Here is a 138,753-nt window from a genome sequence, read left to right on the forward strand (position 1 = left end):
CTTTGTCTAGTACAAAGCTAAAATGAATGTTCTGCAAATACAAACAAACCTTCATCCTCTTTATCCTTCCCAGCTGAAGGGTTATCTGGGGAAAAAACATGCCTGGAACATTGACCCCAAAGCCACATTCTAATGGCTCTGAGACTGACTGGCCTCTGTGGCAAACGGACAAAACACTACGCGTGTTCCTGCCACAAGGAATGTTCATGTTTGGGAAGAGTCGTAGGATGGTGTCCCAGGAATGGCACCCTGTATTTGCACTGGGTCCCCTGGCACAAGCAGCGCGTGTGTGACCGGGCTTTTTTCACTCGGTGAAATTCTGCAGGGCTGGAGGCTGCCGCAGGACGAAGCGATTGATGTAAAACAGACTGCTGGTCGTTTAAAAATGCACTGGTTTGTACTTTAATGCTTTCTGAGTTCTCTGGGGTTCTCTGCCGTGAGCTGCAGCAGGGCACCGTGAGAAGGAAGGAATTTGTACAGTGCCATATTTAGTGTGGGGTTTATTTGGATATTGGGATCTCCGAATACTCTTTCCAAGAGCAGCTGCTCGATGCCCTGCTGCTGTACTCCAGCAGGAGCTGCTCCCTCACCCGCGGGAGAGAGGGACTGGCGTCAGCTGTGCCGAGCTCCCCGCTCCCGGGGGCTCGCAGGCTCCGCCAGGCAGCCACAGGGAAGGGCTGCGAGCAGCGCGCGGCCCTGGCGAGGCCCGGGAGGCCGGGAAACCCGGCCCGTGAAATGGGGAACCCGCAATGTTCAAGGGGCGCCGTGTCAGTGCCTAGGGCCGAGTGCAAAGGACTCTGTGTGGGCACACGGCCGGGACCGGGACCGAGAACGGGAACGAGAACGAGAACGAGAACGAGAACGGGAACGGGAACGGGAACGGGAACGGGAACGAACGCCGTCTCCAAGCGCCGCTCCCAGCGCAGGAGGGACGCTGCGCCCACCAGGCCATTCCGCCCGCGCCGCGTCCGCAGCGGAGACCGGCCGCGCCCCGCCCCCCGCCGTTGCTAGGCAACAGCCGCTGCGTTCCCAGAGTGCTTAGCGTTGCGTTTCGCCGCGCCGTCGGCAGGGGGCGGCTCGCCGCCGTCGGGTGGGCGCGCCCCGGACATGGACGCAGGTGCGGGAGCGAGCGGGGCTGGGGAGTAGCTGGTGGGGGGCCGGAGCGGAGCGGGGAGCCGGAGCGGGGCCGGAGCGGGGCGGGGAGGAGCCGGAGCGGGGCCGGAGCGGGGCGGGGAGGAGCCGGTGCGGGGCGGGGAGGAGCCGGAGCGGGGCCGGGAGGAGCCCCCTGAGGAGCCCCGTGGGGCCGCTGTCGCAGCCGCTGTCGGAGCTGCCCAGGCCCCCTGAGCGCCGGCTGTGGCGGGCCCGCGCAGGCCGAGGGAGGCCGCACGGCGCCGGGGCCCCTTGGAGCCCGCAGCCCCGAAGGCCTCTCCCGGGCTGTGCGGTTCGCTGCCGCCGGCCGCGGCCCTCGCCCACATTAGCCCGCTTTGGTTCCCGGTGAAACATCGACTGCCGTTATTTTCAGTCTGTTGTGTGGGTCCAATTCTTACTGTTTTTTTCTTGAATCAGATGATACAGGAAATCGACTTCGATTCCAGTTGGAGCTGGAGTTTGTTCAATGTCTGGCAAATCCAAATTACCTCAACTGTGAGTACTTAAAGTAAATACCAGGACCTGGATAAGTTAATATAGTGTAATGATGTTTATTGTTACTGGTGATGTTAAATACAGAGAGAGGGCTAAACAAAGAAAAGCGTTTTCACAGCATAAAACTAGCCTGTGAATAATTTGTTTAACAGGTGGATTTTTTTTTTAATGCAAAGTCTTTTGTTGGTTGGAATGCAGAAATTAAAAGTATTTATTTGATGGAGGAAGAAAATAACAAGTTCCAGTCTGTTATTAAAAAGTCATGTCATGTTAACAGCATTCCTTTATCTGAAAACAGAATTGTACTAATGTGAATAGTTTTGGGTATTATACATAACTCATTGCTAATTTTGATGCTACAGTCAAAATTTTCATATTTCAAAAAGCTGTTCCATTCAATGAAAGATACAAACTGTAAAGGAGATGAGACCAATCTATTAGTTTGTTGACATAAAAATCTTATTTTGACCTGTGGTTTTTTATTTTGCCAAATATAAATTATTGAAATTTGATTGTGATGAGAAAGTTTTGATTTTGTGATTTTTTTTTCAAGTGGGCTGATATTTTACACCTGTCTGTAACTGTCAATTCCTTATTTGTCATTTCAGTTCTTGCACAAAGAGGCTACTTCAAAGATAAAGCTTTTGTAAATTATCTTAAATATTTACTTTATTGGAAAGAACCTGAATATGCAAAATACCTGAAGTAAGTGCTAAATTCCCTTAAGTTTCTCCATTTTAATGGTTTGGCATTGACCTCATTTTGCACACTGTACAGCAGCATGTTAGGATTTCATTTCTGCCTGTAACATTACTTTTGTCCTCCCTGCAACATAGATTATGCAAGATTATGGTTATATGCAATGTAGATTTTCCTGTTTTCAATAGTCCACATGTAGCAGCAATGGGCAAAATTATAAAAATTTCATGAGTTTTGCATTGAATCTTCCTTTAAAGCTTTACTCTGCACTTTCAATGGGTTTAAAATCAAACTATTGAACATTAGGGTAAAAAAGCAGTAAGAGCATTTTAAGATCAGTTTTGCATTATTGATGCTTACATGAGACAAAAGATGATTTTGTGTTTTTGCAAGTGTGCAAATTCCTTCAGTTTCTGGGAAAATGGTTTTGGTCGTCTTTATTTGGGCTTTGGAAAGAGGCCTTATAAAGCCTGTTGGATGGATGGATGGATGGATGGATGGATGGATAAATTTGGTCTATCAAACCAAGCCATTGGGGAAGCTACTCTAAGTAAGCAGGAATGCATTTATTACTGGGATTGGATTCCTTGTTTCCTGGCCTGATGCTGCAGTTACCAAGTCACAGTGTTCATGCTGAAGTGGTTTCACACTTGGGTAAAGCACTACGAGTCAAAATTAACGACCCACAGAAGTACTGGAGACTCTAGATTTAGTATCCCTTGTAAAAACCTGTATTAAAGTGTGTTTATTTTTAACCCAGGTATCCTCAATGTCTGCATATGCTAGAGCTGCTCCAGTATGAACATTTCCGCAAAGAGCTGGTCAATGCTCAGTGTGCCAAATTTATTGATGAGCAACAGATCCTCCACTGGCAGCACTATTCCCGGAAAAGGATGCGCCTCCAGCAGGCACTGGCTGAGCAGCAGCAACAAAACAACACCTCTGTAAAATGAAAAGCACATGGAGTAGTGATGATAAGGTGTACTTTGTATTAGTATTTACAGGAGATGAATGAACCCTTGTGCAAGTTTGGCTCTGGCTCTGTCCCTTTTATTTGAATTTATCAAGTGACTGGGGTTTTTGTTTCACCAACTCTTTTAAAAACTAATAAACATCTGCAATTTATTTTACAGCATGGACAATTTTGTAAGAGCAAAATACAATAGTTATCGATTCCTCTTGATTTTGAAAACAAAATCTAGATTTGTCACTTACTATCTACAAAGAAGTGTAGCTCTAAAGGCTGTTCCTAGGAAGCCTTTTCCCTGGAGAATAATGATGTGTCTTAAAGTGTCACTAACTCCCTGCTGCTTACAGCTCTGGAACAAGCAAAGGTGAAGTGATGATAGACAAAGTGCAGTTTTTCCTTGAAACCAAGCCGAGCTATTACATGTCCCTTCTGTTTCCCTGGCAGTCATTGTTGATGGAAGTTTGTTTTCCTTACAGCATATTGTACGGATAGAAATCAGGAGTGTACAGGGTGAGGTCTGGGGGGTGGAGCAGAGGTAAGTGCTGATAAACTCTGCAGGAGGGAGAAGGAAACAATCTGTAGCTGTCTCTGTTCTATTAAACTCAGCTTCCTTGAATCTTGGCCTCTGTCCGTGCAGCAGTGGCTGCTCTGGAGTCTCTTTACACTCCATGTAACAAGAACAGGGTGCGTGGGGAAACGTGCCATTGCTTGGAGTATTGGAGAAACGCTTGCCATTTATTCCTATATAGTTTTTTATTCTAAGAACATAGCTCTTGGCAGCTGGCAGGGTTTTAATTTTCATATTTTTAGACTGTATTTCTGGTGCATTCATGTTGTATTTCCTGTCCTTGTAGGAGTAGGTACTCCAGCTGTCAGCCATCAAATTATCACACTTGGACTGAACAGATAAGCCATTAAATATCTTTGGCATTGAAAATTTATCTTAACGGTTTCAGTAATTACGTGGTCAGGCTTAGGAAGGAGGTCTTTCTGTTTCTCCCCTTCCTCCTTACTCACTCTAAGTGTAACTTTGCAATTATACTTCAGTAAGTGCAGGCTAATCTGAGTTTATAAAAAGAGGTTGTTCACAAACTCAGGTTTATTTGGACATGAAAGGAAAGATACAGTTTTTCTTGTAAGATTTTAGTGTGAGGTTTGGACCCAGAATTTCAGGACATTTATCTTGACTAGTCCAAAGTAATTAATCATTAAAGTTTTAACAAAGGTCAGTGATTCCTTGAAAGGACAGTGCAGTAATTGAGACTACCATCTTCATCAATGATTGACTAGTGAGGGCTTTAGTCTTCGGTAAACAACATACGCACAAGCTCTGCTTTAAAACATTCTTCTTCAACCAGCTTCTGAGGCTGAAAGAAAAGTTCATAATTAAAAATCCTGCTCTAGCTGAGAGCCATTTGTACCTATTAACGTTAGCCACATCCAGCAAATTTGTCCTGGGGAGTGAGGTAGTGGGGGTGGAACAAGAAAGGTAACTACAACTGAAACATTCCTGAGGGATTTCTGGCCTTGGAAGAGGTATTTCTAAGAAAGTAACTGCTAATTTAACTAACATCTACAAGTTACAACTTGTACAACTGCAGTCTGAGTCTCACTCCCATAGTTCAGTGTTTGGATTTTTCAAAAGTTGAGGAGCTGCAAATCAGGAACAGTAACAATATGTAGCTAAGAAGTTTGTCAACCCCTCAAGCATTATGAGCCAAGTGCATGTGTTCCCTTTACTGCATGTTTATTATACACATTACACAATAAGCAGAATGGTTCTCTCTTGAGGAACTGTTTGAGTGAGGAACAGGGAGCAGAAGAGCTGTTTAGAATGCTCTGGTCTCCTTGAACAAGAGAGGGTTCTCAGAGAGTACAAGTGACTTAATTCATTTACAGGCCTAAATTCCTGCCAGGTCCCCATCTCAATGCTTGTAGATCCAGAACATAAATCACTTACTGTTCCATACTTAAGCAGCGTAGGCACTCCTGTTAGTTTCAGATTCTTCCTAAATTCATTGTTGGGATCCTTCCAGCTGTTCAGAAAGAAGGTGTTAAGCACAGCTTGTGGAGGGGCATTTTGAAGTTAAAAAAGCTTCAAAATTATTCAAAGGCCTTTGTCTCACACCTTCCCAATGCCCTTCTCAAAACAAGCATGCAGATAGGTTATGTCAGAGATGGTGACGACCTCAACAAATGATTGACTCTTTACAGAAAAGGACAGCTCAGCCAGTTTTTTCAACAGGTTAACCACCAGTCCACCAAGAGAACAAAGTCATCCCATTTGTCAGCATTCAAAGGTACTTACTAGGCTCTATCTCCTACTAGACAGTAGATGAAAACTGACTCATCAGGCAGGTTATGAAGTTCCTTCCTCACAATTGGCTCAGCTACAAAATAATTTTAAAAATCTTTTAGTACTAAATACTCGTGCTACAGAATCACATGGATATACTTGGACCAGCAAGGCTGCTAATTAATGTTCTGTCTGCTTTAGTTAGAGATTTGTATTTCGCTGCACCTGGCTAGCCACAAGTTTTTCACAGTTTATTACATGCTCGAACGCTGACTGGACTTGTGTTAGAGTAAAGGCCAATTTCTTCTCTAAGACGAAGAGAAACACTCGTTCTGTCCTGTCCTGGGTGTGGTAGCCCAGCACAGCGCCCTTCTGCAGGGTGATAGTTCCATAACGCACCTTCATGCCTGCTCAGACACGTAAAGGCCAGGCAGTTCAGCGCGCTGATTTCTGAGAAGGAAATGCTGCCGCTGGACAGCGTCGGGGAGGGCACACTGCGCCGCGACACGTGCAGCACAGGTGACACTGGCCGCAGGACTCGCGGCTGTTTGCCTGCTGGGCCGAACGAGCCTTCGCGAACAGCCCGTGCCGTTCCATGTGGGCAGCGAAACGGGCAGCGCGGCAGCTGCGGGTCACAGCCCGCTCGGGCCGTTCAGTTCTCCAGGGGAAACGGCGCCTGGAGCCTGGCACCGGCACCGGCACTGGCACTGCTGTGCCCGCCCGGCACTTCCGGAAAGGCACCCGGGGCCTCTCCGGCTTTCTCGGGACCGACACGGCCCATGCCGCAGGCAGGGCGCTCCCCCCACGGGCCTCACCCGTCACGCAGTCGGGACACCAGCTCCTGCCCTCGGCGTCCTTATCGCCGCAGAAGAGCGCGAAGATGGGCCGGCCGTGGTAGCTCTGCGCCGTCCGCACGAACTCGGGGTACCCGCGGACCTGCATCTCCTCCCAGCCCATGGCGGCAGCAGCGGAGGCTCCGCCCGGCCCGGCCCGCGCGGCCGCCGTAGCTCCGCGCGCTCCCGGCGGCCCCTGCGGCGGCGGCGGGACCGGGTTCGAACGGCGCCGGGTGCGGCCCGGCCGCCCGTGCTGCCTCCCTCCGTTCCTCCGTTCCTCCGTTCCTCCGTCTTGCCTCCCTTCCTCGCGGCAGCGCCCGGGGCCCGCCGGTGCCGCCCGGGACCCCGTGAGGGCCCGGGGCGGTTGATTGCAGAGAGGCCGCCCCAATCTTCTGTCTGCGGCTCCTCGGGCTGATTCTCCCTTTGCTACTCACCTCAGACCCGGGATGGCTTTTGCGAGTCTGAAATAACGGTTTATTCTCGCATTCACAGCTGTTATCACAAGCAAGGGATAATAGCGGGATTTGCTCTCGAGCCGATGAGATGGTACCAAGCAAGACAGCGGTGGCTCATGATGCGTTTGAATTCACCACCCAGCGATACAGGAATGAAGCTAAAGCTTTACAAACACAGGTACCATTTGCCGTCTGTAGCGATACTGAATTGGTTTTCTTTGTGATTGTAACAAAAAGATGATTCTGACCCACTTCATGAGACAACCCAGCAGGGAGTGTCATACTAGCTTTCCTCGTGCTGTCACGCATTATCTTGGCACTGTCCTTTAGTAAGGCTAGAGATCACAAACTGTATATGTAATTATTCTTAATTGTCTATTGTGGTTCAATCCCAGTAGGCAGCTGAGCATGGGGCCACTTGCTCACCCTCTCCCAGCTGGGATGGGGAAGAGAACTGGAAGGTGAAAAGTATGAAAAGTTATGGGTTGCGATAAAGGCAGGTTAACAAGGAAAGCCAATGCTTTCCTGTTTGTGTGCACAAACAAAGCAAAATAAGGAATTCATTCTCTACATCCCATCAGCAGGCAGGAATTCAGCCATTTCCATGACTTCAGCACATATAACAGTGACTTAGGAAGACAAATCCTGTCACCAGTCTCCCCTTTCTCCTTCTTCCCTGCAGCTTTTACTGCTGAGCATGATGCCACAGGGTATGGAATATTCCTTTTGTCAGTTGGGGTCAGCCATCCAGTTGTTTCCTCTCTAGCTTCTTGCCCACCCCCAGGTTACTCAGTGGTGAGCAGGTGAGGAGCAGAAAAAGCCTTGACCTCTGTGAGCATTGCTTAGCAAGAGTGAAAACATTGGTGTGCCGTTAGCGCTGTGTTCATCATAAATCCAAAACAGTGCCATCATGACAGAGAGGTATCACCTGTGTATGTAGCATTCTGTATAACATCAGGGTTCTTTTACACTTTGAACAGCTCCAGTTTAATAGAAATGTTCCTGCAGTTCCAGAGAACTTGGCTCTCAGATTCTCTCACCCCCGTCCAATTATAATAGAAAAACTGAAGGCATCCAGTGATCAGAGAAATCTCGTTGGAAGTGAGGACCTCAGCCTGAGAAGCTCTAGGATGTTCTCAGTGGTATCTGAAGAGAGACTTAAATTGGCTGTTCAGCTGGCCAAAAGGGACATGAAACAAAGACGTCGCGAAGAGCAAGTAAAACAGCAGGTGTTTGGAGATGCCTTCAGTGCACCCTTGCGGACTCAGAAATCACAACCGCAGAAGACGGAAGTACTTGCAAGTCGAGAAAATAAAAATACCCTGAAGTCTCAGACTCGCTTGACATGTCAGCAGAGGCTCGACCAGCCTTCCCGAGGGGAGTCTGCCAGCTCTGACACGAACCTTTACCTCTGCGTAGTTAAGGAAGGAAAGCCAGTACCAGCTGTTTTGGACTCTCCTCCTACCCATGACACAGGACCAGACCCCAAGCCAAATTTAAATAAAAAAGAACATCAAAATATGCAGGAAGTCCGGCATCTGCAAAAAGAATTGAGGAGCTATGTCCAGAAAATTGAAGATATTATTAAAAAAGGTGTAAGACTGAACAGTAATTATGTTATATAAATGTACACTGGTTTGTTGATATTTTTTTCCCCTGTTTTTTCGGTTGGATTAGAATTCATATTTATGTCTGGACTTTTGAGAACCATCTATTTTTTTGAAAAGTAAATAAAAGAATAGCTAGCCAGCTTAAGCAGTTGGTTCTTTTGTAATAACTAGCAGGAGGTTTAACCGTTCCTAATTTTGAGTGCTTTATCTGCAACTTTGTCATAAACTAAGGGGCCACATGATTTTTTAAATAACTAATAAGCTATATTGCATTAGACTGTATAGTCAAATTCTAAATAGAAACAGGATGTAGAGTTTACAATAACTAACTTGCATTACTGTTAAAGGAACCCCCACAAATATGTGGTTTGGTTCTGCATGGAAAAGGCTTATTACTAAATTATGTCTGTTGTCATGGCTTAATTGGCATTTTCACAGGTTAAATTAAGATATAAAACTTTATATTCTATGCTTTTTAGGGAGAGATAGAGAACTTCTAGATCCTGAAAAGGAGCAGCGGCTTTGCGCTAGGAGACGGCAACAAGCTGCACGGTCAGCTCGGATGCTGTATGTACTCCAGCAACAGGTAGGAGCCATGGTTTTAAGCTGGGATGCATAGGAGCTTAGTTTGTTGTGACGAATTTGTCAGAAACTAACTGAAACAAGAGAAAGTCAATTGGGTTATCTCTGAAGTTCCTTGGCATTCTCGTTTAGATCTGAATGGTGTGACTGATTTCCCTCCTGGCTGGACAGAGAGATGAGCATCACTGTTGGAAAATCTCAGATGCTACAGTGAAGATCTATTGTTCATTTATAGACATGGAACTAATTCTGACTGACTTGCTCCTCTCTGTCTCCTTTCTTGATAAACAGGTAAAAGAAATTCAGGACGATTTAGAGAAACTGAGTCCTCATACAATCAAACATACTAAAAAGGTAAGATGTAATTATCCTTCAGGCTGTAAGTGACTTATTGACAGAGTTTTCTGGATAATTGAGTTTGATTGTCTAGGGTGCAGCTAAGTCCTCTCCGGAATGGAGATTTCCTTTGTATCTTACATGTTTCATCTCATTCTCCGAGAAGTATGGCTCACTTGGCCTGATACTGCCTTTGCTGCTTCTGCTCAAGTCTCATCTGTAGTAAATGAGAGGAAGGTGGTTGGTCTTCTGCGCTCAGGTGGCTTCTAATTCCTTCTTCATTCCAATTTCTTTTTGCAAGGAACAATATGTTCAACTCTTGACTACTTTTTTTAGACTTCTGGTTGATGACACTCAGCCTTACCAGCCTTCTTTCTGATTTTCTTCTCTGACCAGCACATTTCAGAGTGACAGCTGCGATCATGCCTACAGTCTAGCCAATGTTGCCCTGTAGTTCTCTTGTGCTTTTTTGATCACCTGCATTTTCTTCTGTAACAAAACAAGGAGGATTGAGAATATTTTGTTTGTGCAATTGTTGCACATTACTCTCCAGCCAACTGTAGATGGCTACAGTTCTGTGTTGGCACAGGTAGTAGAAAACATCATGACCTGCTATACCCAGGCTGTTTTACCTGGAGCCAGCATGACATTGATAGGAGTACTCTTGTGAGGAATCTTGAGTAAATTACTTCAATGCCTGTTTTGTTTTGTCTCACAAATGGATTCATATCAATTAAAATTATTCCAAGCCTGAGTGCTTCTGCATGACATTTCAGCAACAATTCTTCCAGTAGTATAAGTATCCATAGAAACTATAGTTATTAAAGCATTTATTTATTTTTCATTTTTCCAGTCTCAAGCAGTATCCAGGTTAGCAGCAGCACACAGAGGAGCTGTACGAACCTTGCAGGCATTTGCCAATCAGTTTACAGATCAAACAGATGAGCAGATTCCTGCCCATTTCAAGGAACTGGGCAGTCTCATTCGTCAACTATCTCTCTGCTCTGCCAAACTAGAAGGGGATTCTTCCATTTCTGAAGCTATCATAGACATTTTGCTGCAAGTTGAGGTAGGAAAAAAACATTTGTTTTTGCTAAGGCAGGAAAGAGGTAGTGAAATATGAGATTGTGTTAATGAAATGGCAGAATATATTACTGGGTTTGTTTTTATTTTTTAAAGGCCATATTTTCTAATGTAAAAATGTACCTCTAATGTTCCTAAGTAATGGTGGTCTAAAAGAGATATGCATACTAAACACAGAAGCTACCTACTGCTGGTCTTGTTGATGCTGTTCCTAGCTTTCTTGGCTGTCCTGGTAGAATGAAGACTGGTAGTGATAGTCGTAACAAAGCATCAGTTTCTAATTCATTAGTCATTTTCAGGACAGAGATAATTCATTTTATACATAGGTGTGCATTAAGTGTTTTATTACTCTGGGTGCATGCTTCAGTCATCAGCATCAGTGGTGAGCACCTGAGCATCTCGTACAGTGATGTGTGCAGAGTTGTCCAGGCAGAAGATAAAGCTGTGGGTACAAGAGTTACTTGGCTCTGTGCCCTTCAAATATCTTTTTTACTGATATCTGATGACTTATACATGTCATTGGTATCATAGAAAAGTTCTGATTCATGTTGTCTGCTGCACAAATGAAAAAAAACCAATACTTTCCTTAAAATACTGTTAAAACTGTAAGAGCTATATTTTTAATTTTAGTTTTATGACCTGCTTATGAGAACAGTAAGAGTGCTAACTGCCTGGGAATGGAAAAGGAGGTAGTTGTTTAAGTTTGGACGTAGCATTGGAAAAGGTGTCTGTGTTACCATAGTCATGTGACCGTGAAGTTTTTGTTGGTCTGTAGCCCTTGTGTTCAATTCTTTTAGAGCATTCTGTAAGCAAATGGTTTGCTGGAGTCAGTTGTAAATACAAAAAATGTAAGCCTTTTCAGCAAGATTGAAGTTAATAATGTGAAAAAACTTCTACATGAACAAGCTATCAGTCTGAAAAAACCTGAAAGTTATAATCTGAAAAAAAACAAAACAAAACAAAACAAAACCAGACCAAAAAAGCTCCAACTGCTTAGAATGTCTTGAATTTGCTTTTCATTACATCAGATTTACTGAGAGAGTAATTAAAACTGTAAATATTTGGTACAGGATCTGAATTCACTGCTGGAAAACAAGCAAACACCAAAAACAGTGAAGAAATACATTTCAGCTTCTCAGGCCAAATCTCCAAGGAACAATGAGACATTTCCAGACAGAAAGCACTTTCTATCTCCAAAAGGAGAAAACAAACCTCTCACCTTAAAGGGACAGCATGGACAAGGGTCTAAAAAAACTCCATGTGCCAGGAGTCTTATGACTGGTTTGTATTTTGAATAACTAAATACATTTTTATCACTTGTCATCTGCAGTTCAGTTTTTTATTATGGTATTGTTGGTCAGAAGTTGGTTAGATGTTAGCAAATCAGTCTAACAAAAACCAGGCTGTGGTTGTTTAACTGTTCATACTGAAAAGTTATTCTGTGTCTTTGGCTCAGAATTCCCTTGGTTGGTACAATTTCTTTACTTCTGGGAGCAGTAGCTGTTTTATCCTGGCCAGTTCATTACTGTTAATATTTTTTGCACAACAGTCACACTTTTGTACCTAGAGACACATGAACTGATGGTTAAGCTGAAGGCTTGGGAGTTCTCACCACTATCTTGCAGTGCAACTGTTTGGAATTGGCTTTCTATATAATTCTTTTGCTTTTGATATGAAAGGAAAGGAGCTTTATTCTTTCTCAAGGTGTTGTGAGATAAATATACCTGAAGTGTTTTGGCACCTCATGAAAGCCACTGTGAGTTCTTACATTATTATATAAATTATATTAACTGTTTTTCTTCTTTGTGGTGACTTTCTCATACCTCAGGCTGGTTTGTACTGTAATAGTAAGTATTCGCTATTGTCCCCAGGTAGCAAGAATTCCATGTGCCGAATTCTGGCAGTCCAGGGAGACAGTATATAAACATCTAATGGTTTCCATATGTCTTGCTGCCTAAAAGAGGATGCTTTGTTATCACCGCCTAGACCTCATATAGCAATTGCTCCCAAAAGGCTTTCCCATGACTTGCATATATATGTATATTTTCAAATATCTCTGTACATATAAATATGTATATGCACACAAACACCAAACCTTCCTGTTCATCAAAACAATGTAAGAAGGACAATTTCTTTAATACTTGTCAGGAAATACAAGGCTAGAATTTTTCTTTTTGTCTTTGATTTTTTTTAAATTATGGTAGAGCTTAGAAGTTCATGATAAGGTATACCTAGCATAACAGAGGTATCAAATGTAGAAAAAAAGACAATTCTTGCCTCTTTCAATTTACAGTTAACAGTTCATATGTTAATTTTAGTATAGATAAACACTGACATGTTGCAAATATTTCAGCAGTTCAACAGGCAAACAGTTGTGCTCATGTATTACACAATAAATACCAAGAAGAAAATGGCCCACCTACTTCAGAGAGAAATGCTACTTTGCAAGGAAGCACAGATGTACTGGTGAGAGCTAGAGCTGTAAAAAAAGAGTCTGTCCTTGAAAGTGGTGCTTTGAAGAAGAAAGTTGTGTTATTGCCTGCAAAACCACAGGTATGGAAGTGATAAATCATTTATGCTGTCTTCTACCTGTTTTCTGGGATTTGTTGTATAATGTAAGGCACTGTCAAAGCTTCGCACTTCCTCACAATATTGCTATTCTGAGCTAGGAGACATAGAGGGATAAACTATGTCATCTGCCTGATATTTCTAGTGGTTATGGCTATTTTAGCAAATGTTTTTTGAAACAGTGTTTACTGTTCCTTGGAAATACACTCTACAACTAGAAACAACCACAGAATTGGTAAGGAAAATGCTCACTGAATCTAGTTTCATCTTTGAAATTAAGGTATTTTTTTCAATTTGAAATTAAAGCTGAAGTATCCTCCTCCTACGGTCATCCTCTATCACAAAAAATGCACTTGGCAGTAATGTTGTGCTAATGTTAGTAGGAGAATATAAGTTACTCAGGCTTACTTAATTGATAACAGAAATGATAAAATTTCACTATACAAGTTCTGGTTTCCACTAAGTCCTTGCAACCAGAAAGAAGCTCCATAGTGGAAGAAAATGATTCTTAAAAGACTAGGCTATATTTTGCTAATGAGTGTATTTTTCTTCTATTCATTCCTCAGAGTATCACTTTTAACTAGAAAAATCAAATCTGAAACAGTAACATAGATATATGCTTAGGTAACTTTTACTGCTTCCTATCCCTGTGGATCAGTGAGGATCATGGGCAGAAGGTTAAGCATTTCAATAATTCATTTAGAGGGGACGAGCCTAAGTGACCTTGTAACAGATATAAATGTGGGAATTATTATAGGTTTGTGGCTGAATACAATGTTACCTTGGAAATCTTCTATTTGGATTTATAAATAGTTAACATAGAGTCTAATTCTGAAAAATTAAAAGTTTTTTTTCCCTATGAAGAGAGACCCTGGAAAAGTTGGAACTGTTTGCAAAAATAAGAGTTGCAGGATTAAGCATATATTCTGTTCAGGCACAGCTATACTTCCCTTTAAAGCACTTGTAAATCCCTCACATACATCAACTGCAGCAAAGTCAGCAGGCATGATTTCAAGATAAAGTCTGCACCAGAATGCCGAATACTTTAAAAATTCAGCAACTGGAATATGTGTTTTTAATGTGATCATGTTAATTTTAAGGGAATGCTGAAATCTTCAAAATCAAGATGGGCACACCCTCCAGGAAAGCATGCCCGATTTCAAGAGCCAACTATAGCTTTCCAACTAAAAGAGAACAAACGACCTGCTAAGGAGAGCAAAATGCCTTGCCTGCCTTCAAAGCCTCCACCTCAGTCTTTTTCACCTAAGCGGTATGTTGGTATGGCACCCACCTTTGCCCTGCTTCCCAGTGGAAATGCTTCTGCATCTGTGCTAGTGACTAGGATAGAGTTGGCCAGGCTTCAGTCCAGTGGCACAGCACAGCTTGCTGTCACATAGCTCCTCTCCTTTCCCACTTGGTCCAGAGCAGCCCCATTCCCTAAAGCCTAGGAAGAGCCAGGGCTTTAGTCTTTTGTCTGAGTTCCTGCCTGGGAGTCAAGGGCAAACTGTGCGAGGCGGAACAGTGACAAACCACAGGAGGAGGAGTGGGTGTTCCCAGCACTGCATTAAGAAGGTAAATATTGTCTCCCTGTTTCAGAAGAACAAGATATATGTATTTGTCCCAGACAATAATAAAGTGCAGATTTGTTTACTCTAAACTCTATTCAACATCCTGTTAGACAGGGGTCTCCAAATTTAGGTTGGTTTGGGACTGGTGTTTGTGGCATTTGAAGCAGGAGATCCAGGTGCTGGATCCGTACTAGGCAGTGTGCATGGTAAGATGAGGAGCTCATTTTTCTGGACAGTATTTGTGGATAAGCATCTACTTTCTGTTTGCCAACAGCTGAAACATGATTCAAGATCCCTCATTCTCAACAGAATTTTCTGGATTATATGGTTTTAAAATCTATTAATTTTCTCTCCAAAGTTTCTTGTAACTCTTCCAAACTAATACTGGAAATCACACTATTTCATTCTTGAGTTGTTAGAATGTACATTTTGTAACTCTCCATGCTACTGTGCTATTTTTGAAGACTAGCAAGGCTTGAAGCAAAAAAATCAAGAGGAGTGAAGGTTCTAACTGACATTTGCAGGGGAGAAATGGAAAAAATACAGAAGTTAAGGTAATGACTTTCTTTGAAAAATCTCATAAGAGGTGTCAGATCTGATATGAGCTTCTCCCCACTCCCAATAGTGGGAGTAAATATAAAAATACATTTATGTAGTTTGGTGTTTTAAATTATCGTTGGCATACCAGGTTTGAGAATGGCATTGTCATTTGTTCTTCTTTGTGCAGGTCACAAACTGTTTCTCCTGGCCAGTGTGCAGACAAAGCTGGGAAGGAGATATTGGAGTGGTCAGAGCCTCCACTAGACAGGACACAGGTAGTACAGGCAAATTCATGCCACTGGGTGAATGATGCCTTGAGAGCTGTCAAACATTTCTAAAGGGGCAACAGTTTACTTTCAACTTAATGCAAGTCACTTTTGTTTTGGTTTGGGTTTTTTTTCTTTCTTTCTTTCTTGTATTGGGTTTATGTCTTTTTGTTTTCTGTAGCATTTGTTTTTGGGATTTGTTTTTTTAAGTAGCAGGTTGCAACAAATGCAGATATTCTGAGTGAAAAGCTATTGGATGATCTTTTGGAAGATACTGCTCAGGAACTGTGGAGCATCGATCAGCATGAGAGACACCAGGCCAAGGCCCTACCTGTGCCTGACACTCATAGTCTGGAGTCAATGTTGCAAAGAATGGAAGAAATTGAAGTAAGATTTTCTGTCTTGGTTAGTCTCATTAGCGTCAATTTCTTATTTACTGTCCATAAATTATAATATCTGTAAGTATCTACATTCTTAAATGAAGCAAGGTCTGACTGGATCAGTGTCTGAGATCAAAGACCTGGATGGAGTTTGTGCTTCCAGAAGACAGTGTAAAAACAAAAGCAAAGCGTTTCATTAATCTGTTGCTGTAAAGTTGGCAGACCTGAGTTTGCATCCCATCTCAAGACTTTGTGGCTTAAATCTTTGTGTGTGAATGGGAGAATCAGTATGGTGATTATGTTAATATTCTACCAGAATGGAAAGTATTTTAATATTTATTTGAATTTTTCCCTTTTGTGTGCTATAGAATCTCAGTATTCTAGTAGCATGACCATCTTGAGGAAATATGGTCTGGCAATCCAAAGTATTTCACAGGGCAACTATGGAGAAGTCAGACAAATACATGGTTATCTGTGCTTTTTATTCATCTTTCTATATAGATATTCTTAAGGTTATAATTTACTTGACTTGAGCTTTCTCATATATTGCTTTCTTTTAAAGTTTTCTTCAATCTATTTTTTCATAGTTTCTGGTTTGAGTTCTATTTTGACCTTCCTGTTCTCTGAAATTTATTGTGACTTAGAACTACTCAGTTTAGTGCCATTTACTCGTAGAGATCTGTTCATCAGTTGGAAGTGTGAAGTTGCAGTGCCCTTGTCCCCGAGGCACTGGAGCACACATTTGGATTCACTGTTGGTGAGGCAGGAGCAGCTTGAGGGCCCTTCAGTTGTTTGGCTAAGGGCTGTTGGTCTGAAATGGGAGGAGTTCCCATGGGACTAGCAGTTAGTTTTGTATTTGAGAATGACATTTTGAACAAGAGAAATGTCTGTGGCAATCCCCCACCCCTTTTCTATGTTGTGTTACCGGCCAAAATAAGCCTGCATTGCCCAAGGAGGATCATGACTTGCTTTGCTGTTAGTGATAATCAGTACAGCTGAGCTGCCAGGTACATGGCTGACTGACTGATGTGTGTGTTCTACCACAGAGGTACCAGGAGGCTGTCCGCAGGAGAGTCACCCAGATTGTCTACAGTGACTCCCAGTTCTGGGCCCAGGAAGACAAAATGGGTAATTGTCTTTTTTAATACAACTTGTTTTCCCTGTAATCTGTAGGTTTAAATTCAGGTGTTTTGAAATCAAAGTAATTGGATTATGTGTGATCAAATAGTGCCACTAGGACACATTTTTTACCATAGGTGCTTCTTGGACAGTTTCTAAGATGTAGTTCTTAAATCAGTAGTTTATCAGCACTCTTTTTCTTTATCCTATGGTTTGATTGAGTAGCACAGTGAAGCTACATTGATTTTCCATTGCATCACATACAACTTTACTGAAACTGTATTGTTTAACACAAGTTGGAAAATTTTCAAGTAAGATTGGTAAAGATTTACCCCAAATCTTTATAGATTCTTTTTCCATGTCTTGGATTTACCACTGAATTTGATAGACTGTGCTATTTTTCCAGTGGTATTTTCTATCTCTCTGCTATAAGTACCCACTGGCAGCACAAATGATTTATACTAAAGGTAGTATTTCTAAAATGCTCAGCTTTAATACACTGAACTGTATTTATGTTTTTTCTTATTTTGAATACTTTATTTACCTAGAGGTCTGCACCTTAAACAAAAGTCTTTGTGAGGACTTAACCTGCAGTAGATATCGTTTTTCTCTTTCAAAAAACCAATTTAAAATAGTATTTTCTTCCTTCTAGAACTACAAATGGCATCAACAGCTAATAAACCTACATCTCCTCATCCAGTTCAGATAACCAAATTAATCAGACACGGAGAGCTGGAAACAGACATTTTATTTGAGAAACCCTTTGACAGCACGTAAGTGGAATACTTGGCCCTACACTAAACTGTGGTGCATAAGATCTATGTGACTTAATTATAGTGTTTTCATTACACTGACTCTTCAAAAAGAGACTTAAAAATTTAGTTCTGTCTTGATGATTATTTTATATTTCCAGTGATATTGATGAAAATAAAGAAGCAGAGGAGAAATTGCAGACTGGAAATGACATTCTGCAGCCCTCACCTCTGAATTCTCTACAGAAAGCATATTCTGTGTCTCTCTCTGTGCCAAGCAATGTGCTCCAGAGCATCTTGGATTATAACAGCAGATACAAGCATCATTTAAAGCTTATTTCCCATGAGGTGGTGGGCAGTTTCGATCCATGGCAGATTGCTGAGAGGTATGTGAACGATCTTTGTGGTTTGGAAGACTGGAATTTGAAAGCTGACTTTCTGAACCTTCTCCTTCTCCTTTTTTTGCCCTCTCTCTCCCTTAGTCTTGCAGAGCAACTGACAGAAGAAGCCCTGTGTGACGTGGCAGCAGAGCTGCAGGATGTTTGTGAGGACTATGCAGAAGCTGTATTCACGTCGGAGTTTTTGCAGTCGGTGCAGTGAATTCTTTTCCACCTGTCCCATCAACATCAGCCTCAGCTTGACAGTCTGTGAGATTTTCTGCACTGGATCACCATCAAAAATTCATCTTATGTTTTCTTTAGAGCCATTATAATAATGTTTTCCTTTTCAGAAAGGACTTCCTTACTTTTCATTTTATTGGCTAATCACCTTAGCACGTGCTACACTGGAGTGAGTTCTTTTGGAGATGTAGCAATCTAGTGAAGGATTCTCATGGCACAGCAGAAATATGCAAACACTTGTCACTGGCTGTACTTGCAGGCTTGCTTGGGCTCTTGCCATTGGCTTCGGAATGGAGTTCCTGAGTACCTCTAGTACATAATGCACAAGCAAAAGGAGACCTTCCAATAGAAGCATGTGATAGAGATCAGAGATCTTACTTTCTTTTTCTTAAATTAGTCTAAAATGTTACATTTCTATCAGCATTTAGTGAGTGATTCAACCCTACATTCCTTTCTCTTAAGAATCCCATTGAAATCAAGAACAACAAAATAAATGAGCAATTGGCATTTCTGCAACATTAAATTAACTTGTTTCAAGTAATCAAGGTGCTAGTTTGGATTATGTCTGGAGTCAGAGCAATGACTAATAATTACTTACGTAGTATACTAGGGAAATGCAAATTCAACCCTTGAGGTAACCCAAAGAACATATGACAGTCTGTTTCCTTTGTCAATTTTTTTCTCTGATATTGTTCAATCTGTAACACATTCATTTTTAACCTCCTAAGATTATTTTTACTTCCTCCAATTAGAACATATATTTTAAAAATAATTTAGTTTCTATTGAAGCCTGGTTTACTATTTCAATCGTCTTCAAATTTACATCAAATATAATGATGTAAATGTTACTGCTCAAGTGGGACTTTGCTGATATGTGATTTCTGGAATTTAAACCAGCTGATTTCTAAAATTATAAGTCAAAAATATTAAAGCAATAGTGTCTCTATGTGTATATATGTGTGTGAAAGTATTTTGAGGATGTTTTATTTTTTAATAAACAGCACTTATTTTCACTGAACACAGTTTTAATTTAAGATAACTTCCCTCTGAATCCATTGGAATAGCACAGCATTTTCTATATATCCATGGTCTTTCTATAGGATTGCTTTGACAGTTTAGTGACACTGTAGCACCTTTGGGAAAGCAGTCCTTGCCAAATCTTTTAAACAGGACTTGTGTCCAGCAGCAGAGGGACACAGCAATGTGGCTCAAGGGCAAACTACAGCATGTACTAGCACTGTGACCCATAGCTGGGGGAAGGCAGGCTCTGGAGTTGGGAACTGCTGGGTGTTCTGGCTGTTCCACTTAAGGCTCAAGCAAAACCACTTAGCTCATCATGTTCTCAGGGGTATTTGCTGTGGCTCTTGACTGAACTGCTAAGCAATACCCCTAGCAAATAATGTAATTATACCTACCAAGTTGGTGTTGGCACAGAGCCTGTAAGTTGCTTTAGGACTTGGTTGCATTATATTTGCTTGGTTCTTTAACTGTAGGATTTTTGGGGCAAAACTTTTGTTCACTGCCCTTTATTTAGTGGTGTTCTGACACACTGTGGTAACATACAATCCCTCCTAAGCTCTCTGCCAGCCTCCTCCCGTCGTTTCTACAAGAAGTGCTGTGACTTAAGACATTCCTTAAGGTTAATTTCTCCCAGTTATTGAGGGTTCTGGAGAAGCTTCTCTACTTTTAGAGACATGGTGCTAGTGAGGCTCTTGAGGAGGGACGAACCCTCTAAGTTCCCTAATTCAGCTTTCAGCAGACTCTAAGCCACTTGCCTATAGCTGACTTAAACGGCAGTTTTGCAGTTGTTCAGCCACTGCATTGACACGGAGCTTGGCAACACCCGGAGGAATTTTGCTGTCAAAATCCAGAGCAGCCGCTCGCAGGAGCGGCTTGGCAGGGGCAGTGCCGCAGCAGCAGCCGAGCCGTGCGCGCCCCAGCCCCACAGGCCGGGGTAGAGGCAGCGCCACTCGACCCCGGATAGCCGAGGGCGGAAGGCGGGCACGGTGGGGGTCTCGGCCCCCTCCTGCTCTGCGTGCTCGCAGCTCCGAGGGGCCCGGACGGCAAAGGAGCCGCGACCCCTCCCCGGGAGGCGTACCGTGAGGGCTGCGGGCGAACCGAGCTCCGGGCGGAGGGTCCTTGCCGGGGCGTCTTGCCGGGGAGGGGGGCTGCTCGCACCTCGCGGCCGCTCTCTCCAGGCCGTTTATGCGCAGCCACGTCCCCGTGCTGGCCCGGCCCGGCCCGGCCCCCGCTCTCCGCGGAGCCGCTCACTGCGCCTTTAGCGACGGCGGCTGCGCCTTTAGCGGCGGGCGGGCGGCACCGGGCGGCGGCGGCGGCGTCTCCCGGCCGCGTCTCCCGGCCGCGTCTCTCAGCGCCGCAGGCAAGGGGGCGGCGCGGGGCCTCTGCTGAAAGCCGATGGGGCGCCGGAGAGCAGGGTGCCGGAGCGCCCAGCGGGCGAGCACCTGACGCGGCTGAGGACGGCTTGGCTGCGAGCGGGCAGCCCTGAAATGGCGAAAGCTCCACTCCCAGGTAAGCGCTGAGCCTGCGCGGCGCAATGGGGCAGTCCCGAGGGGAGAGCGAGGCCCCTGGGGCGGGGTGGGGCGGCCCTGAGGGGAGCGCGGGGCCCCGGCGGCGCGGCGGGGACGAAGCTCTGGCGCGTTCCCCGCCCACCCGCGGCTCCGTGGCTGTCCCGTCTCCGCGTCCTTCGCCGTCGGCGCCGCGGAGCGGTGAACGCGAACTCGTGTGAACGAGGCGCGGGTACATTTGACCTCGTCGTTACCGAGTACGGCCCGCTCTGCCTTCGGCGCCCGCATCTGCCGGTGTCGTGGTCGAGGCACGGCCGTGCGGGTCTGCGGGGACATCGCGGGCGCCCGCGCCCATCGCCGCTGCCCGGCCTCCTCCCCGCGCTCCGCCAGTGCTGCTCCGGGAAGGGTCTCTCCCAGTACCGGGGAATTCCGTGGCTGCCGCCTGGTCGGGCCGGTGCTGGCTGCCGCCCACTCGGGAGGAACAGACCGAGAGGCAGCAGCCGTGGTCAGAGAACAATACAGGTGTGCAGTTGGGTGGAATTTGACGAAAGCCTCCGCTGCGCCTTGCCCATTCACGTAACTCGTGCTTCCTCTGGAGCCTGAGCAGTGCGGAGGCTGGAGGTCGGTTGGCTGGGGCCGAGACCAGGGCTTGAGGATGCTCAGCAGCAGCAGCACCCTCATGTCCCGTGCCCGGTGGCAGATGCAGCCTGAACGAGGTGGCATATGTTCTGTGTGCACGAAGACGGAACAGATGTGAGTGCAGTTGCTGATGCAGAAGTGGTTTTCTTCTAGGTTGCACACAGAACCGATTGCTGTTGCAGGTGAAGGCCTAACTGCTATGACTGAATGGTCAGTGTGTGACACTTCTGGTGTTTGGTGCCAGGTCTGGACACAGCTTTAGAGCAGCATGGCAGTATTAAAGCTAAACCCAAAAGGGTGTTTTTTCCAGCACTATTTATTTCTTTACTCCCCCAAAATAAACATGGATTGGTGGCAGCCCAGAGATGTAACACTCAGGAATATGAGAGCATTAATAATTTCAGAGGATGCAAATATAGGATTGAACTAAATGTTTCTTTTCCATCTTTGGAAGATGAAGAAGTAATCAAATGGGTGAAAAATCTCATGGCTTTTTTTTTTTTTTTTTTTTTTTTTTTTTGGCATTAGCTTGCAGTTCTTTTAAGTTTGATAGGAAAATAAGAGGGCATTGCTTTTGCTTTCTGTGATACATGAATAATGCAGCCTGCATACATACTTTGTGTGTTCAAGTACAATTTTGCACAAGAATTTTAAAGCATAGTACTTGTCTTGGATGTGATTTCACTGAAAAAGTATGTGTTTTGTAAGAAGCTTTGTGATGTCAATAGTTATTGCAAAGAAAAGTAAGAGACCATTCACAAAGAAGGTCTGGAAGAAACTATCTGGTCTAGGCATAGGGAAAATGTGCTGCTTTTATAAATTGAGCTTACTGAGTTTATCAATGTGAGCTGCAATATGCACAAATATTAAAAAGTTGTTCCGCATTTATGTATCCTACCTTGCAGCCCCCGCCAGTGCTGTAGCCTTACCTCAAATAGAAAGGAAGACCAAAATTGTAGTGAAAATGTGCTGTTTGCTCACTGTTGAATGACAGGTGTGCTTGTAAAGGGTTTTTAGACATGGTCCACACTTGACTCATTTGAGTAGCCAGATCTCACCTAGTGAGCTCCAGACCCTAAGGACTTGAAGTAGTCCCTGTGCAGAAATGCTTGGGCTTTGGCAAGTGTCGGTTGTAAAACCACATAAAGACAATTGCAGATCACCACCTGGCATGTCCCTGTGGGAGTGGTAGGGTATCTGCTTTTCAGCTCTGACTTCATTTTTAACAGATCGCAGTGACTCAAAAATGCCAGAGCCTCCTCAGAAAGCCAGAATCTCTGCACTATGAAAAGAGACTTTCAGATGTGTTGCAGGCAGTCCACCTACAGTCATTGCAGGAAAAGATTGGAGAATATTCATATCTTCTCTGGCTTTGGGGAGTCAGCTTGGAGGAGGTGATGACACTGCTGAGAGGGAGGGTGAGGTTAATTTCGGCTGTGGGGAAGCTCGCATCTGAAACATCAAGAAACAGCTCTGGGAGATGTACGATGTTTACAGGAAAGTTTAATCTAGGATTTGAAGTCTGAACAGTCATGTTAAACCTCTTTTCTCTCTTCCTCCACCTCACTAGTAATCCTGTAAAGTGAAAGGCTGCAAATGTCACTGGTACCTTAAAATAGGGGCTTTAAGGCCTGCATGGCTTAGTTTCTTGATTTGTTTCCTATACTCAATATTCAAATACATGCCCATCCTTACCATCTGCTGCAGAACTGCCAGTTGAGGGATATACAGAGTAGACAACCAGGGATTTCTCACTGTGAAATTGCTGTGACATGAAAGACACTGAATGAGGAATGGGAGAGAGGAGCTGGTTGTGTTGGCCACTTCTGACCACAGTGGCCATCAGTTAGGTCTTTCACTTCTTGACAAGAGAACCTGCAATTTGTGTGGACCTTTTTCTGTCTGTAACTATGTCTGGCTTTGTCAGCTGTGTATTTTGACAAGGGAGCTTGACATCTTGACTTGATCTACTTTTTTCTTCCCCATCCCCTTTGGCATTTTATGTTCTCTCTACCCTCCCTCTCACCTCCCACTGTTATTTTTCTTCCTCTCCTGCTTTAGCTTCACAGTTTTATAGGCCTCCCACTCCATGCCCCTCCTCACCCCCTTCTGCTAAGTGTGTTCCATTTCAGCTTCAACTGATTTCATTTCAGTTCCAGTCTCTGATGCAGATTCATTCTGTGATTTTGGATGAGTTCTGTGTGGCCCTGCTATCAGTGATGGCATATATGGTCCATCTTTTTTGGTGGTCAGTGTGCAGGCAAGGACTTCCTCTGGTCAGCATCTCCCTCTGTCTTGTATGAGCTCCTGAGTCTTAGGAGTGCCTCCAGCAGTTAAATTCACATACTTGTAACGTACATCTTCAGTTTTACGTTTTCCAAATAAAAAATAAAACATAACTAGGAAATAATAGTGGATGAACTTGGCCTCCAGTAAGTCTTAACTTCATAGTCACTAGGTAACACTGTGTGGGTAGCTCAGTTAAATCACTAATGGGTAGGCAAGAAGCATCTGAAACCAGCAAAACAGAAGGAAATATTATTATGCAACAACAGTCAGTAGCAATAGCAAAGGTCATTCCTCCTACCCAGCATTTTTATCCAAATGGAAAAATGACTTGTGCTTTTAAATTTTATTAGGACAACTGCCCCTGAATTCAAAATGGTGTGCTTCTAAAACAAGTTTTGACAGGTGGAAATTTTTAATCTGTGTAATAGAGTCTATTTATTTTTTTTTAATTGAGATTAATTCAGTCCTCAATATTTGACTGTGTAAAAGACTGAGTTTCCAGTAGCTATGAGAACACTGTATGCTGTTTCATGTCTACCTAGGTGTGGTGATAGTATTTAGGAGTGCTTTCTTTATGATTGCCTGTCTTCTGGCATGTGCTTATGCCTGGGCTTGATTGGAAATTGGAGAATGTTACCAAGCAAAAGATGTAGAAAAAGGTTGGGCCATCTGCAAAGCTTGAAATCTCTGATAATATGACTGTAAAGTAAATAATATTGAATTAATTTTACAGTAAAGCCCAGTGCTGTAATTGCATCCAATGAAAACTGCTCCTCTTACCCCAAGCTGCTTGAATGCATTTTCCTGGCAAGTCTGGTGTGAGCACACCTGAGCTGGGATGGCCTCTGGAGCCAGCCTGTGATGCTGCCAGTACACAAGGGGCTGTTATGGCTGGCATTTGGCTCATCCTGCTTACTTTCCGTCTGTCCTGCTTGCCTGACAAGGTAGCCAGTGATACATGCATTGGTAAGGAGAAGAGGGAGATGCTGGAGTGGCTCTTAAACTGCTTCTGGACTGAGCCTACTGTGCTGCTACTCTGCCCTTACAAGTATGTTTCAGGAATGAAATCATCATACTCTTTCATTCCCAAAGAGTATGTGCTGCTCCTGCCCATGAAGTGCTTCTGTAAACAGTGATGTGATGACTCCAGTAATGGTTTTTTTTTTTTTCAGTTGCAGTAAGTGTTTTTAAAAGCTATTTCAAAATGAGAGAAGGCAGAACCAGTGAAGAAAGGTAACATGGCTGTGGTTTCACAGCAGGGCTAGGCTTATTTCCTGCTGCATTTGAAAATTAATTTTCTGCTCATTAGATCCAGTAGCAGATTCAATCCCTGTGCCTTGGTAAGGTGTGCTTAGAGGAGATCATCTCCACAGGAAAATGTTCCTTCCTTTTTCCAGAAGATATTCTTGTGCTCTCACACCTTTCACCTCTAGATGTATGCCACCTAAGGACCTGGGGCCTGTAGTGTATGGTGTTGCTTTGTGCTGTCAGAATGATGCCAGTTACTGGAATGGAAAAGGAAAGTAGATACCATTTCTTTCTCCAGAATTGGTGTGCATTTTGAATACAATCTTTGCTTTACAGGTAATATTGAAACAGTATTTTTGGTGCTGGTAGCAGAACATGTGCATACTGTTGAGTGACAATGGTGAGCTGTTCTGTCTTAGGATGCTTGGGACTTCTATGTTGAATGTGTTTTAGACACCAGGCCTTCCAAAGGATATAAGAAAATTATTAAAGTTGGGAATCAACAGCATTAGCTATTCCATTTTCAGAGGAAAACCTTTGCTTCTTATACTTTTCAGAGCCACTTCAGCCTTACTTCACTTCTTACCTGTTTTTCTGTTTCCATTTCCTTAGTCCTGAGAATGTTGGCTAATGACCAGTAGGGTCACTTTAATTCCTCTTGTGTTTTTTTTTTTTTTGTTTGTTTTTTTGTTTTTTTTTTTTTTTTTTGTTTGTTTTTTTTTTGTTTTTTTTTTTTTGTTTTTTTTGTGGTTTTTTTGGTGTGGTTTTTTTTTTTTTTTTTTCCCTCTCTTTTAGAATCACCCTCATATCACATGTAATGAAGTGTGCTCATGCACTGCTTAATTGTCATATCACTGCCAGCTTGTAAAAAAAAGAGATATCTTTGGAAAGAATTTGGGTTTATGCCCCCTGACCAGAGGAAGCTAGAGCTGATTCTTCTCTTATATATACTTTTCAGCTGCTGTTGATTTCTTATGGAACTATGGTAGAATAAGCCCTGCTGGTGTTTGTGGGTGAAAGTAGAATTGGCATTTTCCATGACTGTTCCGCTCCTTAGGTCTATTTGTGGAACATATCAGAGATTGCATCATTTTAGTGGGTTGTTCCTTCTCTGGATGGACAGCATTAGAAGCTGCTGGTATGTGAGTGGGAACTGTTTCTTCTGCAGTTTGCTGGAATTATGTGCACTCATTAAACACCAAGGATTAAATTTGCCTTGCATCTGAATTAGGATGACGTGTACAGAGGTGCAGTCTGACTTGCCTTCAATCGAAGTGCAAGTGTTGCATAATAGAACATGGAACTATTTCTGTAGCAATTTTTACTCAAATAAGATCCTCGCTATTTTGCTGCTTATCACAAGAGGTTGCAGCTGATTGTGATCTGTGGCTCTTCCCCTTGTGGAAGCTGTTATGCAGGATATAGATTTCAGTTGTGATCCTTACTTATACATAGTAGGGGTAAGGAAATCAATATCTAACATGCAGCACAGCATCGCCATCAGTCACCAGATCACTGATGCAGCAAAGTACCAGTGAAATTCCAGCTGTTCTTTGTTGAAGGAAAAAAAAAAAACTTTTTTTTTTTACTGAGGAAAATCCCTGATTGTAATCTTAATTACAATTACTTACAGTTAGTGCTAGCCTAATTAGAGCACTGAGCTTCTGTTCATAGTGCTGCAACGATGGCTCTGCTCTTGTCTTCTCCCTAGCTTTTACTGTGGCTCTGTGCTCAGGGCAAGCCCCTGCCAGCTCCCTCTGTGACAGGTGACTGTCACAGAACTTGGCAGTTCTGTGCAGAGAGAACAGGTTAGATAGGAAACTTTACTTCTGCTTCTTCTAGAAGAAAAGCACCTGTGCATTTCTATGGGCTCTCCTTCCACCTCTGGGAAATGTTACTCTTATATCCTACTATCCCTCGTCGTGCTGCCTCAACAGCTTGTGGGGAACTGGTGTATGTGCTTCCAGTTCAACTATTGTGACTTGCAAATTGGTCATGTAGTGCTCAAGGCATTTCTACATGCTTTCCCCTTCTTTGGTCAGAAATTGTGATACTGAACAACTGAAACGAAATGAAAGTTGCTACCCGGGTGCAAAAATTTCTGAGATCTGACTGCTAAGAGTCAGCTGACTGATCTGATAAAGGGTAGGTTCACTGCCGTAGAAGCATAAAGTGTCATTACCGAGGAGCTCACCTGTGTTCTGAAGTAGGGCCGGTCTTTTCATTCTCTGAAACGAAATTATAAAATAAGATATGCAGCAGTTGACAGTGTAAATCAAATCAGTGAGTCCAGGCAATGCCTGTGTCTAATAAAATCAAGAAATGTTAATAGAGTCCTCTGAAGGTGCCTAATGCTAATCTGCTGGCACAGAAGGAAGCAGACTCAATAGGACCAATGCGTTAGGGCAATGCAATGCAGTCCAGCCCGCAAATCAGTCTAGATGTGGAGAGCTGTTGCAGTGAACTTTACGCATATTTATGCTGCTGACTGTGGTTATGTTTAAGCTGCTTCTAAATCTAGAAGCATTCCCAGTGCAATATAATAAAACTTATGCTCCCAAGATCTTTTCTCATAGTCAGAATTTATGCCTGGATATTTGTGACAGCTTTCCCTGCCCTCTCTTCACATTCTACATCAAACTCCAAAGTCCCTGAAACCATGGGCTTTTTTTGTGGGGATTACTATTATTGATTTTCAACCACGCTAGTGGCAGTTCTTCTCCAGGGAATTGCTATTTGCTTTGGAGTACCTTTGAAGTTTTTACAATTCTTTATTTTATAGCCTTCTCCCTCCTTTCGTTCTTCCTTCCTCTCTCTCCCCCTCCCTCACTCCCTCCCTCCTTCTGTCCAACCCTCCATTCATCACTGTTTTTTTTGTGGTGCCTCCACCTTGTGCTTTTGGAATTTTGGAATGCCTGCTCTTCCAAGCATTGACCCAGTGCAGACTTTTTTTCATTTGAAGTTCAGAATAGTGTTCTTTCTACCACTGCTTTGATAACTGTAGTGATGCATTTTAGGATAGATATGTATCTGAATGGAGGGGCTCCAGTAGCTGCCAGATATCACTGGACACATTCCCAATACATGCTGTACTCTTGTAGTGAATACTGACTCCTTAATAACCATTTAAAAAAACCATATGAAAATGCAATTAATTGACTATTATTTTTATTTACTTCTTAATAACCAATTTTTAAACCTATTAAAATGTTATTAATTGATTATTGTTTTTACTCACATCTTGGCCAGCTAAAATCTGCTGCTTCTTACCACCTTTCACTTATATTTCTGATTAATTCAGCTGTAGGTGGAGTAAATGAAGAACAAAAGGCTGTGACTTAGTGGCATGTTTTCTTCAGAATAATACAGAAGGATGCATCCTCTGTTTGAGTTGCTCTTTTACTACTGAGAGAAGAAGAATGTTTTTGTGGCCAGGGGCTCAGGATATTAGACCTGATGTCATCATTTGTGGAAGTGAATAAAACGAAGGACACTATTCTGGTGGGCAATGAGTGTCCTTTCTACAATAGTGTTGTTAGGGGTATGGTGGATTCGATCCCTGGTTCTCCACTGATTGTGGGGAGACTTTGTTGTTAATTTATTTCACTACTTCTTTCTAGTGTTGGGTTGCTTAGATGTAGGGAGAATTCAGATATTTAGGCAAGTCTGGTTTACTAACTATAAATTAGTTTGAGTATGATAATCCATTAGGACCATCTAAGCTGTCATGACTATATCTGTTACTGTACCTATTCTAATGGGGTTTTCCCTTCCTGTCTTCAAATGGCAAGCTTCAAGTGAAAGCCCCAGGCCCCGGCACAGCAGAGCTCTCTGATGGAACCAGTTCAGTGAGTGAGAATTAAGTAGCTTTTCTGCAAATCTGTGCGCCAAATAAGATGGCACTTATTTTAGGAGTTAAATTGAATTTAAGTGGGAGCTACTGTCATGTCCTGGGGGAATGCTGCTTTGTGTCTTAGAAACAATGTGCAGTTCGAGTGTTGGAATGGAGCAGTCAGATGAATCCAACAGAAAAGAGTTTATCTTTTGAGGTCACTGCATTAGCCGAATGCAGGCTTATCTTTGACACAAACTTGTTTTAATCACTTTGGTTAAGTGGAAGTATTTTTTTGCCATCCTGAGAGCTCTGGCTGGCTGACAGTTGAGATTAAAGTATGCATGATGACCATCCTCCTGAGGCACCTACACAAACTGTTCATTAATGTGTTGGGTCAGGGTCTTTTCTGGAGCATTCTCTTGTGTTAATGTGAGTCTCATTGTATTTCCAGCTCACCCATGCCGATTTGGTGGCGCTCAGCGGCACATGCAGGGTGTTCTCAGAGACTCTGTGGAGAGCTCCGATGATGAATTCTTTGATGCGCGAGGTGAGTACACATTTTTGTCCTCCCCTCCCCATTTTTCCCCCAGTTTTGCTACAACTAAGTAAACTCCTTCATGGGTGAACTGACAACATTGTCTTTATCAGACAAAACCTCCATCAGTTCTTCTATCCAGGATTTGTGAATGGACCTAAATTTACAGGAGTTTGGTGAGGTGCTGGTGTGGATGAGTGAGCTGCCCTGAGCTGACTCTGGCATCAGAACCAGCAAGACACCACCAGTACAGACCTCATGGGGCCTGACCCTGGTCCTTCCCAGCTCAGACGGTGTACGAGGTTACAGTGGGAGTGTTCTTGTTCACAGTTCCTGATGAAGGCCATGAGTGTCCATATTACTAATGGCCAGCTGTTAAGACCAATGTCTTAGGTTTTCCACTCTATCAAAACTTCCTCTGGAGGGACTGGGATCTCTGCTTGTTCAAGGAGCAGTATTTAAATGCTTGCGGATTTCATCACAGGATATTCTGACTTGGAAGGGACCCACAAAGATCATTGAGTCCAGCTCCTAAGTGAATAGCCCATATGGGAATCAAACCTGTGACTATGGCACTGTGCTCTAACCTGAGGTAACTGCAGCACTCCCTATGTCATCTGTGAGGCCCTGAATCTTGACATGGTTGGTAACATGCCAAGTTTTGTTCTGAAGTGGGAGAAGAATTTGTAGGTTGTGTGCATACACAATCTCCCACCTTGAGTGGGAGGCTGGGGCTCTGGTTTTGGTTCTGTTTCCAGGAACCAAAATTTACGGTTTTCTGACACATTTCACTTGCTTTTTCAGAAAGAGCTTTCTTTAAATACTTAAGTTTTAATGTCAAAAGTAGTCTATGTAGTCTGAAATGCTTGCAATGACAGTCACTATCATTATTATAATGGTTACTTGAAATAAAAAGTCACTGCTATGTAAAGATAATGAACAACATCTGTTACTGAGTTGTTAATCCCCTAATAATAGGCTTTTAGTGAGAGATAATATGTGATAAATTGTTTCTGTGGTTCAAAATTAAATGTCCATGTGAGACATCTAAGCATAACGAGAATGAGAGATGGTGATCTTTTCCCACTGGGTATTCAATGAGAATAGGATACCCAAATTGTTTAAGCTGCATTTAAGTGTTAAGCTTTAGTGAATGGAAGAGTTGGAAATAGAAAAGAAATATACCGTATGCTGATCTTCCTCCACACTGCCTTTGTGCTTTGCAATGTTCTACCATGTGCTTAAAATAGCTATCTTGATGATTTCAGCAATGTTTCCAAATTCTGAGTGAAGCTGCAGTTGTAACTTTGAGCACCAAATCATACTTCAATTTTTTTTTCTCCATAAAGAGAACTAAAATGATGATGTTTCAGACATTCTAGATGGCATCGTTTTCTTTGATGTGAATAGATCAACAATGTGACTAGATTCTGTCTTTGGGAGTATGATCACTTACTGTGCTTGATGGAATATTCTTTTGAATCATCAAGGTCCATTGTTCAGTAATGCTTTGAAGGTCAGTTTGATGCCTGCATTTTTAGAGCTGGTGAGGCATGCATTGTAGACTGAGAACAAGAAATGCACTTTGAATTTGCTGGACGTAGTCCATATTGAGTTGACACAAGTATTTCCAAGTTTAGATTACTTGATGGTTATCTTGCAAAAATGCTCTTCAAATCAAGTTTTGTTTAGATAGATTTTCATTTCTTCATATCCTGTCACTGGTCACCAGAGAGATATCAGCAACTCCCTCTCCATGGCCCACCTTGAGGAAGTGGCAGACTGCGATGACTCCCTCAGTCTTCTCTTCTCCAAACTGAACAAAACAAGGGACCTCAATCATTTCTCATAAATCTTGGTCTTGAGGCCATTCAGCATCTGGATACTCTCTAATAGCTTTAGATCTTTCTTGTATTATGGCACCCAAAACTAGACACAAGGCTCAATGTGAGGTTGCGCCAGAGCAGAGCGGGGCAGTCACCTTCCTTCAGCTGGCTAGGGTGCTGTGCCTGATGCACCCAGGACACTGCTGGCCCTTTTAGTTGCCAGGATGCACCGTTGACTCATATTCAATTTGCCATCAACCTAAACCCTTTGATCTCTTTCCCCACGGCTTCTCTTCAGACCTTTCTCCCACCGTTTGTAGGTCTAACCAGGATTTCCCCATCCTGGGTGCACATGTTAATTTAATATGTGCACTTGCACATGTTAAATTTCATATGGCTGGTGATTGTGGTCCATTCATATCTCTCTGCAAGGCCTCACTACCCTTGAGGCAGTCCATAGGTCCTCCTAATTCAGTATCATCTCTGCTTTCTCCCGACCAGCCTTTCAGAAATAAAGTGTTTAAATGTCAGGAAAAAAAATGTACACAGAGGTATAAATACTAGCAAAAGAGGCAGAAGGCGTTTCTACACTCAGAAGCTCTCTTGGTGATAAGGGAGCTTGTGTCTTTGGTAGAGGAAAACATTTGTGTGGGCTGAAGTAATTGGCATTATCAGTAGGTTAAATTTAGCACCAAAGAAACAAGAGTTTGTTTGTGCTGGAGTGAGGGAGACCTGTCCAGGACAGAGACTGTGGCTTCCACCTCCAAAAAATGAGGTAGCTTGATACCCTTTTTCTGTCTCCAGCATAAAATTTTCTGCAGTGTTTCTTACCTATATTCCTCACCCATTCTCTGTTACTTATACAGAGTGCTTCATCAATGTTTGATATTCTTGCAGCTGCACAGTGCAGCTGGAGTTGAGTACTATGGGGTTTCTTCATGGGAGAATTTGGAAGCTATCCCACATCTACCCATGTGTAATTTGTACTTCATAGACAGGCTGAAGTAGGAAACAGTGGGCACAGCAGTCGGCACCATTAAAACATAACATTAGTGAGCTGCTTTTGTATTCTGAAAAACAGCTGGGGTCAAATCTCAGTTTCTCAAACAAAGAAGTTTCTGGCTGGCAGCCTTGTAAACAGAGAATCAAGCATCTGTGTTTGAGATTAAGCAGCTGTACATGTTTTTTGACTGTTGATTCATCTGTCATGGCTAACTACTTAATTCACTGAAATCCGTACGGTAAGGGAGAAGTAATATTTTACTGTTTTATATACTGCCTGGCTTTCCTTTGTTTCTTGCTTTCCATGTGACATGCCATAAGTTAGGCAGGAATTTTACAGTGTCAAACTGTAAAATTATATTTGATGCAGGAAACTCCCTTATAATTTAACTGCAACATACCTCTGATCACAGAAGGTGAAAATTACAGCTGAATACATCATCACAAAATTGTCAGAATATGAAATTCCATGGTTGACTAACATTTTTTCTCAGATTTGAAAAGCTGCTCAGAGAAGCCTGCACATTCCCATTTGTCTGTTTTATTAGACTTCCACAACAGACAGGCAAACACCCCCATACCGATCTCCCCACACCCTTTAAGCTGAAAAAAAATCTTCCATAACACAACCCTGGAGGCACATGTCTCTCATTTGTTTTCAGTTCTTTTCACTGGTCTTCACGCCTGCTGCACACACCTGCCAGCGTTAAGGGCCATCAGCTGTGCTGCTGCTTGGTCTTCCAATGCCAACACTGGACCTTGCTCAAGAAGAACAAAGCAGGAAAACAAAATCTATAGTAGAAAACCATTATCTCTCATTTTTATTTGTGGGTAAAATGTTACACCCGTCAGCCAGACACTCACCACTGCTATGCCTTAAGGAGGTCTTGAGAGCTGTGTTTGTTCTATGCTGCTGCTAATTTGAACACTTTTCCATCTGTATTTGTGCAGTTGTGATGAGTGGCTGGTGTGAGGCTCAGGGGGGCAAGACACTTATAGACACTTCAAAAATTTGGCAGGAGGAACAGCAACAGTAAGGACTAAGCACAAAATATCACTGAAAATACCCATCATACTCAGATGGATTTTTAAACCACTTGTTGCTTGTTGCGGGAGGGGTGGGGGGGGAGGGAAGAGACCAAAACCATCATGGCACCTTCCCTTCCTCCTTATAGAACTTCAAATAGAACAGCCTCTGAGAGAAAGTCACAAAAACCTGAGCAAAATGCTGTGCTAAGTGGTTGATTCTTTCTGCCTCAGGGAGCAGCTGAGATTGCATCAAGTCTCAGGGGGCTTTGCTGGATCCAGCTTATCTGATAAGTGACATTTATTATTGTTTATTTATAAAAGATATGACTTAGGGAGAGGTAAGATATGGTGGTGGCTGTGAAGTGATTTATACAATCCTTTATACATACTCATCTTTCTCCTTCTCCAGTACCAAAATCTCTCTAAATGAGACAGGTACGTATGAGAGAACATGAAAGAACATACATTTTTAAATCATTTAGAGGCCTCCTACAAGGTAGGCATTTGAAAATTATTATTTTAGCCAGAAATGTCCTGGCTGAATTATTCTGTTTTTACTCCCATATTAGAGCCATTCTCTCTACGAAAGACAGTAAGAGAGGACAGAATTTGACCCATTCTCTGAATCTGCCTTAACAAGTAAAGAACTGTTACTACTTATTTTACTTATTGCCTTTTTTCTGCGTGCTTGCCCTAGGTACGAAGACCATTCTGGGTTGTATCCAGCCACTTCCAGGCTGAAGTGCTTTGAGTAAATTTATTCAGAAAAGATTAATGTACCCTTCTTGCCAAATAGCTGTTAAATTGAGGGAAGATATTTTCCTACAGTTTCTTGGCCTGCTTGGTTTTCAGTTTGTTTTTTAGAAAAGAGTTAATATCTATCTACAGATTGTGTTTTGTGCTTTCAGTTTTTCCTACCCCACTTCCTGGATGGGATCTCAGTAAAAGAGGTGGTTCTCTGTGCTGTGGGCTTGGTTCCATTCCATTATGTCCCTAGGTGAAAATGTAAAGCTTTAGGTAGCACAGGTGCCTTTGATAAAAGGAGAAAACTCTTGAACTGGTCTGTGTGTCTACACTTCCCTCTTCTCTGCCTTTTGAATGTTCTTCAAATAAAAAAAGTTAAAAACCCCAAACCAAACAACCACTCTAACACTCAAAGTGATTATTATAGACTTTGTTTTGCAGTGGCTGCTCAAGAGAGAAAAGTTTCAGACAGTCCTCTCTTTTCCATGTTTTTCCTATACATAATCTATGAAGCGTATAGGATTGCTGTAAAGCATATGAGTAGGCAAGAAGCTTTCTTGAGTAGTCCTGCATAACCTGTTATATGTCCCCATTGGGGGCTCTAATGAGTGTTTATTTCTCTCTTGATTACTAGTTCTCACCCTGTCTTTTTTCTCTTGTTTGTCACAGCAATTTATTCTGTTCTTTTTCCTTTTACAGAAGAGATGGTGGAAGGAAAAAATGCTATTCTCATAGGCATGAGCCAGTGGAACTCAAATGACCTTGTTGAGCAGATAGAAACAATTGGGAAGCTTGAAGAAAATCAAGGTAAAGTTTAGCTTGTATTACATAGTGCTTAAGGGTTAACAAGAACATCTGACTACTGAAGCAATTACTTTTTAGCTACTTTGTAAATACTCTGCAGAAGTAATGTAATTTTACAGCATCCCATAGTTAAAAGATTTACGTAGATGTGTAAGTGGCATTTTAGTCCTGAGAAATGAATTGCAGTGACCTCTTTCAGGAGAAAACTTTGGCAGACCAGGTAATACAAATTTATTGGCTTCAGTGGGAAGTCAGGGTTGGATTCAGCTGAACAACAAGATAGATTACAAGACTAAAACTTATTTTTTCTTGTATTCAACGTGTGAGAGACTTGTTGTTGTCACCAGGTTATTTTGCTCCTGAAAGTCAATGAATCCTTATCTGGAATTTCTATGGGGACACATACTTTCAGGTGTATTTGGGGCCATTTTTATGTAAATATGTATGTAACTGTGAACCACTGAAAGGAGTGGGAAATGGGCACTGATACACCAGTAAGAATTTGGGACTTAGGCTGGAGGCCTAAGCAGTGCTATTGTTTCTTTGGCTCCTAAATTGCATAGTTGTTTGAAAATTAAATTATCTCATTGACTTCAGGGAAAGAGAAAGACCTAGCTTGCTATCATCAGTGATATGGGGCTATATCAGTGATATGGGCTATATCAGTGATATGGGGCTCAGGCATAATGGTGCTTGTTAATTAATCTAGTTTTAAAAAGAATTCTGTATATTTGTCCATTTTAGGAGGCTTATCTTTATGGATTTTCTACATGTAGTCAATCCTGAAAATATCTGCTAACAGGTTTATTTAAGTAAACGAGTATATATAAAAGTAATATTTATCTGAGTTACAACCTTCTTGATTACCTACCATGAGAAACTTTTTTGTTATTAGTACTTAACTGACAGGTAGACACAATACACACAGTGTATTTACAGTTGTTAAATAGGTAAATAGAGAAAAAGAGGTCAGTTTTGCATTTGCTTTTAGCATGATATCAAGGCCTCATTTTTGTTGCTTGCTAACTTTTTCAGGGATTCAATGGCAATTTTTAAGATATACTATAGATGTTATACCTGTTGTAAATATGGCATTTTCTATGCTACAAAGTGCCAAGAAAAAATAATACATTATTATATCAATTATGAGTTAGTCTTCTAAATAGCAAGAACCATTTATCCTTGAATTCTTGCAGGAATTTCTCTACTTCTCCCATTCCTGGCAAAAATTTAGAACAGGGCGTTTTTTTCACGTTAGCACCTTTGCGTGGGGATGGGTTTGCTTAGCTTTTTTCTTCCACAGTGCCCATTGTGCTGGACACTAAGGAAAGAGTTGTAAGAGACTGCTTTTACGGGTTTCTGCTGTTCAGGAATAAGGCTGAAAACGGGATGGGGTTTTTTTGCATTATGCAGTTGAATAACTGTTGCAGAGAATGTGAGACGCAGGGTTGCGTGCGAGATGTGCACAAACAAAGGAAGCAGTCCTGAGTTACACTCCATCCTTCCGCATACAAAGGGTTTCTATTTTCATTTAAGCTGATTCTCTGTGATGTTTTGCAAAAGAAAGAATTTTTATCTGTTCTTTTCTTTTCTTCATTTCTGTTCATACATGTCTGTTAGAAACTGTAGAACCAGCATACCTGACTTAAAACAGCCAAAGAATTAATCTGTGCTAAGATGTATCTGTGTTCTGATTCTGTCACTTGTGCTGCCAGTTGGGTCGCAGTTCATTGTGCTGAGCTTGACTGTTCTTAATGGAGATGCCAGGCAAGGACTGAAGTTGTTGAGAACTGGGCTACCACAAGTCTGAGCCAATATTACATGACTCTATCTTGTTAAGCCAGAATGTGATTTCACTGTTTCAGCAGTGAAAAAGAAACCAGAATTCTGTCAGTAAAGCAGACTGACAGAAATCTTCTTTGATGCACCCTTGCTAAATACAGAAAATAACACAAACAGCAATCAAGCTGAATTAAACGTTCATGCAACTGCATAAATTATGTTGATGCAGATGCATTTCTTGTTGTAGAACAAAAGTATTTTCACACATCATAGTTACGCATTTAAATTAATTCCTGGTGCTAAGCGTTCTGTCTATTTCATTATGGGAAATTGCATGTACTCACCACTAGGAACAAATTCAGTCTGGTGGTTTTCAGTCCTCCAGCTATCTTGAAATCACATCCTTACTTTTAATATATATTGTTAGTGTTTCTAAGTTTGAAGTTATTGTTGGTTTGTTTTTGTATAGTGCAGTGAAGGTAAGTTGAGGTAAGGTGAAGAAGGCTTTTCATATACTGTGAATTTAGTATATGCTTTATATTGCATTACTTGAGTTTTTTGTGGTGGGAAATGAGATTTCTATAAATTTTAACTTATAAACCAGGCAAATACTTGTTACAGAAAAAAATGTCATTCAATTCAAGCTAGTAATTGACATGTAAACTTAAACCTATGTCAGCATTTCAAAGGGTGAAATCTTGACAAAAATGCTGGAGTATGCATTATCCATGAGGTCAAGACATGTTTGTTTGAGACCAAACCTACATAAGACTCCAGATAACGTCACGTGAATAAAATACTAGGGTTATCCTCTCACCCTCAATTGCTATCTCTTGTTATATTGGCCTTTTGTAAATATGGGCTTCAGAGCTGGAAAGTATTATGAAAGCTTAGTATACCATTTATTTTTTCTTTTCTTTCTTCTCTCACACATGCAAATTAAAATATGAGAGAATCCAGAAACATCTCAAATGAATGAATAACCACAGAGCTTCATAGGGAGATAATAAATTCTTGCCAGTGCAGTTGGAGTTTATCTGTATTGTTATGATTCAATCTCTGTATACAGCCAGTAGGCTTTTCAGCTCTTCAGCCTTCATTTTGTCACCTCTTTCCCCACCTTCCCTCAGTTCATTTTATTTTTCCAAAGAGTAGAAGAAACAACTAGCTGCCAAGGAATGGGCAATGCAGCTCGATGCCAGGATACCTTGGTTTTGCCAGCTGACCAGTGTCACACATCCGTGGACATGAACCAGCTTTAATTACACTGAACAACGGTGAGAAAAAGGTTGAGTTGTTCTGCAGCTTTAGTAGATCAGACTGCCCTTCCTGAGCAGCTACCTTCCACATTAGGGAATTTTATTTACTTCTGCCTTCCTAACTGCTGAGCAGAAGCAGTTGGCATTTTTTGGGTCATTTTCATAGACATAACTGCAGTATAACTTTGTGCAAGCTACATTGCAACATCAGACTTCCTTTTTTCATCAGATCTAATAAAATATACAAGCTTGGAAGTTTTTCTTGTATTGAGCTTCTCTTTTTTTTCTGTGACTGTCTGGTTCTCTGCCTGTCCTCAATGAACCAACAGCTATTGCTGGACAGCTCTGATTCTTGGACATTTTACCAGAAATGACAGGTTATATTTCATTACAGTTGCTGAATATCCCAGAACCAAGCTTGGCTTTTGCAAAGCCAAGATTTCAGAATTTAGCAAGTGTCAAGCTTGAGATCTTAATGTGATCTTCATCAATTTCCTTTGCCTATTTGCCCCAGCACACTGGTTTTAATTACTTAGTAGTGTGATAGTAATGGATTGTATATATCAGGTTTGCTTACTGTCTTTGATATGGGTAGAGAGCTTTTGTCTTTAGCAATGGTGGAAGACGTCTTGGAGGAAAGTTTGTCTAGCAGCGAGGAGAAAGTGCTTGTACATCTTTCTTGTCTATGGATAGCTTTTTCCTACAAAAGCTTCCCTTAGAAATTTAGAGAGATGTGAAGATGAGAACACAGGAACATAGATGGATGTATGAGTAGGAAGGTTGAAATGGTTGGTTTAGATTATGTATTAAAATCATTGTAGCAAGATATTTGCAGTAATGTGAGTTTGTGGTGTAGTTGTGGGACAATAAGTAATTGGCATGTTTTTGTTTGGTTATTTCTCTTAAGGAAAAGAAATATACATTTTTGTAATATGTGACAGAATTAGATAATATCTGAAACTTGGTGTGTACAGTCCGATTTTTTTGACTGTGCATTCTTGCACAACTCATGGTTCTCAGAAGCACATAATTTCTGCCTTCACCCGAAGGTGTAATTAATCACAGAGAGATTTGGGTTGGAAGGGACCTTAACACCCACCTCATTCCGCCCCCTGCCATGGGCAGGGACACCTTCCACTGTCCCAGGTTGCTCCAAGAATTGGCTTTGGACAATTCCAGGGATCCAGGGGCAGCCACAGCTTCTCTGGGCAACCTGTGCCAGTGCCTGAGCACCCTCAGCAGCATTAATTTCTTCCTAATACCCAAACTAAACCTACTCTCTTAGATTTAAAGCCATTCTCTCTTGTCCTGCCACTGAATGCCCACTGGCCTGCTGAAGAGAAAAATCAACCAGGCTATTATCCAAGGTCACAAGTCCTGCCAGAAGCAGGCTTCTTTCCCTGGGTCCCAGATCACAATATTTGTCACAGTGTTTCCTTCTGTTTCCAGTAAAGGATAGAGATTCTCCTTGGCCCTCTTTTTATGACTGACATATTTGAAAGAAGCATTTTACTTTGTCTTTTCTAGCAGTAGTTTTAAGACTAAGTTCTAGTTGGGCTTTAGCCCTTCCAGTTTTCTCCCTGTGTAACCCCACAACAGCCCTGTTGCTTGTCCCTTCTTTCAAAGGTGATGTGCTCTCTTTTTTCCCCTGAGTTCAAGCCAAACCTCTCTAGTCAGCCAGGCTGGTCATCTTCCTTGCCAGCTCAGCCTGCATTTTCCAAAATGTAAATGTTACAGAAACCCACGCATGCACACACAAAAAAAGTGAAACAGGCAAAGCCCCAATGAATCTTGACTGTTTCATTGTTTTAAAACTTAATTTATTAAAAAAAATAAAAAAAAAGAGGCAATATTTGGTATAAAATAAGCAAGCAAACAAATAACAATGTAATTTCTGTAATAAAGCTTGCCACAGATGATGACTATTTATTTAATACACCCTAATTAAATTTTAAAACCCATTAGTCAATTTTATCAGCAACATGCTACTATTTTACTCTGCAAGTCCGGTTAATTGAATTAAAATGCTTCCAATTAGGATGAATTCTCAGGTATATTGACAAAATACGATTTAATTTTTAGTTGTTTAAAACATAACTGACTGTAAAATGCCTGTGAAATTCACTTTTCCTGTGCTTCATATGCCACACATACAGACTGATGGATTGCTTTACTGGTTACCAGCAAAATATTTGGACATGATCAGCTTTCACAACTGGAAATTTTCATATCAGGTGAGTGAAAGGCCTTTCTTTGTCCCTTTGCACAAGACTAGGTTACACAGATATTTTCATCTTTTAACAAATTGATTGTCTATCTGGAAAATAGTGCTGACGGGGACATTGCTTTTTTTCTGGTAGTCATTTGAATTGCCCGTATAGATCAAACTTATTCTTCATAACCACCCCATTACAAGATAGTGGCTTGGAGCTGGGAGATGCTACTGTTGTGCAAGTTGTATTTGGTCTGTGTATGGAAACCTGCAATTCTTTTCCCTTCCGCACCACCTAGGATTAAGCTTTTTGATTCCTACTGATTTTTTTTTTTTTTTTAATAAATACAAGCTTAATGTTTCTCTGTGGACCGTAAAGTGCTGTTGAATTCATGACATGCACTCTGACTCCCCACTACTCCAGCTGCTCTTCATCATTTCCCTTTAAGAAAATATTTCCTGAGATTTTAAGTGCAGTAAATGCATTGCTGGGTGATAATTTTTTTTTCCTCTGTAGTATCATATCTTTTGGATCTCATTTTTTCCCCATCTAGAGTAGGGGGGAAAAAAAGGTTGGTTTATAAATGCAGCAGCCAGTTTCTAAGAATGTAAGGGACAATTTCTTGTTCATTCCTTCAACTGCTCTTTCTGTTCTCCTTTCCTAATATCCACAAGGCACTGAACAAAACTGGGAGACTAGAATCATGTTTTTGGTTAAGTTTGATGTACATCTGTGGAGTAAGCTAATGTGTAAAATCATAGAATATCTCAAGTTGCAAGGGACCCATAAGGATCAAGTCTAACTTCCTGCCCCTCACAGGACTACCTGAAGCTAAACTATATGACTACATGGCAGGAGCTTGGAATTGATGTCTTCTGTTGTGTGCACAACGCTGCTAGAAAGACTTAACTCGATGACAGTGGTTCTTCTGTTTTGAGAAAGATTGGTTTTGTTTTGAGCAGACTGCACAAGGAGTAGCTTTTCACAGTGCACTAAGCTCCCAGAAATTGTACTGAGCATTTCAGAGCATTAAGCATGTATGAAAATGCCATTGTCTTGTCCCAGACATCTTGAATTTCTCGTTAGGCCAAAGTAAGGCACAAGGTAAGACGGTACCAGTCAGAAGGGTAGGATACACTGACAGCTGCTACAAAAATTTACCATGATCTTGCCCTGTACAGGAAGGTAGAGATAGGAAAGTGAATGAGAAAGTAATTGTTATTTTATTACTTTATAGGACATAAACAGTTTTAAATTCGGCTGTGGAACAGTACTGCTTTGTCTTTCCATCAAATTAAGAGTATAACTAGTCTGGTATTATGGAGGAGCATTACTCTGAGAGAGAAGTAATTAATCAACTTCAGGAGATTTTTCTTTATCAAATATTCAGATGGGTTGTTGGACAATAGGTGCAAATCTTACGTGTAAGAGGAAAGTTTAGCTACATAATTTTTCAGGTTGATATTTTTGCAGAAGAAAGACTTTGTAGTCTTTCTGAAAATCATCTATTGTTTTCTTGTGAAATAAAATTAATCCCAGTTTAAGTCAATGATAAAGACTGTACAGTGTTTAAACGTGTACATATGGTGCTTGGTTAGGAGCAAAGCAGAGCCTGCAGCTCCCTGTGCAATGGTTAAATGCAGTTTTGTCCAGGAGTGATGCTAAGGTGCTAGCAATCAGCCCTGAGTTAACTGCAAAGTATGACAGAACTGCAGCTGTTAATTTGATCTTTAAGGTCATTTTTTTCAGGCAAGATTGGACTTTTTTTCTCTTGTTCTTCTTCCTTGTATAATTTGTATATTTGTATAATTTCCCTGTATAATAATGGACATTTATATCTTTATTTCTCACTTGATTCTTTCCTGTGTATAAAATAAATCAGCATAATTCTATGTTGGTCTTGTTTTGTTGAATTTTGCAATTCTAATGTTTAAAAACAGTTAATTACTAGGTCAAGGCAATTAAAAAAATATTCAGATATACTAAATTGGGTGTGAATTAGGATTGCCCACTTTAATGGGAAAGGTTAATTTTTTGCGTTGCCCTGTTTAAACATTTTATTGAGCGACTCGTTGTGATATGGGTACTAACAGTGTCTGAAACTATGAGCTGTGTTGAGTTGGATCCATTAAACTCCCACAGGAGACGCGTGTTTCTGTGCAAGACTGGTGCAGACTGTGGTGTCTTTAGTGAGTTCATCTGGTCTCATTTTTCATCGGCTTACTCATTCAGTCCCCGTTGTTATACCTGCCATGCGTCTCAGAGGTTCTCCAACATCTATACAATAGTCAAAACACTCAATATAACAGAAAAATCTCTACACCCCCATGACTGCTATAATGAGTTTTACCTTGTGCTAGTGTTTCTTCCTCTGTCTCTCTCGTCTGAGGGCCGCCTTGCCTAAATTTGTCCACATTGAATGTTCTATGTAAACAAACTGCTCCCTTCCAGCAACATGTGATCTACCCCTCCTCGTCATGCCCTCCTGGAGTCACATAATTAATTAAGTGGTGTTTTTACATAGCTGACTGTAGTGTTGATGCTGCTGTTAAATTTATTGCAATAGCATCTGCTGCTGCCTATTAATGTGAACAGTGGCAAACAGAAAATTTGGCTTAATGAACAGTAGAAGGGAAGGATGGAAACTACAGTAGTCATCAGGATCCCAAAACACATCGGATTGCTCATATAAAGAACAGATTTTCCTTCTAGCTGCAGGTTTTAGAGAGAAGGAGTGGATTGGATTTCTGCAAATCTGTTGGCAGTTTATAGTAGGGCAGTTTACTAGTGTTGAGCAACTATGGTAATTTAATTTTGTGATGCTGTATGTTCTAGAATACAGCTAAGAAAATGCATGCAAAACAGAGGAAGCTTAACCTACCTGCTAAGATATTTTTTAGCTGAGAGCTGAGTTTTGCTGCAGAGAGCATTGCTTCCCTTGCAGTCTCTCCGTTTTCATTTTTTAATCTATATGAGATCCGGTCCACATGCTGAAATCAGCATGCTGAAATCAGCATGTGTTCTTGCATCATATTCATTGAGCCTAGAGTTCCCTGGCTGCCATTCCCATGGAGAGGATCATACCATCTGTAGGTGTATTGCCTCCTTTCCTGTCCCTCTGTTTTCCCAAGTTTGACATATCTATGCTCACACTAGTGTTACATTTGCTACGGCATTTAAGAAAATACTTAACAAAACAGATTTTTCTCTTCAGAAGTTAATTTTCTGAGGATTATTGCTGAAGTGAAAGTCATGTTCTAAAGAGGAACATCAATGTTGCTTGTTCCAGTGGTATGGTTATGTTACAAACAATTCAGATTACAAAATCCGTTACACAAATTCAGATTATTAGAATGCAGAAAGTCGTGTATACCATAAAGCTTGCTGGCACTTTTTTGGCCAGTATTTCAAGACTGGATGTGTGAGGGAAGAAAGAAGAGAACGATTCCCCTGGTATCTCCTTGGTGCTGAGGCACATTACTCTGTTCTGCTGTGCTGTCCTCTAATGCTGAACCCATTATTGATGTAATCCCAGGCGAGAGCAAAACAAGAGTCAAGAATTGTACAAAATGCCCTCTGACATCTCAGGAGCACAGCTACATGGATGTGTAATGGCTACAGTCCACAAATCTAATGTTTGTGTAATGGCTGTGTACCACAGCATGACACTAAAGGTAACTTTGTGAATCTTATTTTTACCTGCAGCTGCTTTCTCTGAAGAATAGATATGGTTGTTTCTACTGGTGTTACCAATCTTTTGTGGGAAAATAAGGTGGCTTCTATTCTGATTTCAACACTGCCCAAAAACCACCTTCCTGATTTTGTCTTACTTTATTGTTTTTTAGTAGCATGACAAATAAGAGTAATTGCAGATCATCCTTCAGTTCTGGGTCAGAGAAGTGACATTTTGTTCAGAATATGTTAAATTTACTGTGTGATAAAAAAAAATAAAAATGTAACTGCCTCTTTCTTAAACCTACCAAATAAAAATTAATTTTCGTTCTGTAGTGGAAATGTGTCTTCAGTTTCTATCAAGAGTTGTTCTTTTGTTTCTATCTGCACAGCCACTCAAAGCTGCACAGCCACTCAAATTCCTTCCATGGGAAGGAATTGTCTTCATGAAACCCATTGTTTTACATGTTGTCATTTGTGGAATTGTGTATACAAGCACTTCAGAAGGCTGGTCTGTGTCTTTGGCATGGAGGTCTGCTTTTTGCCTTTAGCTCTCACATTCCTGTGAGCTTCACACATTGTTCCCACGGGAGTGATTGACGGCTGCTTTGTCTCAGCAATGACTCTCTCTATGAGCTCTTGCAGTTAATATTTCTTCCCTAATAAGTTGAAAGCAGGTAGCAGTTGTGACCCAAACTCTTTGGCAGAACAACAGTCTGTGAATTGTCCTGGCAAGGAACTGTAAATGAAAGAGATTGTATGTGAAATTTGGAAATATGATTTTCATTTCTCAAAGGTAAGGTATGGCAGTGTACTGCAAGTACAGCTTGCACAAAGAATGGACTAAAGGAGATTTCTTTGCTGTATATGAAAAGCCTGTCATTTTTTCTGTTCTTTTTATTCCCTTCAAAAACAAATTGTCAACTGTGATAGTTGGAGCACCTGAAAAAATAGAGAATAGTTGCAGAGCTCTTACTTTGTACTGCTGCATCCATCAGTGGAGTTAAACATTCTTATTATTCTTTATGTATTAACTCTAGCTGGATTTAGCATAACAGTATTTTTATTTCATGAGATTGAGAGACAGTGACAACAAGTTCTAGAGTCTTCTTAGGCACTAGGCAGAAGCTTTCATTAAACACAAGAAAATCAGTGGGCAGGCAACAGCAGCACGTGCAGTTTTATTCAGATATCACAGAGGTCCACCACCTTCCCTGATCCTTGTCATTTGCTATTCTGTTCTTTGATACCAAACACATGCCACAGGATGTTGCCTCTGTTGTTGAGCCAGGTTGTGCCCCAGGAGCAGCATTCTATGTCTGTCGCATGTGTGAATGTACTCAAGTGGAAGGTAGGTTCTGGGAAAAAAAGGAAATGTTGCCTGGGCCTCCGAAGAAAGAACTTAGAGAAGGGATTGAGAGACCTGAATTCTCATCCCAGCTTTGAGGGTAGACATAGGCAGAGGTAGACTGATACCTTTGGGTTTTGTCACGGTCATATGATGGCAAAGGTGTTTACCCTCCATGGTAGTACTGGCCAGAGTGCCGTAGGGGCACTATATCTGTAGGAAGGCCTTTTTTCCCATATCCTTATGTCTCTGTATATTAGGTTTTTGTATTTAGATCTGAGTACTTGCAACTTTCCTTGGATGGGTGGACTGTGGGAGGGAATGGAAGGACAGAAATATTCTTTAAACAGCTGCTAATTAAATATTTGTAATAAGAATCTGGTTTGTATTACTAGGAAAGTTATGCCAGTTCTTAGTTGTTAAGAGATTCAGTGGCTAATGCTACAGGTTATCAAACGGATTCCTACCTACATTCCTCTATCAGCTAGATTCCTCCCTACCTACCTATAAGTTTCATTGCTTATGATACCTTTCTTGAAATGAAGAGTGAAATCTAGCTTCTAGCATAACCATTTTGATTAATAGATTCCAGCAGTTGTCAAGTGTGTCTGTGCTGATCTATTCCCATGGAAGCTAATCGGGGGTTTTGGAAATCAGCTTAGTAGTAGTCAGTTGCAAAATATTTACAGCAACACAGGAGAAAAAGTAAAGAACTTGGTGTTCAAGGAAAGAAATTTTAGTTTACATTGTGGTTTCTTTCTTTTGCAGGTGAAGAGTCTGCATTTTGCTCATCTGGCTTTCTACAGGAAAAACAATGTGAGTTGAAGTTGTTCTCATTTTAATTTGTGCCAAAGCTATTCAACAACTAGGGACAGTAATAGCACTTGCTAACTAGCACAGGTCTTGTGGTATGTTACACCGAGAAGAGAAATGCATGTGGAGGGATCATGATTCTTTAAAATTTTCTTTTAAATTTGATTGTTTTCAGTTTATTATTTCAATTTAATAATTTATTTTATGGATTATTATATTGTACCAGGAAAGTGCCTGTGACATAATTTAATGCATTAGTGCCTTATACTGTTGGTTGGAGTGGTGGAGGTGGAGTACTGGAGGGTGGAGCTGCTGGTGTATCCAATAGCTCACACAGGCCAGTACAACATGGCTCAATTTGGAGTGTAGGAGCCTTCAGTGCTTTGTGCTCTGGACTTCCTTCTCCTATCTCTGCTTAGGGAGGTACAAGAAGTGTTGCTGTTAAAATTTCTGAGTGCTGTAAGAATGAAAAGTAGTGCCAAGCCTGGCATTGCTAGGGTTCCTTTGCTGCTGGAGCCCAACTTCATGAGTGTATTTACATGTGGCTCTGCTTTTCATCTTTCTATGCTTTTACATTGCTTGCTAAAGAACCGGAATTGACTTACAGAAGTCTGTGGTGTTAATAAAGGTGTTTCCTTTCATCACAGTTCTCTCTGGGGACATTGTCCTTTACCTTCCTGGAGTTCACAGTGAAATGTCAGTTCTTTATTCCTGCAGCTGTGTTCATAAGCATGTTGTCACTACGTGCCAACCCCTTCCCTTTTGGAAATCATACTTTTCCCATCTGGCCTGGTCTTTTAACTGGAATTGTGGAGCATTTTGAGTTGAGATCCGCAGCAAAATCCTGTGTGTTTCTTCTTGTCTTGCGCTCTGTAGTAGTAATTTACGAGATCTGGTGGTGTATGTATGTGTAAGACTCATTCAATGAAGAAACTGTGGAACTCAACACAGGAACTATGTCATGCTGTGATTTTCAGAGCAGGATTGGACTCAGTGATGCATGCCATTATTTTCCTATAAACAGTGCAGTCTGCAAAACTGCATCTGCAGTATATTTACAGTATTCTTTCTCATTTGTTAATAGAAAGCATATGTCACAGCCTTCGTGCGAACATATTTCTTATGACGGATTTGTCATTATGAAGGGCTAGCAATAATGAAACAGATGGCAAGAAACAGCATCATTTCTCATGAGAGTGTGATAATGGAAATAGCAGCTTTCTTTGGGGACTATCACCACTTTATACTTTGTAGCCAGCACAAGTTATCTCTTTTTTTTTTTTTTTTTTCTCCTCTAAATCTTTCCATAATTAGCATGGCAAAATATTTGAAATGGTCTGTGTAATAAAAAAAAAAGAGGACCTGTCTTGATTCTTAGTATGGGTTCGAGCTTTACCTCATGATCTCAGAAGTTTAGGAATGGTCATACAAATTGTCTTCTCCTAGATTCAGGGTACAAGCTTTTTTTTTTGGTCATGTATCAAGCCCATGCCTTTCATGCCTGCTTTGGGGTGTTGCATCACCCAGTGTTTTTCCTTTCACCTGGCTTTCTTCTTGTGGTGATCTTGAGTTCTCATGTACTCCACATGAAGAGACAGGGCAACAAGTTACTTCAGGCAAAGCTAGAGGTGTAGAACTTGCTTAGTGTCTCTCTGAATCACTGGTGAACGTGTATTGTTCTGTTTGTCTGCAGGATTTCCTGTGAACAGAACTTTCTGACTTGAAATCAGAAATGTGCCTTACTTCCACAGACGTCTGTAAAAGATGTAACAGACAAATATTTATATGACTAATATGCCTCTTCTCCTTTCAGGTGAATTATATAGAACCTCTTTAAGAAAACAAAGGTTCCCTGCACAAGGCAGTATTGAAATACATGAGGACAATGAGGTGAGATTGTTTCATAAAACAAGCTGTGCTGATTTTCAAGGAGTAAACATGTGGAAATACTCTCATATTGTGTTATGTAACTGTAAACTCATCTGATGTCTTAGTGTGTTTTTCCCTTGTTTAGTAGGTGCACGTGCAATCACTGAAAATCATCACAAGATTTTTAGACATTGCTTACTCAGGTGGAAATAGGACTCAGTTTTCTGAAGAGAAATTGTTATGTCTGCTTAGTACTTGACTGGAAATGCAGGTTTTGTGGAGCAGATTCAGCAGCAGTCATGAATTTGATAATAACAGAATTGCCTTTTTTTAGAAGCAGGAAAGAATCTCAACATATTGTCCTTCCAGAAAACTGATTAAGGTCCTCTGTCCACACATAGGACAGGTAATGGAAATGTCTACCATTTTTGAAGAACTCAGTCCTACAGCCCCCTTAAAATTATGACAGTCATTGATTGACTCCTGTCAATTAGTCCTTAAGCACCTTGTCTGTGTCATAGCTGAGCTACTGCTGAGAGACAAATTAATATTATTCCCTTTGAGTCTTCCTGTGAAAGATACCAGTTAAATTCAGCTGAGCGACTTCTCATACCAGCGACTTCAGCAATATTGACCCACTTGATTTTTTTCTTTTTGAAGCTTTCAGTTCCACCAACTCCTCATCAGTGCTGCTTATTTACAAGCAGACATTGTCCATGGAAGGAACTACATTTAGCTTTTAAAGGGAATTAAATTTCTCTTCTGAAAACTGGAATGAAACCTTACGGAGAAGGAAATTGTAAATCAGTGCATGGAAAAGTGGAACCTGAAAAATGCTTGCATGATTTTCCTGTATTTAAGCAGATAGAAGTCAGGTCAGCAAAATGCCTTCAGAATTAATACTTCTACTGGGTAGTAAAATTCATGTGCTGAACAGAGATAGGAACAGGGCTGAACAGGAATAACACACAATTCTCTCATTTTCAATCATTTTTCTGTCACCATAATACAAGTGCTAAAGTTACCCATTTCCCTTCATTCCAGAACTTAAGAATAAACTGTCCAGAACATTGCCTGATTCTGAGTAAATCACCCAATCTAGCATTTAATGATCCTTAGCAGTCAAGATTTAACAACAAAAAATCTAATCTTTTAATCTATTACTGAGTTCTTGGAGTGCACATGAGTGTCAAGGGGCAAAGAGGAAAAAAAAAGGTGAAATTGTGAGACATTCAAAATGGTTTTCTAGTTTCAAGTAGGAAACATGGAAACATCTTGGTTATTGTACAAAACATGCTGGTTATTGTTTGTGTATGCACCTATTCACATATTCATAAATTTGTTTGTAAGTTTTATGGATATTAGCAATGATGCATTTTTTCACTTTTTCAGTAAGTGTCTTTCATTTTTATAAGAAGCTACTAGACTCAAAAGTCTGCGATAACTATATCATCTGCTTTTGCTGAATGTTTTCATTGGCAGAGGAATTTGTCTTTTTTGGACTTGTGATGATTTGAATGAGAACCTTGCCAGTAAATGAAGCAATCACTAGGATACCTAGACAGATAATTGCTTACGCTGCCTGTGGAGTTTGGAATTTTTATCCAGTCTCAGAGTATTTAAAGTAACTTCTGATGTACACAAAGCTGTCTTAATCTTTGTTGATCTGAAACCTGTATCTGTGCTGCACAGGGTTTCTGTCAGAGCATAGTGGGCTCTATATGATTCAGACATACTTTAATTAAATGGAACACAGGACATCTGCACATGCACACATATGCCCCCACCCACTCCAGTGAAGGCAAATATCAAAAAATTATCATGGTGGGGGTGGCAGAAAAAAAAGGATCACTGCTAATGTTGACACCAAGTAAACTAACAAAGTCCATAAAAATGCCTCCTCCTTTCCTGTTTTGTGTTTTTCTCACAGGAAGGAGTTCAACACCAGAACTGCAAAATTCATGTGTTAATTTTGATCCTACATGGGGGGAACATATTAGACACTGGAAGTGGAGACCACAGCAGCAAGCTGGCAGACATCAACACCTTCAGTTCTGTGTTTGAGAAAGTGACCCGAGCCCATTTCCCTGCCTCTTTGGGCCACATCTTAATGAGACTTGTTCCCTGCCCAGCAATTTGTTCAGCAGCTTTCTCTCTTGTTTCCAGGTAAGTTGATTTCCATTTCCAGGTGTTTGGTTATGCATTGTGGTTTTGAATGGTTTTCTGTGACCTATATATTTCATAATGAAATTTTGTGATTCATTCTTAATCTTCTGCTGACTGGAAGACTTGCAATGATCTTTCATCCTTTTCTAAGTGGATGAATTTGTTTTAAAATACATTCTTATTGGATGTATCCACTTCAGAAGTGGCTCTTCCTCAGCTGCTTTTTCAGTCTTGAAATTCACTCATTGAATGAGAGAATATTTTCAAGTAATATTACTTTCCATGATATAAATATTTTAAATGGCACAATAGAGAAAGATGAAAGAAACATATACTCCTGTGTCAATTTTTCTACAAGTGCAAACCAGGATTAACTGCTGAACTCTGGTGCGGGGAGGAAAGAGTCAGATTTTATTGATTTCTGTTTTTCTAAGCAGAGAGACACTTCTCTTGGTTTTGTCTGGGGCTTCCCTAAGTGATAGTTGCTTTTAGAGTCTTTTTTATTTCAGTATAGTGCCCAGGGTTACATTTGAAGCTCATGTAGAGCAGAAAACCCTGCAGAAGAGTTGAGGAGGTGTACAACCATGTTTTGAGCAGTAAGATGAAGGAATGGTGATGCCTCCTGTCCAGATGACAGAGAGGAGAGATGGGAAATACATTAAAGTTCTGAAATACTAGCTGGACTTAAACCTGTGACAGGCACATCAGAAGAGGAGGTGGCAGAGTGCAGATCAAACTGGTGGAAGTTGTGCCTTACTGTTTGCATCACAGAAACAACCTCATTTGCATAATTTGCAATGTGGAAACAAACTAGGAAAGAAGGGTGTATATATCCAAGGTGCTGCTCTGCAAAGCAAGAGGTCTGATACAAGAAGAGGTGAAACATCCAAGAGTGTTTGGAAGGTCATCTTTGCCCATTTGGGCCATTGGTCAACAGGGTTTTTTTCTTCTTTTCCCCTTGAGAGTTATGTGCACTCAAAGAACTCAGTGCCTACAAGTCTCAGCTACGTGGAAGAAGAGCTGGTAGAGTAGACAAAGAATGTGTGCTGGCGGCCCAAATGAGTACAACTCCAATTTTCTTTCTCTGTTTCTTTATTTCCCCTTCTTGCAGCATGCAGTATTCACCCAGATTGAAAAATGCCAAGTGGGATATTTGAATGTTCTATAGAATAATTCTGAGCACTGATACAAGATTAGTATTGCAGTGGTATGTTCTTGTGTGGTGCTACTTGACATGTACCCGTTCAGGGCTGACAAAAGAAGACACAGTTCCCAGCTCTCACATTTCTGTAGCTTCATGCCAGCAGCTTTCATAGCCAGAGCTCCAGAATTCAGCTGTGGAACATAAAATTGTGAGAAACATTTCATTTAGCAAACTGTGGTCGAGGAAGGGTGGTTTTAATTACTGTCGTGTTTAATTGAGGATGAGCCAGATAACTGACTAAGCAGTGGTGCAAGATTTCTTACTAGCTTTGAATGTAGTCTCCATTTTCTGAAGATGCAGGCAATAGTGCATGTTAAGGTGGTCCTGAGATGATCTCAGAGCATGGTGCTACTAATGCCAAGATGGTGGGTTCGGTCCTTGAATGGGCCATTCATTTGAGAGTTGTACTCAATGACCCTTCTGGGTCACTTCCAGCCCACTGCTAGTGTCCCCCCAAGTGCCTCCCACCAGCCCCTCACCAGCATCATGATGCCCCAGGTGCCGAGGACATGCCCACACGCCTCTGTCTTGGGCCCACAGCAGAGCAGTGACACCATGGTGAAGCCTAGGGGGGCCCTGAGGGGTTGGGGCAGCAAGGGTGTGTTGGGGAGTTTTTTGAGTGCAGATAACCAAACCATATCTGTAAAAAAAATTCCATTATTACATGGTAGTTATCCAAACAAGTGTACCATATAGGTGACTTCCCCCTCTGCTTTCTCCTCAACCCCCTCTCAGTTATTTCTGCTGGAAATGCCACTGTGCCATCACTCCCTTCTTCCCTGAGAGCCAGGTGTGCTCTTACCCAAAGAGCAGATCTGTCTTGTAGCTGAGTCATTTGCTGCCTTTCATCAGGGAGGTGTTAGGCTCTAGCACTGGTGACTTTATCTCTCAGGCACTTAGTGATTTCAGCTGCTTCTGTGTGATTTCCGTCTTCATCTCCAGCCTTTGTGTAAGTGTTTAAGTGTTTGATGTTAACAACCTGATGATTTTCAAGATAACAATATTTGTGCTCTTTTCAGCTTCAGCACTAATACTGATATTTTGCCTGTTTGTCTGAACTTCAGCACTAATACTTAGCTTGTCCCCTGTGACAGACAACTTCATCTCTTTCATACATTCTTTCGGTGGTATGAATGTTTCTTTCCTTTGTGTTGTGTCGTCAATAACAATGGAGGTCACCATGGTTAAACCTTTACAATAAAACATATTGGAATTAAAAAACCCAAACCCTCATTTCTAAGTCATTTAACTGTGTTTGATTGTCTTGACAATAATTGCTTTATTTCAATTTTATCTACATTCCTTCAGCTATGGGGATAAAAACCAAGTAAATTGCCAGCTATTTATTTTTCCATTGGTGCTGGTTTGTATAGTTCTCTTGTGAATATTGTTTGCATCTTATTTTTATTACAAAAACATATGCAGGTATTTTTTTTCTATTTCAAGCATTCATTTAATATGTCAGATTTTTTTTCTCCTGGATTTCTTCCTTTCCCTTTCTGAGGTGTAATCTACCAATTTTATTAGTAAATTAGGCTTTTTATGTAGGTTTTGAAGGTTCAGTTTTAATTTTTGAGTTAGTATTCATAAGGATGTATCTGCTGTGCATTTGGATGATCTAATCAGCTGGCAAAATGAACCTGTGTTAATTGGTAAATTGACACAGCTTGGCAGACCAGCTGAGCTCCAGGACCTAGAAACTGTTTTACTACTTTGGATGAAAAATACCAAGTCACTGGAGTTGTTCAGCTAGAAGCAAATGTGAAAATGTCCAGTAAGGCTCAGAACATGAACACAGACCAGAAAATTTTCTGTTCTTCCTCTATTACCCTGGTAATAGTCTCAAGGATATGAGTTTTAGCAAAGATATAAACTAATTCCATTTCAGGCAGCTTGCTTTTAAATACTGTGATAGTCCACCAAGTTCCCAAAAAAAAGGAATACAAAATAGTGCTCAAGTTCTCTGTCTGTGGCTTTTGGATGGACTTTAGATGTGCTGCATTATCCAAAACACTTCTGACTTTTCTTTTATCTCTAAAGGACAGTCAACTTACTCTGAAAGAATCTGGCACACACTGATGTGCCTTCCATCTTTAGCTCTCTCTGAGTAGTTTTCCCACTCATCAGTGTAAATCAGTCAAGACATGATCGACGGACTTACTAAGAAACTTGCAGGGTGCACATCCACTAAAGTAAAGCTGACATTCTATCGAATTTAAGGTTGCATTAAGTAATCTCCTTTTTGCCAGATGTTACTGTGCAAACATTTACTGTGATTTCAGAATGTGTGCAGCTTTGTTTCATCTTTTTGAAAAGATTGAACACTGGGAAAAATGTCTTAATATGCTTTTGAACAATACACCTGTCACACTTGTGTTCTAGGAAACTATTCCATTGTGATGGTTGGATTATGCTCTCTGGTGTAGTGAGTTATTATGGGGGGGGGGAACAAAAGCTGAAATGTAATCATGTCATTGCCATTTAAAATTATGTCTAGTTGTATGTAGAACAATTGCAGCACGTGTGTTTAACTACAGAAATGCCTTCTAGTTTGATCCCATTCACCTAAAGCAGTAATGCTTTTGTTTTTTAAGGAGTTGAATTCTCTGAGAAAATGATCCTTCCTGTGTTTGCTCATTGTGAACTGCAGTAGCCCAACCCATTTCTGTTAGCAATTGCTCATTCTCTAATGCTGTGTGCTGCCTCTTACAGTTTTCCCGATAACATGTCCTTTTCTAGCCTAAATCCCTACAGCTATGATGAGAGCTGTCTTAGCAGCAGTGAAGACCACATCCCACTGGCTGCCTTGCCTTTGCTGGCCGTTTCATCTCCTCAGTACCAGGATGCAGTTGCTATGGTGATCAGTAGAGCCAATCAAGTTTATAATGAGTTTCTCAAATCTACTGATGGGGCTGGTTTTAATGGACAGGTAGGACTATTTTCTCTTATGCCAAAGTAAAATTTCTTCAGAGCAAGGCTGTTTGGTTTTAAGCCATTATGTTGAGAGGGGTTTGAGTTATGAGTGTGGGACACTACAAATGTGATGAATGAATGTTAGCATGGGATCACCTACACAAAATGCCTTCTCCGTGTCCAGCACAAGACAGGCACTTTTGGAATCCTGTGCACTATCTCACCTGATCATCATAAGGAAAGGCTTGCTGGAGCATGTTATCAAGCTGTTACTCATGCTCAGACATGGACAGGGGAACAGGGAGAAAGAATAATCTCATGCGGGATGGGGAGGTGTTCAGTGGAATTGGCTTGTGAGGGAGATTCTAGTGTACCATAAAATTACTCCTGAATTCCCAGTTTTAGTACCGTATGTATTTTGAATTGTCAGATCATACTTTGAAGGTAGCTTCTATGTTTATATTAAATGTGAAGCAAGAGTGAATCTCTCTGCTTAATACCTCATTTTAAAGTTTTGTTCCCTTGTCCTCACAGGGGAGTGCCAGTCTGTAAGGTTCTCTCCCCTGTATGTCACTGAAGGAAATGTTAAGAGGCTTGAAATCTTTGTGACACTAGTCATTCAATGATCTGGTCTTATCGAGCTGGAATCTGACTGCAAAGTTCTAATCCATTTGGCAGAACTCCCACTCATCAAAATAGTCCCTGGGACAGATATTCTTCACATAGGGCATATTTCTGGTGATAAAAGAAAGTAGAAAAAAGCAGCTGCAATATAAACCATAGTGTAAAAACCAGTAACAAGGGGATGAAGTAAGAAATTCCTCTGCAGTACTGTAATGCTTTTTGTCTCTTTTGAAAACACTTGCTATATCTCCAAAACAAATTTTTTTTTCAGGTGTGTCTTATAGGTGACTGCATTGGAGGAATTTTGGGCTTTGATGCCATCTGCTATAATTCTAATACAGCTTATGAGAGTCGGAACAGTAGCAGGAGAGGAAGCATCAGCAGCATCCAGGTGAAGAGAAAAAAATTCACACAGCTGAAACCCTATAGATGCATTCCATGGAGGAAATCAGCTTCATATAAACCAGAGGAAATTTAAGGATTTGGTAAATTGCCATGATAGAATGGGATTCTGCCCATGAATCAAAAATTTGCTGTTAAAAATTGTCAGCTTCAGTTTTATGATATACAGAAATCAGTAGTGAAGGCTTTACCTGTTAGCCTTTAAAGTAGGGCCCTTCCCTTCCCTTCCCTTCCCTTCCCTTCCCTTCCCTTCCCTTCCCTTCCCTTCCCTTCCCTTCCCTTCCCTTCCCTTCCCTTCCCTTCCCTTCCCTTCCCTTCCCTTCCCTTCCCTTCCCTTCCCTTCCCTTCCCTTCCCTTCCCTTCCCTTCCCTTCCCTTCCCTTCCCTTCCCTTCCCTTCCCTTCCCTTCCCTTCCCTTCCCTTCCCTTCCCTTCCCTTCCCTTCCCTTCCCTTCCCTTTCTTCCTTTCTTTTCTCCTTTCTTTCTTTCATCTGGAATTCCTTACACTACTGCCTGGGGGTCTAGCATTAAGACTTATTATGAATAAGTTTCAGTGACTAATGAAAGAATGCCTCTTTCTTCATAAGGAGTGCAAGTCACCTGCAGACCTGTGAATGGACCACTGAGTGTCTATACAAGTGCTGCATTTGTGCAGAAGAGATCTAGGAAAGATTTTATAGTGGTAAAAGTACAGATCTTTAAAGTAATGCTAGCGTGTAAATTTCATTATTGTTTGCAACACACTTGCGAAAGAAAATTGAAGTTCAACTGATCTTATGTACTTCAGACTCAGGTAGATGTGATGAATTAGAGTTGACACTGTGTTTTGTTCTTTGACTTTGTGACCCTGGCAAAATTGTTTCATCTCTTTAGTTACCTCCCCTCAGAAATGGGCTCAGTGGTACCAAACTTCTTGGTTCAGTTGAGAGCTATGTGTGGTGGGAGTACTCTCAAGCAAAGAGACATCCTCTAAATTTTTCCAGGAAGGAGAATTATCATTAATAACATGGCTTTTGAGAATAAGACTGTTCAGTTGCCGCAGAAGCCAGGAGATCCTCTTGGCTGTTGGAGACAGGTAGAACTGTGTTGGAAGGTTCATCTCATAGCTCATATGCCTATGAACTTGTTATTTCTGTAGCTTCAAAGAAACAGATCCAGTTCACATGTTTTCCATGGTCTGTCTGCATCTCTTTTAGTCTGTCATGCCCCAGACCTGATCTGTAAGCCTTGTCCTCTCTTTTCCTCTATCTTGTCTAGTTGGAGTTTTACACTTCCTGCAAGTTGCTTAAAAGTACCAACCATGACAATATAATTGTACTCAGGGGGCTTGATGTTAGGGCTTGTGAAGAATCTGCCAATGACACTTCAACAGTGTAATGCAGTGGCATAATGCTATGTCCAGGAAAGCAGGAGCAGAGAATGGTGGTAGAGGAAACATAAATGAGTGTTGGGAGACAGATGTATGCAAGAAGGAAGAGAACAACTTTGAATCCTGCTCTCTTGTACAATGCTGAGCCAACTGTCCAGTGACCTTCTCTAGGGTCATCTCACAGAGATCTAATCCCATGTCCTTCTAAAACTATTTTTTCTTTCCTTATTGAATATGCCTGTGCCTGCCCCTCCACTTTCTCTCATGAGGATGCTATAGACTGCTATGAGGTCTCCCCTCAATCTCCTTTTCTCCAGCCTGAACAGGCCATGAAATCTCAACTGTTCTTCATATGACTTCCCCTCCAGACCCTTCACCATCTTTATAGCCCTCTTTCAGACACCCTCTAATAGCTTTTTTATCTTTCTTGTATTGTGGTGCCCAAAACTGCACACAGGACTCGAAGTGAGGCCACACCAGAGCACAGAAGGACAGTCACCTTCCCTAGACTGGATGGCAATGCTGTGCCTAATGCACCTCAAGATGCAATTGGTCCTCCTGGATGCCAGGGCACACTGTTGATTCATATTCAACTTGCTATTGACCACAACTTCCAGGGTGCCTTTCTGTGAGGCTGCTCTCCAGCCTCTCGTTCTCCAGGCTTTATGCACACTCATTATAAAAAACCAGATCTTGCATGCCTCATGCACACAGATCTCCTGCAGGAATGAAGTGCAAGGTTCAGTCCAATGGCATTTATTTTGAAAAGCAGCATCTGCAGCATCAGGGAGGATGCTGGTGCAAGCTGCAGATGCTGGAGGAAATTAAAAATAATTTAATAATGAACAATAAATAAATAATCTTAAGGATATGCTACTACTGGTCTCCTCTTGCATCCTGCAGAAGCTAACATTTTTAAAAAATCAGATCCCATATCCATGGAATATGATGAGCAAGCTCATTAATGTTGTAATGTGCATTTTGTGCACTCAGGTCTAAGACCCCTTCTGATTACCTTATGATATTTATCATTCTCTAAGAATGATGAAGTCATGAGAGTTAAAGCTTTTGTGTTACTGCTTCTTTCCATCCTTCGCGACCGCTTTATCTTCAAATTCCTGATTCTTCTTCTGACTTTTATGCTATTACCTTAAAGGGAAATTTAGTCTTCATCTCTGTCCTTCTACTGCAAAGAGGAATTTTTAATCCCTTCCACCCTTTGTTGGATTAAGTGAGGTCCCATGTATAAATGCAGGCATTTCATATAAGCTCTTTTGTATTTTGTTATCTGTCTAAATCTTCCCTTTGCTCTGTTCATTTTCTGAAGGATAATCCACTCTTAGCAGAGGACTCCAGTCTGGGTGACAGCAAACACCTGAGCAAAAGCAATATTGACATCTCGGGAATCGTGGAGGAGGAGAAGCAAAGGCCACCGCTGCCTCGGAAACAGAGTGACTCATCCACTTACGACTGTGATACCATAACCCAGCATCATGCCTTCCTGTCCAGGTAACCAGTGGCCAATGCCTGAGTAAAAGAAATGGGCTTGCCATTGAAAGGAACCTGTTAGTACCAGGGCACAGGGGCGTTGTTATTGGATGTGGTATTTTTCTAGAGGTTTCCTTAAAGTTCTTGTCTCTCCCTCAAAAAACTATGGATTTAGTGGGTCTAGTATGAACATACTCACATCTGGAGAGTTTTTTATTTAATCTTTTTTTAAGTTGTGAGGGTTTTGAACATGCAAAAATGAATCCACAAAGTTCTATTTCTTCAGTACAGCCCGCTCAAAACAAGATGGATGATACTTTATAATTGTAAATTTCTGTTGCTTATTTATTTCTAACGATCCCTCTGACTTCTCTTTCAGGATTTTTATTATTCTCTAGTGAGATAATTGCTTTTGGTGCTCTCATTGGTCTATAAGCTTTCAGATCAGCTTTAAAACAACAACAAAAAAAATCCCTGCATAAACATTTGGCTTAAATGAGGAGGGGACTGGGGGGAGAAGTTAACTTAGTTTTCCTTTATCCTAAAAAGCCTTTGAAATACATGGGATGGGAACATAAGCATTCCCTTTTTCTCATTGTTCCTGCTGGTTCTAAGCTATTTGGTTTTTTACTTACCTGAACTATTCAGGCTTTTGTTTCCTCTATCTGTCATCCTATTTCCTTTATTTCATTGTGAGTGATGCAGAGGAGGAAGACTTACTGTGTGTTGAAGTTTCAGTTCTGCTCGAGTTGAGTATAGGCAGACTTACTACTGTGCTTTACTTCAAGTCTGGCATTTTTCTTAGTAGCAGATTAAGGTAATTCTATAGTTTTGCTTTGACTGAATGTCCTTTGCTTTGTTTTCATTGACTATTCTGCATTCATTTTGAAACCATTGCATTTTCTGGATATCAATGTGTTGTAGATTGTTTTTCCTCTGAGACAGAATGATTGTTTTTCTCTTGTCGGTAACTGAAAACGTGAAGATTTGTTTGGTCAGTCATTTCTAGGTTATTTTATTGAAGAAATACTGTGTTATATTTAAAACAGTAAACTTGAATATTCATGGTCCTTGCAAAACTTTACCAAGTATTGTGTAGAATAATTGCAGGAAACTCTTGTATGTTGAAGGCAGTAAATTACTGAATAGCCACACTGAAAATCATGGCTGCTATACTGCAATATCATTTTACAATTTTAAGGTGTGTTGCTTGGATCTAAATGCCATTGCTAGAGCTTTCTAAGCATCCTGTTTTGGGAATGTTCTTTTTTTCTGAATGCCCTCTTTATTATTTTTGATTCAATATTTTCTTTGTTCAGCATCCACTCAAGTGTGTTGAAAGATGGTGCAGACCTTCCTCCTGTGGATTCCAGTCTCTCAGAAGTAAATCTGGGCCGATTTGAATTTGAGGTGTCTGATTTCTTCCTTTTTGGATCACCACTTGGTTTGGTGCTGGCCATGAGGAGCACTGTTCTGCCTGGTCTGGATGGTAAGTTCTTCTTGAGGTTAAAATACAGGATGCATAAAGACCTTTGTAAACAAAGAGGCTCACACAAAAAGGAGGTAAATAAACGAGCCTAGTTAAAGTCAGGGAGTGAGGTAAGTTTCCTCCTTTAAGAGCTGGGAATGTTAATGTAGGTAGGGATTGAGGGGATGAGGATTGCTCCAGGGATGTTACTGCTCACTTACAAAAGTGTGTTGTAAGTTCTGCTGTTAATTATATGCTCCATGTCATACATCATGAAGCTCACACTTCACCAGGGATCAGTCCTTGAAAACAATACCAAAAATAACATCTCTGCTTGGTTCAGCATTACCTCTTGTTCATGTCTGATTTCGTGGGTGGGTTTGGCCCTCGGGTGTGTTGTTGCTTGTGAGCCATTCTTCCTCTCTAGTAACACAGCCTAGTGATCAGACAGATCACTAGGCTTAGACAGAGAGGATTTTTAAAATTTTATTTCTAAAGCATCTGGATTGTTAAAGTTTTTCAGTTAAAAGATTACTTTTCATTATTCAGCACATGCTTTGTCTCTTAGCATGGTATGAGCTTTGGATAGCGCAGCATCTTTATAGGAAATGATGCATTCATTTATCAGGCGAGGGAGAAAATCTGTGGCAATAATGAGAAGAGACAACAATTGAGAACTCCAAGGGTTTTTTTTTTCCCTAGCCAGTCCTTTCCCCAGTCTCTGCTCTGCTACTCTCCAGGCACTTTGAAAGGAAAATTTCATGTTAATTACTAGTATTTTAAACTATTTTCTTCAAATTAGCTCTCACTTCCATCCTTCCTCGGGTATCCTGCAAAGGAGTATGCTTTGAAAGCAGCTCAACTGATGGGCATTTCAAACACATTCTGAGGTGAGCAGTGTCTACTTGAAGCATAATTAGTCTTCAGAGGTGCATATGATAAAAGAATCCCATTTTAAAGTGATAATTGTGACACAGTTGAGAGGAAAACAGACAAATTTAAACCTATCATGCAGACAGTTGGAAATTAGTTGAGGTACCCTCTTTACTGAAATGAAAGGTAGAAAGGTAGAAAGCTAAATGTGACAAGTAAAATTCAGATGTATTTATTTGTTTGTTTTGTTAGAATCAGTTTTTATAATATATATATTCTGCTGTCCCCTAGGTTTAAGTCCTCGGTATGACACAAGCTCATCAGACTGTTTTGCTGGTATATATTTGAAGTGCTGAGCATCACAGCTATAATGCTCAATAATGTATTTACAAGATTTAAAAAATCTTTTTCATTTCTTGCTTCCTTCTGTTTCTCTTCTGCTGCTCTTCACATTTCCTATGTACCTGCATATCAGATTGTGATGTCTCTGTAAACTCCTGTGCAGTGAAGTGTTCTTTACATATGAAATAGGAAACAATTCAATTTGACCAGCTGTGTGCTAATCTGGAGTTTGCAGAAGACCATATTAACTATGTTTCTGTACAGACTCCTTGAAAATTGTAAAGCAGCAATACTGACCTCTTTGTCTCATCCAAGTATGCCAGGTCCGACCAGCCTGCAGCCAAGTTTACAGCTTCTTTCACTCTGCTGACCCCTCTGCCTGCAGACTTGAACCATTGTTGGAGAAAAAATTCCATCTTCTTCCTCCATTCAGTGTCCCACGGTACCAGAGATACCCACTAGGGGATGGAAGATCTCACCAGTTAGGTATAGTGCCTGTTTTCATAGCTCTCATTGCCTGTTGTTCTCTTAAGTGTTCTCTCCTATACAGCTCAAGAGAATTTGAAATAGCAATGTGCCAGCATGCTAAAAACTCATCTGGGACTGAGTAGCACAGACATACTTAGCAAGTATGGAACCAAAGAAGATATCTAAGAAAAAATTATTCTTACACATGAGGTTTGTGATACTAGTTGTGTTAAAGAGGAGTTTGGAGGTGATACCACTATTCTAGTTGAAGTGTCACTTGGAAAATTCCATGTCTTTGACTATCATTTTAAACAATTTATTTTTACAATTAGCTGACCTTTGCCTAGATCTTCACATGTTGTTCCTTTTGGTTGCTTGTGGTTGGTTTGTTGTAGATATCTACTAGGACAAATCAGACCACTGAGCAGTCTTGATTGCACTTCTCCTAGGTGGGTTACTAAGCAATAGTTATGTTGGTAATAAAGATTTGAATCCAGGAAAAAAAAAAAAACAGAAATAGATTGATTTCTGGGGAAGAAAAAGGAAGGGGTGGATGAGCGAGGTGCTAGTAGAAGGAATTGTGCTTTTTTGATTTAATAGAAAATAAGGTAAAATCATCTAGGCATGAAATATCTTTGACTTGTCATGTTATGCAAAAAAGGACATTTTCTTCATGTCAGAAAGAAGACCAGAGAAGTATCACAGACTCCCAGGGCTATGTAGTTCTTCTCAGAAAATGACTTTAAAATGAGTAGGGTTGAGTGTGAAGTAAAATAGCATCCCAGAACCACTACTCAGTTTGGTAGATCCTGGCCAAAAGCACCCAGCTGCCATTGCATGTTCATGGCAGTAGGGTGTGTGCTTTCTCTATATAGTCATGCTGTGTCATACTATTTTCACTCTGAAGGAGGAAGTTTCATCCATGGGCATTAAATGTAATATTATTCAGGAAAACACTCATTAGCCCTGCATTTAAATATAAATGAATAAACAAAGAAATAAGATATACACACAAACACTAGTTTCAAAACCATGGTGTGCATCCTTTTTTTTTAATTGTTATTTTCATTTTTGTAACCTGCAGGTGATGCTCTCCACAATCACAGTGGTCTGTTCCTTGAGAATAGCTCTTTGAACATACCTTTTTCTCAGGAGAGTCCTGAATCTCCAAATACGTCTGATCAACCGCAAGGGAAAACAAGAAAGTTGAGCTTGGCCAGCACAAACAGTGAAAACTCTGGGTCAACTGAAAGCTTGCCATCAGCATGCCTCACCAACAGTGAGTAAAGCTTGGTGCCATGTACTACTGGATATGGCAACAGCCTTTCCCTTCACATTGTTTCTGTGAAAAAGTAGATTATGAAAAGAAAAGATATCTGCTTGGAATTTGGGGAGAATGAGAATAGGCCAAGTTTCTGCAATTTTACGTAACACAAGTTATCTTTCTTTTCTGTTTGTAATTAGATAGATAAGTAACAGAAAGTACAAAGTACAGTTTTATATTATGGTGTTACTCATAAATAGCCACAGGAGTTTCATAGTAACAGGGGTTTATGATCATGTTCCAGGCATGAAGCAGTATAGGTAGATAAGATTTGTTACTCAAAATTACAAGTGCTATAAATCATTATATTGTCCTGTTATGGATTATAGTCATATGTGTGTGTGTGTGTGTGTGTGTGTGTGTGTGTGTGTGTATATATGTATGTATGTATGTATCTCTCTCTCTCTCTCTCAATATATGCTTCACTGTTCGGGAGGCATTTGCAATTCTTACCCTGTAACATGATCATAAAAGTCATAGTCTTTCACTGTACGTTTTCCATGGACCAGAAAGCAGTGGGAATCATGCTGAGGTGATTTCTGTTTCCCAAAACTTGGACCCATAAGAACTCTTTAGATGTCAGGCAGTTAAGTGACGATGCAGTCAGTAAAAACTGTACTTTTGTGAATGACAGATACCTTTAACAGACTTAAAATGTCAAGATTAAGAAAGCAGAAGGCCTAATTCCATTATCTAGCTTAAAGACAACAAGAAATTTATTGATATAGAAATGTTATGCTATTTTGTTTCATTTTTTGTAGTTACTGCGAAGTGGTGGGGAACAAAACGAATAGATTATGCCTTGTATTGTCCAGATGTGCTGACAGCCTTTCCAACAGTGGCCCTGCCACATCTCTTTCATGCCAGCTACTGGGAATCAACAGATGTTGTAGCCTTCATCTTAAGACAGGTAACGGATCTTTTTTTTTTTTTTTTTTCTCTCTGCAGCAGATAACCTTGTGACTGTTAATTGCATTTTCCAAGGATCAGTCTTTAAATCTTGAGGTCAGTTAGATGGCTAAGTGTGGATGCATCACATACAAGTGCATTTAGGAGTGACAGATCTGGATTTATTGGAGAGGTAAAGGGGACAGTGAACTCACCATTAGCACTGCTGACTTTATGACCAGTAATATTGTGCCTTTATGCATATCTCATCCCTCCTGTGTCCCAGATCAGTCTAACCCTGCATTATATATTAATTTTGTGCTGTTTTTGAAGGAATATGCTATCTCCAGCCTTACATAATTATCTATCTCCCTATTAAGTATCACATTACTAGCATACATCTGATAGTAAACCAGTTTGAAAGTACTGCTTCTGTAAGAAAGTTGAGTCTCTCCTTTACAGGACACTTTCCTAGCCTTATAAGCACATTACAGCTTTTAGAATTTAATAAGCCTTTCAAGCATTTAGAACATGTCTCTAAAGCAGTATGTGAGTTTACAGTTCTACATAAAGCACTGGTTAGTTCCAGTACAGTCTGGACCTTCTGCCCTTGTTGGGGGTTAAGAATAAGAGTAATGGCTCTTGAATGCCCTGTGGCTGCATATATTGCCTGCACATTACCTCTAGTGAATAGAATTTATGCCAATTTGTTAAAAACCATGCTTACTTCTCAACATTACTGTAATTTGTTGCAAGCCAGCTGCTTTGCTGACTCTGATTAAAGCATGATTTTACTCAAGGGATTTCAGATAAGACATCTTTTGAAAAGGTTCTAGACCACTCTTCTAGCAAGAGCACCGAGATTGTAAAACTTCAGCACAGAAAACCAGCTGTTCAACTTGAAAAATTTGCTAATCTATTTGTCATTCAAAATAGCTGCTTGTGATTGCAAGTACCACCACAGATTTCAGCGAGACAGGGCTTCTGGTTTCAATTGCAATGTGGCATAACCCACACCCAGATTCTGAATTCTGTGTGTTGTGTCCTGAAATCTGAGTTGGACACAAAAGTTTCTTGGTAAATGTATGATATTTAGGTTGTAAGAATGTGTATGACTTAATAAGGTTCTGCATGTTCATAAGTTGGACTTCAGTGGGTCCTTGTGGGTCTCTGCCTATCACCTACTGAAGTAGTGGTATTCAAAAGGGATAAGAAACATTCTGTCTGAGTAGATGTGTAGAAAATCAATACAGATGAAGTCAGGAGTCTGATGTCTGCCACATAAAGGACATTAAAAAATGCTTCTGTGGTTTTATGCTGTTTTACTGACTTTGCAGACCATAATCAAGACAATGTATCACTTGATACCATCCTAATGTTTTCACCATTTTCTCTGGAGGAATGTGCAGGCACTGCTGTGAATGAAAAAGCTGTTCAATAAGTATTTGAAATTAAGTGTTGGCCAACAGAGTGAAAGCAGTTTCTTTGTGCAGTTTTTGTGAACATATGGCTTTACCTGTCTGCTTCCATTGTGCTTTTGGCTCTGCAGTGTCACTCAACTGGGGCAGCAGTGTAATTTCTCTTTCTTTGCCAAGTACCAGGACTTCCCAGGCCACACGCTATTTATTAAAATATTAATATAATTTCAGGTGATGAGGTATGAAAATGTAAATTTCAAGGAAAATGACAACCTGGATCCAGAAACATTAAGTCCATCCAATCCCCGAGAAAAATGGCTACGCAAAAGGACACATGTCAAATTGAGGGTAAGTTTAACTCCAAATATATATGGCAGGTATGGAACACGGGTTTGGCAGAAATTTAAATGGAGTTTCATCTCCCTGAGTAAGAGTTTACATAACTGAATATCACTAAAGAGCTGAAAACTGATAACTTAATTCAGAAGCGGGCAGATTAATTGTTAGGGAATATGGGCAATTTCATCTTGGTTTATCACATATAGTCCAGGAATCTGTTTCTCTGTCACTGTTCATAACAAACCAGAGACAGCAGCCTTGTGTCAAAAATGAACAGTACCCTTCCCATCTTCTGCTCTTATTTCAGAATGTGACTGCTAATCACCGAGCTAATGATGTCATTGCAGCAGAAGATGGTCCTCAGGTACTAGTTGGGCGCTTTATGTATGGACCTCTGGACATGGTGGCTTTAACAGGTGAAAAGGTGAAGTCTGAGTAATCCATTTTCTTAGTTTTACTTGAAATGTCACTAGCCCCCTACTACTTAAGCAGAAATATACTATAAAGTGGGCTTTCCTGATAGCTGACCTTTTTCTGAGTTCTCATCTATCTTACCTGATTATGGCTATCTCCTTTGGTTGGTGGTGAGTGTACTGTGCAGTGATTTCTGAACCTGCCGTCCAGCTGTACCACCTACTGGAGACAATTAACTTTCCGAGGAAGAAGGAAAAATAATTTTATAGTACTTGACAAAGCACTAAAAGAAAACCATGTATCATCCTATCCAGGTAAAACAACTAGATAAAAGAATAGGCATTCTAGAAGCTAGGTGGCTGCTGTATCTTACCCATGGGCAAGTAAAGATTAGTTTTAGAAATTAGTAGTAATGTGACACAATTAAAACGGTCATTCCTAAAGCTGCCTGCAGAAGCCAGGCATGCAGCTAATAAAGCCAAGCATCAAGTTGCATTTTTTCATATTCACTGAGATTGTAGGAGTTTCTGTGAAAATTAAGAGAGCAATGCTGCTGAGCTGAGGGCAAAACTGAAGCGTGGAGGCTTCACTTGGTCCGTTTCAGGTCTAGCAAAGTATTTAATATCCTTTATGTCAATTTTGATTAAATATTTCAATTGAAGTAAACCATATTGATGAAATCATTTGATAATTTGAAGTGTTTTGGTTGAAGACGAGGTTATGATTTGAGAAAGATTTCGTCTTAATAACCAGATGCAGGGGTTTTTTTGTAGGTTTAGAGTGCGAAAAGGTAATATAGCCATGCAAGATAAAATTATCTTTTTCCTAGTTTAGGGCTCCTCCCAAATTTCTGACCTCTGTTTGACACATGCGGTGCTAAGATCAGGGCTTTAAATTACGAAGACAATAAATGATGAAGGCAATAAACTCCTGTATGTTAGAAAGCATTTGCTTATTGAGAGGACTCTCTTTGAAGTTCTTACTGAGTCATGAAGTTCCTTCAAACTTCCTTGTAAGCTTTTACTACCAGCCATGGTTGGAGATACTTGCCAGGCCTTGCACATAGCAAGTGTTTTGTTGACTATCACACTAGATTACTGTTTCATTGGTTTTGCAGGTGGATATCTTCATAATGACTGAGCCATCTTCGGGTAGGTGGGTGTATTTTGACACAGAGATATCCAACAGCAGTGGACGAATATCCTACAATATACCTGAACAGAAGAGACTGAGAGTTGGTGTGTATCCCATCAAAATGGTGGTCAGGTAATAACTCCAAGCTGGAAATAAAGCTGTGATGGGTTGTGGTGATCAGGAAGGAACTTCAAAACTGAGTAAAAACTTTATTTGAATCCCTGCTTGGGAGATGAAATCAATGAGGAGAATTTAGCTGAAATATAATGTGTTGTTACCCACCAGTTAACAAAGTCCAAAGTCAGCTTACAATCCTATGTAGTGCAACTTGAGAAGGAGAAAATGTTTTACCTCGGTTTAATAAAAAAGGCAATCAATTCAAGAAAATAGGTACTGAAATGCAAATAAAATTATATTCAAAAATGAAGCTTTAGAGTGCAGGAGTAAGTTTCAAAGAGGAACAAAATAAATTGTCCTGTCTTTGTTCATTAGGCTGTGAGCACATATTGTAGGAATCTTCATCACCAGACATGGTCTTTAGATTACAAGTTTTAGGGAACATGAGGTGGTGGGATGAGAAGAGCTTTGGATTTCCTTGTCATTTATCCATTTTTTAGCATCCAGTTCTCTTGGGGAATATACATCATAAGGAAATGATTTTCACATGTCCTTCCATGACAAGAGTGATGTACAACCGCATTGGGTTTTGGTTGTTTGTGTGGTTTTGGTTGGTTGTTTGTTGCTTTTGTTTTTTTGTTTTTTACTTCTCTCAACTGGCATTCCCATTGCAAGGGGGGATATTTGCAAGAATAGAGGGTGGCTAATGTCCATAATACCAACTGTTAAGCTTATGGAGAAAGTTTGAGTAGTAGTTAGAGTACTTCAGGCTGGTTTGCAGGTTTTTTTTCCAAATTTTTTGGTTATTTGTATGCATGTGATTTCTTATTAAGATCAGCTTCCAAATTTCTCTTTGAAAAAGTATTACCTAAAAGTGTAAGCTTTGATTGTCCCACGTAAGACTGAAATCAGAAGCCATATTTGACAGTGAGGTCAAAGACCTAGGTCTAGAAAGATCTAATTTCTAATCTTAACTGAAACATGCAGAAAATACATTCTGACATTTTGCTTTTTAAATTAATTTTTGTGTTGACTCTGCAGAGGGGACCAGAGCAGTGCAGCAAGTTACCTGACTGTACTGCCCCGAGGAATGGAATGTGTTGTGTTCAGCATTGATGGTTCTTTTGCAGCAAGTGTTTCAATTATGGGAAGTGACCCCAAAGTCCGAGCGGGGGCCGTTGATGTTGTCAGGTAAATGAGGTTTGAACACTTCAAATCTCTGACTTTCTGTTTGAACACAGTAGGAAGGAAAAGGGTTGTTATACTAAACAGACAGCAATTTTCTAAGGGCCAAGATTCTCTGTAGATACATTTCTATATTTTCTTGCACAGCACATCTGCCTGAATTTCAGTGTAATATTAGAATGCTGTGTATTACATCGAAATTTATAGTTTAAATTGCCTAGAGATAAAAAGTTGCTTCTTGGGAATATGATCTTGAAGTGTGTACAGTGAATTAATAATGATTCCATGTGTATTTTGTGTTTCACTAATTTCAAATAAGGACATATTTGTACTTAAAAATACCAGATGTCAGGAATGCAAGAATGTTTTTTGCAGCAAAAATTAAAAGGCCTTTTAATTCATTCTTGCAGGTCTGTTAATGTTGCACTGGATGGGAAAAGGCAGTTCTCATTTTGGAACTTGCATGAGAATGCAGAAATGTCAGTTTTCAAGGGTTTCCATTCCTTATAGCTGAAATGGCAGGAAATCTCATTAAAGATTTCAAAAGTAGCAGTACCTGATGTGTTGCAAGGTTTATTCTAAGTATATTTTTGAATGGCTCTCATATTTTAGGTAATATTTTGCATAAGAGTGTCTCTTGCTTTCCTTCTTCTCCCCCAGAGTGTAGACATTATTACTTAGTTTCTTGATTGGAGCAGAGACTTAGGCATGCTGCTTTCCACTTGTTGAAGGATATCATCTAACTTCTAACTGGTCTGAGAAAAGATTCTGACCTGACCTGTGAGTATTGTTTCTCTTTCTGCACTTATATAATTTAACTGCTTCTTCTGACAGGCATTGGCAGGACCTGGGATATCTGATTATCTACATCACCGGCCGTCCAGATATGCAGAAACAGCGTGTAGTTTCGTGGTTGTCCCAACACAATTTCCCACAAGGGATGATCTTCTTCTCAGATGGACTTGTTCATGACCCACTGCGACAAAAGACTATTTTTCTCCGGAATCTCATGCAAGAGGTACTAGAAACCTATTTATAGCCTTAAAACCTCTTTTCAGGGAATGTAATCCAATAAAGATCTCCCTTCTTTCTGAACAATAAGTCTTACTGAACATCACAAAGTCTTTCCTCACTTCTTTTCTCACTTTTTAAAGAGCAAGGAAAGCTGATAAAACGTCCAAAGGGACCTCCAATCATGACAAATCAGTAAATGAACTGCTTGTTCTTTCCTGCGTGCATAGCTGTAGTTCTTGCTCACATGCAGGCAGATCGATTTAGCTTTCTGTGGTTTACAGACTGAAAAATTGTTAACAGGGAACTCATATGCTGCTTTACTGCAAATCAAGTGCCAGCCTTGTAGTTGCATGGTGTTCAATAGTGCGTTCACTTTGGAAGTAATGTTTGTTTCAGTGCCACATCAAAATCTGTGCTGCATACGGTTCCATGAAGGATATTTCTGTGTACAGTGTCTTGGCTCTGTCACCATCCCAGATCTACATAGTTGGACGATCCACAAAGAAATACCAGGCACAGTGCCAAGTAAGTAATTCTTGCTATTCAGTCAGGAAGTCCTAGGGAAGTCAAGGCAATGCATGCACGTGAATGCATGTGCAAACTCACAAATACACAAAGAAGCAACAGTATTTCAAAGAAAGGCAGTTGGGGTTACAAATGAGGCATTTTCTGGAAGGGTGAATAGTAAAGAGAATCAAGTGGTTGCGGGCTGTATCTACAAGTGCATGCATTGCACATTTCTGAATGACAGAATGAAAGGGGTCACTTGAAAAAAAAATTGAGGGGAGAGGAGTATTAGTATTTTGTAGGTATCTAACTGGGATGCCAGTGATCAAAACTTAAAACCTCATAGCACTCATAGGTCAAGGCAGCAGTAATTTGTCACTCCCTTTTTTTCTTCCTATTTCAGTTCCTCAGTGAAGGTTATGCAGCCCACTTGGCCTCGCTGGAGTTCAGTCTCCATTCACGACCCAAAAAGAACAACTCTCGGATGATCTTGAGAAAAGGCAGCTTTGGCCTCCACTCGCAGCCTGAGTTTTTGCGCAAGAGAAACCACCTCCGCAGGACTATGTCTGTACAGCAACCTGACCCGCCTTCTTTAAACCCCAAGCCAGAGCGTGCTCAGAGCCAGCCTGAATCAGACAAAGACCATGACAGGCATTTGCCTTCCATTGCTTGGGTTCGAGGTGGAGTTCACAAATTTGAATCTATTCCCTAGGAGGATTGGGAATGTAGATCTTGGATGCACCCCATAAAACTTGTAGGCATGCCTGAAAGATAGTATTTAGGCAGCTCCAAATTAAGAGAAGTGCACAGGAATTTGTACCTTGGAGTCTTCCCTGTTCTGAAATCTGCCTTCTTACACCAGCTGGGGCACTTCCAGTCTCTTCCTCTTATCATGTTTATTGGGGAAGTTTAAAACAATATAAAACTACCACAAGTTTATCATCATAGCAACAGGTTATTTTTGGGAACAGATATAGTATGTGCAATAAGAGGAAAAGATACTGATTTTGCTCAGAAGGATTGTGGTATCAGCTAATTAGCTGCACCCAAAACAGCATCAAGGGTAGGTCCTGTAGGTTACAGAGGAGGTTTACACTTTAAACATTAAGTAGTCATGTCTGTTTCCACTTCACTTTTCAATAAAAGTGATAATGGGAAGCAGCAGTGGGAGCTACAATAACAGGTGGTTAGGACTTCTGCAACAAGATGCTTTCTGGGTGCCTTAAACCCAAGGTTTCCTTTCAGCCTACAGTGTTGGTCAACAGACTCCAACATGGGCACTCATATTTGTGTGAGGCGCTGGACAAATAAATCAAAAAACTTCACTTGTGAACCAAACATAAAAACTTCATGTTAAAAATAAATGTGTCAGCCACAGTTTGAACACAGTTAGTGTTGTTGTAACCAAAGTAGTGTGCAACTGTGCAAAGATCACATTGTTTGTGGAACTTGATGACTGTGCAAAAATGTGTGGACTACTCCAAAGAAGATGGCTCTGATGATCTCAGTCCAAGAGTCAGATCCTAAGAGGGCAAGCTAAAAGGAACCGTTTTACTAAGGGATCTGCAAACTTCAGAGCAATTTCTTTTTTAATTATTCAAACTAGAATATTTACACTGGAGGGGAAAAAAAAGTAATTAAGTAAATTGATAAATTGTTTACCTTCTCATGCTTCACAGCAACTGCTGCATTAAGACAATCTGTAGCATTCAGAATTATAGCATTTGAGCTTAAAAGAGTGGATATGCAAAAATACAGGTGCCACATTGACATTTCTCTACTGATTTAAATTTCTCTCTGATCTCTCAATGCGCTTACTAGAAGTAAAATGTGTGACGTTTTCCCTATGTAGTAATATTTCTAGAGCATTATAGTTACTTTAACATAGTAGCAGTTTGCAGATTCTTCATGCAGATACTTGCAAGGAAATTCATCAAGAGAATTTAAAGGGTGAACTGATGTATGTTTTAAAACCTGCAATGATGTTACAAGTGCACATAAAAACCCCTTTTTTAGAGTTAGAAACATACTATTGACACTGAGAAAGCTTGAAGTCAAAAGAACATTCCTTTTTCAGGTTTGTTGTTTGTTTTTTATTTCAGGGAATTGGGGTGGAGAGGGTGTTGTGCCTCTCCATCCCCCTTTCAGGTTTTGCTAGACCAGACAAAATCTCTCACCAAGTTGGTTAATGATTTTGAAAGTTAACATGTAAAACAAGAAATCCAATAGAAAACTATTAAGACAGTGCAGAAGTAAAGTCTGTACTTTCTGTTAACCATGAAGTTTCAGTGGGCTTCTGGAAGGGCGTAAGAGTATAGCTTTTGCCTTAAGAGGCAGCAAAATAGCTTATAAGTGGAGATGTTTGATTTATATTTTCAGACATTACTTGGCAAGATTGTCAGTTACTTATTTCAAACTTCCTGAAATATCTCTGGCACGTCAGTAGTTGGTTGTCTTGGGGTTTTTTTCTAATGCTTCCTTTAAGGGAAGGGGTACTCTCTGCTGAAGGTTAAGGAAAGATGTAAAACGAAAGAGCAAACACTCTTTGGGAGCAGGTAAATATATTACAAGGGTCTAGGGTTTTGTGCTCTGTTGCTACAAAAGCTAAATGAAAGATAGCTTGCAAACTACATTGAAACACTCTTAACATTTACAAATGCTTTCCCAGTAGTATCATAGTTCTTGAACCCATGAAGTTGGAGGAATTATTCCATGTTCTGTTTCAGCCCACTGCATGTATTCATTCTAGTCACATAGTCCATTTCTTCTCTGCTTTGCATTATGATGAGGTTGCATGGATGCACCAGCATCCATCTCCTTCTAGTGAATTTACTGTTGGCACGCTCCTGCTTGTTAATTTTAAATAGGCATGGGATTCCAAGTCTTGTGAGAGAGGAACTTACTAGGAAAATTTTAAGTTTGATGAGGGGTCTAAAATATTGACTGATCAAAAAGTTCATTTTAATCATTGGATGTTGTTTAGCACGTCTCCTGACTATAATCACTATTCCTGTACAAAGCTACCATTGTTTTAGGCATCTACCTCTATCACCCAAGAGACTTGAAAACCTTTTTTTTTGTTTTCAATTGCTGTAGTAGAAAGGTCTACTTCCTTTCAAAAGAGTGATCTGTGTGTAATTCTGTGACAGTATTGAAGGAAATAGTGTCTCAGTACAAGGTTAGAAAAATCTCCTAGGTTATAAAGGGCTGTCTTTTACTCTTGGAGACATGATGTCATTTTACAGGGTTCCATGTAATGAAGACTCTGATTTTATGTATTTCTATTAATAGCTGGGTCATCTTTACAGCAGTCACTGTGCTGGCTTCCCTTAAGAATATTAGGAGCTAATAGCAGTAAAACAAGTGTGCGTGCGTGTGTGTACGATTTAGTGAGGTAACAATTTCAAAGTTTCTACACATGGTATTAAAATCAAGCTGAAAATATTCTCCCTAACTTTGTTTTCATACAATGTAGGAGAACTTATATGGCATTTGCATAATTCCAGCACTGCTGATTACTCATGGCTAGAATGGTTTATCTTGTGATCCCACACTCCAGCGGTGCACTTTGGCAAAATAGTGACACAGGCTTTTTAGTTAACACTTTGTCCACATGAAACTGCATCCAATCATTCACATGCATTCAGCTTGCATGTGATTGGATTTCAGTTCTACTTGTGTTTTCATGGAAGATCAGTCCCCTAGGAAGCCATTCGCTGAGGGTAAGTTTGATCCTACAGTCATCTTATTCTTGATTGCAAGTCCTTATTGCTGCAGTTTCTGTGCAGTCAGCATTTACTTAAACTCTACGGGCTATGAAAGTGTTTTAGCATACACGGAAGGGAAAGGGACAGAGAAGTCAGGTGGGTGTGCCCACAGAACGTACATTAGACTCATCAGTTGTTACATTAGTACCATCAGTTGTTTAGTGCCTCCAGCGTGTAACAGAAAAGCACATTCTTTAACATGCTGAATGGAGGAAGCATAAATAAAATTGTAAAACACAAAATTGTTAGTCCAGTGGGTGCTAAGGGTACAGTACAAGTATGCCACAGTTGGAAGCATTTACTTCTTTGTCCTGTTGATATGGATCAATTTTAAATTACTGTAAAAAATGGCTGTGATTAATAGCAGTGGTAGAGTTATTCGAGATATTGTAAAAACACACCTTCACAACTGTGGTGCTTTGGTTTTGTTTGTGTGTATGTGTGTATAGCTACTGGAAGACACTTAAGTTTTGGTTCTGCTTTCACAGCAAATTTGTAACCAATCCACATTAAAAAAAAAGAACAAAACCAACTCAAACACAGCAACAGTGGCTGTCTGTTCAATTTTGTTGTCTAGCTAGGTAGGTTTGGAACAAGATATCATTGTATAGATTGCAGAATTGAATAGTGATGTTAATCCAAATCTGCTTATTTTGAGTAACATTTTTTGTTTGCATACACTAGTGCTCTTGGTATAGATTTTTGCTTGACCAAAGTATTCCTGTTTAGTTTTGTGGCATGGTTTGTATCTATTCAGCATAAAATTCTGTTAGGTGTAAAAATGACAAAGTACTGGTAATTCTTATTCATTGGGGTTCATGAGAGGTGTCCTTTTTATTTGTTTACATTAAACTAGTCTTAATTTAGACAGATTACTTCACTTTTTCCTCTAGTATCTAGGGAAGTCACTTCCAAACAGCTAAAACTTTCGCTGGTTATATAGAAGTGGAACTATCAGTAAACTAGAGGAAAAAAAAAATACACCCCTTGGTCTATGCAGGACAATGACATTTTTTTAAGAAGCCCCAGCCCCAGTATTCTGCAAAATAGCCTTTGTTTCCCATTACTAGTGAATAAGTTGTCCTGTTTATACATTGCAGTCTTTCTTTAGCCGGGACACTACTATTACATGTATTTATCAAATCCTCAATACTTAGGTATATAGTATCATCATGTCCTTCATGGAATAAATTTAGAAAGGGAAAAATTTTTTTTTCCCTTCTTTCTATACCATTTCTGTTTTAAATTTGCTAAAAGCTTTTTTTTATAAGCATTTAAAAGAATACCTGAAACTAGCAGGTATTTTACGCTTAAAATTGGTAGGTCCAACAGTTGTTACTAAACAAGTAGGATTTTCCTGGGCTTTTTTCCCTCTTGCCATCTAGGCTGCAGAAAGGTGAGTACATCGTCACAGGACTAGATGATTGGAGCATGGGTATCTTTTTAGTAAACTCATTGGCTTGATAATGGAGAGATGAGGATTATGCACCACAATTTCATGATTTTTCTCATTAGAGATTGACGCGTGACATCTGAACTCAGGATCTCTGCATTAATTGTTCATGTCGAGCATGCAGGGGAGAAAGTGGCACTTTCATCCTTATCTGGAGCTGGTACAGGATAGAATTCCTATACACACAAAACCTTCCAGCCTACCTTCTCAGCTTCTCTAAGAGCAGTGGTTCCTCATGGTTTGTGTTCAAAGCTTAAGCAGAAATTTTGGGTTTGTCAAGATAATTAAGACTTCCATTATGTTTAGTCACACAAGGTAACTATATGTTCCTATAGATGAGCCTAAATTCAGAACCCCTATAAAAAATGGAAGTAATAACACATTTCTCTGGATGAAAATACCTGTTTTTCCAGAAATAAGGCCCGGAACAGCTAGAATCCTGTGCATGGACACTGGAATTGAAGTCATGTATTGGCTCTTTCACTCATTTTAGGTCAAGCCCAGACAGGGAGTATTACAGTTTACCCACTACTTGTATGAATCTCAGCAAGCTATCCTTGAAACTGAATGGAAATTTGGGGAGTTGGGGAAGATAAATTTCACAGTTCATTTGTCATTTGTATGAATGTATAGAACATAGGAGGGGGAAAAGAGAGAGGCAGGTTTACTGTGACATGATGGGAGATAGTATACTAGAGATTGCAACATTGAAAGATGATTTACAGACAGCAGGTTTGAAAAGTAGTGTTATTCCTGGATGACTGGTCTACAGCCCAGAATGGCAGTCCTCTCACAGAACCCCAAGTCTTATGCATAACTTGTTTTTCTATTTGTGGGGGTGAAAAGGGGCAGTCCCCTTACAACTGAATTCACACAAGGAAACTTGAAATTGTAGGTGTTCTTTCAGTCTATAGTTTTATTAAGTGCATAATTTTAAATATTGTCAGTGAGAATGTTCTATTTGGTGACAAATGTTTATATTTCTTATGGCTGCCTTGTAAAGATTCAAAAATGTACAATAATGAATTTCTTAATATGAAATAAGGAGTAAGATTTCTACAACTGCTATAGATTTTGATGTGAGCTGGTTTTTAAAATATTAAAACAGATTAGCCACTTAAATAAAACCTTCCTTGCCTTTAAACAGTGTCACTGATTTTTCTTACCAGTAATTTGATAAATATTGGATCATGATTGTACATGTCTGAGTAGCTGGTGGAAATATTATAAATAGAGGCTGTTTGATTTGTCTGAAATAATACTTAGATTGGAGGTCAACTTTTCAAAAACCTCCAACCGTCCTTCCTTTTCAAAAGTCATAAAAGAAGGCATTTCACTAATGAGATAACATCTTTGTGAAAGCTTTATAGAAGTAGTTTCATGACATACAAGGAACAACTTGGAGGTACTATACTTTTCTATACTTCCATATAGAAAAGTTGTTTAAAAACCCACAAAACACACACAAACACTACATCAAGAAATAACACAAGCTAAAATTCTCAGTCATCTGAAAGTCTAGAAGTCTTTAGGCTGGGAGGGTTGCTTTCGTATTTCCAGGTCTCATTAACTGTTTCAATGTTTTAAAATGGGTTCATTTGACAAGAAAAAGAAGAAAAAATGTGAGCAAGTTTAAAAATCCATACTTATATATAAATCATAATTTAATGCTTTTCATATTTACACCTGATACCATTAAAATTTGAGTAACACTGGAACTACTAGGTCACATGTACATTTTAAAACTTATCAAGTAGAGCAAAGTTTCCCAAATCAGTCTTTTGTCTGAAAGTTCATTTTAGAGTGAACATAAATGGAGAAGCCTGCAAAAAGCTTACCATGGAAAACAATCCTGCTGTTGAACTCTTAAAAACTTGACAAATCTTTGCTTTCATGTAAAAGACTAAAATTTGTTATACTGAATGACCTACCAAAAAGGCTTGTCAAATTAACATTAATTTTTTAAAAGTAATTAGAAGCAAAATACAGGTATCAAATGCTAAGTATACATAATCAAAATACTTCCATTGTGATATTAGCTAATAACAGTAGTTGCAAGAGGTTACATTAATTGTAGTAACAAATTTCCATGTATAACTGAAAGACAGATGCAGCACAAAAGCAATGTTTAACTCAACTGCCAAGATGCTATCTAAAGCATCAGTAAGAAATGACAAAATTTGCTCTGATTTGTCTGGAGCCAAACTACCTAAAATAGGATTAGTTAGGCTAACCCTTAAGGCCATGAAGTAAGAGTCCTAAAATGGCTCTGTTCTTGTGGCATGAGTGACTGGACAGAATCCTGTTGCTTTGGAATGGCAGTTTTGCTTAGAACTCAAAGAAGTAACTGTTTTAGTAACTTTCAGCTAAATGATGAATAACTTTAGTTTGCTAGTACCAAAAAAAAAGAAACGAGTTAGGCTTTCAAAATAATAGACCAATCTTTTTCATGTGGAAAGTATTTGTGCTAAATCTTGTGGCTGCTGGATACCAGTTTAAGCACTACTCTTACCTAGGATTGCCCTTCATAAGTCTGTCATTAGCCCTTGCTTTGGCCATTCTTACTGGCCAGTTCAGCATCAGTTTCTAAGTACTTACTGCCTCATGAGAGTCACTTTCAAGATGGATCCCTCAACTCAGCAGGGATAATACACTCTGGTTGGTACTATTTTGATTCTCTTTTTACTTGAAAAGAGAAAGCAAGGGAAGTCCTGAGCTGTTTCATTAAAAAAAAAAAAAAAAAAGGTGTAACAGCTCATTTAAATGTACAGAGTGCAGCCTTTCAGGTGCTATTCAGACCTTTCCCTTATATGTGCTCATAAACTTGGAAACATGAAAAAATAGTTACAACCATCTCTGTCTAGGTACCAAGTGCTTGATGGAGTTTCTTTGCTTGTCTTCTGATAGCTTGAGACGGTTTCAGGGATCGATGTACAGACTGTGAGTTTTGTGCCATTAGATAGTAGTAGTTTGATATTGCTTGTTGCCTGCAGAAGAACAACAGGACTAGCATTAGCAGCATGAAGTCAGTAGAGTTAATCAACTGGTTGTCACACAAATTGCTGGAAAACAGATGGGAAAAAGGAAGAGGTCTGGTACACTTTCACTGTGTAACTGTTCTAAACACTAGCAATAAAATACTTTGTTATCTGCAGTGAACGTAAATGGCAAGTACACAAATTACACACTGCAATATTTTAACTAGCAACAGGAGCATTTCTTGTGATATTATCTAATTCCTTAAAATGCAAAACACTAGAACAATACTTTGAGTTGGAAACAATCATTTGAGATCGAGGTTTGCTTCATCATGAAAAAAAATGAAAAGGGAGCGCTAGCATTAAAACTCATGGCAATTGGATACCAGAACATAAAGTCTCATGCAAGACTAAAGGCACCTCCAAAAACAGTTCATTTCACAATTATTTCAGTAGGCAACTAGGCAGTAACAGAGCACATTGTATGCAGATAACACATGCAGGGGTACTGGACCAAATTGTGGAAGCAGTACAGATCACTGCTGAAACCATCAGTCCAGCATTTGAAACTGCTCTCATTTTTCTTGAAAAGTTACAACAAAGTGTCTTGCACCTGTCTTCGTTGCTAAAATAGGACATAGTATTCAGGATGTACCTTTCCTTCTAACAAAAAGAACACTTCCAACATAATGGGTGAAGACATTTACGTCACATCCACTTGGGCACAATTGCTGTGTTTAAAAATGCCACCAATACAGTTATGAGCTGCTGTTAATTGTGATAGCATAGACTCAACTGCTATGAAAATTTGAGGGATGGAAAAGGCAGGCTGTAAAACCAGATAGCTCAGGATAATGGTTGGTTCTTTCATGCTTTGCCATCATCAGTAACCAGTGAGAACTGAACTTGAGTGACAAAAAGAGATTAGTACCAGTCATTTTTTTGGTCTGGAGTGAGAAAAGCTGATGTTTGCATAGAAGGTTCATTGTGAACCCATAAGGACTCACTAATCCATGATTTAGAGGTGAAGTTTTACAACTGCACAATGATCTGCTGTAGCAGAGATGGCCACAGTGAATATGAAGGAAGAACCCTGTGGTTCTGCATAATACTGCCTTAAAGCAGCATGAGATAATAAGCCTTTCTCTCTATAAACAGCAGGTTTTCTCCCCACAGATGCATGCAGGCATAGCCAAGGTAAGTGAACAACTACTTTACCTGGTTGCTACTATCTTCAGTTACGAATGAGAGAAACTGTCATATCACTAGCAGATGAGAGAATATTAGGAGTGAGATTTAGTGAACCTTCAGTGGATATGATAAAATTAACTTGATACAAGTTTTAACCTATAGTTATCTAGGCATGGTCCCACTGGTACAAATTTTTGCAATTATCTGGGATGTTAAGCCCTTACCTCTTTGTAGGTAAAGTACTTGATGCTAAACTCTCTCTAGAGAATTTGAGGTGCATGACATTTAGTTATTGAATACTTGACATGCTCTAAGAGAGGAAGAAGTTTAGGGAATCACCCTGTGACAAGATATCTGACCCTTAATTTTTATTTTCTTAATATGTCTAATTCAGAATGACATAACCTTCACAAATACAGCAGCCTACCACCCTGGGGATTAACCAAGGTGTTTTATAAGAGGCTTCTTCATCTGGGTACCATGGACTGTTTGTTAACATAATGCTACCTAATAAAAGGATTTTTTTAATTGATGTGCAGACATCAGTGACTGTGCCAGTACACTGGATTTTTCCCACCTCCTCTCCCAGCCTGGATTGGCATCTCTTTTAGACAAGAGTCGGGGAGGTACTGCTCTCACACAAGGTCAAAGGCAGGTTCCTTATGATAAAAATCTGACTTCCACAACAAGGAAACTGAAGACAAGTAGAGCATTTAGCAGGTTTTAGAAGCTGCAAATCCAACTGCAGATTTAATCATCCTAAGTATCTTTAAGAAAAAATGGATATACTACATTACATCTGAAAAAGTTCTGCAATTATTCCTAATCCTGAGTTACAGGGACTACTTGGCCTGCAATTGGCTATGTTCAGATGGCAGGTAAAGTTGAGGGATACTTAGCAGTATTTACCTCTCCTCTTTCACAATGGCATCATCAAATGCTTGGGAGATATGCTTCAGTTGGCAAATCCCTGAGGAGACCAGTTCCAACTTGCAGTCAAACTCTCTGCAAACAGAATGGTCACTGCTACAGATCAAACAGGACAGGCTGATTAGGTGACAGTACTCAAGCCTCCATCCCTGCAGTACCACTCTTGTTACCTCTACACTTTACCCAGAGAAGTTTAGGGTGGTGGCAATTATGCTTTTAATTCCATTGGCCAATAGCTTCACGTCTCCATTCATCCCCCAAACAGCAATCTTCCAACTCAGACACAAGATTCAGATTCTCAAGGCTTGGATTCAACTTCTAGCTTTAACCTTTCTTGTGACTTTGACCAAAAGAAAAACCTGTGTGCACATTATTAAGTATTTCCCTAGCTTACAACCCTTGATCTAATTTGTGTTTGCTCTTTGAGGCAGGAATTTCTCTATGTTCTATAAGGAACTCAGCATAAACAGAGCTATTCCTAGTATCTTTGGAATACAAATAGCAGCTTTGGAAAAGTTACAGTTAAATCAGAGTGAGATACAGAGCATTTTCCTTTACCCAAAAGGCACCAGCAAAGAACTCAGGTATGTCTCTAAGAAAAAATTACTTTTTATGTTTCAGCTTTACACATAGCTTAGTCCCTGTCTATACAGGGAGCTGGAACTACTTTCTTAAATATTCCAGTAGCACACACCTTCAGGGGAATAGGACAGAAAACTTAATACCTTGCCTTTCACTTTACCAGATACTCTAATCAGAGTAATAAATTAAAAAAAAAAAAACAAAAAAACAAAAACAAAACAAAAAAAAGAAAACAAAAAAAAAAAAAGAAAAAAAGTTTACAAAATAATGTGACTAACATCTTTCTGCTGGAAGGAGCAGGAGATGAATAAGGGCTCTTCAGTGCTGCTGCTCTTCTGGATCTCCGGAGAGAGACACCATTTTTATCAAGCCAGGATGAGAAATCCCTCCATTCTCTATGTTCTGACACCCTTGTTGGCCCAAGCAAGGCCCTTTTGCTGGACCTTGGAGTGCCTTTGGAACTGGCTGCTGGAGTAACACTCTTATAGCAAGGTGTTCGAGGTGTAGCACTTCTTTTTTTGGTAGAACTGGTCACACAGCTTCTGCTGATTGATTCAGCTGGAAAGGTCACCATTGAGCATACTGGGCTTTGGCAAGACTTCTGTATTTTCTGAAAGAAGCATTAGACATGTTAGGCTAAATGAACTCAATTAGCTGTGAGTTTGGAACCAGGAAGACTAGGAATATTTGGGCTGAATTACTCGCTTCCATTCTCATATCAGGTTTCAACTAACATGAATGCATCTCAACCTCTGTACTCATTTGCACAGGGAGTCTCTTGCTTCCCTAACTCTTGGCACTTGTCAAGGACTTCAGAGCAGGCACTGGAACAAAGCTCCTGCTGCTCTTATGCTGGAAAAATTCAGGCTCCCCAACACAGAAGTCATGCATTTAAAAATCTGAGGTCTCTAAGAAAGGGAAATGCGAGCTTCAATCTGCTACCCTGCTATGTTGTAGCAGGTTTTGTCAGCCTAAATTTAAATTAACTATAATGGAGAACACGCTAGTAAATAGTATGGGTACAGGGGAATAAATAAAAGAAAAAAAATCCAAAGTGCTGCACATTTTTCAGTAACAATTCTTTGCAAATGATGTCAATCTTTACCCAGTTTCCTCTGTGTAAAGGCTGCTCTGCCATATATGATTAAATACAGTAGGGGAAAAGCTCTTATTTCATAACAAAATAAAATAAACTGTTTTCACCTTCCTCCATGTTCTGCCAGATCCATAATTTACCTGTCTGTACTTTAAGAAAAGATATTAAAGATTTTAAAGATTTTAAAAGTTAGCAGCTATGAGACAAGTACTAAGGTGTGCAAGTGTGTGGGAATGGACTCTCTGGAGTACACCACTCAGTACAGAATTCAGAAATCTTAGTACTGGAATTGAAGCAAAAACTAAACTCTGTGTTCTACTGCAAAGACAAAATACCTGGGACACGGTTCCAAAAGCATATTTTGCTGTTCTTTTAATAGTCTGAAGAGTTTGGCACCTCTGCCTTGGTTCCAGACTTTCCCTAGTTGGGGTTTTATGAAAATTCAGCTCGACTTGCTTTAATGGTACCCGTTTCCTTAAAGACATGCGAATGGTATTGAAAGAACTCAGAGAGGCCCTTCTCTTGAATTTGTCAGGCACAGGGCTCTCATTCTCATTGAGGTCAGCTAGGAGCCGGTGTTTCCGCCACGCCACTGTTGCTTTGACATTTTGGAGCACAGATGCCATCTTGTTCCAGTTCTTGGTGAACTTTATTTCTAAAACAATGAAAATGAGAGCAAAGCTTAGGCAGAACAAGGTACAAAGTAGTGTAAAAATCAAGAAATGGAAACTGTTACAGAATACATTTGTTTACAATTGCCTGAAACAGGAAAACCAAAGCTGAGCAGACTTTTACTTGGAGTCTTGAAAGACAACAGGATTGATTTTTACAGCTATTTAGGTTTGTGCAAGTCTACAAAGAAGCCTTGTATTGCAATTCCACTGCAAAACTCTAGTTTGAGAGGGAGAATGCTCTACGAGGAGTGCATTTTTTTTGTTTGTGTCTCAGATCAAGATCTGATATCCCAAATTTTTGCCTTCTTTAATCAAAACAACCTTGCAAGACAGGTTTACGCAGATGCTATTGTCTCCTGCCGTACTTTCTAGCTGAAGGCTTCTGCTTCAGTCCCAGTTATGATTGTGGATGCATAAAGCCTTAAACAGACAGGATTCTTACTGGCAGAAGACTTTGGCGGGAAGGGCTAAAACGCTAGTTATCTATATGAAAATTTAAACATATATTTGATTTTCACTTGCTAACAAATACGATTGAAATGACACGAGAGAGCCGCTGCTGTCCTACGGTTACAATGATGTGTTTATTAAGCGAGTATTGCACAGGACAGCGCGGTGTCCTCTTTCTTCTGGAGGCCACGGCGGTCTGGGGTAGCCCTCGGCCGGGCCCCTGGACACACCCAGACCCAGGCCCAGGCCCAGGCCTCGTCCGAGCCGCTCTCGCTGCAGGAACCCCGTTCTGCTGGTACTGCCGTTCTCCCCGCCAACAGCCGCGGCAGATCCGCCGTGCCGCCACATCGGGCTAACGGGACAAGGGGGAATGGGCGAGACCAGCCAATGCCGTTATTGCGCCCACCGGGACAGTAGAAACAAGCGCGAAAAGTGCCGCCAAGGCCAGAGGAGAGGGGCTCGGGAAAAGGGAGCCGCGACCGGGCCGCTCTGGCAGCTGCTCGGGGCAGTACTCACTCAGCGCGCCGGACAGAAGCGGGACCTGAATCCGGACCGAGCTGCCACCTCCCTGCAGCAGCCCCTTTGTGCGCCGCCACCGCGTTTGAACGCCGCGCCGCCCGCTCCGAGCCCCCGGATTGGCGCCGCCGCCGCGCACCACCATTGGCTGGGCCCCGCGCGCGCGCGGCTGCCGTTACTCGGCCGGGCGCGCGCGGGGCGGCCGGCTGTGAGGGGCGGCCCGAGCCGCGCTGAGGGGAATGTCCCGGGCCCGGCGGCACAACGGCAGCGCTGCGCTGCGCCCCCGCCCGCGGCTCTGGCGCCTTAGTGGACCTCGGCCCGGAGATCCGCGTCAGCTGGAGTAGTAAAAGGACTCGGGCTGGGTTGCCCACTTGGGTATCCAAGCCACAGCTCCTGTTACTTCTGGTAATTATCGGTCAAAGTCTTAGAAGGTTTTTGTTTGTTTGCTTTTACTCCACGGGCTTCTGCAGCTCTTGCTGGAGGAGACAGCTAACGTAACTGTCCGTATGGGACCGTAAACCATCCGGGATGCCCTCTGAAGCAAATCGGGCAGCAGAGAGGGCAACGGATGTATGTGTTCAGCGGTGGGAGATTTTGTTCTGATCTGGTTTTTTTTTTTTCTTACCCGAGTGGCAAACAAGACATGCAAAGCATTCATTTATCTTTAAATGACTTCTGCCTGAAAAAAACTGCTCTAGAAAGAACTGTAGCAGCATCTGTTTTTTTCCAAATATTTGTTTTCCCTCCGCCAAATTAAACTCAGAGCTGACAGCTGAAACACCTCCTTAGCTAAGACTTGGCTTATAGTGATGGGGAAGCCAACCCAACACTGCAGGATACCTCTTGAATCTCACACTGGCTTTTTACAAATACTTTTTACAAATTCATAAGAACTCTGATTTTAAAAAAGTTCCACGCGATGGTGTTTGTGCCACTTTGTATTCATACACTAATAATGATGACTGCAATGTAATAAACATCTTTTATTAACAGATGTGTTTCTATGTATTACAGCCCTATATTCTGTTCTGCTTTCCTCTGTCCATTGACTTCAGGGCTTCCAGGTAGCTGAAGCATTAGACCTCTTCCCCTGTGTCCTCCCCACTCTCAATTTCTGTAGCAAAATTTCAGGTTCTTCTCACTAGCAAACTGGAGCTTCAGCCACCATATTTTAAGACTTGGTTTGGATTTTGGGACATTGATCTAGAGACCTCCTAAAACAAAGAGCTCTTCTTGGGGGTACTGAATACAAGAGAGAGAGAAAGAGAATCAGGTAGTAATCAGACCACATGCTCAGTTTCTAAGAGTTATCTTGATAGCTGGGGATGTGCATTGGTACACTGGCAAGAGTGGGCAGAGAAATCCCTAAGAATAGAAACATTGCTAATTGAAAAGAGGACGTGTACAGGCAGAGAGATCTGTGTGACCTAAGAACTGTAGGCCAAAAGACAAACAGCAGACTGAAGCTTAATTGTGCTATCAACCTGTTCCTTCATGCCTGTTTTTAAAATTAAAATAGAAATATCTGAGCCTTTGTAGTTGTAAACAGATTCTCATGGATCTGCATGTTTTCTTCTTCTTTTTATGGTGCACTACTTGTTTCCATAAATTTCAACTTTTTTTTTATCCAGCCTTAATCTAAGGCAGGGTACTAATTGTCATGGAATGGTACCCCAGAAGACTATGAAAAGTCATTAGTGCTAATTTTGCACTGATGGTCCTGTTCAAATGTATACAGCCCAAAGAACTGAATACTTTTGAATGCTAGACATCAGACCACAGACCATGATCAATTAATTGCAACTGATGCTAACCAAAGGGTTTTGCAGATGGTGTGGCTGCTGTAGCAGCAATTGATACCATTTCACTGTTTAGACTAAAGGTGAAGGCCAAAAAGTTAAAGATGTGTTCTGTGCTTGTACTGTGATTGTTCTTCACTCTTTGTTTTTTTGTTTTGATTTAGGTAAGACTATAGTTTAGACTCAAGGGCTTGTTTGACAGCTGGAGTACAGAGGCAAAGGGTTGTTGGTTTTGATTGTGAAGAAACAAACTTTCATCCATTTGTTTAGAAGCCTATTATGTTGGGATTAGCAAGAAATCTACCCACTGCTTTCTGCATGTTGGTTTGATTTAAGACCCAGAAGAGAAGTCCTCTCAATGGAAGATGACAGTAAACCCAAGCAAAGCTCCTGGGCCTATCTACCTGATGTCTGTCTGAGGCATGTCTTCCATTGGTTAGATGACAGGGACAGATCTCGGGCTGCCTTGGTCTGTAAAAAATGGAGTTGCGCCATGCACGCTGGATCTCTCTGGAGATGCAGAACCATCACCTTCTATGGCCAACCATCAAGGGCACGCACACTGGAGTTTCAAAGTGCACTGTGGTATACCAAGAAATTTGGCAAATATTTGAAGCACCTTGAGATCAAGTTATCGAGTCCTTACAATACTCCCTTTATCAAAAAATTTCAAGTGATTATGAGAAGTCTTCTTTCACACCTGGGTAAGTGTAATAGTCACCTAGTATCACTGAGTATCAAGTACCTAGAATTAGACTGCTTGATCTGGAAAAATGTGGTTAGGGCTCAGTTTATCAAGAACTTAGCTGCCTTCCTGAAAAGAATGAGCAATCAACTTGATTATCTTAACTTAAAAGGAGCAAGAATAACTTTGGAAGAAGGCTGTGAGCTTCTGAATTCTCTAAGCAGCTTGACAAATAGAAGCTTTATATCTGAAATCAATATTGAGGATTTCTTCAGTCTCCACCTTTCTGTCTACAGCAGTCCATTGTTCCACCAAACTATGTCTACGTTCCACAGGCTGACCATCCTGACTTTCAATTATAACTGCATCTCGGATGAACTGCTGGCCATCCTGCGGGAGCATAGCTCTCATTCCCTGTGCACCTTGAATATCAAGTGTCATATCCATGACCCTCATGGGCAAGTGGTCTCAGGAATGTCATGGGCAAATTTGGCCAAGAGAGCCCCAAAACTGAATGTGAACTTCTTCTTTGAAAGAGTCATGAAGCATGATCACCTAGCTAGGATCCTGCTAGAGGAGATCCCAGTTAGGAGCATCAGCCTACGGAGCAGTTATTTTAGTGACCCAGACTGGACAATGAGACCTACCCTCACCAACCTTCTCCCAGCTTACTGGCATGGTCTGCAGGTAAGGGAAACAATAGAGACACCCTACTGCAGTATCACAAAGCTAAACAAAGTAATCATGTAGGCCTTCTGCATAACAGCAGTCAGCAACAGAAGTTCCTGACTGCTTCAGTTTTACGTTCAGAGGGCAGTTTTCATAAGTGAGTCATTTCAGTGTTTCACCCATAATGTCGTTAATGAAATTATCCTTGTCCAGTTATAACCCTCCATTAAAACTATTCAGGCTGCTCTATTTTAGCAATGCACAAATGTCCTACAGCACATCTAAATTAACTAGTGCCTGTGTCAAAGCACTTCGGTGTCACAAGGGATGTGTCATCAAAGGTTTGCAACAGCTGACCCACGTAAGTGAGCATCAGGTCTTTGCATGCCAGAGAGAAACATGTGGCCTGATAGTTGCTGACAGCTTTCTGTAAGTCCTGTTCCATTGCAGAGTTGCCAATAAACACCATAGATATGTAAAGCTTTCCAGAAACCATCACTGGCTCCACTCTTGTCTCTGGGATAATTTTCATTATGTCAGATAAGGTCATGGTATGACTGTGGGTGCAGCGTTTTCTAATAAATGCACAAGGGATCACCCCATCTTAAGAGGAGAATGATTTACTCTAGCACATATACACTGTTGTCATAATGCAAAACAGATCCTCAGCTAATATCAAGGTACAAAATTGATCTGCTGACATTTTTATTGGTTAACTTGGAAAACTATTTGTTGAATTCTAGTTATTGCACGCAACATCTGTTTAGTAGTACTAACAGTGTTCATTTTTTTTCAAGAAATTAACACTTGAATTAAACAATGACCATGAGTTTCTGGACAATGAGCTGCTACAGCTTATCTTATCATGCAAGAGGTTGTTATTTTTGAAAGTCTGGGCATTTCTAAGTGTCAGCTTTATGGAAAGGCTGCTACAAAACCGTGCAGAAAGGAGATGCATTTTGACTACCATAAAGGTAAGACTTTGTGCTTCAAAACTCCCATTCCCATTCTTGCTCATATACCCAAAGGTCCCCATGCCCAGGCAAAGATCACTTCCAAAAATGTTAATGTAACAATCTTCCCTATGTTATGCTTTAGTACTAAAGAGCTTGGGAGCCACTCACAGAAAGGGGGCTTTCCAACCCTACTTAGCCACATACAGATACTCTAGAAGTTTATTATGAAGTCCCGAAAATTCCAGAAGCCCTTCCTAGACTGGCACTCCCTCTGTCACCTCTAGTTCAAGCCCTCTCCCACTTCCAGGGTTTCTCAGTTACCTCTCAGACTCAGTGCTTATGTCTATGCTTAAACCAAGGAAGGTGGACTGAATCCCACTAAACTGCAAAAAGATATAAACACATCACACCCTTCAAGGGTCCTGTGTTGAACTGGGGCCAGGCCACAACTGCAGCTATGGTAAACCATGCTGACATGCTACTTTCTGTGCTACAATCTGAATTCAGTAGGTCCTCACAGATCCGTGCAGATCCCAGGGATGCATCAGTTCTGGGGGTAAAAAGAACCTTGTTCTTCCTGTCTGAGTCAGCACAGGCAGACAGCTGGGACAACCACAAAACCACAGCTAAAAGAAAACGAGTAAATTTACTTCCCTTCATTTGCTCACTGAGGCATCCCCAAAGCAACCCCCAGGCAGACACACACAAGTGGAGATAGAGGCACAGTTAAACTTGGTCCATGCCAGAGGATCACTGGCATGTGTTCATATTGGGTTATCAAGGGCTACTCCCATCTGCAAGGTCACCTGAATGATTTACAATCCTTGCTAGTCTTCCACTATTTAATCTATTCCTCCCAACACCTCCCAAAAATTCTCTGGCAGGAGATGATGTTTTCAGTCAGTTGGGAGTGGGAAGAGAGTAAAACCTCAAGATTCTATTCCAATTCAAGGAATTTTGCATCTCTGGATTCCTTATTAGCCACAGATGCTTCTTGTTGCTATGAGCTGTAATGGGTTGAGCTCCCTATATCTGAGAGACATGACAACTGTTTGTGCATACAGGTCAGGATTTATACAGCCCAAGATGACAGCACTGAGGAGGAGCGGCTGCTGGCTAATATTTACAGGAAATTCAAGTACCTGATTGACTCAGAACTGAATTATTTTGTCATCACCTACCCAATGGTGTAAACTGCAGGAAGAGAAAGAACACCCAGTAACATCTGCACTAACAGATCTTTTGGAGGGCTTTAGTAAGGGATTTTAATTTTGACAGCACTGCCTCTGAAAGGGAGTTATCATTCCAGCAAGACAGAGGCAAGGGACAATTTTAAACTCCACGCATTAAAATGTTGGACTTGGGAACTGGACACCTTTGTCTCCAGCATTATTTATTCTTGCCTGTGCTTTGTTTTTCTTTGCCAGAATCAAAGGAAGTAGTGATCCCTTTTCCACCCTTACAGGCATCTCTGATAAAAATAAGACCCTCCTCTTTTTTCAGCATTTCTCATTGTAGAGCTTCAAACACTTTACCACTGAAGCCCATCTAATTGTTTCCATTTTATGAATAGGGAAACTGGGACATGGGGTGAACAAGTGATTTTCCCAGTCAGCCTTGACTTGATCTTGATTCAGATGCAGACAGATACACTATCTAGTGTATCAGTTAGATAAGTTAGGTCCTGTTAAGTTGGCCATACTGTCTAGTTCTTAGCAGCAGATGCTAAGATAAAAACAAAACATCGCATGGCCAGTCCTGAGAGACATCCCTTCCACTTGCCCAGCTTTCCAATAAGTGACTTATGAGGACACCCCTGCTCTGGCTTCCACACAGTTGCCTTTTGACACCTTTCAATAGAAAAAGATATCATTGGTTACACATGAGATAAACATGGAAGAAGGGGCATTTCTCATTATTATGGAATTTTATTGCCAAGAAGAAGATTTCATCAAACATTTGAGAGCATAGATAGTTCTGAAACAGATAGCTGTAAGTACTAGGTCTGTTTTAATTACCTGGCACAACTAGACAGCATTGAGCCAAGCCAATAAATGTTGAAGTTTGTCAATAAAATTTCAGCAGGAGCTGGTTCTTTGGAGCACAATCTCCCAGTATAATGACTTCAGTAAATGTTTATGCAAACAGACTCTCTCATTTGCATGCACAGCACTTCATCAATGTACAGCGTGTTCTCCTTGACCTTGATCTCTTCCTCCAAGGAAAGCTGTCGGCGACTCAGGCCTTTCAGCTCTGTTTCAGCCTGTGCCAATGCATCCTTTAATCTAATAGGGAAAATAGAGGCAGGCATTAGTTGAAAACACATGGATAGGTTTCTTTATCTCATAAGGGTTAGGAATTCTGTGCAAGAAAAAGAAAGATGGAAAGGGATTCATAGAGACAATATCTATTATCTTCCCTTAAAGCCGATCCATTAACTTCCCTTAAAGTGTCCTGCCCTTAAGAGAAAAGCAATTCTCAATTTTCAGGGAGAATAGTTGGGACCCATTGTTATGCTGACACATTAAATTAACCAATACCACAGATTTTCCTCTTGCATCATTTCCACTTGCCTTTGAATATTTTTGGTAATCTCTTGAACTTCACTCATCAGGCTGCTGTGCACTGTGTCATAGCACAGTTCCACATTGGGGCGATGGTTCCTCGCTTCCAAGCGGGTTTGAGCCACTTTTACAGGTCCTTCCTTATCAGCGATTGCTTTCTTTAAGGCTGCAATGTTCTTCTCCTGTGAGGCAGTCTCATTCATCACCTTAACAAATGCAACAATGAAATTCTGCACACTGCCTCTTACAATGTGTGAAATCATCATCATCTTTAATAGTTGTAACAATCACAGTAACACTCACTATGTTGTTATTTCATCAAATGATATTTTGCAAAGCTTAGCCAGGAGTATGATTCCTTCATTGGAAAGCAGATGACACTCTTCTCAGTGAACCCAGAAATTTATGCTCAGCAATTAATTTTTTAATATTAATACTCAGTTTTCATGTGTCAAATTTTGAGCACATTGACCCTGCTGTTATCAATTTTCTTATATCACAATCCTGAAAAAGCTATAGGAGCCTCATGCAACTAAAAATCACAAGGAAAATCCTGACTTTACTGATGGCTACAGCAACATTTAGATTGAATGAGTGACTCCAGAAATTCATCTCTGTGGTGGCACACACAGAGCTGAGAAAAAAAATCTCAAATTACTTTTACAGAGAAGGGAGAAGAGAACAAAAAGGAAAACGTGGCAGATAAGTGCAACCCACTGGATTGGGAAATAGATAGTAGATAACCCAAGCCCTGTGCTTCCACTTTTTCACTGACTGTCCCCTATGACTTACCATTGCAAGAAGTGTCTCTAGCTTGTGCTTGGCATCCTTGACTTCCTTCACCCTATTTCTAAAAGCATTATTCACCATCTCACATTGCTTGCGCATGTCATTTGCTGTCTGTGAGAGGATGCTATTGATAAGTGCCTTCAGTGCCAAAGAATTGTTTCGCTGCTTGTCAGCTTTTTCAACATTTATGTTTGAGAAATCTATCCAGTCCTCAAGGCTAACAAAACTGAAAGATATTCAAAATAAGAGGTCACCAACAGACAGCAGCAGGCCCTCTATGACTTCATAAATATGTAATTATGCCATGAAATCAAGAACAAAGCGGTACTTTTAACTGCATGTCCCAGTAAGTGCCATATGTCCAGGGAGTGCTACAGATACATAAGAAAGACTCTGTCACAATCATTTTGTAATGAAGTAGATGAGAGTTGGATAAAACAAATTTGCTAGAGTCATAGAGCACCCTTGCTGTTACTTTCTTTTCCCCTGGCAAAGGATTGAGTTATCATGGGAGGAAACACACATAATAACCAATATTTCTTAGAACATCTTTCATTAATAAAGCTGTTACTATTAATAGCGGGTATCTATTTACACAACACAGTCACTTATTCTCTCACACAGTTCACCTATACGACACTTACAGTACCTGCCTGGAACAATAGTTGAGAAGCCCAGCCCCAACTGTAACCCCAGAATTAGAGGGTCATCCTTGTGCAGCTTTGGCTTGCAGGCAGGTGTTTGAAAAGCTCCCCAGAGGGTTCATTCTTTGTTTCACTGGGTGAATATATAAAGTTGTAATTGTCATTTGCACATAGCAGGCAACACCATCCTGGGTGTGGTCTGAGTTACATATCCTGTTGTTGGTGCTGGCAGCAAGAGCCGTCAGCCTCTTGGTGTTGCAAGTCTGCCAGCTGTTGCATAGCAACAGTGATTTTCTTAGGCTCTTGCACACATTGCTTTCTCAGTATAGTTCCTCTTTTCAGCCCATTCTTCCGTGGTAGCTATTTGTCCATTTAAACCTTTCACACTAACTAACCCATGCAGAATGGGCACATTTGACAGGTTAATGAAACTGACTCAAAACCTCATGTGTCACAGTCCAGTATTCTCCCCACTGGGACACCCTGGGAGAGGAAAGAAGTTAAGATCAGTAAATCTATTCTTTGTTTAAGCAATATGTGAAATTCTTCCTTTGCTAACTGTGAGCTTCAAAAACTTTTTAAAAACTGTAGTTCACTGGGAGCATAATTATTGTGGCTTATTTCACAGACATATTACACAGATACAAAAGTGATGGACAGAAGTATAAGAAACAATTAGATGGATAAAGCTTGTTTTACACAAAACAAATCTTGCTGTTACTGGGACAGCCCATATTATCTGTATAATTACCATATATTTGTTGAACTAAAGAACCACTTACTTTCCTTCTAGTTTCATTGCATTATCAGCATATATAATATGAGGAGTGTCGTTTGTCAAGCTAGCACAGTAATCATCAATCGTCAAAGCTGTGAATTTGTCCTTTAGATCCATGTCCAGGTTGTATTTTTCTGAACGGTTTCGTCTAGGAGAAAAAACAACCAAACTCAGACCATGTGTAGGCATTCACAGGTGTCCTTAATATGCATGCATACCATACATGCATTAGGTAATTCAAATGCTGTTACAGAAATCTTTGTGTAAGAACTCTTAGTTGTCAAGTCACAAAATCTACAGTATGAAGCTGCCTTTCTATAAATTGATGGTACAATTCTCATTGAAATTAAAGGCACAGGACAGGATCATAAGAAGACCAAGGATCAAGTGCAAGTACTTTGTATTCTACATGCTGAACCTCTCACCACTACTGATTGAGTGGTATGAATTAGGACTGACCTTCTGCTAGTGTTTAGCATTGAAGATAACTTAGCCTGATCCTACAACTTCTCAGTATTATGGCTGTCTTAATTCTCATCTAATTAGTGTTCTATTATGCTCTTTGCCTCCGCACCTGATTTGCTCATTTGTTTGTTCCAATGTACGTTCAAGTAAAGCAATAACCCCCTGGATGACTTCTGCTTCCTTCAGCAGTTCCTGTTCCACTTCATCATGCACCAAGTCAATCCCAACTCGCCTCTGCCTACATGAAAAAAGGAAAAATCATCAGCCACATCGTTCAAATGCCTGCATCGAACAGATTATAAAGTTCCGCTTTCCCCAGTGTTGTAACACCTAAATCAGACTGTGACTCCACTGTAAAGAGAGATGGGCCTTTAGTTTGAAGTCTTTTTTCTTATTTGTTAAAGGTTCATTACCTAGACTTTTTTTGTCTCCTTGAATGCTCACCTGTACAGGAGACACTTTTGGGCAATGACAAGGGGCTCTTTGCAGCCCTCCAAAGCTCTCTCCAGCCTATTCTTGAAAGTCAACAGTATGTCTGTCTCATGAACAATTTGTTCTAGCTTGTTATCTAATTCTTGCTTCCAGAATTTTATCTCTTCCCGTCTCTGTTCTGTAGAATCAAAATAACAAACATGTATTAATATGGTCCCATTTTATGAGCAAGGGGACTGCAGCTCAGGTCTTAGGTATGGCTACAAATAGACTTATTCTATAGTGGAGTGCCTGTAGTGCTGTGGGCTGTGTGGAAACAGTTTAGCAACCCTGTGTCAGGAGGTTTGGTTAAGAGAGCTTTTTGTGTGTTTTGTTATAAAAATAAAGAGTCTGCCTCAAAATATTTTATGAAATATTTTTGTTTTTTTCATGACATCAGTAAGCATGGCATTGACATAGACTCCTCTTCATTATCAACTAATTTGCTAAGTCCTTCTTGAACATATAACTCAAATAACACATCTTGACCCTTGCAGAAGACATGGGATTACCTAATTTCTTGTTGACATCGCTTTGGGTTTTTTGAGTTGTCTTTTCTATTTCATCCACCAGCCTCCAACTCTCAGCTATCATGCATTCTGACCTGGATTTCTGGGACTCTGTACTGGCACGCTGCATTCTGTTTGCAGTGTACCATTCTGAGGGATGAAGTTTAGATGGATCTTGCAACAGTCTGGCCATTGCTAATTGGAAAATTTCTGGATATAATGCAGGTGAGTTCTTTGAATATGGAACCTGAAAACAGAAATAGCATTATATTTGGCTGCCAAAACAAGAAGGGGAGAAGACGGGTCTATAAGGATGAGAAACATTTTGTTCTTCTTACCTGCAAAATGATATGAAAAAAAGATTTTTTGCTCAAAGTTCTCCATGTCTTTGCTGATGTGTAGGGAATAATGTGCTGATGTGTTTGGAGTGGTAGAATGAAGAAACAGAAGAATTTGTGAGTGAAATTTAGGAGGAGAGAAGTGGATCTGACAGGAAAAGATGGACTGTGCAATAGGAAGGAGAAGGGAAAGGAGACCTGTGGAGAAAGATGGAATTACTAAACAAGCAATCACAGAAAACAAGAGCAAAAGTGAACAAGTATAAAAGATAAATAGCCTCACAAAGGTTGGAGAAGCAAACACCTTTCAAGAATATGGCTGGAGAGATGGATAAAATTTAGATTGTAAAAAGAAATGTAATCGCAGCATTATTAATGTTGGAAAAGACCTCTAAGATCATTGAGTCCAACTGTTAATGCTGTGTTCACCACTAAACCATCCTAGATCCTCAAGTTCTAAATCCACATGCTTTTTGAACACATCCAGGGATGAGAATTCCACCACTTCCCAGGGCAGTCTGTTCTAATGCTTGATTAGGTGATTTTTTTTCTAATGATGATTAGGGAAAACAAAACAAAACAAAACAAAACAAAACAAAACAAACAAACAAAAAAAGAAACCAAAAAAAAAAACCCACCAAAAAACACACACACACACAAAAAAAAAAAACCAAAAAAAACCCCACACCCAACCCAACCCAACAAACCCACAATCACACAACATAACAAAACAAAACACCAAACCCCAAACCAAAACCGGACCTGAAAAGCTGAAGGAAAAAATTCAGCAGGCAAATGGGGCAATGGGAAAGTCCAGAAAGGACTAAAGAAGAACAAAGCATACTGAGGACACTTGTTTAGTGGAGGGTGAAACCAGTGCCCGAATTTGCACAAAGTAGTTTGATTATAAATTTTCCTATTCTTGCAGTGTGCTCATCCAGTGTTCCTGGGACAGCTCCTGAGCCCAAATGCACACAACTGCTCATCAACACACAGCTCTGTCCACATTCCATTCAGCACAGCCACCCTTAACTTCCTTTGCCCTCACACACCTCTCGACTGATCTTGCTCCTGGACTGAACTGCTCTGAAGTTCAAAGCCTGGCAAAGTGCCACGTCCTCGGTTCGCCTTCCCTAGGAAAGGTCTTTCCGCCTCAGTCTCCTCAGCAGCAGCAGTTTCTTTTTAAATGTGTGACTAAATATTGCAGGAGGTGGCTCGAACTGCACGGAAGGCAAACAAACTGGCTGCTGTGGGAACCACAGCCTCTGCTAGCAGCTTGGTGCTATGGCACCGGGTGGAGGAGCCACAACACACACAAGCCAGTGGTACTTCATTTCACCCACTTCCTGTTAAGATTTATCGGGAAAAAAAACCCACGTGTTTACTGTACATTATTTTTTGATGGTTCCCAGAGCTGTGGAGAGTAATTCTGAATTGATTTGTTGTAGAAATGCATAACGATTGTGAAAGCAACTGAGAGGTGTGTTAAGTATCCAGCTATCTAAAATGTCTGTCATAAAATATCCTTAGTAGTATGCTCCGTCTTTATGTCAACAATATTCTTTCCTGGGAGAAAAGATACTGGGAGCCAGACAGAGGAGACGAAGGCGATAAAGAGCTTGACATCAGACGGTACAATCGCGTCCCCTCCGTGTAGCTCTACTATAGTTTAGATCAGAGCAGAGTTTCTCAGAGTGAAACCCGACAGTGTTCCAAAAGATCACAGAATGATAAAGTAACATCGGTCAAAAAGAAGCAGAGCAGAGAGAATGTCATGTTTCTGAAAACGTGCTCAGTCACCTTGAAAGCCGAGGAAACTCCCAGTGGTGGTTCTCCACGACGTTATTGTGGGACCAGTGGGACTTCATGCCGTTTGTTCTAAAACCCAGTATCTCATGCTGTCCTGCCCCACATTGTAGCGACACTGCCACAAATTAAAGCGACAAACCACAAATCCTTTCATCAATGTCAGCTACCGTAAAAGACAATTTCCTTTCAAACTGTTAATATGAAATTTACAACCGATCCTGCAATATGAATTACACGACAAAAGAAAGCTTTAGTTTTACCTCAGATGGTTCTCTCTACCGACTTACGGGGCTAGAAAACGGCTCCACGGCCGCCGGGGCTGCGCGCACCGGACGGTCCCACCGCCAGCCCCGCGCGCCGGCCCCGCCCCTCTCGCGCGCCGCCCGCAGCGGCGCCCCGCGCGCGCCGCGCTAACGAACGGCCGCGGGGAGAGCGGCGGAGGCACCGCCGGCTGCGCGGACACCCGCATCGCCTTTCCGCGCCACGTGTAATCGCCCAGTTAGTCCGGATGGAAAAGTAAGTCCTCTTCTGCACACCAGCTCGCTTACCACGTTCCATTGTAATGCCTCTAAAAAGGATTTTACAAAGGAGCGGTTCCTCACATTGTGAATTTTGTCTGGATGTATGTCGTGGGGACAGGACATTTTCATGCTCATTATCCCAATCGTGGTTTCTGTTCCCTGTCCTCAGTTTGTTTTGTCTTCCTTCCCCCCCCCCCCCGGCTGGCTGCTGGCTTGCTGCTTAGCTTGCTTGCTGCTTTGGCTTGCTGCTGGCTGCATGCTTTGCTGGCTCTGCTTTCCTCTCTTTTTTCTCTGCTTTTCGCTGGCTTGCTTTTTTGCCATTTTTTTTTTTCCCTTTTTCCCGGTTTCCGTTGTTCCCTTTCCCCCCCCCCCCCGAAGACGTCGGACCTACTCCGGGCAGGAGCTCCCCCGGGGTCTGCGAAAGAAGCTGCGTACCCTCTGCGGCGAAGAGAGATACAGCTCAACCCTCTTGGACTGGTGAAAACATCTGTGGTCATCTTGGGCTATTTCTCTTGTGCTGGGGAGTGTTTTTTTGTTGTGCCTTAATAAACAAGTTTTTTCCACTTTCCCCTCTGAAGGAATTCCTCCCGAACCCGGTGGTGGGGGGAGGTTGCGGAGGGTTTGGTTTCCTATAGGGGGCTCCTTTGGAGGTGTTTTCCCCTAATTTGTCCAAAACCAGGACAATGTAGAAGATGGGGTCACTATTTGTGAAATGGCCAAGTCCTCAGCCTGGAAACGTCTCACGTTTTCTGCGGAGGAGTCTAACCAACCAGCATTCATGAGACTAGATCTAAATTAAGTATGTTGTCATGTTCCTTGTTGGTTGCATGAAAAATACCATAGATAGTCATATTTGTCAGAGAATCAATCAGCAGAACTGCTGCCACTGTGTTGAAGTAGGAGAGTTCTCTAGGTTAAGCTCACACTGCAGCATCATTAAATGTTTTCTTTCAATTTTGCTGAAATCACAAAGCAGACTAACGTAATAGGTGTGAACTGTGGTGTTCCACTTGTGTCCAAAATAATCCATGAAGAAAGGCTGAGAGGGCTGGGGCTGTTCAGCCTCCAGAAGGCTCATCGGAGAGCTTCTGGCAGCCTTTCAGTACTTAGAGGAGGCTTCTAAGAAAGATGGGGACAAACTTTTCATTAGGGCCTGCAGCGACAGGATAAGGGTTAACAGTTTAAAACTAAAAAGGTTGATTTAGACTAGGTATAAGATGAAGTGGCTGCTGGAACCCGGGGCTAGCTCTTAGAACTCCGGTGCCACGCCAGGAGTGGGGAACTGCCTTGGTATGGGGATTTACCAGAGGCAGAACGTTTAGAGCCACGTGCTCTAAGGTGCCAGACACAAGCCACGACAGGGACCAGGCAGAGGAGAAAGGAGGAGGCTCTCTGTCTTGAGGTTCCAACAGGAACAGTTTATTCCAGGTAAAGGGAGCAGGACAAAAAGCCCCTAGCTGTATAGTGCAAGGGTTTTTTTTCAGATACAAGTCAGGGGGTGGATACAAACAGCGAACCAACAGGGAATCTTCAGGGGAGGAGTGAGGAGACTACATCAAGTGTCTGGGGCCAGTTGGGGTAGGAGGATGTAGAGGATGGATCACATGGGCCAATGGGGCTTCCAGGAGTAGGGGTGTTGCAGACAGGGATTGGCCTGAGGTTTAAGTGGCAGAGAAGGTTCGGGAACCAAGGCCTGGGTAGCCTTGACAGGCAGGGAAAGAGCTGGAACAAGAGGCAGGGAATGGCATGAGGGACACCTATAGGGAGGGTAAAACCCAGGGGTAAACCAACTTGGGGAGAACATGGGGGTACAACAGAACAAACCACTTAACAAGGAATCAATAAAATAATTTTGAACCACAACAATAGGGAAGAAATTTTTTACAGTGAGGGTGGCAAAATACTGGCACAGGTAGCCAGGAGAGCTCCCCATCCCTGGAAAAATTCCAGGTCAGTTTTGGGCTTGGCCTTGAGCAATCTGATAAAGCTGAAATCATAGAATCATTGAATGGTTTGGGTTGGACATCCCTGCTTATTGCAGGGGGGAATTGGACTAGATCACCACCACAGTGATCAATCCCTTCCAGCCCAAACTATTAGCTCAGTATGTTTGAGCTATAACTGCACCGAGGTTGTGAGTTTGATCCCATATGGGCCATTCACTTAAAGAGTTAGACTTGATGATCCTTGTGGGTCCCTTCCAGCTCAGAATAGTCTGTGGTTCTATGTTAACTCCTCTGAGGCTTTATGTAGACATAGATGCATTTTAGCATAACCGAAAATGGCTTTCAACTGCATCTTACACAAAGCAATCCCATCTTTTATTTTGGACTCTTTACCTCTGTAAGCCAGGCCGGGTTTAAATTAATGATACAGGGTGGAACCTTTGGGATAGTTTCATACATAATTACATATCGTGTAAGCATAGGTTTGAGCATAGTTTTAGATTAAACACTTTATTGGAAATATCACACAAAGGGAGAAGTGAGGAAAAACATTCATCCAGTTATTACACTTGAAAATAGAAAGACTTTGCTGCTATGGGAAGCATAGTCTTAAAAGTAGATGATGTCTCTGCTGACATTATCTTGAAAATATTGCACAGAACAAACTGATATAGCTTTTAAAAGTAGGATCAAGTTGTCAATAAACAATTGTAGTTATACTTTTAGATATAATAGAGAAACATTTAAAAAGTTAAGAAACAGTCCATTTGTGTAAAATATATACTACGCCGACTTAATAGATTGTTCTTTTACCATTCATGCTAAACACACTGTCATATATACACACGTGCTCTGCATTTTTTAAAAAATAAAAATACTGAAAAATCAATTGGGGGCACACATTATATACTTTAATTTCAATTTAATCATAACAATTAAATAGTTGAGATCATTCATATAGAGCAGACCTCTTAATGCACAAAGCTGTAAAGTTTTTCTAAAAGTATGTCATCGCACTGCACTATCTCCCTAACCCTTACACACAAACCATCAGAAGATCAACTCAGCTTACACTCTTCCACTTTCCTGCAAACAGGTGGCTGGTAAGTCCCAGATATCTTTACAATCACCTCTCTGAAGCAGGAAGACTTTAGAAAACCTGTACAAATACCTTGTGGGTAGCTGCAAAAACAAACTAAATTACAGAAAGGATGTAGATTCACCCTGTTGAATTTGCAATAATTTTACAGTCTAAAAGTTCCTTTATATAATTACATGCTATTAGGCCTAAATTGGCCAAGTACTTACCTGCGTCTTCAGCACTCACATCACACAGTTAAATCATCTATGACCTCGGACTGTGAAGGAATGCGATGTATTAAGCCAGTATTGCCCCTCTTGTGGTAGTTACGATGGACCTTGGCTCTGCTACTCAAAAAGTATTCTACTGTAAGAATATAAATAGGTGTATTGTGTGTGCCAGTTTTGGACAGATTTCTCCTCAAAACTCCCCCAAAACATAAGTACAATGTGTTTATCCTTACAGTGCATTTGGTAGAGCTACAGGCTCACACTTACACCTCAGAATTATAATCATTCATGACAAAGTAAAAAACTAAAGGCAATGGCATTCATATGCTAACAAAGCAGTTGCTTCATTCATGGTTTTTAAGTAAACTAGACTAGAAAGGGAGACTGAACTAAAATCATATTTCAAATGCAATTGAACTTACGTACTTTTTAAACTGAAATTCAGAGCGCACAGAATCATGACTGGAAGAAAAATCTTTTAAGTAAAAGCTCTGTGTTTTCACTGATTTTACTTGGTTATCTGTCACATCATTCTAAAAAGATGCAATAAATCTGAAGAATGCTTGACATGTTTTATTATAAATTGTCATCAATACAGAACCAAATTAATCTTTCTAAATATCTACAAAAAGCACAAGGGCAGGTTAAAAAACATTCTCAAGCATGAGCAGACAACTTGTGGCTTTCAGTTTTTTCTTTCTATGAGCCTGTTCTTAGGGAAGAAATAATTTTAGAAGGCTTTTTTTAGTCCAGTAAATCTGGAATAATGTAACTGTACTGTGGTTTTAATACTAATTAAACTGAGAACTGAAACCAGTGCAAGGCTTTTGAAACTATTTCAAAACTCCCACATCTTTCATATATATTTTTGTGTATTGTTCATCTGTCTAAGAATCAGCATCTGTACTGAACAAGTTGTAAAGAGTTCACTCTTGTCCACACTGAAGAGCTGCTCTCCCCCGAGTCCAGGTAAAAGCACATTACAGGCTTGTTTCTATTACAACTATTCAAAGGATTTTGTACCTTGCTAGCTCCTATATTTCCTGCAGTCCTAAACCATGCAAGCACACAATCTCAGACAAAGAACAGTCCCAGCTGTTGCTAGTCTTATCAAGAAATTAATCCAGGACTGCCAGTAGAGGCATTAGCAACCCTCTCAGCAAATACTATTAGATTTGACCATTACAGACAAAATGCCACCACACTAATCAGACAAGAGGTTATGCTCTCTTTATGCTTTAAGAGAACAAAACAATGCCTGTTTGATCTCAGTGTGTGTATGCTAGAGTGGAGGGGTAGGGTTGGAGGAGAGGCATTATTGCCCTAGGGATTGAGTACTCTAGGTTATTATTTGCTAAACAGAATTTTCCTTGTCCATCTGCTATTTCTTTTATACTATGTTCAATAGAGAAGTGAAACTGAAGGTGCTATCTTCTAGAGTTTTACCTTCATAGCAGAATCACTGCATAAAATTGTCCCTAGACTTACAGACAGGAGAAGTACATTTGCTTCCTGTGATCTTTAAATATAAAAATCCAATCTACTACTAGCACCAAAATTACAATATTTGCCTTTGCCAATTTCTTCTTGTCTTTTTCAAACCTATTTCCATATTACTGACACGGTGATGTGATCAACACTTCAGGGCACTGCTCAGCAATACTTCGGTCAGCCAGCTACACAGCTGTATGCAAATGCTTACAGGGACAGTACAAAGCAAGGAATAATACTGTGTTCCATTTGCAAAATGTCAGTCTTCCCATTAGCATGCTGTATTTGACCCTTCTGGCTGGAGGGGTGTCGATGGTTTTATTCAAAGCGTCGTAGATGACTGTACAGAGACTGGACATAGGTGAAGACACACATGGGATCTGGCTTGTGACCCATCACCATCATGTCTTCCACTTCTATCAGACGGTCACAGTGAGCCATTTTCCTGTATTAACAATAAAACAGATACAGCAAATCAAGAGTTACATAACTGCTTCCAGGATTCATTTGATGCTCTGATTTGAGCACCATTGAAGCATTTAAGAAATCCTGAGATTCACTGGCAGCATTTCATTTCACAATGAATTGAGCAGGGTCAGGCTGGACATTGTTCTTTTTATGACCACGGAATATTCCTGCTCTTTCCGTCTCTTGCTTTATAGTGGGATCTGATCTTAAGCCCTGGAGGAGTGGTGCTTTCTTCACTATCATTCCACGTTCCTCTGTAGCATGTAGCCCAATCTCACACTACTCTGCCCATGTCTCAGTTTTTGGTTAATATATAGGGAGTTCCAAAAGAATGGAAAAACTCAAGAGAAGATGAGATGTGCTGATGAAGGTCTATGTGGCTGCGAATTGTTTGTTCTCCACCACCCCATATCTTCAAGATGTGAGTGATCTGGACCAGCAGAAAGGAACAGATCTGCAGAGGCTTAAGATGAAAAATCACAAGGGCAGGAATCAATTTTATCAGCATAGCTAATACTGGGGTGACCAGCAATAACTGAGAAAATAGCCTTTACTGGCACTCAAATAAATCAGTTTAAAGGCAATCATAGCTATGAATAGTAATTTCTGTAATTTTCTCTCACCTGATGTTTCTTAGTGTTGTGTTTGTGGTGTCTTTTGTTCTCCCCTAAACTAACTGTTTACATAAACTGAGGTAGAAGAACACTGCAGCTTTCCTTTGAGAGTTGTAGATCGTTTTTTAGAGATCAATCACCTAAAAGTATCACAGAATCTCCTTCAATTCATTGACAAGCAACAAAATTTTTTATATATACATATATGTGTACTTATAAAAATACTTGTATTTCTCAAATTAATTCCTTTGCTAGAGGCTGTAATAAAGAGAAACAACATTATATCAAGAAATTTCAAAGGTTTTTTCTGAATGGCCAATGGCAAATCCAGTTCTTTAAGTTACCTCATTAGCCATGTGTTCCTACCGCCTGTTATCATTTAGAAAAAGTGTACCAAACCCAGCTGCATACCACATGGAGAGGTCTTAAGGTAAGAATCATGTTGATACAAGCTCAAAAATGTTACTACCTCTGACTGTCAGGTTCACATTCATAATGACTTTAACAAATAAGTTAGCATTTAATTACCTGCTATACGGCATAAAAAAGAATCTGGATAATGTGACTGAAGGTATTAGCTCTGCCTGTTTTCAGAAGTGCAGTTACCTGGTTGAGATACCAAGAAGCTCACAACCTTTGATCTGTACTTACACTGAATTCAACCTTTGTTCTTTTTCAAGCAAAACAAGGTACAGTCAGAGGTGAAGTCTCTCACATGTATTATGCATTCTCTCCGCAGAGCTTTATTTTTTTTTTTTTTGGCATGATACATGCAAGCTAGTAATACTGATGCCTTAAGTTTTAGCTTTCATATTATCCAGATTCTGTACTGCATTAGTATATAAGTCAGAACTTCATATAAAGTGTTAGCAAGTTCTCTTCACAGTTTAGTCAGACAAAACAATCCTTTTCCAGCCTGAGAACCAAAGACACTGTTGCAGCTTCAGGCCCAAAAAATATAAACAGCAGTGAATTGAGGAGAGCAATCTAGGAGGATGGGGCTTCATAATATGAAGCTGTAATTGGACAATTAACCCCAATATGTAAATGGACCAAAACTTACAAAAGCATGAAAACGTGTGATCCATCGTCCATCTCGGGTGTAGCCTCGGCCAGGCTCTTGTACTGCCCAAGGTGTATCCTTTGAAGGCCTTTTTACTAAATACCTACTTTATTCCTTTAACACTGTCTAGCCTCTGTTCTAGGTAGCCTTCCAAGACATCAATACAGAGTCAAAAAGAATAATAATGAAACTCTTCACTGCTGCTCAGGTGCATTAGACTTGAACTGGAAGCACTTCACAGAGCGCTAATGTACTCACTCAGCCGTTGTGAAGGCCAGCTCAAAATTCTGCTTGCGATTAGCTGGGTCAAGCTTATTATAATCAAAAGCTTCAGGGAAGAAAGAATGCACAAGAGCGCAGAATGCCATCCCATCGTTCCAGCTTGAGGAGAAGTTCTGGAGATCAATGTGCTGTCATGATAAAAAAATACACATATTAATGCAGCACAAGGGAACAAATAAAAGCAGCTGGTTTTGTTCAATGCAGTTTTCTATTGTTCTTTCCCACCAGCAAGAGCACAGGCTTTATTTTTTTCTTCCCATCTTTGTATGTCCATTTCATTGTTGACATTCTGGGAAAAAAATGGCACACTCAGCAATAAAAGCTCTTTGCCTGAAATACCCAGATGCAAAGCAGACGCATAGTCAAGGTCCCTGATCCAAAGCCCACTGAAAATACTGTGAAGAATCTCATCAACACCAGTGAGCACTGGAGCAGGCCCAATGCACCAGCTCAGTATCTGTGGAAACTAAGGACACTACTAATACATGACCATATTCACCCTATGGAGGATCTAAAATTGAAGAACAGTTCATTTTGTGAATAACACTAGATAAAGACTATGCTTACTTGCTTTGCCAAATTCAATATCTGTTTACACACAGATAGGCAGAAATATAGGAAAAATCATATCTACTGCACAACCTGATTCTCAAAACAAATTCTTATTGTTACTTTCAAATGCCACAGTGAAAAGGAACGTATTTGTGCTCTTGTCTCATGCTGCTTTCCCATCACATAAAATTCAAGCCCCAGCTTTTCTAGTAAGCAATTAACCATAATTCTAATTAGTTCTGCTTATTTAAACTATAATGTACAGTTTAGCAATAATTATGCACATTTAGTAACATTGAAAAACATACTAAATACACACAAAACAATCCCTAGGGAAAAAAAATTCTGTATTTCTTTGACAGTTGCAGTTTAAGGCTAGATAAAACGAATAAAATCTCAACTGCTGTATTCTTTTAGTGACACTGATGCTACCTCATAAAAATTTACTCACAATGTGATTCAAACTCAACCATTTACTACAAATTCATTTGTCAAATACTAACAGAGTACTTGGGTCTGTATGTAGCAAAATGGCCATAGTCTTCATGTATTCAGAACTTGTCATGTATAATGTGAATAAAATATTACAGCCTGCAACTAAGAAAAAAAAAAGGTCTGAGCGTATACTGAAATTTATATCCATAAGCACAAAAAGGTCAGCTTTTAGAAAAACTTTAATAGACATACAGAATCTCATTCATGCAGTCACTGACAGTCTTGAAGTGCTGCCTTCACAAACCGTGTTTGTGTTACCCACACAAAAATTGATCACCTTGAGGAAGTTAACTCATTCTCTAGCATATTTTACATTCACTCTTTGAGCACAGAATTTGGCAAATTCTCTTGAAACAAAAAAGAGAGAGATGAAAATACTAGCATATCTTTACCTTGTATCCTATGGTTTTTGAGCGACACCAGTCTAACAGAATTTGTTTAATGCTGCTAGCGCTGGCAACCCCAAAACTCAGCGACCTCTTCAGCTTAGCTCTGGATTCTCCTTTTCCTCTGGAAAATTAACAGAGACCAGATTAAATTACATTCTAGAAAAACTTAAACCTACTTGTCAGGAATATTTATACAACTTTGCCCAGGTCAGCCCCTGCCCAGGTGATATTTGAGAAACATGTTGCTGAAACCTTGACTTGTTGGCCCTGCAAGAGAAACGTAATTTTTATTAAACAAAAGCCATAATTCCAATTCCAAGCCCTCTTTTATTTAAATCATACTCCAATCAAGAAGTGTCCATATTTTGATCCTCAATGAATGGCAACAGAAAGTCACTATATTTGCAATCTCCTATAATGATGGAGAGGGCAGCTTTCACAGAACTCTTCCCTGATAAAAGGCACCTGCTGCCTTCAGCTGAACAACTCCGAAGTCAGAGGAGTCTGTAGCTGTGAATTTCCAAGGCTTGGTCTGTAAAGTCAGTGAAACTTTAGAGGCCTCATATTGTCCCTTAGCTCCAAATCCGACACGGAGAGAGTTCTCCCACCCAGCTGTACTCTGCTGGGAGTAACTGACCAATTAGTTTCCCATTAACAAACCGTTCTGGAGACAAGGACTGAGACGTACTTTCCATCATCACGTTCAAGTTTCTCCAAAAGCGCTTTCCTGGCCTGCGTTCCTGCAGTCCGCGGGAGCGTCTGAGACCGCACCAATTCTCGCCTCCTTTCAACTTGGCGATGCACAGTAGGAGGAGGTGAGTAAGAGCTGGGGGTCACCTCACAGTAACTGTCAATGGCACTGGAGAAAGATAACGTGAAAAGTATGTGATAAACAAAAGAGTAACACTCTGCAGTGACAAGAGCCAGCATAAAGGTTCAACCGTTGTCTCTAAACCTTCCAAAAGATCCATTTCAAGAGGACCTGCATGAGTCAAAAGCTATGGTAATAAAAGTAAAATTATTATTACACGCAACAGCACTTAAGTATTGAAGCCCCTAAGGTACTGTTACAAATAAGACACAGCTGGACAAGCCATAAGCACTTTGTAGCACTGAGCAGAACAACAATTCAAAACCTTTGAGAAAAAAAAGAAGACAAAAGAAAAAGTTGTGGCCAGACAGGAGCACTAAATCCCATCGATTTCCAACTTCAGGCTTCTCAGAGGCTGTGACATTTTTAAAATGAAACTTGAAGAGTAAATCAGAAAGTACTTTTGAAATTTTTACTTTGAGCGCACAGAATTCTGACCTTCTGACAGTGTTGCTTTACTGACTGCAAGCTGTATATGTGATTGAGAAATACGGGATTACATTCTAATTCGTGTTTGTTTGAGCCATATACTGCTTCATTGGCATTAATGAAGCAAGCCAAACATTGCATTTGGAATTATTCCACATCACAGAGATGGGGAAACAGGCAAAGAACAATGACAACAGTGTCACGCATTAATTTCTGGCACAGATGGAGGTCGGGTATGACACCAAGTTCTCCAGGGTGCTCAGCATATCATGACTCAAATATTGAAGTGCTGATGTCGGGACTACCTCAGAAGAAATGTAATACCTAATTTGGGATTGTTTTCAAGGCAGATACAAGCCGAATTTAAGAGATTTAAACTTTCTTCTCTCCAATGTTTTTCTTGATGGATATTTTGCATGCTAAGGTTGTCTGGATATGCCAGGAGTAATTGTGATACCATGTAATCCTCTACTAAGCAACTGCAACTCTTGAGTTAATAATGAATGTGTAGTAGTCCTCAGCAAGACATTTATCTACAAATTAAACTCTAGGCTAGCCAAAGTAAGGATATTTGGTAGTGATCATATGTTGGTTTCCAAAAATAAGCCCAAAGTACTAATTTCAACACAGATGAGTATATTTAAAATTGTTTTCAAAGGACCTGACAACTTCCTCCTCCCAACAAAAATCCACCACTATCAAGCACTGATAATCTTACTGATTAAGACTAAAACAATGTGGAAATGTTAGGTCTACTTGAAAGTGCTCTGTAAAATTTTGTCCTTTCTCATCTCTGTTCCACTTAGCCCAGAGGAAAGCCCACAGCCTTTAACAGGCTTAAAATACAGCACCAGTGACTCATTTGTTCTTCAGTGCACTGGTGGGGCAGCCTGAAGAAGTGTGCCCCGCTCCCCCCTCCCCCCCCCCCCCCCAAAAAAAAAAGAGCTAAATGTGCTAAGGCTATCCAAAGCTGTAATCACAGGTGTGATGTTGATGTTCAGCCTACTAGATGCCTCATGGAAAGAAAGGTGTGAGGATTAACCAGGATATGGCCCTGATATAGGAATCAGAGGTACAAAAGAGCAAGTCATGCAGGGGATTTAGGGCGAATGAGTGATCCTCAAACTAGACATATAGCAAGCATGATATATAGAGCAGGTTGCTGATTTCCCATGAGAAGTACAATCAATAATAACCTGGTACATTTCACCTGAGAATATTCAGGGTATGTATGTAAGGACTGCTGTGTTGAATGAAAATTACTACGTACAGTACATCACTAGGATGGTTTCAGTACAGATAGTGTGATTTATTCCAGTAGTCACTGATTTGTTATTCCCTGAAAGTAGAAGTGTGGTTAAGAGGAATATGCCCATTTTCATGTTGATGGACATAGTACATACATTACGAACATTAATGTAATTTAATGTATGTACATACATACATTAAATGAACTACCTATGTTAATGTAAGAGATGATGGGGCAAATAGATTAATGTACGATTACACATCCAGTGCTTAAAAACAGCATCTGGGACTCACCTGTTTTCCAAGTCAGCAGAACACCTGTCCCTTGAGACTACATTGACCACAATGGCCTAACAAAATGTCACGAAAAATGCATACCTTTCACCAGTTTTGGCTCCACTACGCAGCCCGTAGTTCACAGTTGAGACAGGCTTGGTGACAGAAGTAGCATTCTCTATATAAAAACAGAAAAGATGCATTAGTTCAGAAACTTTCCTCATGTGCTTTCAAATAGAAACTTTCCTCATGTGCTTTCCTGATGGATAGACACACATTGATTTTTACTCACCACACTGTAAAGCTGCAGGCCTCTGACTTCCATATAAGCTAACAAGCTGGGGAAGGATTTTCCCCAGCAGTTCAGTTCCTCTGTAAAATTGTTGCACTGCAGCAAGGATAGTGTAAGCATACCAGAAAAGACTCTGAGAGGATGTCTTTGATAAAACTGCAGTCGGAAGGTCAGATGACTTCAGGCCCTTGTGCAATCCTCAGAGGAGAGCACGCTGCCACTGACATTTCAGTTAAAGGAAAAAGTGGTGCTTGCAAAAGTCATTCTAGCAGACAAGCCCTGGGGAGTTTAATGTAATTGAGTGCATAATTTAAATTACCTAATTTCTACCAGGAATACATTTTAGTTTGTAAAGTAGAACAGACTCGAAGTTGCAAATGTGGCTTAAAATCAACTTTGCATCTTCCTCCCTCCACCTATGAGGTTCTGTCTTATGTGCTTTGCGTCTTAGGGCTCAGCTCTGGACTCCAGCTATGCTCTATAATTGCAGAACAGTGGAACATCTTGCCCAATTTTAACATACCAAAGCCAAAACTTGTTGCATAAACCAGCAACTAATTTCTTGAAAGCTCCTTCTATACACGAGGGACTGCCATCTTAGAAGCAATTCAACCTGATCGCTCTTGCTCTCTGAAAATGCAGAATTCTCCCCTCTTATAGAAGTGATCCAGATCAACTACATTTTTCATGTAAAACACACTGGTAGATACCAGCATACAGATGTGACAAATTTGTGACCACTAACAATTGGCAGATTTTTATGCCAATCTCAGATGTCTTCAGATGAGGAGGAATGTAATCCTTATTCCCGAAGGGCTACACATTTTGCTAAATAAACCAACACTTGAGACCACCGTGAAATGCCAGTATATTGTGCAGACAGTAACAACTTGGTGACAGCAATCAGAGGTACTTTTGGAGAGAGCTCAACTCATCTATTTCAGCTGAAATCAGAAATCCTTAAAGCATTTTGTCCTTTGCCACATTTATATTACAAAGGAGACTCCTTACTTTTATCTTGCTCAAAGTAATTTGCTTCAATATACGTGGGTGGGCACACCACTTTCCAACTGCCTTGCATGCAGTCACAGTTTTCACTTGATCAGCTGAAATCTTCACTGCTCAAGCTGTCTCCCTGCCACACTTTTCTGGCGCTTATGGTTTCCACTGCAGAGATTGCCTAACGATACACACAAACATCACTGTGCAAATAAGGGTAAGTACCCCTCACTTTGAACTGATTAAGAATCTGATGAAGTAGAAACAAGTGTTCATGATTCTATGAGTCTGCATACAGGCTTGTTAGCAATATTAGTATTACCGTGTAGCTACAAGTCAAAACTACATGCTCAGATCTGAATCCCCCAAAGAGCATGGAATCATTCTCAATTTTTGTTGCATAAGGGCATGCAGATAGGAACACTCACCTCCGGTGGCAGATGAATCCATTGTTTTCGTTGTAATTGAATTCCAGTCCTTCACTGTATCAGCACAAAGACAAAGGAAGTGTTTGCTATATTCTTAGTCTTAGTAAGATAAAAATCAAAAGAATAACCTGCAAATGATCCCTATCTCTTGCTAGCAATCCCATCCCAGTCTCCTTCTGTAATTTCTGACCCATATATATAGTCCAATTTCTAAGTGTCACAGCCAAGGATGAATGGCTTCCATACATTTTTTTTTTAAACTCAGTTTCAATATAACTAAGATTTTGCAATCACTGGCATGTGTCTATGTGTCAGACTGCTGTGTCATTCCTTCCTCCAAATGACTATTAGAACCTGTTGGCCAAATATCTGCCTAACTTCTCACAGGGCCTCCAGTCCCAAAGCACTAAAAATGTCCACAAATTTCATGAAAAGAGCTGGGCATGTTTAAGAGATTCAGTAACTTACTGAATTCAGTAACTGTGCTGTAAGATACGCTTCACTAAAAACTCAACTACGTTCGGCACAAAAATTCTCTGCAGATGTGACATTACAGCTGAAAGCTCCAGCTAGGACCCACAGTATTCCAAATTGGAGTGTCCCGCAATGGGATATATAGCCAGAGAAGCAAGGTTTCATAACTACCACAAGGTCACAGGACAATACTCATAGCAGCAGTTGAAGAAAGACAATGGGATGCAGCTTCAGCAAGTTACTTTTCTCTTTTACCTGGCTGGTTGGAACATTTTACTCCCATTGTATTTGCGCTCTTTCCCTGTCCCAGCAGGCAAGATGTATTGGTTGTTCCTGTTGGACAGATGTTCTCTCCTGAAAACTTCTCAGATGTCCTGGTTACTGCAGTAACGGGAAGGTGGGGCATCTGTAAGGTGACTGCAGGGGCATGGGCTTCAGGGGACGAAGATTCTGACATCTGAAAGCAGGTCAGTTCATGGGTGACTTTTGCCTGACCTGAATAAAAAATGGGCGAGAGGAAGTAAATTTGTTTGCAGTTTGTAACAAAGCTACAAACCAATGTTCATGCAACAACTTTTATTTTACAGGTCATTTGACTTAATCCCTGTGAAACATTGTACCATTTACATAGTAGAAACAACCCGAGCCCAAGTGACCCTTTCAGTCATCACACTTACTCTACACGAATCTCAGCAGGAACAATGTCTTCAGATCATTAATATAGTAGCATTTGCATTTGGTAAGCTTCTCTCCCTCTGCACAGCCCTCACTCCTGCCACTCACACAATCTCCTGCCCTAGTTAAGGAAGAGGCATTTTTGTTTATGGTTTTATGAAACACTGTATGACATTCTCAAAAGCGGAGATGGTAAGTCCTTCCTCCACTGAAGGATGACAGAAGCGGACGGGTGACTTGCAAGATGTTTTGGGATGCAAGACTACAATGGCACCCAGCATAGAAGGCCTTACCGCTCGTGTCTCAAGGTAATGCAGCAGTAATAGCCTCCAATTTATGAAACACCGTAGTACGTGCTTAACAGTAACGCCGAAGTTTAAAAATTAAACTCCTAGTTATGAAATAAAGTACTGGTGCTACTGGATCCATCCTGAAACTATAGCAGATTCTAACCCTTCCAGTGTGACTCCTGCTCTATGACTGCCAAGATCAGGTATTTTACAAGCAGTGCTACTTCATTTCATGCCCTGTTCCTACCTGATGAAGATCGATGCCCATTTTCAATGATGGAAGAACTAAAAACTCTTCTAAACTCAGGTTTCTGGTGGTCATCCAGGTCTACGCTCTGTCAGAACAGACAACAGACATGACAGCTAAATTTCAAACAGCAGCAAAAGTGAGAAGAATATCCAGGAACACCTGCCAAGAACAGATCTTCCTTGTGCAAGTGACCACAAAATAAGAAAGGAACAACTACCTAACCCCAGGAGCCGAGCCTGCAAATGAACCATTAGCAATGCATAACTTAAATCAATCTTCACACACACATCCTTAACTGGACCCCAAGCACCTAGGAGGTGTTATCTTTTGTTAGATAAAGGTATCACCATCCACTGCAATGGTGATCAACAGAAGACTCGATGTAACAGTGGAGAAATTGTTTGAGATTGCATGGAATAATGCTGTGCATTTTTTTTCTATTTGCTGCAGAAAGAAATTACAGTATAAAAACATATTGTATAGGCATTACAAAGTAAATTCAATCCTAGGACACTACAGCTATTTTATAATCTATAACTTCTGTAAGGATAGCTTTTTTCTGGCAAAAGCATAAATTCTCCTCATAATGGCTGTCAATATAATTCCAGAAAAATCAGCCAGGAATTTTTTTGTGGGTTTAGTAGGAGGTTGTGGAGTTTTTTTGTTTGTTCGTTTGATTGGGTTTTTTGGCTGGTTGGGCTGGGGTTTTTTTGGGGGTGAAGGGGCATGTTAAACCGTGAGGAACTATGTGCTTTTTGGCTGCGTAACTAAAGGAAGAAGAAACTGCTTCACAGATACGTGATTGCTGCAGTTAAGTTTCCAAGAAGAAGCAGTAGCTACAAGTAGTAGAGAGAAATTCCCCAACACACAGTCCACAAAAACGTTCATTGATTGCGTAGTTGTATCCAGATGTTTTAATTTCTGGGGAAAAAAACCCTATTTTGAAACTTTTGAAAAAGGTACTGTGCATGAATAAACTTGGTTATTACTAGCTGCCAGGATTGAGAAAATTACAAATTAAATAAATACTAATTATAGAAACCACACAGAATCAGGGGTTCAGAACTTTTATTGCTGCATTTAGTGCAATTGAGATCCCAGTCAACAATTATTGCCCATATCCAGAACTGAAATGTAAAGCATAGCTAATGCAGCTCCCTAGAATGTACCCATGATACACAGTTAGAACTGTTTAGCCATTCATGTCAGTCATTATGACCTGAATGTGAAGAATGCCTGTGTAGACCGTAAACATGAATCTACTTTTATAAGCTGGGGAAGTGTGGATGAGTAAAATCATCAAATTACATGATCGTTGCAAAGGTCACGTAGCATTCTACGCACTGAACTGGCTTTCTAATGCAGTGTCAAGTGCTGCATTACCTTATTTCATGCAAACCTGGCTGCTACAGTTTGGCTAACAGTGCCAAAGAAGAAACTGATACCAGGCTGGAGGATGGGGAAGAAGGCCCATGTGCTGACAGAACAGTGGGAGGATTTGAAATCACATTCTGACATGCATTTAGTAGTGTCAGGCTGAAGTACTTTCAAAATCCACTTTGGAGATGCCAAGCTTCTGACAAACCCATGTGTTTAGCAAGACTACTTCTGTCAGTGCTGGTTACATAGATTATAAATAGCAGAGGGAGAACTACACATATCTGTTCTTAAGTACGCATTTGTACAACTCATGTGACAACAACACAATGAAGAACTGATGAAGTTGAAGAAAAGAAAGTTAACTCTAATATTGTGGATGCCTTATCCAAGCTTGCTTGTAGAGCTAATCTCTGTGTAGCTCAGAGGTCTCCATGTAATGGAGGGTGATAATACTTTCCATAGCTATAGGGCTGCTGGAATTCCTCCTTTGCTGTAAAGAAGTTACACTTTGGAGATCCATAACCAGAAGCTGCAATTTTCGCAAGCCAGTAGTAAAAATTCAATGCATTCAGAAAAAATAAGCACCAGTTGACAAGATTAGGAAAAAAAAGAAATACAATTTTTATTTCCTCGCTGAACATCTAAGGTGCATGTCTGTTATGTCTTCAAGATTTTGTTTGCAGCAGGGTCAAATTCTAGAAGAATGACAGACACAAATGATACTACTCTCACTCAAGTGGTAAGATTTCAGTCATTCAGAGTCTTTCATAAAACCACCAACTACCACAAGGGTCACAATACAAATCACTGGTTCTAGAAGAACAGTAATGTCGCCACTGACTGCCACAAAGGCAAGGTTCCACACACTGTTCCTTGCATATATAGACATCACTGATATATCAGATACTGGGAACAATGAAGTTTTGAGGAAATGCAAACAAGCCAGCTAGACACCAGCAAGAGGTGTACCACATTTACCCCTTAGTTCTACTACTAGAAAACCATTGTCCATAAGACAATACTAGTATTCTCTATGTGTAATTAACCCTGCTACGTGAAGAAAAAGCTTGGAACTCCATGAACATATTAGAGAAACTATTGCACTGAAGAAAAACAACAGGAGTACTTCTCATAGAACCTTTTTTGAAGTAAGCCTGGATATACATGGATAGGAGGAAACAATTCTTCCTTAACAGTTTCAGCAGGTGCCTGTGGCTATGCCACAGTGAATTAAAACAAAACAAACAACAACAAAAATAATCTAGATAAGGATCAAGGCAACCTTGAAATGTCACCATTCCAAAAGGACACTTGGAGGAAGTATAAGATAATAATAAGTTAAACCAACAGACTTCCTTTATCAAACATAGGAGTTAAGATAGTTTGGAAATAGAGCATGTCATGCTCTATTAATTATGTAATCTCCTTGTCATTATAGAACCATAGAATGGTTTGGGTTGGAAGGGATCATAAAGATCATCTTGTTTCAACACCTTGACATGTGCAGGGATTCCATGCATTAGATCAAGTTGCTCAGGAACTCATCCAACCTGGCCTCAAAGACTGATACGGATGGGGCATCCACAACTTCCCCGGGCAACCTGTGCTTCACCACCCTCTGAGTGAACGGTTTCTTCCTAACATCTAATCTAAACCTGCCCTCTTTCAATGGTTTAAAACCATTGCCCCTTGTCCTGTTGCTATCTGCTCATACAAAAACAAGTCCCTTACCCTCCTTTTTGTAAGCCCCCTAAAGCATTTGCAGGCCGCAATGAGGTCTCTCTGAAGTCTTCTCCAGGCTGAATAACCACAGCTCTCTCAGCCCATCTTTGCTGGAAATACGTAGGTGATTATATACACCCAAGTTGTGTCTTATGTAGTTACTCACAGGCTGACTAAGTGCTGGGTGCCATCAGGTCATCAGGGAGAGATCCCAATGGGTAATACTCGTTTAGACTTTCATAGGCGGTCATAGCCAGCTATCTATCTCTCTGCGGCTTTGACGACCGCAGGCAGATTCTCTGCAGCCATCTGTCCAAGTTATACAGAAACTCTTCTGACAGTTTTAAAACAGGACACCCTTAAAGTACTTTTAGTCCTACCTCTTAAAGGCATCATGCTCAATCACAAAAACTGTGGAAATATCATAAGTTACAAAGCTCCTGCCAAAATGTAAAATCAGACCAACAAAAAAAACTTTTTAAAACACTCAGTAGCACAGGTATGGCTCCAGGATCCAGATCTTTGAAACTACCTCTTCAAATAGCCCCTATTTTCCACCTTTGTGAAAGCAGCTCTCAAGACTCTGGTGTGGTTAAGAGAGCTGCAGTCTGATATCAAAATAACAGAAAGACTGACCTCCGAATCAGAGTGGCTAACGGCCATTTAAAATTCTACCTAAACCATCATTTAGACTGCTCTTTATCAGCTTTCAAGGACATCATAGCAGAAATTTCCCAGATTAGAATTGAAAGGAGATTTGTGTCCTTGCTTCTGAACTATGCTTGGAATTCCCTGGATTCATTTTTTTTTTCCTAATGAAATTACCAAGAAAAATAATCTAGCAATATTAGAAAAGAATGGCTCAGATACCAAAGATGTTCAGAATCTGCTGCATCAACCCCACAGTAAAAAGGAACTCAATCAGTAAATCTTTTCAGGAGCAAAAGAGCACGTCTTGATTTGCAACTATTTCCAGGTCAGTATTATTTGCTTCTCATGTCTCGCATTATAGAAGTATTTACTAAGACTAGAAGCGTCACCAGTTTTATTATAGGTGCTCGTGTATCTGAAAATATACACAGTGCCATTTATGGTATTCTTTTTCAAATGCTTCAGTCATATAACCAGAAATTGGAATCAACTGAAGGAACAGTGTTCATTACAGAGAATCTGAGCAACCGTCTCAGCAATCAAGTATTGGTCTTTCGCCATTTGCGTGCAGCCACATCAGAACCTGACCCACAAACCCATGTTTTCACTGCACACATTTGGTGTGTATAGCTGTAGCTGCACCTCCCATACTTCTCAGTACTGAAATTCCCTTTCGGTCAGCTCTGCTAACTTGGGAACTTCTCCAACATAAATTGTTGAGAGGGCACTGAAGAACGATCAGCACTTAAGTGATCTTCCTTGAACCCTCAAAGCAAAGCAGGAAAGTTCCTATCCAAACAAAAGCTGTGCTTTAACGCAGACCGATACCTAAAACTGGATATTGGCCATAACATTGATGCAAGACTCTGTGTCCACAGACTGTGAAGTATACACCACAGCGTAGGCAGTGATGATGGAGTGAGGGACCATAATCCCTTGTCCCTTCCGTATCACTCAGCTTACTTCAGTTCCTTGCAATACAAGCAAGCGTGGATAGCTCCACAGAACAAAAAGGAAGCAGTTATGGAAGTTGTATGGATGCTGCTTACCTTTGTCACAGGGGGGAAAGGCAGCAGTTGCTGGAATGTATCAAAAAGCAGTTTTACCTCTCCATTTGCCCAGAGGTAGGAAGCCCAATGCCCCCATTCACAGGTCAATACGAATAAAGAGGGCTGGAATGCAATACAGACTCTGCTCATTCCCACCAATTCTAGTGAATTTAACTTCCAAGCTTTTCTTCTTTAACCCCAAGCCTGGATAGACCACAGACCAGTTTTTTAAAGCTCCAACAGTCTTAAAACCCCCTTAAGACATGCTTAACCAAGAGGACGTAAAACAGGCTGTCATCTGTGAAAGCCAAGTGTCTAGTACCCCAGTTTTATGCAACCAAATCACAGCATAGCGAATGGTTGCGCTCTCCTGGTGTCACGGATGGCACAGGAGCTCGCAATTCTTACCGCAGAGACAGACGCAGACAGGATTACACAAAACATCTCAGTACCAGATGAGCTTTCCACTATTGGGATTTCTGTGCACCAAGCTACAATGCTCCATTACACTGCAGAAAGTTTTATCACTGGGAGGAATGACTACATTTGTGCAAGTTTAGGTCACGGAGACCACAAAAGCTTGCGTCGACCTCTCAGGGACAAGCTGCAGCAGTGAGGGACAGTGGCTGGACAGCAAAACAGACTCACTGTGGGATGTCATCTTAGGGAAGCCACTGCCTGCTATATGCTAAGCTACTCCCCTCTGCAAGCTTGCCAACTGGCAAACAGCATTGGTGGAACACAGATCCCCCAGAATGGAGTCCAAAAAGGATACAAAAATACTTGCGCACACACGTACATTGATAGCCTAGACTGCCCCATCTCCTCTTATTTCTAACCACAGGGGACTGACAGGTTGCTACCACTCTAACCAAGATCCCAGTCTGACCAAAAAGGGCCGTAGTCAGGTAGATCTCCAGGTGGTATCACAGCCAAGACCATTTCTCAGAGCACCTCCCATAACACCACTGACCCCGTGCCGCAAAAGAGGAATCCCGTGTCCCTAAACATTATCCCGTGCAACATCCGTGAAGCATCCCTTCATGCATGCCCTTGGCCCTCCCTCCTGCTGTCTCGTTGGCCACTTACTTGGCTCCGGCCAGCGACCGTTAGCTTGGCACGACCGGAGAATGCGTCGTCGGCCGAACCTTGAGCCGGCGAGCCGGGCCCCACGACCTGAGGGCTCTCCGCTGCCTCGTTCACCCACTCCTGCGGCAACCTCGCCGACCTGCCCAGGGCCTCCACCTGCCGAGACAGGCGCTCCAGCTGTACCCGCAGGCGCCGGTTCTCCTGCTGCAGCTCAGAGACAGCGTGTGCCAGGGGGCTAGCGAGGCGCAGCACCTCCTCCACCTGCCGGCCTACTCCCTGCTTGAACAGCTGGATGTCCACATGGATCTCCCGGACGGCGCCCCGCAGCGTGTCCTCGTAGCGTTCCAGGCCGTCGCAGACAGTCTGCGCCTCCCGACTGTTCAGATGCTCGATCTCGCCGGCCATGGTGTCCGCTCACCGCAGGCTGCGCGGGCAGGGACGCAGGAGGGTCGGGAGCAGCTATCAGCAGACACCGGACCGTCTCCCCCTTCGCCGCCGCCTCTCCTTCTCTTTGAGATCTCCCCGTGCCTCCCGGCGGCCCCGAGCCTGGCCCTAAGCCCAGCCCCCGGCGCCGCCGGGCACGGCCCGTTCTGCTGGGGCTCAGGAGCTCGGCGGGGAGCTCGACGGGGCGCACGGCGCGCCCGGGGCAGCCGCCGCACGGAAGCGGCGCGGGTGGTGCGGCTGCCCTGTCTGCCCCGCTCAGCGTACACTCCTTCAAAGGCGGAGATGGAATTTCGGAAGGCAATGGTGGAACAAGCAGGGGGAAGGGGCGGGGCCACAGGCTCGTTCACAGCTGCCCGGGGACTTTAGGGCCCGAGAGGGCCGGGCGCGACGGGTTGCGGGCGGAGCCGCGGGAGCGAGACGGCTCGAATCGGGCGGCAGCGCCGGTGTGGGGGAAGGAAGAAGTGGGAAATGTGGGTCGGGAAGGAATCGGAGGGAGACGGAACGAGGGGAGGAGGGGTTAATGCCAGATCTTTCCCGGGTTGCTTGGACGATGACGATGTGAAAGTATGCACAGGGGAACACGGAGGCAAAGGGAAAAGAGAACGGTCTTTGAGGGCACAGAGATGGAAATGCACGCACATACACCCTTAGACAAACTGCCAGATTTCTGCGCTTCTGGGCAGAAACTTGTAACCAGCATGTTCACACACGTTTCCCACAGTAGGCTGCAATTCGATGGGCATTAGTATTGAACTGCCAAGTCGTCCAGCAAATCCAATCTGTGTGCATGGTGGATGCGACACGTTTCTGTCAAGCTAGCCAGAGCCACGATGCAGAACGCTTTCAGGTGTATTCTTTACTGCAGCACAAGACAAAAAAACCTCACAGAAAAAGGGAATCAGAAATATTTTAAGCAAATTTGCATCATCGGGTAGCCTATACACATCAGCACTTAATGTCAGGTAACCAACTTCTTTGGTACCATTTAATAATTGTCAATAGTAGCTCTCTTGCAGCAAGTAGCTAAGCCGGTAAATCTAGAATGTGCAGGGAAAGTTGGAGTTCTGCCCCAGTCAGTATGTGTGAAACCCTAAAGCAATAATAACAGAATTCAATTACCATTAGCTCACAGGCCATTTCTTAACATATGCAACCTTATCTAAAAACAATATGTGTGTGTGCATGTGTGTGGTTATTACTGTTGACAGCTCATAGCTATTAGCTAATGGTACTAATAGTGTAATTCATTGGAAAATACTCTTCCCTAGATAGTAAATATTTCCATTTTTACAATTTTTTTAATTACTAAAGACAACTTTTACTTTTTCACAGAACAATTATCTAGTAGACATTTCAGTTTTCTGACAAAAGGTGTTTTGAAAGAAAATTTCCAACCTATTCTCAGCTAGATCTAGCAGAGCCATGCAAATCAAATTGTTTTGCTGTTTACAGCAACCACAGAGTAATCGCAAACCCCCAGTGTTCTTAAAGCTGCTTCTCATTCATGCATTTAGAACAATTTGCAGTACAGGTAATGATACTAACGGTTAACGTACATCCTAATCTCACAAAAACTTAAGTACAACTTTCCATCTGTCTTTCTGTCCTGTCACAAACAAGGAGTTAGCTTTATACTTCAATAGTCTGAAGCCACACCCACCTTTCTGTTCCCTTTGAAATCTTCTCCTTTGGAGCTGTTGCAGGTGGACAGAGCATGGGAATATGTCACTCTCCAAAAGCCTCTCAAAGCAGTTACTGGATGTAAACAGCACAGGTGAAGCCCAAACCAGTGATTCAAAGATGGAAAGATAGTGATTCTCAGATTCTCAGAGCTTAAACTGAGAGATTTAGAATATTTTGATGCCCAAATCCCACTAGGTTCTCTGTCTCAATATCTGATGGCTTTTCTTCTTCAGTAAAACTCTACTGGGAAATAAGATTTCTTTTGAAGTACAGGCAGTTAAGGACCTCTTTTCAGGTCTGAGCCACAACCCAAAGACCAAGACCAATGGGTGCATTTCTGTTTATGGTGTTTCAATAGTTCCCTAAGCACTTGTGGTTATCACTTTTTAGAATCAATCTGGAGTGCTACAAAAAAAAAAAAAACTTATCCTAGAACAGCAGCAATGTGTCATTTCATTAAAACAAACTCTGTTTGCTTCCCTACATTTCTCCATACAAAGACACATGCATGTATAACATAGGTGGGTGTACCCATGTCCATTCAGAAGCCAAAGCATGAGCTGGGAAGTCCTCACCTGATAATAAGTTCTTTCTAGACTTGTGTTAAAGCATACTCATTTCAGACCTTGAGAAAAAACAACCTACTGAAATGTACTAATCTAAAAGCTAAGCAATCCACTGGAAGGTATGCAACAAGGATTTAAAGAGGTGTCTTAGATGTAGAGAGATTTTGGACACTTTAAATATCAAAAGCCCATTCTGAAATGGGATAATTTGAGTGCATGGGTACAATCACTGCTCAGATGAAGTTTCACAGCCTGACTGCATGTGAAACCACAGTTTTTTAGCAACTGAGGAAGGATAAACCTTCTAAATATAAGACATGAGTTATGTTCTTAGTGACTTATCTCGGTCATTAGTTCTAATTTGCAAAGCTTATTGAAAACAGCTGAAGATAACAATCACTCCAAGCAGGCTAACAGCCAAGAAGCCTCAGTTGTTTCTTATAACTGACAGGCAGCTTTTCTGTGTCATTCTCATTTGTACCAGGAATTATTGTAACATTGAAATCACGGTGGCAGAAGGTAGCAGAGCGTACGTGCGAGGCACGTCCACAGATGTACATGCAATCGCACGCACCCAAAGGCAGCAACAGGAGCAGCCATTCCCTGAGCTGAAGTATTCAGCTCCTTTGGCCCTGTTCACTCACCTCAGTCTCCCTTACACCTAAGGATGCCAAGCCCTGTAAAGGGTAACATTTAAGAGACAACGGTTGCTGCCATGGCTGCAAACTTTGTTTTCTCAATACTGATCTTGGGTATCTGAGACCTGGTCATCCTCTCCTTAGCAATCACTATGCGATCATGTGTCTGACAGCGTTCCACAGGCAGTTCCAATTCTTTCCAGATCAGAGTTCTAGCTTTTCATGGCATAAAGCAATTTGATACTCCAGGCTAGCTCCAGCTTACACAAGACTGCCAGCCAAGGGGAAGGCCTCAGCAATAGGACATTTTTTGTCAGCACCTGTCTCAAAGTGCTCTATTACAGAAGAAGTGGAAAAATTCTACAGTCACTTCACACACACAAACCAGTTCTTTATTCACATCTCCTTCTTAGCACCTGCTTCAGCAAGCACAGCACCTTACAATGTGGCTTATTTTTTATTTTCCACAGCACTCAGCTGACCCCATCTGATAAGAGATGCACAGCAGAATAGCAGGCACTTGACAAGCATTATCCTGAAACCTGTGGAATATACAATGCCTAGGTTGCCACCCTGCTACTGCATTCCTAATGAGCTTCTTTACCACATAGAGCAGCACTAGGCTGCCCACACCAACAGTGGGCAGTCTGTGTCACGGGCAACAGCAGTATGCCTCTTTCTACATGGGAGCTTGCTTTTCTGCTGTGTGCAAACCAGAAGCTGTGTCAATGGGATTAACCAGTAGTAGTTAGTACCAGTAGTCAGGACCTGAAGCTTACCTTTCTTTAGAGTACATGCAGAGCAAACTAGGCTCTCCTTTGATAGATCTTTGAAGATTTGCTAAGATTCAGAAAGCTCACAGGCAGTTAAAGAACCTACACACACAACTAAGGAGCACGCAACTTTGCTCCGAAGGTTTTTAGCAGTCAACAGAAATAGCGCTCGGTAAAGGTCAACAACTCATCTTTCTAGACCTAATAACAATAACAGGGCCAGCAAGGTTGTTCTGTGATGACACCCATGGTGATTTATGACCTAAAAGGGGCTGCCTTACAGCAGGAGCACATAAAATGCAGTAATGCTAGTTGCAGCTTGGAGGGGTTAACGAAACTCTCCAAGGGTTTTGCTGAGTGTAGGAAAAGCTATTCTGCCCTTGTTAGCTAATGCTTCTGTGTGGCTTTTAATAGGCTCCTTCTCCCATAGAGAACTGAGATCCACTGAAGCCAAAGAGTTTGGCAAGAAAGTTGTGAAAAGACCAGGAAGGTCAGCTTTTGATCATGAGTTGCAGCTACACTTTGATGGCCTGCAGGCAGTTATTTTTTCACATGTATGTTGTTGGCCTGGAAGAAGAGAAGATGCCAAAATTGACAATTTATGTACTGAATAACTTGGTTGGGGGAAATGCAGGGCAGAGTTGCATGCTGGAAAGACCACTTTCTAATTTTGTGCCACAGATGGACAGATGGGAAACTATTCCTGACAGCTGAATGCAATGTGCATTCATTACTTGCAGCTTTCCCTAGTAAGCACGACACTGTAGCATCAGGAGTGAAGACTGAGTTGAAGAATGACCTCTTATCAATCTAATTACAAAAGGGTGGGGGGGAGGGGGAGAAGAAAGAGACAAAAAACCTGAACCGAACTACAGTACTCTCCTCTTGTCTAAGCCAGGTAGGCCCATTAATGGAACCAGAATCTATAAGAGACTGAGATAACAAGTGAGTAAATTCATCCTCGGCACTTCATCAGCACAGCTGCAGAACTGACATGCATAGAAACAGAACTAAAGGAAGAACAGCAGCACTGACAGCCTTGATGATAAAAGGATGAAGTTGCCAGCTGTCACCAGCTGTCTTCCTACAACCCAAGTAACTGTCACTGAATCCTCTCTGGAAATGGCACATGCTCCACAGATAGCCTTGTCAGTCATGCTGTGTTTCTAAGGGAAGCTCAGTCTGTGACCATATCACAATTTTTCTTAGAAAGGCAATAACTGGCTCCAAATGAACGTTCCCTCCAGAGTGGAGTCACTAACTAAATATGCAATGCAGAAAAGCCTCTGTGGGAAGGATCCTTTGCTCATGCAACAAACTTGAGCAGGTGTCTCTTGTGGAAATGTGGCAGTCAAGACAGATACACTGAAGATACACTGAAAAAGCTCTCGGAAAAACTGGACTTAACAGCCCCATATCAAAATAGGTCACTAACAGCTAAAGGGACAGCAGGCAAGAGCCTGCAAACCCCTTCCAGTGTCCGAGAGACAGCACAAGCTAAATACTGCTGAACCTAGATTGCACGGACTCTGTCTGAAGCCAAGGCACAGCACAGAGGGAAGTCAAGAAGGGTGTGTCAGGGATCAGAATAAGCAGTACTTCCCTCTGCCACAGCTCCTAAGGCCTCTTCCGTACTGGCATCACCCATGTTTGCTCCCAGCAAAGGTTACCATAGCCACAAGAGCTTGTGTGGAAATGACAGTTATTTGGTTGTAAAAAATCTCCTCCCCAAGTATTTTGCTTTATGACTCAATTGCTTTATATAACCCCACAGAGCTATGGACATTAAGACCTCCCAAGGTGGGTCAGAGCCTCTTAATCCAGACCTACAACCCATAAAATAACCATAATCATTATGTGCAATGCAATACGTGACAAAGAAAGCATCTGCAGAACACAGCTAAACCCACTGTGCGACCCACACCGGCTCACCCTGTAGAGCTACCGCAGCTCAAGCACCACCCCTGGAGCCTGTCCCGTGGCCCCAGGGGATACTGTCCCAGACAATGAGCAATCGGCTTTCTTCCTTCAACAGGACTGTCCCCAGTGAGGAGCCTGAAAGCACTGGGGAAGAGAGCCATCTCATCAATGGGGAAACCGGCCTCTTCCTTCAGGGATTAAATCCGTGCCACGTGCCTTTACCTGCGAAAACATTTGTGAGTTCAAGGATGCTACTGATACTCCACATCAAACACAGAGAAAAGGCAAAATTTTTGCCAGTATGGAAAAGCTGATGAAGATTTTTGCTCAGTGGAGCATGCCTTGTTTCTGAATTGCTTCCTTAGTAGTTACAAATGTGGCTTTCTCAGGTAAGACAATGAACTGATACAGAAACAGAAAAACATGGGCCTGAGGAGCTCATGACAGAGTGCAAAACACTCCTGAACACTGTTTCTAGAAGGCATCCATGTTATTAGGTAAATACACGGCTCAAATAAAGAGCAATACCAATAAAGCCCACAGATAAAAATCCTGGGGTCTCCGTGTTGGGTATTTTTCTTTAAAAAAAACTCAATTTAAGTATGGCTCTGTAATTCAGGTGAGTTCAGGGTTAGGGTTAGGGTTTAGGGGTTTTAAATCATCCCCCCCTTTTTTCCATCATATGAGAAATTTAAAGTGAGGAAACCCCCTCTTTTTCCAGTATTTTGGGGGACTAAATTAAAGGGCAGAATCCATTTATTTGACATTGTATCTGTTTTAGTCAAGGTAACCGCCCCATTTCATCATTTTAAGGGGTTCACTTCAAGGAAGAGCTCCCTTTCCCCACGTTTTAAGGGTTTAAATATGCATTTCAGGGTGCTTCTACCCTTGCCCGGGCACCAAATATCTTGTATAGGAGCAAGTCTGACACATATGTAATCCTAACACCACCCAAGAGTCTGTTGTTTTTTTTACCCTAAGCTCACGCTAACCAGCACCCCTAGAACATCAGTTTTCCCCAACAGCAGCACAAGGCAGCAACTCTAATGCTGGGACAGCCCCAGAACTCTTCCAGCAGCTACAGGCAGTGACCACATCCAACGCTGCCAAAACATCGGTCAGCTCTTTCAGCATCCTCTCAGTCCTTGCCATTATTCTTCTTGCCAGGAACTTTTTTATCATCCTTGTGTCACGCCGTTTGTATCATAATGTGTTGTTTGTGTTTAGCGTCCCCTCGTTTGTCCCGTCCTGTGTCACGGGTGTCTGCACATATTTGTCCCAGAGCTGTTCTGCCCTGCTGCATAGCCTGGTGTAATAGGATAAGTCCTGGGGACTTGAAATTTGTAATGTGGGGTGTAGTTGGACTCTAGATGGTATTCCTAGATTGACACAAGATGTTTGAAGCTGTTAAGTTATCCTGCAGCAGTTTGACTTTTGTCCTAACATTCTTTCAGATGCAGATGGATTAAATTTGTGGCAGAGGGCCCCGTCCCGGGTGAGGGGAGTCCACTGAGAAGGTCAGTCACCGTTTGTCTTTGCAGGGGAAGCGTAAATGGTGCCTTTGTGTCACAGCATTGTTCTTTGTCTTTATTTTTAGGAACTAAAGCCAGATAGTAGCAGTCAAGGTAAGTGGGCAAGGTGAGCAGTGAGCGGTGGCAGGCAGCAGTTGTTCTTGCTCCGGTCTCAATTCCCGGTGCAGCTCTTAGGCTCCGTTCTTGTTTGTGCACTCTAGGCGGTCCGCTCGTATTATGCCGAGACCCCCCTCAGCAACCAGCCCACAGACCACTTCGTTGCTCTCGTGGGAATTCGGGAAGCAGTGCACGGCTCTGTGATGAAGCCTTGATCTTTGTCATTTGAAGGTGTCACCTTCAGGAGCGGACGAGGAATTGCGGTAAGTCGGGGAACTAGGGAGGAGGAGTCAGGGTACACTCGACTTTCAGCAATACCACATCACCTCGTCTCCTATTCACCAAGGCAGACCCTGCCGCGAGGGCGTCGGCCTCCAGATGCGGCCCGAGGAGCCGCACTGTCAGGGCAGCACAAGTTTGAGGTGGGGGCAGCTTGGGTCTGCGACACATCCTCCATCATTTAGATTTTTGGAGGTGTCCAGCCACTCAGGGCCACAGCCGCGTGCAGACAAAGACCGGCCAGTTTTCCTGGGAAAGAAAAGTGGCCAGCCCAGGTTCCTGATGTCAGTTTGCAGGGCTCCCTGGGGACTGTCAGGGCAGCAGAGGTTTGAGGTGGGGGCAGCTTGGGTCTACGACACATCCTTGTTTATTCGGATTATTTGGAGGCGGCCAGCCACTCAGGGCCACAGGCCCATAGAGACAAAGACAGGCCCTTTTCCCTGGGAAAGAAAAGTGGCCAGCCCAGGTTCCTGATGTCAGTTTGTAGGGTTCCCTTGGGACTGTCAGGGCAGCACAGGTTTGAGGTGGGGGCAGTTTGGGTCTGGGCCACATCCTTGATCGTTTGGATTTTTGGTGGTGTCCGGCCACTCAGGGCAACTGGCCCCTGGAGGCAAAGACTGGCCATTTTCCTTGGGAAACAAAAGTGGCCAGCCCAGGTTCCTGATGGCAGTTTGTAGGGTTCCCATTGGAGTTTCACGGCAGCACAGGTTTGAGGTGGGGGCAGCTTGGGTGTGGGCCACATCCTTGATTGTTCGGATTTTTGGAGGTGGTCGGCCACTCAGGGTCTCAGGCCCCTGGAAAAAAAGAGCGGCGCTATTCCCTGGGAAAGGAAAAGTGGCCAGCCCAGGTTCTTATGTCAGTTTGTAGGGTTCCCTGGGGACTGTCCGGGCAGCACAGGTTTGAGGTGGGGGCAGCTTGGGTCTGGCACACATCCTTGATCGTTCTGATTTTTTGGAGGCGGCTGGCCACTCAGGGCCACAGGCCCCTGGAGACAAAGACTGGCCCTTTTCCCTGGGAAAGAAAAGTGGCCAGCCCAGGTTCCTAATGTTAGTTTGTATGATTCCCTTTGGAGTTTCACGGCAGCACAGGATTGAAGTGGGGACAACTTCGGTGTGGCACACATCCTTGTTCGTTCGGTTCTTATGGAGTCACCGGCCACTCAGGTCCTCAGGCCCCTGGAGACAAATACCGGCCCTTTTCCCTGGGAAAGGAAAAGTGGCCAGCCCAGGTTTCTCATGTCAGTTTGTAGGGTTCCCTTGGGACTGTCAGGCAAGCACAGGTTTGAGGTGGGGGCAGCTTGCATCTGGGCCACATCCTTGATCGTTCGGATTTTTTGGAGGCGGCTGGCCCCTCAGGGCCTCAGGCTCCTGGAAACAAAGTCCGTCCCTTTTCCCTGGGAAAGGAAAAGTGGCCAGTCCAGGTTCCTGATGTCAGTTTGTAGGGTTTCCTTGGGACTGTCAGGCAAGCACAGGTTTGAGGTGGGGGCAGCTGGGGTCTGGGTACACATCCTTGATCGTTTGGATTTTTTGGAGGCGGCCAGCCACTCAGGGCCTCAGGCCCCTGGAGACAAAGACCGGCCCTTTTCCCTGGGAAGGAAAAGTGGCCAGCCCAGGTTCCTGATGTCAGTTTTTAGGGTTCCCTTGGGACTGTCCTGGCAGCACAGGTTTGAGGTGGGGGCAGCTTGGGTCTGGGCCACATCCTTGATCGTTCGGAGTTTTTGGAGGTGGCCAGCCACTTAGGGCCTCAGGCCCTTGTACACGAATGCTGGCCCTTTTCCTTGTGACACAGAACTCATCACCCTGGGTTCCTGATGTCAGTTTGTAGGAGGCACGTTGAACTGTCAGGGAAGCATAAATGGTGACTATGTTTCAGCACTGTTCTTTGTCTATTATTAGGAAGTCCAGGCAGATAGCTGCAGTCAAGGCCAAGTGTGCCAGGTGAGCAGTGGACAGAAGCAGTTGGTCTCGCACAGGTCTCAGTTTCTGGTGAAAGTCTAAGCATCCCTTTTTTTTTTTTTTTTTTTTTTTTTTTTTTTTTTTTTTTGGCAGTCCTCTTGCGAGATGTCTCTGATCCCTGATGTCTGAGGCCAGGTGGGTCCAAGCTTAAGGTGTAGGTGGGCGTACTTGTCGGGTCAGGGTGGTGGTCTTTTCTCAGTATCTCAGTGTGGTTTTTTTTGCTTTGTTTCTTTGCAGGTGTCATTGCTGCCCTAGGCGTGTGAAGGAACAGAGTCAAGCGGGTGAGTCGGCATTTAGGCTGGGTGACTCATAGGTGACCGTTATGCGGCAGCACGCTAAGCCTGTACCTTTTCCTTTTGTAGGTATCCTCCTGGCAGCCTGTTGAGTCGCATCAAGATTTCAGGTGAGCCAGGGCAGCGGTGCGTCAGAGTTCCGGGGATTCCTCTTTGCAGGGCGCTAGTTGCATTTTCTGTTTTGTCTTAGGTACCGTGAGGAGGCGCATAGCTGAAGTTTGGAAACGGCAGCACCGAAGCGGACGTAGAGAACATGTCGCCGTCCACGTCCGGCTGACGATGGATTTTGTCCGGTCGTCTTGCAAAAGCTAAGTGTCGGGGCCAGTAGGTGGGAGAAGGGGAAAAACCTTTACTATCACAGGAGACAATTAGATGTTAGATTAGAGGAGAGGCCCATAGTGGGACGGGCCCCTTGGAAGCAGAGGGAGAGGGTTTCTCCTCAGCCTCACCAGAGTCTTCGCCAGGCAGGGCAGTTCCGATCCATCTTCGCGTCCTCGCGAGGTTTGCGTCGGCGGCCTTCTTCGACTCTCGATGTCGTCGTGGATCTTTTCACCCGAGGAGCCCGCCTTCACGTCCGGAGCTATAGCCACGGTCACACCGTAGTCATCGCTTTCTTGTCTAGGCCTACTGAGCTTCTTAGGCTTCCTCTTAAGTCCTTTGGCACTAACATCTTGAAAGGAGTTAAATTTCATCATCACATGCTATTGCCCTAGGGCTTTCTTTCCTTTGGCATCATCAGCCTATGACTCATCTTGGACTAGCAATCTTGGGTCCATAAGGTGGAACTGCCAGGCAGTTTCCACTCGTGTCTGTGTTATGTCGTCCGTGTCTGTGTTATGTCATCCGTGTCCGTGTTATGTTGTCCATGTCCATTGATTTCTGCGTCATAGGCCTTTGTTACATCTCGAGGCTTTATCGGCATTGTTCTCTGCCGTATCGGCCATATTTTACTCGTGTACCTTCCTGGATATCGCTTATTCCGGCATCGTTACATTTTTACTTTTTTAGACGGGAAGAAGTACAGGAGACGTTCTCATCCATCTTCCTTCTCACCTTCGGTAGCGCCTTCTCTTCCCGTGCTATTCTCTTGGACTTCTAGAGGGAGCATATTAGACCCTCGTCACCTGACCGCAGTAGTTCCGTAGCTCGCGCCTTCTCAAAGGCTATAGGGCTCAACAATTAATCTTCCGGAGAGTTACGTCAAGTCCTCACTTATATTGTATCTATGTCGGCTTATATTGTACGTGCTTAGGTTGTACCTACCTATGTTGGCTTATACTGTATGTGCTTATATTGTATGTACTTATGTCGTATGTACCTATGTCGGTTTATATTGTATGTACTTATACTGTATGTACCTACGTTGGCTTATATTGTGCATATATTGTATGTATGTACCTACCTTGGCTTATGTTGTACACGCCTCTGTCGTGCCACTTACGATCGGAGCTGCCCTGCCCAGGCACGTAGTCACGGTTAGGTAGAGCAGTTATAAAACTTTACAGTTCATCTGTCTTCTATGGGGGTTTTGGGTACAAAATTTATGGACCTGGAGCGGGAATAGCTCCTAGCCGTCAGATAGTCACTCGTCGACCGCCTCCCGTCGTCTCTGTCGTCTCGCAGGTCCCCGGGTCCCTACACGTTATCCCGGAATCTACCGCCGGACATCGAAGAGCTGCGGTCAGAAGACGCGTCGAAGCGTCAATGTAGCGTTTCAAGTAAGGGTCGCAGTCAGCGTGTAAGCGGAAGAGCGTGTGAGAGAGCGTGATTGTCCGTGTCTGTCTGTGAGAGCTTGTGTCTGCAGGTGTGAGTGTGTGTTGACCAGTTCTAACCTTGTGCGTATGGCCTTTGCCTTTCAGGTTTTTCAGCTCATTTTTAAATTTAGAATAAAAAATCCCCAGCCGGGGTTTTTTTTTTTTCCCCCCCCGGCTGGGTTTTTTTTTCCTCGGTCCCGGCCGGTCCGCGAGGCGACGTTCATCACCAAAGTTTGGAGGCGGACCGTCCCGGGACCGGGGTTTTCGTCAGGCAGGAGGATTTTTTCGGAGGCTCCCAGGAACCACGTTCCCGAGGAGCGTCGTGCAGGCGTGTCGATGGCCGGGGGTTAGGGGAGCGGTTGAGACGAGAGCGAGGGTGGGTTTGTGGGTAAGCTGAAGGAGGGCTCCGTGTGTGTGTGTTTGTGTGTGAGTTGACCGGTTCTAACCTTGTGCGTATGGCCTTTGCCTTTCAGGTTTTTCAGCTCATTTTTAAATTTAGAATAAAAAATCCCCAGCCGGGGTTTCTTTTTTTTTTTTTTTTCCCCGGCTGGGTTTTTTTTCCTCGGTCCCGGCCAGTCCGTGAGGCGAAGTTCATCGCCAAAGTTTGGAGGCGGACCGTCCCGGGACCGGGGTTTTCATCAGGCAGGAGGATTTTTTAGGAGGCTCCCGGGGACCACGTTCCCAAGGAACAACGATTGCCGGGGCATAACGGAGCGGTTGAGACGAGAGCGAGGGTGAGTTTGCGTGCAATGTGAAGGAGGTGGTCACGGTGGATGACTGTTGTTTTCTGTGTGCTATTTTTGTTTTGGTCTTTCCTCTAACAATCAAACAAAATGTAATGTAAATAGAAAAAATGTTATATTGTGTTAATATGTGTTCGGTTTCTATTGCCCCGTATCGTTCCGTGTTTGCATTTGCCGCCGCATTTCCACATACGGCTCCGTACGTAAGTCGGATTTCTATCGGTCAGCGTACGGATTGTATCTACGCTCCCATTCGTATACATCGTTTCCATGTGTTTTGCTGGAGTGTAAATAAAAAAATCATTCAATAAAGTTGAATCAACCCTAATAATGATGCCCCCTGCTCCCTCCCCCTCCCCCTTTGGCTCCTGTGTTTTTTTGGTGTGGTTTAGTCTTTTTTTTCCCCCCACTGTATTTCTTCCTTTGCTTCTTCTCTTAGTTTTCTTTCTGTCACGTCATTTCTGTCCATCCCTAACTTTGTTTCTGTTTCTCACTGTTTCTAACTGTCTCTCTCTGCTTCTCTATTTCCCTGTATGTCTTTTCTTCTGTTTCTCTATTTTACTATTTCTAACTATTTATTTGTCTCTACTTGATGCTTTTACTCTTTATTTCTTTTTCTCTCCAGCTTCTCTTCTTTTTTTTCTCTATTCTTTTGTCCTCTTTTTCACTCTCACCCTCTTTCTTTTTCACTGTAACCCTTCTCATTTTTTAACTCTTTGCCATTCTTTTCCTATTGCTTTTCGTCTCTTAAGTGCTCTCTTAAGTCCTCTCTTAAGTCGTCTCTTAAGTCCTCTCTTCTTAAGTCCTCTCTTAAGTCGTCTCTTAAGTCCTCTCTTAAGTCTTCTTTTCTTAAGTCGTCTCTTCTTAAGTCGTCTCTTAAGTCGTCTCTTAAGTGCTCTCTTAAGTGCTCTCTTAAGTCTTCTCTTCTTAAGTCTTCTCTTCTTAAGTCGTCTCTTAAGTCGTCTCTTAAGTCCTCTCTTAAGTCCTCTCTTCTGAAGTCGTCTAATAAGTCGTCTCTTAAGTGCTCTCTTAAGTCCTCTCTTAAGTGCTCTCTTAAGTCCTCTCTTAAGTGCTCTAAGTGCTCTCTTAAGTGCTCTCTTAAGTCCTCTCTTAAGTGCTCTAAGTGCTCTCTTAAGTGCTCTCTTAAGTCCTCTCTTAAGTGCTCTAAGTGCTCTCTTAAGTGCTCTAAGTGCTCTCTTAAGTGCTCTCTTAAGTCCTCTCTTAAGTGCTCTAAGTGCTCTCTTAAGTCCTCTCTTAAGTGGTCTCTTAAGTCCTCTCTTAAGTGCTCTCTTAAGTGGTCTCTTAAGTCCTCTCTTAAGTCCTCTCTTAAGTGCTCTCTTAAGTGCTCTCTTAAGTCCTCTCTTAAGTGCTCTCTTAAGTGGTCTCTTAAGTCCTCTCTTAAGTCCTCTCTTAAGTGCTCTAAGTGCTCTCTTAAGTGCTCTCTTAAGTCCTCTCTTAAGTGCCCTAAGTGCTCTCTTAAGTGCTCTCTTAAGTCCTCTCTTAAGTGCTCTCTTAAGTCCTCTCTTAAGTGCTCTAAGTGCTCTCTTAAGTGCTCTCTTAAGTCCTCTCTTAAGTGCCCTAAGTGCTCTCTTAAGTGCTCTCTTAAGTCCTCTCTTAAGTGCCCTAAGTGCTCTCTTAAGTGCTCTCTTAAGTCCTCTCTTAAGTGCTCTAAGTGCTCTCTTAAGTGCTCTCTTAAGTCCTCTCTTAAGTGCCCTAAGTGCTCTCTTAAGTGCTCTCTTAAGTCCTCTCTTAAGTGCCCTAAGTGCTCTCTTAAGTGCTCTCTTAAGTGCTCTCTTAAGTGCTCTCTTAAGTCCTCTCTTAAGTCCTCTCTTAAGTGCTCTCTTAAGTGCTCTCTTAAGTCCTCTCTTAAGTGCTCTCTTAAGTCCTCTCTTAAGTCCTCTCTTAAGTCCTCTCTTAAGTGCTCTAAGTGCTCTCTTAAGTCCTCTCTTAAGTGCTCACTTAAGTGCTCACTTAAGTCCTCTCTTAAGTGCTCTAAGTGCTCTCTTAAGTCCTCTCTTAAGTGCTCACTTAAGTGCTCACTTAAGTCCTCTCTTAAGTGCTCTAAGTGCTCTCTTAAGTGCTCTCTTAAGTCCTCTCTTAAGTGCTCTCTTAAGTGCTCTCTTAAGTGCTCACTTAAGTGCTCACTTAAGTCCTCTCTTAAGTGCTCTCTTAAGTGCTCTCTTAAGTGCTCACTTAAGTCCTCTCTTAAGTGCTCTAAGTGCTCTCTTAAGTGCTCTCTTAAGTCCTCTCTTAAGTGCTCTAAGTGCTCTCTTAAGTCCTCTCTTAAGTGCTCTCTTAAGTGCTCACTTAAGTGCTCACTTAAGTCCTCTCTTAAGTGCTCTAAGTGCTCTCTTAAGTGCTCTCTTAAGTCCTCTCTTAAGTGCTCTAAGTGCTCTCTTAAGTCCTCTCTTAAGTGCTCACTTAAGTGCTCACTTAAGTCCTCTCTTAAGTGCTCTAAGTGCTCTCTTAAGTGCTCTCTTAAGTGCTCTCTTAAGTGCTCTCTTAAGTGCTCTCTTAAGTGCTCTCTTAAGTGCTCACTTAAGTGCTCACTTAAGTGCTCACTTAAGTCCTCTCTTAAGTGCTCTCTTAAGTGCTCTCTTAAGTGCTCACTTAAGTCCTCTCTTAAGTGCTCTCTTAAGTGCTCTCTTAAGTGCTCACTTAAGTCCTCTCTTAAGTGCTCTAAGTGCTCTCTTAGAGTGCTCTCTTAAGTGCTCACTTAAGTCCTCTCTTAAGTGCTCTAAGTGCTCTCTTAAGTGCTCTCTTAAGTCCTCTCTTAAGTGCTCTAAGTGCTCTCTTAAGTGCTCTCTTAAGTGCTCTCTTAAGTCCTCTCTTAAGTCCTCTCTTAAGTCCTCTCTTAAGTGCTCTCTTAAGTGCTCTCTTAAGTCCTCTCTTAATCCTCTCTTAACTCTTTTTCTTTCTTTCCATCTTTTCATTTCTAACTTTGTTTCCCTTTCTAGCTTTCAAAAAGCAGAAGTAGAAACTTTCAGGCTCCCTGGGAGTAAAATAAAAAACAAACTTTAAATAATTATTAAAAAAAAAAAAAAATTTACTCCCTGGGAGCCTGAAACTTTCGACTGCTGCACCGGACATATAGTTTTTCTTCTTTTTTATATATACCTATACAACCCCTAATTAGTGCTCCACCTGGCACATTACAATACCCACTAACCACATCACCCCCACCATGTAGACACCGCCACCTTGCTCCCCATCACGTGACCCTATGGGCGCCACCATCTTGCTCCCTGTCACATGACCACACAGGTGCTGCCATTTTACTCCCCATCATGTGACCACATCGGTGCCACCATCTTGTAGGGTTAGGGGTTAGAGTTCGGGTTTAGGGTTTAGGGTTAGGGTTTAGGATTAGGCCCTCAGTGGCCGGCTGCGTCCCAAAATCCGAACGATCGAGGATGTGTAGCAGACCTAAGCTGCCCCCACCTCAAACCTGTGCTGCCCTGACAGTCCCAAGGGAACCCTACAAACTGACATTAAGAACCTGAGCTGACTACTTTTCTTTCCCAGGGAAAAGGGCTGGTCTTTGTCTCCAGGTGCCTCTGGCCCTGAGTGGCTGGAGACCTCCAAAAATCCAAACGATCGAGGATGTGTCGCAGACCCAAGCTGCCCCCACCTCAAACCTGTGCTGCCCTGACAGTCCCAAGGGAACCCTACAAACTGACATTAAGAACCTGGGCTGACCACTTTTCTTTTCCAGGAAAAGGGCCGGTCTTTGTCTCCAGGAGCCTATGTCCCTCAGTCGCCGGCTGCATCCCAAAATCCGAACGATCGAGGATGTGTCGCAGACCCAAGCTGCCCCCACCTCAAACCTGTGCTGCCCTGACAGTCCCAAGGGAACCCTACAAACTGACATCAGGAACCTGGGCTGGCCACTTTTCTTTCCAAAGGAAAAAAGCTGATCTTTGTTTCCATGGGCCTATGTCCCTCAGTGGCTGGCTACGTCCAAAAATCCGAACGATCGAGGATGTGTCACAGACCCAAGCTGCCCCCAGCTCAAACCTGTGCTGCCCTGACAGTCCCAAGGGAACCCTACAAACTGACATTAAGAACCTGGGCTGACCACTTTTCTTTCCGAAGGAAAAAAGCTGATCTTTGTTTCCATGGGCCTGTGGCCCTCAGTGGCTGGACACCTCCAAAAATCCGAACGATCAAGGATGTGTCACACACCCAAGCTACCCCCACCTCAAACCTGTGCTGCCCTGACAGTCCCAAGAGAACCCTACAAACTGACATTAAGAACCTGGGCTGACCACTTCTCTTTCCAAAGGAAAAAAGCTGATCTTTGTTTCCATGGGCCTGTGGCCCTCAGTGGCCAGCTAAGTCCAAAAATTCCGAACGATCGAGGATGTCTCGCAGACCCAAGCTGCCCCCACCTCAAACCTGTGCTGCCCTGACAGTCCCAAGGGAACCCTACAAACTGACATTAAGAACCTGGGCTGGCCACTTTTCATTCCCAGGGAAAAGGGCAGGTCTTTGTCTACAGGGTCCTGTGACCGTGAGTGGCTGGACACCTCCAAAAATCCAAACGATCGAGGATGTGTCGCAGACCCAAGCTGCCCCCAGCTCAAACCTGTGCTGCCCTGACAGTCCCAAGGGAACCCTACAAACTGACATTAAGAACCTGGGCTGACCACTTTTCTTTCCGAAGGAAAAAAGCTGATCTTTGTTTCCATGGGCCAGTGGCCCTCAGTGGCTGGACACCTCCAAAAATCCGAACGATCAAGGATGTGTCACAGACCCAAGCTGCCCCCACCTCAAACCTGTGCTGCCCTGACAGTCCCAAGGGAACCCTACAAACTGACATTAAGAACCTGGGCTGACCACTTCTCTTTCCAAAGGAAAAAAGCTGATCTTTGTTTCCATAGGCCTGTGGCCCTCAGTGGCCGGCTACGTCCAAAAATTCCGAACGATCGAGGATGTGTCGCAGACCCAAGCTGCCCCCACCTCAAACCTGTGCTGCCCTGACAGTCCCAAGGGAACCCTACAAACTGAAATTAAGAACATGGGCTGGCCAGTTTTCTTTCCCAGGGAAAAGGGCCGGTCTTTTTCTCCAGGAGCCTATGTCCCTCAGTAAGCGGCTGCATCCCAAAATCCGAACGATCGAGGATGTGTCGCAGACCCAAGCTGCCCCCACCTCACACCTGTGCTGCCCTGACAGTCCCAAGGGAACCCTAGAAACTGACATTAAGAACCTGGGCTGGCCACTTTTCTTTCGCAGGAAAAAGGCTGATCTTTCTCTCCAGGGGCCTGTGGCCCTCAGTGGCTGGAGACCTCCAAAAATCCAAACGATCGAGGATGTGTCGCAGACCCAAGCTGCCCCCACCTCAAACCTGTGCTGCCCTGACAGTCCCAAGGGAACCCTACAAACTGACATTAAGAACCTGGGCTGGCCACTTTTCTTTCCCAGGGAAAAGGGACGGTCTTTGTCTACAGGGTCCTGTGGCCGTGAGCGGCTGGACACCTCCAAAAATCCAAACGATCGAGGATGTGTCGCAGACCCAAGCTGCCCCCACCTCAAACCTGTGCTGCCCTGACAGTCCCAAGGGAACCCTACAAACTGACATTAAGAACCTGGGCTGACCACTTTTCTTTCCAAAGGGAAAAAGCTGATCCTTGTTTCCATGGGCCTGTGGCCCTCAGTGGCGGGTTACGTCCAAAAATTCTGAACGATCGAGGATGTGTCGCAGACCCAAGCTGCCCCCACCTCAAACCTGTGCTGCCCTGACAGTCCTAAGGGAACCCTACAAACTGACATCAGGAACCTGGGCTGACAACTTTTCCTTCCAAAGGGAAAAAGCAGATCTTTGTTTCAATGGACCTGTGGCCCTCAGTGGCGGGCTACGTCCAAAAATCCGAACGATCGAGGATGTGTCGCAGACCCAAGCTGCCCCCACCTCAAACCTGTGCTGCCCTGACAGTCCCAAGGGAACCCTACAAACTGACATTAAGAACCTGGGCTGGCCACTTTTCTTTCCCAGGGAAAAGGGCCAGTCTTTGTCTCCAGGGGCCTGTGGCCCTGTGTCCCCAGACACCTCCAAAATTCCGAACGACCGAGGATGTGTTGCAGACCCAAGCTGCCCCCACCTCAAACCTGTGCTGCCCTGACAGTCCCAAGGGAACCCTACAAACTGACATTAAGAACCTGGGCTGACCACTTTTGTTTCCAGGAAAAAGCCTGATCATTTTCTCCAGGGGCCTGTGGCCCTCAGTGGCCGGCTACGTCCAAAAATCCGAACGAACGAGGATGTGTCGCAGACCGAAGCTGCCCCCACATCAAACCTGTGCTGCCCTGACAGTCCCAAGGGAACCCTACAAACTGACATTAAGAACCTGGGCTGGCCACTTTTCTTTTGCAGGAAAAAGGCTGATCTTTGGCTCCAGGGGCCTGTGGCCCTCAGTGGCTGGACACCGCCAAATATCCAAACGATCGAGGATGTTTTGCGGACACAAGCTGCCCCCACCTCAAACCTGTGCTGCCCTGACAGTCCCAAGGGAACCCTACAAACTGACATTAAGAAACTGGGCTGACCACTTTTCTTTCCAGGAAAAAGGCTGATCTTTGGCTCCAGGGGCCTGTGGCCCTCAGTGGCCGGCTACGTCCAAAAATCCGAACGATCGAGGATGTGTCGCAGACCCAAGCTGCCCCCACCTCAAACCTGTGCTGCCCTGACAGTCCCAAGGGAACCCTACAAACTGACATCAGGAATCTGGGCTGACAACTTTTCTTTCCAAAGGAAAAAAGCTGATCCTTGTTTCCATGGGCCTGTGGCCCTCAGTGGCGGGCTACGTCCAAAAATCAGAACGATCGAGGATGTGTCGCAGACCCAAGCTGCCCCCACCTCAAACCTGTGCCGCCCTGACAGTCCCAAGGGAACCCTACAAACTGACATTAAGAACCTGGGCTGACCACTTTTCTTTCCCAGGGAAAAAGCTGATCTTTGTTTCCATGGGCCTGTGGCCCTCAGTGGCCGGCTACGTCCAAAAATCCGAACGATCGAGGATGTGTCGCAGACCCAAGCTGCCCCCACCTCAAACCTGTGCTGCTCTGACAGTCCCAAGGGAACCCTACAAACTGACATCAGGAACCTGGGCTGACCACTTTTCTTTCCAAAGGAAAAAAGCTGATCTTTGTTTCCATGGGCCTGTGGCCCTCAGTGGCGGGCTACGTCCAAAAATCCGAACGATCGAGGATGTGTCACAGACCCAAGCTGCCCCCACCTCACACCTGTGCTGCCCTGACAGTCCCAAGGGAACCCTACAAACTGACATTAAGAACCTGGGCTGGCCAATTTTCTTTTCCAGGAAAAAGGATGATCTTTTTCTCCAGGTGCCTGTGGCCCTCAGCGGCCGGCTACGTCCAAAAATCCGAACGATCGAGGATGTGTCGCAGACCCAAGCTGCCCCCACCTCAAACCTGTGCTGCCCTGACAGTCCCAAGGGAACCCTACAAACTGACATTAAGAACCTGGGCTGACCACTTTTCTTTTCAAAGGGAAAAAGCTGATCCTTGTTTCCATGGGCCTGTGGCCCTCAGTGGCGGGCTACGTCCAAAAATTCTGAACGATCGAGGATGTGTCGCAGACCCAAGCTGCCCCCACCTCAAACCTGTGCTGCCCTGACAGTCCTAAGGGAACCCTACAAACTGACATCAGGAACCTGGGCTGACAACTTTTCTTTCCAAAGGGAAAAAGCAGATCTTTGTTTCAATGGACCTGTGGCCCTCAGTGGCGGGCTACGTCCAAAAATCCGAACGATCGAGGATGTGTCGCAGACCCAAGCTGCCCCCACCTCAAACCTGTGCTGCCCTGACAGTCCCAAGGGAACCCTACAAACTGACATTAAGAACCTGGGCTGGCCACTTTTCTTTCCCAGGGAAAAGGGCCAGTCTTTGTCTCCAGGGGCCTGTGGCCCTGTGTCCCCAGACACCTCCAAAATTCCGAACGACCGAGGATGTGTTGCAGACCCAAGCTGCCCCCACCTCAAACCTGTGCTGCCCTGACAGTCCCAAGGGAACCCTACAAACTGACATCAGGAACCTGGGCTGACCACTTTTCTTTCGCAGGAAAAAGGCTGATCTTTGTCTCCAGGTGCCTGTGGCCCTGAGTGGCTGGAGACCTCCAAAAATCCAAACGATCGAGGATGTGTCGCAGACCCAAGTTGCCCTCACCTCAAACCTGTGCTGCCCTGACAGTCCCAAGGGAACCCTACAAACTGACATCAGGAACCTGGGCTGGCCACTTTTCTTTCCCAGGAAAAAGGCTGATATTTGTCTCCAGGGGCCTGTGGCCCTGTGTCCCCAGACACCTCCAAAATTCCGAACGATCGAGGATGTGTCGCAGACCCAAGCTGCCCCCACCTCAAACCTGTGCTGCCCTGACAGTCCCAAGGGAACCCTACAAACTGACATTAAGAACCTGGGCTGACCACTTTTCTTTCCAGGAAAAAGGCTGATCTTTTTCTCCAGGAGCCGGTGGCCCTCAGTGGCCGGCTACGTCCAAAAATCCGAACGATCGAGGATGTGTTGCGGACCCAAGCTGCCCCCACCTCAAACCTGTGCTGCCCTGACAGTCCCAAGGGAACCCTACAAACTGACATAAAGAACCTGGGCTGGCCACTTTTCTTTTGCAGGAAAAAGGCTGATCTTTGGCTCCAGGGGCCTGTGGCCCTCAGTGGCTGGACACCTCCAAATATCCAAACGATCGAGGATGTTTTGCGGACCCAAGCTGCCCCCACCTCAAACCTGTGCTGCCCTGACAGTCCCAAGGGAACCCTACAAACTGACATTAAGAACCTGGGCTGGCCACTTTTCTTTCCCAGGGAAAAGGGCCGGTCCGAGTCTCCAGAGGCCTGTTTCCCTGTGTCCCCAGACACCTCCAAAATTCCGAACGATCGAGGATATTTTGCAGACCCAAGCTGCCCCCACCTCAAACCTGTGCTGCCCTGACAGTCCCAAGGGAACCCTACAAACTGACATTAAGAACCTGGGCTGACCACTTTTCTTTCCAGGAAAAAGGCTGATCTTTTTCTCCAGGAACCGGTGGCCCTCAGTGGCCGGCTACGTCCAAAAATCCAAACGATCGAGGATGTGTTGCGGACCCAAGCTGCCCCCACCTCAAACCTGTGCTGCCCTGACAGTCCCAAGGGAACCCTACAAACTGACATCAGGAACCTGGGCTGACCACTTTTCTTTCCAAAGGGAAAAAGGCTGATCTTTGTCTCCAGGGGCCTGTGGCCCTCAGTGGCCGGCTACGTCCAAAAATCCGAACGATCGAGGATGTGTTGC

At 42.1% G+C, this 138,753-nt stretch overlaps 9 protein-coding genes and 2 long non-coding RNA genes across 22 annotated transcripts; 6 read left to right on the plus strand and 5 right to left on the minus strand.

Annotated features, from left to right (window-relative positions):
* The first annotated feature begins 1,015 nt into the window (after positions 1–1,015).
* Positions 1,016–3,375, plus strand: MED31 (mediator complex subunit 31). The gene is made up of 4 exons (XM_053995725.1): positions 1,016–1,117; positions 1,567–1,644; positions 2,253–2,349; positions 3,104–3,375. The coding sequence occupies exons 1-4, from the start codon at positions 1,108–1,110 to the stop codon at positions 3,294–3,296; spliced, it is 378 nt and encodes a 125-aa protein (XP_053851700.1). The 5' UTR covers positions 1,016–1,107; the 3' UTR covers positions 3,297–3,375.
* A 1,019-nt stretch (positions 3,376–4,394) lies between these two features.
* TXNDC17 (thioredoxin domain containing 17) lies at positions 4,395–6,612 on the minus strand. Its single transcript, XM_053995726.1, has 4 exons — positions 6,425–6,612; positions 5,622–5,703; positions 5,274–5,349; positions 4,395–4,680 (listed from the first exon to the last, which is right to left on the minus strand). The coding sequence occupies exons 1-4, from the start codon at positions 6,564–6,566 to the stop codon at positions 4,612–4,614; spliced, it is 369 nt and encodes a 122-aa protein (XP_053851701.1). The 5' UTR covers positions 6,567–6,612; the 3' UTR covers positions 4,395–4,611.
* A 96-nt stretch (positions 6,613–6,708) lies between these two features.
* KIAA0753 (KIAA0753 ortholog) lies at positions 6,709–19,339 on the plus strand. 5 transcript variants are annotated; one of them, XM_053995776.1, is made up of 15 exons: positions 6,709–7,075; positions 7,878–8,490; positions 8,987–9,093; positions 9,381–9,443; positions 10,279–10,494; positions 11,579–11,789; positions 12,862–13,061; positions 14,177–14,346; positions 15,109–15,198; positions 15,372–15,459; positions 15,664–15,837; positions 16,877–16,958; positions 17,602–17,722; positions 17,863–18,087; positions 18,184–19,339. In XM_053995776.1, exons 1-15 carry the CDS (start codon positions 6,986–6,988, stop codon positions 18,299–18,301), a joined length of 2,568 nt encoding a protein of 855 aa, XP_053851751.1. In that variant the 5' UTR covers positions 6,709–6,985; the 3' UTR covers positions 18,302–19,339. The 5 variants fall into 5 exon arrangements, 4 of the variants coding, with proteins under 4 accessions (XP_053851751.1, XP_053851753.1, XP_053851752.1 ...); XM_053995778.1 differs by having other exon boundaries at positions 15,667–15,837; XM_053995777.1 differs by having other exon boundaries at positions 12,865–13,061.
* Positions 17,681–21,087, minus strand: LOC128817345 (translation initiation factor IF-2-like). The gene is made up of 2 exons (XM_053995792.1): positions 20,420–21,087; positions 17,681–18,660 (listed from the first exon to the last, which is right to left on the minus strand). Exons 1-2 carry the CDS (start codon positions 21,082–21,084, stop codon positions 18,531–18,533), a joined length of 795 nt encoding a protein of 264 aa, XP_053851767.1. The 5' UTR covers positions 21,085–21,087; the 3' UTR covers positions 17,681–18,530.
* Positions 20,769–75,772, plus strand: PITPNM3 (PITPNM family member 3). 2 transcript variants are annotated; one of them, XM_053995774.1, is made up of 20 exons: positions 20,769–20,850; positions 29,309–29,404; positions 34,693–34,800; positions 45,840–45,887; positions 47,698–47,774; positions 49,684–49,919; positions 53,863–54,052; positions 54,932–55,051; positions 57,757–57,938; positions 59,237–59,406; positions 60,916–61,086; positions 62,153–62,347; positions 63,154–63,302; positions 64,930–65,046; positions 65,345–65,461; positions 66,569–66,717; positions 67,744–67,893; positions 68,722–68,905; positions 69,298–69,426; positions 69,812–75,772. In XM_053995774.1, the coding sequence occupies exons 1-20, from the start codon at positions 20,829–20,831 to the stop codon at positions 70,118–70,120; spliced, it is 2,919 nt and encodes a 972-aa protein (XP_053851749.1). In that variant the 5' UTR covers positions 20,769–20,828; the 3' UTR covers positions 70,121–75,772. The 2 variants fall into 2 exon arrangements, with proteins under 2 accessions (XP_053851749.1, XP_053851750.1); XM_053995775.1 differs by lacking the exon at positions 20,769–20,850 and adding an exon at positions 21,099–21,599.
* A 201-nt stretch (positions 75,773–75,973) lies between these two features.
* Positions 75,974–83,174, minus strand: PIMREG (PICALM interacting mitotic regulator). Of its 3 annotated transcripts, XM_053995789.1 has the most exons (6): positions 83,046–83,174; positions 81,741–82,060; positions 80,588–80,919; positions 79,707–79,802; positions 78,825–78,871; positions 77,533–77,615 (listed from the first exon to the last, which is right to left on the minus strand). In XM_053995789.1, exons 2-5 carry the CDS (start codon positions 82,029–82,031, stop codon positions 78,841–78,843), a joined length of 750 nt encoding a protein of 249 aa, XP_053851764.1. In that variant the 5' UTR covers positions 82,032–82,060; positions 83,046–83,174; the 3' UTR covers positions 77,533–77,615; positions 78,825–78,840. The 3 variants fall into 3 exon arrangements, with proteins under 3 accessions (XP_053851763.1, XP_053851765.1, XP_053851764.1); XM_053995788.1 differs by lacking the exon at positions 78,825–78,871 and having other exon boundaries at positions 75,974–77,615; XM_053995790.1 differs by lacking the exons at positions 78,825–78,871; positions 79,707–79,802 and having other exon boundaries at positions 75,974–77,615.
* Positions 83,175–83,239: 65 nt separating this feature from the next.
* Positions 83,240–88,526, plus strand: FBXO39 (F-box protein 39). Of its 3 annotated transcripts, none has more exons than XM_053995781.1 (4): positions 83,240–83,450; positions 85,009–86,216; positions 86,996–87,172; positions 88,219–88,526. In XM_053995781.1, exons 2-4 carry the CDS (start codon positions 85,203–85,205, stop codon positions 88,345–88,347), a joined length of 1,320 nt encoding a protein of 439 aa, XP_053851756.1. In that variant the 5' UTR covers positions 83,240–83,450; positions 85,009–85,202; the 3' UTR covers positions 88,348–88,526. The 3 variants fall into 3 exon arrangements, with proteins under 3 accessions (XP_053851756.1, XP_053851758.1, XP_053851759.1); XM_053995783.1 differs by having other exon boundaries at positions 85,115–86,216; XM_053995784.1 differs by having other exon boundaries at positions 85,702–86,216.
* Positions 88,527–89,062: 536 nt separating this feature from the next.
* On the minus strand, positions 89,063–95,890 carry TEKT1 (tektin 1). Of its 3 annotated transcripts, XM_053995787.1 has the most exons (10): positions 95,782–95,890; positions 95,513–95,636; positions 94,765–95,058; positions 93,378–93,621; positions 92,839–93,004; positions 92,504–92,632; positions 91,934–92,077; positions 90,511–90,733; positions 89,728–89,924; positions 89,063–89,439 (listed from the first exon to the last, which is right to left on the minus strand). In XM_053995787.1, exons 4-10 carry the CDS (start codon positions 93,565–93,567, stop codon positions 89,280–89,282), a joined length of 1,209 nt encoding a protein of 402 aa, XP_053851762.1. In that variant the 5' UTR covers positions 93,568–93,621; positions 94,765–95,058; positions 95,513–95,636; positions 95,782–95,890; the 3' UTR covers positions 89,063–89,279. The 3 variants fall into 3 exon arrangements, with proteins under 3 accessions (XP_053851762.1, XP_053851760.1, XP_053851761.1); XM_053995785.1 differs by lacking the exon at positions 94,765–95,058; XM_053995786.1 differs by lacking the exons at positions 94,765–95,058; positions 95,513–95,636 and having other exon boundaries at positions 95,782–95,888.
* A 68-nt stretch (positions 95,891–95,958) lies between these two features.
* LOC128817348 (uncharacterized) lies at positions 95,959–101,847 on the plus strand. Its single transcript, XR_008440169.1, has 2 exons — positions 95,959–96,037; positions 101,558–101,847. It is a non-coding gene; the product is annotated as an uncharacterized LOC128817348 (long non-coding RNA).
* On the minus strand, positions 97,841–117,484 carry SMTNL2 (smoothelin like 2). The gene is made up of 9 exons (XM_053995780.1): positions 116,777–117,484; positions 110,883–110,970; positions 109,926–110,165; positions 109,197–109,250; positions 107,580–107,655; positions 105,342–105,512; positions 104,657–104,774; positions 103,194–103,345; positions 97,841–101,235 (listed from the first exon to the last, which is right to left on the minus strand). Exons 1-9 carry the CDS (start codon positions 117,179–117,181, stop codon positions 101,109–101,111), a joined length of 1,431 nt encoding a protein of 476 aa, XP_053851755.1. The 5' UTR covers positions 117,182–117,484; the 3' UTR covers positions 97,841–101,108.
* A 9,412-nt stretch (positions 117,485–126,896) lies between these two features.
* On the plus strand, positions 126,897–127,328 carry LOC128817347 (uncharacterized). Its single transcript, XR_008440168.1, has 3 exons — positions 126,897–126,943; positions 127,025–127,065; positions 127,146–127,328. It is a non-coding gene; the product is annotated as an uncharacterized LOC128817347 (long non-coding RNA).
* The last annotated feature ends 11,425 nt before the right edge of the window (positions 127,329–138,753 follow it).

The sequence above is a fragment of the Vidua macroura genome, chromosome 20 (genome assembly GCF_024509145.1).
Source record: "Vidua macroura isolate BioBank_ID:100142 chromosome 20, ASM2450914v1, whole genome shotgun sequence".
NCBI lineage: Eukaryota > Metazoa > Chordata > Aves > Passeriformes > Viduidae > Vidua > Vidua macroura.

What these genes read in the sequence shown, in the direction of transcription:
- MED31 (XM_053995725.1), top strand. An exon ending in AAATCCAAATTACCTCAACT is followed by an intron (nt 1,645 to 2,252) that starts GTGAGTACTTAA and finishes TTGTCATTTCAG; the next exon opens with TTCTTGCACAAAGAGGCTAC. An exon ending in GAATATGCAAAATACCTGAA is followed by an intron (nt 2,350 to 3,103) that starts GTAAGTGCTAAA and finishes TTTTTAACCCAG; the next exon opens with GTATCCTCAATGTCTGCATA.
- TXNDC17 (XM_053995726.1), bottom strand. Translation starts at nt 6,566, where the DNA reads ATGGGCTGGGAGGAGATGCAGGTCCGCGGGTACCCCGAGTTCGTGCGG. An exon ending in GTGTCCCGACTGCGTGACGG is followed by an intron (nt 5,704 to 6,424) that starts GTGAGGCCCGTG and finishes ATTATTTTGTAG; the next exon opens with CTGAGCCAATTGTGAGGAAG. An exon ending in CGCTGCTTAAGTATGGAACA is followed by an intron (nt 4,681 to 5,273) that starts GTAAGTGATTTA and finishes CTTTTCTTTCAG; the next exon opens with CCTCAGAAGCTGGTTGAAGA.
- KIAA0753 (XM_053995776.1), top strand. Translation starts at nt 6,986, where the DNA reads ATGGTACCAAGCAAGACAGCGGTGGCTCATGATGCGTTTGAATTCACC. An exon ending in TGAAGATATTATTAAAAAAG is followed by an intron (nt 8,491 to 8,986) that starts GTGTAAGACTGA and finishes TATGCTTTTTAG; the next exon opens with GGAGAGATAGAGAACTTCTA. An exon ending in GGCCCAGGAAGACAAAATGG is followed by an intron (nt 16,959 to 17,601) that starts GTAATTGTCTTT and finishes TCTTCCTTCTAG; the next exon opens with AACTACAAATGGCATCAACA.
- PITPNM3 (XM_053995774.1), top strand. Translation starts at nt 20,829, where the DNA reads ATGGCGAAAGCTCCACTCCCAG. An exon ending in CCCATCAAAATGGTGGTCAG is followed by an intron (nt 66,718 to 67,743) that starts GTAATAACTCCA and finishes TTGACTCTGCAG; the next exon opens with AGGGGACCAGAGCAGTGCAG. An exon ending in AATACCAGGCACAGTGCCAA is followed by an intron (nt 69,427 to 69,811) that starts GTAAGTAATTCT and finishes TTCCTATTTCAG; the next exon opens with TTCCTCAGTGAAGGTTATGC.
- LOC128817345 (XM_053995792.1), bottom strand. Translation starts at nt 21,084, where the DNA reads ATGTACCCGCGCCTCGTTCACACGAGTTCGCGTTCACCGCTCCGCGGC. An exon ending in GTTCGCCCGCAGCCCTCACG is followed by an intron (nt 18,661 to 20,419) that starts GTACGCCTCCCG and finishes TTCTATTGGAAG; the next exon opens with GTCTCCTTTTGCTTGTGCAT.
- PIMREG (XM_053995788.1), bottom strand. Translation starts at nt 82,031, where the DNA reads ATGGCATCTGTGCTCCAAAATGTCAAAGCAACAGTGGCGTGGCGGAAA. An exon ending in CTTTTGGAACCGTGTCCCAG is followed by an intron (nt 80,920 to 81,740) that starts GTATTTTGTCTT and finishes TGCTTCTTTCAG; the next exon opens with AAAATACAGAAGTCTTGCCA. An exon ending in GCTCCTTCCAGCAGAAAGAT is followed by an intron (nt 79,803 to 80,587) that starts GTTAGTCACATT and finishes TTCTGTTTGCAG; the next exon opens with AGAGTTTGACTGCAAGTTGG.
- FBXO39 (XM_053995781.1), top strand. Translation starts at nt 85,203, where the DNA reads ATGGAAGATGACAGTAAACCCAAGCAAAGCTCCTGGGCCTATCTACCT. An exon ending in CTTACTGGCATGGTCTGCAG is followed by an intron (nt 86,217 to 86,995) that starts GTAAGGGAAACA and finishes TTTTTTTTCAAG; the next exon opens with AAATTAACACTTGAATTAAA. An exon ending in GCATTTTGACTACCATAAAG is followed by an intron (nt 87,173 to 88,218) that starts GTAAGACTTTGT and finishes TTGTGCATACAG; the next exon opens with GTCAGGATTTATACAGCCCA.
- TEKT1 (XM_053995785.1), bottom strand. Translation starts at nt 93,567, where the DNA reads ATGGCCAGACTGTTGCAAGATCCATCTAAACTTCATCCCTCAGAATGG. An exon ending in GCAATGAAACTAGAAGGAAA is followed by an intron (nt 90,734 to 91,933) that starts GTAAGTGGTTCT and finishes AATATCTTTCAG; the next exon opens with TTTTGTTAGCCTTGAGGACT. An exon ending in TAGAGACACTTCTTGCAATG is followed by an intron (nt 89,925 to 90,510) that starts GTAAGTCATAGG and finishes GCATTTGTTAAG; the next exon opens with GTGATGAATGAGACTGCCTC.
- SMTNL2 (XM_053995780.1), bottom strand. Translation starts at nt 117,181, where the DNA reads ATGGCCGGCGAGATCGAGCATCTGAACAGTCGGGAGGCGCAGACTGTC. An exon ending in CGGTCGCTGGCCGGAGCCAA is followed by an intron (nt 110,971 to 116,776) that starts GTAAGTGGCCAA and finishes CTGTTCTGACAG; the next exon opens with AGCGTAGACCTGGATGACCA. An exon ending in GGATTCATCTGCCACCGGAG is followed by an intron (nt 107,656 to 109,196) that starts GTGAGTGTTCCT and finishes GTTTTTATATAG; the next exon opens with AGAATGCTACTTCTGTCACC.